Consider the following 121,966-nt stretch of genomic DNA (forward strand, 5'->3'; position numbering starts at 1 on the left):
ATCTGTATTTAAAAAAAATAATCTGACACATGGTAATTAATGGAAAGGAACAAATTGTACACCAGTTTTCAAGCTTTGTCATTTCAGCAGCTGAGAACTTGGAAGACTGATCTAGTGATTTCACCACTCTGCTCAGATGCCATTCAAAAATATTTTTCACTTCTCAGGTCTTATGGTTGTTCTGGGAAAAAATGTAAATTTGTAAAGCTTTTTGTTTGCAAATTATTGTGAGTAGATGGATTTTAATGTAAACATTAGGTTGGGTGCATTGCACCATTTTGCTCTACAATGAATAATATATTCTCATTTGGGTTTACCTCCAGTTTGTAGTTAAAAGTACTTTTTAGTGGTATTATTGGAGCGTAACGTTTGTGCGCTTAGTATCTTTCTATTTGCTACCTTTTCTACTGAACAACTTCGAGCATTCAGAAGGGATGGAGTCAGTAAAGATTCAAAACTGGTTTTACCTGCGCTGCATGTTCTAAAAGTTAAGTGTGTAGTTCCTGCGATAAAGGGAACTGCATAGGGTTTTGTTTTATTGATTAGAGGCAGGATGCTAATTTAGGGGGCATCATATACTCAAAATCAAACTTGTGCAATGCACTCATGGCAGGGTTAAGACACTTCGGTAAAGACAACATGCACCTACCTATGAAATTATCGTGTCTAAAGTAAGCACTGGGGAATTCTCTTGCCCCTTTTACCCATCCCTGATTTCTAAGCTACTTTGTAAGTCTAGGGAAACCAATAAGCAATTCTGCCTTTGGCCTAACTCCCTGCGGAAGAGGAAAGCGAGTGAGACCATACGTGGTGGAGTGGAGGACTCTTCAAGCTTGCATGAGTCACGGATGTTCTGATGTCTATCTGCCTCCGTAGGACCAGCCCACACAGTTCGCATTTACCTTTCTGGCAGCGAGGCGGGCTGCTTCACTGGACAATGGGTGCTCCAGTACGCGAAGGTTAAAAACCTGAAGCACCGGTTCATGACGAAGCCCCCTTTTCCAGCTGAGCAAGCTGAGGGAGTCCCTTAGGAGATTTTCCAGGCGCTGCCGCAACCCAAGGAATTTTAGGGATGTCTGTGGGGGAGACGCGCTGGGGGGGGGGAATAACGCGGTCCCCAACCTGAGGGTGCCAGAGCGAGCAGCGAGGGGTCTGGGCGCCACGGGCAGGGGGTGCTTCGCGGGAGGCGCGGGATGCTCCTACGCTAACTCTGGAAGCCCGGCCGGGGAGACGCCAGGCGATGGAGGGATGACCTCAGCGGTCTCTGCCACGTTCCAGCCAATCAGTCCCGCATCTTGGCATCCGAATCCAGGACCCCCGAAGCCGGAGGCGACGCGAGCCAATGAGGAGCGGACCGGGGAAGAAGGACAGGCGGCCAGCCTATGGGGGCGGAGAGGCCCGGCTGCGCGTATCCAAGGAGCGCCGGGCTCCGGCTCGGGGGTGTGGCGCGGCGCCGGCGGGGGTGGGCGGGCGCGCCGGGCGGCAGGTGTCGGCGGCGTCGGCATTCGGCGGCGATGGAGCGGCCCCGGGGAGCTGCGGATGGCCTCTTGCGCTGGCCCCACGGCCTCGGCCTCCTTCTCCTCTTCCAGCTGCTGCCGCCGGAGACCCTCGGCCAGGACCGGCTGGACGCGCCGCCGCCGCCCGCTGCGCCGCTGTCGCGCTGGTCCGGCCCCGTCGGGGTGAGCTGGGGGCTGCGCGCGGCCGCGCCCGGGGGCCCGGTTCCCCGCGGCGGCCGTTGGCGCCGCAGCGCGCTCGAGGAGGACCAGGACTGCGGCCGGGTACCGGACTTCGTCGCCAAGCTGGCCAACAACACGCACCAGGTGAGCGGGCGCCGGGCCCGGGCGCCGCCCGGACTGCGAGGTGCCACCCCCCGGCCCCCTCCTCCGGCGGCCGCCTGCCCCGCCCGCGCGGCCCGTCCCTCCTCCAGCGTCCGCGCGACTCGCGGCTCGGCTGGGGAGACCCGAGCCGCTCGCCTGCCCCGCGCCGCCCGCGCCCCCTGGGCCGCGGCTTCGAAACTGCGGCGGGCGGGCGGAGTCCGGCCCGGGAGCGGCCCCCCGGGACGCGGCGGCCCGCGCGGCTGTGTTTCGTCACAGGGGAGGCAGCCTTAGACTGTCACGGCATTCTTTTTTTTCTTTCTTTCTTTTTTTTTTAAGTTGCCAAAATTTCTAGAGCGCCCTTGTTTTGTGTCTGTGTAAATAATCAGGACCCAGTAACGCTATAACCCACCAGGAGGCTGGAGGACTAATCACCTCTTTAAGTGCTGGAGAAGTTGGGCTGCGCAGAAGCAGAGGTGTGTCCTCGCCGGGTCAGTACTTTCAGGGTGGGTAGGCGTGTTCAGAAATCCCACAGCAGTTCTTAGGTTACTGTGTGTATTTTAGTATGTGAAGGGACAAGCTTGGAGATGGGCTGACAATGTATCTGTGATCTCTCTTCCGCCTTCAATTTGACCTTCTAGCCTGGCATTGGAGTCGACCAGGTTGTCTTCATCCTGTTGTAACAAGATTTCCAGCAGGACGCACATTGCCGGCATTCTCCTTCGTGCTCAGTCCTAGTCAGAAACTTTAAAAATTGCGATAGTTCTCTCCCTAGGGACAAGCCCCTCAACCTTTGCACACTACTGGCCTGACAAAGCCCATTGTTAAGAAGGTCCAGGCTCCTTGCTGCAGTGCAACGTGGACACCTTTCCTCTAGTCTCCCTGGGAACTAATGGTTTAATTGTTGCTACCCATATTTGCCCAGGGTAGCCTTCATGTGATACATTCGCCATTACATCTCACATTCCCTGTCAGCCAAATCTCAGTCTCCCCTTGAACTGTCTTTCTCCCTTTGCCTGGACTCTACTTGATACTTGTGCTGAATTCTCAGATGTGGGGTCCCCGGAGGCAGTTGCTGTCAGGGCACAGGCAGTCAGGGAGAGCCCCACTGAAGGCCACACTGGTGGCAGCTATGTAACTAGTGCTGACCAGTGGAACCAAGTTGGATACAACCAAGTTGGATGCGGACAGGGTGGAGTGAGTACTGGGAAGACTTCCTGTTTGCCAGGAAAAAATAATGGTGTAGAGGGCTGTCTCACAGTGGGGAGTTGAGGAAGGCTTTACAGCACTGATGCTGAACTTAAAACAGGACCCCTTCCTTCCTGGAGTCAGCTGGACGTAGCATTCTTACCCCATATTTTTGATTTTTCTCTTGCTGGTTGACCTACCTCAGGACCTGCTGCTACTCCTGGATGTATGCCCTGACTAGTCTGACTTGATACATCTTTTGTAAACTGTTGATTTCTAAAGCTAGAGGTTGAAAAAAATGGCTCAGGGGTTCCTTAGGCCACATATACTCAAAAGCAGATCTGAAACCTTGTTCTTCAGAAAGAAGCTTCCCTCTATTTCTCTCATTTTATTTAGCTACTGATTTTTTTTTCTTTTTTTCTCCATCTTCTTTCAGTGACCTAATTTTAAATAGCTCTTTTTGCACTTGTTAATTGCCCATAGTCTCTTCTTCAGAGATCCCATCCTGTTTATAACATGTGAATGTGGTGAAAGTGAAGCCATTGTTAATAATCTTCACCTTAGAAATGGTTGAGTAAAGCAGTTCTTAGAGGTCCTTAACCCAGAATTGTTATGTGGTAGTCTGTTCTGCTTTTCAGTTCTTTATTTTTAGAAATCCTGATAAGTCATCCTGAATGGTATTGAGAGATCTAGTATTTAGCGACCCTTTATAAACAGTGTGAAATAAAAGGATCAGCATGGCCAAACAACTTTTTATCAGGGCTATTGTATACTTTTGTATACAATACTTTTTTTGTATCCTTTTGTACAGCTGGGAAAGTGCCACTAAGAGGAGTTTTTCACAAGATGACAGGAGTCAATTCCCAAAGAAAATTGAAAGTTTTTGGTTCTCATTTGTTAAAACTTGCAGTTCATGTTAAGCCACATTGATTCATATAGTCAGTGCACGAAAACGCCGTCCAAATGTCCAAGATGTGCTGGATGCTGGGTGCCAAGATACAAAGAAAAGATAGTTCAGACTGGACAATGAAAAGTCTCAGAAGGTTTTAGCAGATCTCCTGGACCATTGGCTTGTTTGGCTTGTGAGAATTTATTGGCGTTTCTTCTTTAAAAAGCAAGGTAAAACTAAAGCATGATAGTGCTTTTATATTCTGGTATTAGGAGATATGTGCCCTAATGACTTATACCTTGGGCTTCTTCCCTCATGAAATCCAGCAAGTGTGTCTGTGTATTTATAAATGCCCTTTTCTCAGACTCAAAAAATAACCTTTTTGTCTTTAACCCAAAATTGTTTTCATGCCACACTTTTAACTGACTCTTTTAAGCACTTGGAGTATCCGTGACACGTATAACCTTTGCACATGAGACAAATTGAGCAAGCAGAGAAGATTTTATTAATGTTGGTTGCTAAGTTGGATTGCTTCAAAACATTCCTCCTGTAAGTACCCCTTTGAGGTTCAGCATGAAAACTGTCTTAAAGAAACAGATGAAATGCTTTGGCCAGAGTTACGGTGGTTGCTGACATAATTTCCTTACTTCTCATTCCTGTGTTCAGACCATTTGATAATTTCCTTAAAACTTTCAAAACTTATGATTAAAAGCCAGAAACTGTTGCTCACTCTCTGTCCTCCCTCTGCTCCTGTCATTAACTACTTCTTTACACAGAACTTCCCAACTGCACCCCAACATCAAAGCATCTGGTTTCTTAAATAAACAGGCCCTGGAGAGAGACCGCGTTGTATGGCATGTGGGCTCTGAGAAGAATGTGCGTGTTTGTTTGCTGGTGCTGGCAGGGCTGAGTCCAGGCTGACAGGACTGAATGTGCCTGTTGGAGGTTCAGGGAGCTCCCGCTCCTAGCCTGTTGTGGATCTTTGTCACACCCGGAAATCAGAAGGTCAGTCAGTGCCTTTATCTGCCCCAGAACTTTCTAACTGCCTCATTTATTGCAACAGGCAGTCTCTCTCCATACTACCTTCCCCAGCACTCCCACCCTGACCCTGGAGTTAGTCTTCTCTTGAGCCCTGTTCCACCCGTTTGTTTTACAAAGAGGTAGAAGCATAGGAATTCCATAGGATTTCCTTCTTGATCCCGGTTGAGCAGAATGAGCAAAATCCCCACGAGGACCCTATTCCCATGCAGTATACTTATCAGACCTTTAACCCTGATGGCTGTAAAGTGACTTCTGCAGTCGGGAATTCAGTTGCACGTATCAGCAGATTTGATGACGTGTATTTGTCTGGGGAAAGGGTAGTCTTCATCTGTAGTTTGGTTGGGGTGAGCGTAGAGAGCTATCCAGGCAGGACAAATGGCTCAGGGGGACTGCAGTGTAACAATTAGGTAAGGTCTCTGCTGACTCAAATATTTGGCTTTGTGCATAGTGATTTTTCATTAGAAATCTGAGTCTCCTGTTTGTGGAAATGATTGGAAGAAGGCTTGTGTTCTGGTCAATTTCTAATGGTTATTTTCTTTCTGTAATGATAAAAATATTAGGCTTTCCATCCTGCTGTTTTGATCTGATTTTTCATGTCCGGTTCACAAGGCTCTTAGCAGCTTCTTCTGCACTCTGCCGATTTCCAATCAGCTCTTGCCAACAAGCATTGGATTCTCAGTGGGTGACTGCAGAGACTGTGCTCCCCAACTTTGTCCTAGTTGGCCTGTTATCCTTGTGTGATCCTCACAGGAAGGACAGAGCTTAACACTGAGTGGTAATGGTTGGAGCAGGAGTGAGGTCTGCTCCTCTCCCTCCCTTTCTGTGCACCCCTACCCCTTAGGTTCTTTTTTTTTTTTTTTTCCTTTTAAGATTTATTTATTTTGGAAAGATAACATGAGGAGGGGGAGCAGAGGGAGAGGGGGAGAAAGTCCCAAACAGACTCCACGCTGAGTGTGGAGCCTGACTTGGGGTTTGATCCCACAACCCAGAGATCATGACCTGATCTAAAACCAAGAGTTGGGCGCCCAACTGACTTTGCCACCCAGGCACCCTTCAAGTGCTGCCCTAACAGAAGTGAGCTGTGTTTTGAGACTGGAGAAATGATGCTTGGATGTTTTATATGATTAGAAGCTAATTTTATGGCAGGCAAAACTATCAAATTTGACATGTAATTAAAAATACAGCTTTTCTTGCAAAAGGCACTGTGACAGTTGCTCTAAAAATATTATGAAATAGATATTGCATTTGTAAATTTCAAAAATTTTTTCAATTTACCTTCCTATTTCTTTGTAACTAGTGTTTCTTTGGCATTTTTTATTCTTTTTAAAAATTTGGCGAAAATTTGTTCTTACCATTGTCTAGGTTGCCTCACTGATTTGTGTGTAGGTGGGTTTGAGGAGTAATGGGGCTTGAGGAACATGCTAGTCAATTTCAGGCTGTTCTAGACAGGTTTTTTGTTGTTCTAATAGTGACTATAGTCAAAGTTGGGTTAGTCATATGTGGCTTTGAGTTAGCTGGGTTGAATGAATCTTCATGACAGACCCTTCATACCTACAGAGGTTGTTAAGTGCCAGAAATGTGGAGGTTTTTTCTGTTTGTTTTTTTTGTTGTTGTTGTTTTGTTTTGTCTTAAAATATTGAGGCTATTTTCCCCACTCCACCCTGAATCCTAGTCTCAGGAAACCACAGCAAAAACAGAATCTTCCATTCAGAGCCCGTGGTGTTTTGCTGAGAAAGTTTTCTGTGAATGCAGTTTATTTTCTGTTTTACATTTCAGTATCGAGCTCTCAATTCCTCAGATACAACAGGAGAAATTTTAGATTAGCTTTAAAATGTCTAAAAAAATTCTGATTCATATGGAAGAGGGGGAGGCCAGGGGTTGTGATCACAAATGTTTATTGGTTGATTCCAAATTTAGAAGCAAATTAGGGCTGTTCTGCTTCCTAGTTGAACTTGAACATAGCAGGGATTTCACATCTGGGGGTAATTTGTTACCACCTCCAGAGCTTGCTTCACTGAAATATGAGTGTTCTTTAAGATAGCAGGAGTATTTTTTTTTTCCATAAAATTATGAAAGACATTTGACTTGTTTACTTTTTGGGTAGTACTTTGTCATCCTTTGTTGCCTGAAAAATCTAATGCAAAGCAAAGCTACTAGCTTGGATAGTCTAAAAGCAAACCCAGAAAACAAATAACAATTAATTTGTTTTTTTCCTTTCCTACAGTACTTGGCCAAAACTAGGATTTTTTTTTTTTCTCTTGTCCTGGCTGCTTGTGTTTTTAAAAATAGATGGTCAGCTTACCATTAATATACTCAGCCCTGTGCTAGTTAGAAACATATGAGTGATTAATTGGCTTGATTTTTTTTTTTTTCATCAGAAGAGAATGTATGAGGGGTTTTTTGTTTGTTTTTTTCCCTCTTGGGCTTGAATACTATCTCTTATATTTGCTTTTGTTAAGAGTTTTGTTCTTTTCTTCCTGTATGTTCTAAGAAACGAAGTACTGATATTGTACTTAAGCCAGTTTGCAAGTCTGGTTCAACAGCAAGATCGTCACCCTGAAGGGCTAAGAGAATAACTGGGAAGGAAAATTTTGATCAACTTTATACTTCCCGGACAAGATAGTTCAAAACAGACCTCTATCTGGTACCTACCCTTGGTCAAAGGGATTCAGATGTTGTATGCACAATTCAAGAGAGAGCTCTCAATTTCCAGATTTGAGTCCTGGCTCTGCTGTTTTATAGCTGTGTGATCATGGACAGTCACTTCACTCCTCTGGCCTTTATTATAGTTTTTTAAACTAGAGAAGCAGCTTTAGGATCATTTGGAAGGGGAAATAAAAAGTTTTATCAAAATGTTTTGTTAAATATATTGTGTCAATGTCATTAATTTAAGCACCTAGTAAGCTACATATAGTGGAGTCCAGGCCTTTGGACATCCAAAGCAAATGTTAAAGACCCACATTGGTGCTGCTTTCAGGATTAAGTGTTCAAAGATGTCTTGATGAAAGTTTGGAAGAATTTTTAAAGAAGGCATGCCCACCACAGTGCAGTGGTTTGGGAAGGCCTCCTGGATGAAGAGAGAATCAAGGTATGCAGGTAATTCTTAAGAGATCTGTAAAGGCATGATGGTAGGGAAATCCAGGACATGCTCAGGGAATGGTCAAGGGAAAGTTTTCTGTGGGGTAGAAGTAGCTGATGAGGAGTATGTCTAAGGTTTCCAGAAAAACACATAAGAGAAGTCAAAAAAGGTAGGTCTTAGGTGGGAGAAGGAAGAGGAGAGAGAGGGGAGTGCTGGGCAGGGAGCTGTGCTTTGGGACTTCATGGGTAATGTCTTTTAACGGGTAGTGTTAGACTTGAGGCTGGAGATGGAGAAACCAGAGGTGGAAATGGGGATCCAAGAAGAGTTGACCATTTAGAGGTTGACCATTGCTGTGGTATTGAAGAATACATCCGACAGGAGAGCAGAATAGAGAGCAGGGCAGACCACCTTTTATACTTAAAGTGCTAAAGTTTCTAAGGAACACTCTTAGACTCCTGGACCTTATTGGAGGAGAATGTGAGCCAAGGCATGAGACTCCCAGGACCTCTAAGATGGTGAAGCCAATGAACAAATTTCTCTTTCCTTAATATTTTTGAACAGGATGAGGTTGAATTCTTGCTGATGATGTGCTTAACAGTTTGAATCATAGATTGTTAAGCTCATTAGCTGGTCAGATCTCTTACTTTTACTGATGAGTCTAAATGACTTTGTATGTGGGCCAAGAACTGAGAGTAGAACACAGATGTCCCAATGTGGTGCAGTGTTTCGAAGTGTTTCATAGAGAAGTGTGTGTGTGTGTGTGTGTGTGTGTGTGTGTTTTAAGATTTTTATTTATTTGAGAAAGAGAGAGAGAGGATAAGAGCACAAGTAGAGGGGAGCAGCAGAGGGAGAGGGAGAAAGAAACTCTCTGCTGAGCAGAGATCCCGGGGTAGGGCTGGATCCAAGGACTCCAGGATCATGACCTGAGCCGAAGGCAGATGCTTAACTGACTGAGCCACCCAGGCGCCCCTCATAGAGATATTTTAAGTCAATGCATTTGCTTTAGGGATAAGGCAAGGTTATAGACCCCCACTGTAAGTCCTACAGTTGTGAATTCTCTGCTCTTTTCCATCATTGAACCCTCAGCAGAGCTCAGTTAGCCTTTTTTAGCCTCAGTTTCCCATATAGAAAGCATTATCAGAGGCTTTGAAGAGAAAATGTTCTGAAAACCTTGGAGTACCATATGTGTGATTTATGTCATTTCTTAACAAGCCTGTTGATCTGGCTACTGACTCCACAGGGCCCAGTTGTCAGCCAAATGATCCTGATAAATACCAACTCCAGAGGAACACATGCAGAAAAGGAGATACGGGAGATGAAGTGGTTTTATCACTTGGCAGGGTTGGGTGACAGGCTTGGGTGGGGGTGGCAAGAAGGAGGGTGAGTCAAGATTGGCAGAAATGTGAGAAGCGTATGTGTTCTTTTTTTAACCTTCATGATTACATCAAAATTTTAACTTGTTAATATGATTGGCAGTTCTTTGAGGCAGTGGTTAGGAGGGAACATGATCTCAGGTCAGACCTGGCTAAATTCAAACTTCAGTGGTGACCATGGACAGATTAATTTCAATGTGTCTTGGTCTTTTCAACTATAAAATGGAGGTCCTAAGTTCTATGTCTTAGGGTCATTGTGAAGATTAAATGAGATGTGGGATTTAGTGTGTGTTCATCCTTTAGTAAATCTTACAATGATTATTTCCACAAAGCTTCTGATGCGTTACCGGTTAGATGCCCAAATATTTGTGTATACACTTGAAATTGTTTTTTATAGCTGTAATATTCCTAGGGAATCATCATGAGCAGTGATAGAAGTCTGGATTAAGAAATGTGTACTACTTATGTCCTTGGACTTGGGATTTTAAGAACAAGGATATAAGGTGAGAGGGAGATTATCTAACCCAGGTGTCTTTCCTGAAGCTATGGGAGTTGATGGAGAAATAATAATCCCACCATCATCAGATCCCCCGTCATTTGGTTCTGATAGTTTCAAGTAGATAAAGTTTACTTATGGTTTTAAAGAATTTATAATCATAAAAAATAAGACTACTTACTATTTAATCACTACTTCTGAAGCTTCAGTAAGCTTTAGTTTATTGGAGTCAGTGCCTGTGGTTTTAAGTTGACAGCTCTGCACCCGCACCTTGCGGGCTTCACCCTCATTTGTTAACGGAGCCGCCACTGTGAGCCCTGCACCATGCCGGTGTCTGGGAGATTTGAAGAAATAGTAACAAGATGTGATGGCTGCTTCTGAGGAACTTTGCTTGGAAGCACGGCAGACCAGGATGCTAGTGCAGTTATTTTTCCTTATGTGCATGTCTCTTTAGGCTAACATTTCACCACTTCCCGCCCCATGCCTACCCTCTGTTCCAGTTAGTGTGACCTTTCCACCAGGCCCTGAGCTCGTCATGTGCTCTGTGCTTCTCCATCCTTGTTCATATGGCTTTCCTCCTGTCTGAATGCCGTTCTAGCTTCAGTGGCTTTCTTCTTTTCTCTCCTACAACACTCAACGATGCTGTGTAAGCTAGCATTTACGTATAGTTTTCTGTCTCATGTTTACTTTCATTTCTTCAGTTTTCTACAGTTGCTGATTATACAATGCTAGATATTGGCCATTGTATTGGATCCTAAGCTGATGGTAGAACAGAGCAGACAAGACCCCTGTTTTTATGAGCCAGTGGAAAACATGAACGTTAAACAAGTATGTAGTTATAAATATGATTAGTACCCAGAAGAACAAAAGTAACAACCGGGGAGTAATTGGCAGATGTCCTTTTAATCTGGGGGCATTAGGAAGGACTCACTGAGAAATTATTTAAACTGAGACTTGAAGATGAATAGAATTTAATCAGTAGGAGTATCACAGAACCACGTGTTCAAGGGCTTGGGGCTGGAGGGAGCTTGGTGTGCCCAAGGACCTGGAAGTAAGTGGGTGTGGTGGCAGCAGAGGCAGTGGGTGCTTCTTACCCACCCACAGTGGCTTAGTGGCTGGCAATGGGGACCTATCCCTTATCACTTTTTCTTTGAAGTGGGACCAAGATGTAAAAAGTAAATGCTGTTTTGGAATTTAGCTCATTTATTGGTCATAATGAGAATTGAGTTCTCCCAAGAAAGTGAATTTTTCAAAAACTAAGCCCACCCTTTTAAGTGCCAAAGGTTTTTTGGTTTTGCTTAATGAGAATCTTTCTAAAATATTTCTCTACTTTCTTAGTCAATACTGTGACCCCACATCATTTTAGAAGAGATTAAACTATGCTCTGCCACCACTCCTATTATTTTAATCGGTGTGGCATTCATGCCCTCAAGGGCTGTTGAGGTAGGTGGGGCTGTTTTCTCCCCTTTCTTCAAACAGCCCATTGTCTGCTTGTTGAACCTTACTTTTTGGTTCTGCTGAAATGATGGTCCCTTTGCAATATCCTCTTCTTTTTGCTGCTGACCCTGTCTTGAGACGCACTATCCCCTAAATTTTAGCTGCTGCTTCTGTAAACTAGGAAAATGGATTACTAATTGTAGACAATTCTGACAAGTTTGGCAAGTTGATACAGAGTGATGGTCTGCAAGTTTATCTCCAAGGTCAGATGCAGAGATTTCTACCACGTGAATACTGCCATCAGAGGTCTCACATGCTTCCTTCCAGTGAGTGTTCAGTGAGTGTTCATTGGGGTTTCTATCTAAGGCAGGGTGCTGGGCCCTCCCCCTTTCAGCACGAAGGGATTGCAGAGCCCAGCAGGCAGCTGAGTTGGTTTTTGTTTGTTTGTTTAAACAAAGAGCTGTGGAAAAGCACGGAGTGGTTTAATTACTGATGAGTCATAGAATTTTAAAGCTAATAAGGACTAGAGTTGTTGGCATTCCAGCCCCCCTCACCTTGGTGGTGAAGTTAGGTTGCACTGCTGAAGTTCACACAGCTTTTCCGCAGAGCTGGAAAGAAAATTTAGATTGACTGTTAGCCCAGTGCTCTTCTCTGTACCGTCCTGCCTTACAGAAAACTCTGAATAATTGAGTAGGTATGAAAACTTGTGTAATGTTTTGTGTTTAGCGTTTTCATTTCTAAGAATAGTCTCCCTGAGAACTGGAACATTTGTGATCTTATTTTTAGCTCGTGTTTTATGATCCCAGCAGTGCCTTATTTAACAGAACTGAATTCTGTGAAGATTTTCTTCCTGCCTGCAGGAGCATCACCCAGGCTATGTCCCAGACCTTTTCCGCTGTGTCCTGGCTGTCCCTGTGTTCCCTAGCTGGGGTTTGGAAACCTGAATCTTAAATTCCCAGCTTCTATGGGCCCACCAGGGCCTCACCTTTGTATGTTATTTCATTTGATTCTTACTATTCCAGTGAGCGAAGGAGCATAATTCAGTTTTATTTCTGAGGAAGTGGATTCCCAAGAGAGAAAATAATTTGAGCCTGTTTTTCCAACCAGCGAGTTACTGGACTGGGCTTTCACACCTGCTTTTGTAGTTGTATTTTTCACTGTGACAGGCTGTCATCTCTAGATTAAAGGTCTAGCATGGTTAGCCTTCATTTTTAGACTTCTGTAGGAAGTGTGTTTTGGGTATAAATGCTCCATGAGCACAGAACTCGGACTCGCACTGCTTTTTCCCCAGGGCTCCAAATAGGGCGTGGTGCATGGTAGACACACAGAGGTACTTGTCCAAAGAAGGAATGTGTGTGAAGGATGCCGTCATGGGATTCATTCCCTTGTTTACCTGCCAGAGAAGTGGTTCCTGATGGCAGAATGGTCAGGTCATCTGTGAATGGCTTTTCACCTGGGGCCAACCCTGTAAACCTGACCCACATTTGGTTCTTTCAGTAGTTTACTTTCGATCAGATGTGTAACTAAGACAGGCAGAAGTTTCTCATTACCAGGTTTTCTTTCCAAGCTACAGTGAGTCTCACAACCAACTGTAAGTTCTCTGAGCTATAGAAACAGTAATTTAATTAGGCTCCTGGTTTAATTAGATGTGAAGACAAAGTTATTCCCATGAAGCATGTTGTGTTTTGTGGCCTTTCTCTTTTTCCAGATGGAGCTAGCAATTGGCCATGGGTCCCCAGAAATGGACATTAGTGTTCATTCATGGTCTCTTAAATGTGTGGACCTCAGACTTTAAAATGGTAGGCAGTAAATGCATGGATAAATCTTACCATCAGCTGTCAAGGTGGATGTATTTCAGAGAAGGTAGTACAAGCTGTCCCCTACTCCCAAACATAATGAGTCCCTGAAAACCAATTTGGTTATAAATGCCAGCCAAAGATTTCCTGCTGCCCAGAGCTTCCCTACTGGGGGCAGCAAATGGCTGTCAGTGCCATCTGGGATATTAGAAATCACTGTTCAACAGGTGATGTACGGAAGACTGTGAGTGTATTGGTGAATATTAATGTTGGGATGTGGTATTAGGAGGTCTGCCTTAAATCGAGACCACCGACATTAGTGTGGCTTCGAGGCATGGGCTTTCTAACCCGTCCTGTAACCTTCTGTTGCATCCTGTTAGCCAGTATAATAGAAGTATAATAGAAGAAACTGACATCATCTGTGTATACTTTAATACCATTCTTTTATATCCTTTTTTCAAAATAAAAATAACTTCTATAGTTTTATTTTTAAACATGATTCCTGCTAGTGGAGGTGGGGTGGGGAGTAATTCAGGCAGTCCAGAAAAACTATAAAGAAGGAAAAGTCTCCCCATGAATTCTACCATTTAGAGGCAGTTGCTGTTGATTTTCTGAAGGACCTCCCTCCAGGTAATTTTTAACCATAAGGACCCACACAGGATTTTACATACTATTCTGTGATTTGCTTTTTAGGCAGCACGTTGGGAATGTCCTCCAGTGTCAGATGCTGGAACATCTCCAGCAGCACCCAGTCTGCTTTGTTGCCTGTTATAGCATATGTAACAAAGCTTTAATCCTTCACCTAGAATATACAGAGAGAGTGATATCTTACGGTGTTGTTACATGGATGAAATGAGGATGTGTTAAGCTGCTTTCACGCAGTAGATGGCCTAAAGGATGTGCTCAGTAGCTGCTAGCCTCATCCAGGTACGAACATCCTTTGTCAAGATGTGTAATTATCCCACTGTGATAAATTCCTAAGGGTGGGATTGCTGGGTCATATGGTGTGGACATTTTCAGTTCTGATTCACATCACTGTTGAGACGCTCCCACCCACAGTGCACACAGGTGCCCGGGCTCTGTGTCCTTACTGGATACGTGCTGTCAGGCTTTTCTGGAAGTTGGAAATGTCATTACATTATTTGTCTGTGATTTCCTTGGGATTACTAGTGAAATTGAATAGCCTTTCCTATGTTATTAGTCATTTCCTTATCCTTTGTGAATTGCTTATTTGTCTTTTGCCTATTTGGAGGTCTTTGTCCTTTTCTTATTGACTTGACAACTCTTTTTTATAGTGACCCTTTGTCTTGTTACAAATAATTTTTTCATTTTTTTCAACTCACTATTTGGTGTTTTGCCATTAAATTTTTTTTTATGCAGTCCAAGTAATTCCTGTAGTATGTTATGGGTTCCAGTTTTTGCATCATTTTTTGAGATGGTCTTCTCATTTTAAGATTATAAAAATAGTCACTCATACTTCTAGGATTTTCAAGATTTGACTTTCTGTATTTAAATCTTTGCTGTGTATGGAATTTATTTGTGAGTGGGGGTAAGAAAGGTTTTAGGGATCCAGCTTATTTTTTCCGTATAGCTAGTTTTTCTAACACTTCAATCCCTACTTGAAATGCTAACTTGATCATACACTCTAAAAGAAGCCTTACCCAGGCTTGGACTTTGTTTTGTTCCATTGATCTGTCTTGTCTATTCTTGTGCCAGTAACTGTGCTAGGAGATTAATAAATCTCTCTCTAGAAGTGACAAGTTTCATGTTCATCTGCTCCTGATTGAATCAAGCTGACATTTTTACATAGCTAGTCTTAAACTGCTTGGTTTCTGAACTTCCTACCATAGAGTATGATTAAGTAATCAGAATTACTGTATCTACTCCGTGGGCCTTCTGGGTACTGGCTTTTGGATTGATCTTCACATAAATAGCACATTTACATGGTTTCCCTTGATTTTGGCCTGCTTCTGCATTGTACATTTGGTTGACTGCTTAGCAATATGAAGTGGCCAGATCATGTTCTCTTTGTGCTAAATAATCTACCTCTTAGGCATAATACATTGGAGCAACACTGCTATTGTTTTCCAGAAATAAAATGTGCTTCAGCTCTCCCCACCTTCTCCATTTCCACTGTTGTCTCTACAGCTAGCACAGAACATCACTTTTGCAACACTGCTTGTGGTAGGCATCCCCTATACCTTCTGTTGCCTGGACTCCTCAACTCCTACATAGCTATGTGTTTTTATATGTTCAGTATTTTAGTATTGTAGGCTATTCATTGGTAATATCGTGCTGAAGGTCTGGGGTTTTCTCCTTTTAAAAGGGATTATTCTGCCTTTCAGTTCTCTCTAGCCACATAGCCTTGTCCTCTGCTCATATTTCTTTTATTCATCTTACTTTGCCTTGATTAGAACAATTGAACCATAACTTACTGGTTGATTATGTTCAGCTGTATATACCATTGGAAACCATGCCTATTTGCATAAGTGATCCTGTGGCCTCATCTCTGTTTTCTGTGGGCATTCAAGCAGAAGTACTTTTCTTCTCGAACACATTTCCTTTACTGTATTTTTATTTTTCTTCTATTCCTACCACGGCTTGTCTATCCTAATCTTAAAATTTTTAGTCATTTGAACAAGTGCTTAATAGTGTCTACTGTATACTCAGCACTTGACTGGTGGGTGACATTAATATGTTATTTGTGTTCTCCTTTGACATTTTTCAGAAGGGTTGCATGTATCTTCATGTTTGTTTTACCTGCACAACAACCTCCTCCCATCAACCTTGCTGTTGCTTGTGGCTGTTCCCACCTCTGGAATCCCTGCTTAAATCTCAGTATGCAGACCCCTGTTTCTTCTAACTCAGATGTGTGCATTTCTCTTCTGTGTGGTCTGCCCCCCCGTCAGTGTCTCCAAACAATATGATGCATGCAGGACACCTTTACCAGTTTGGGCCTTATGGAGTTGATGGTAATTGTAGTGGGAAGGAGAGGAGTGAGGTCACTGGTATGTGTATGAGCACCCTGGAACACGTCTTAGTGTTAACAGTGTTCCAGCTGGCAGAAAGGGCCATTATTTACTGAAATGGTGGTAACCACGCTGGAAGGAGGATTACACACAGATTGATAACGCTGATAGCAGGGGGTTGCGAATAGACTTGTACGGAGATATTCGCGGAGCTCTGAATACATATAAGACCTTGTGCTAGGCCTGATGGGTGACACCACATCACAGTGTCTGCCGTCGAAGAACACCCAGTGTAATCTGAGAGGTAGCCAGGTGTGTAAATAGTTATAGTACCAGCAACATCCATACATGTTGTGAGAGTAATACCTAGGAGGAGATCACGTGAGCTGTGATCATGAGGAACCGGAATGGTTGGTTTTACACGGAAAGTCGGGATTTCAGTTGCCTTCCAGATCTTTTGCACTGGTGTAGTCCATCCCTTGAGGCTGTCAGAAAGGAACATCCACCATATAATAGTGAGGGGCAACGAACAAGTTCAGAAGAACCAGAACCTTTCTTTTCTAAAGCATGCATTTAAAAACTATTTTCACTGGGTATAGAATTTTATCTTTACAGTTTTCCCCCAGTTCTTTAAAAATCCTGATCCACTCACTAGTTCACACTATGAATAAGGAGAAGTCTCCAATAATTCTTTGTTCTTCTGTATGTAATGTCATTTTTTTCTTCTGGGTGCTTTTAAGATTTTTATCACTGGTTTTAAACATTTTGAATATGATGTGCTTTGGTGTAGTTTTCATTGTGCTCCTTAAGCTTGGGATTTGTGAGCTTCTTGGCTCTCTGGGTTTATACTTTTAATTAAATCTGGGAAACTTTGGGCTCGTATTTCTTTCCTTTTTTTTTGTTTTTTTGTTTTTTTGTTTTCTCTTTCTGTTCCCACCCTGACCCCAATTTTCCAGAGACTCCTATTACGTATATATTAGGTGACTTGAAGCTCTATAGCTGGGTGATGCCCTGTTCATTTTTCCTGTCTTTTTTCACTGTGTCTCACTTGGATAGTTTCTGTGGGTATAGCTTCGAGTCTATTAAAATGTCCCTTTCTGGGGCACCTAGGTGGCTCAGTGGGTTAAGCCTCTGCCTTCGGCTCAGGTCATGATCTCAGGGTCCTGGGATTGAGCCCCGCATGGGGCTCTCTGCTCGGCAGGGAGCCTGCTTCCCCCCTCTCTCTCTGCCTGGCTCTCTTTCTACTTGTGATCTCTCTCTCTCTCTCTCTGTCAAATAAATAAATAAAATATATTTTTAAAAAAATGTCCCTTTCTGCAGTGCCTCCTCTCCTGTTAATGCTGTCCCATGTAATTTTCATCCCAGGTTTTGTAATTCCCATCTCTAGAAGTCCAGTTTGAGTCTGTTTCATATCTTCTGTGCCTTTATTTAGCATGCTCAGTCTACTCTCTAATTTCTTAAACCTGTGGAGTATAATTACAGCTGTCTTCATGTCCTTGTCTATTAGTTCTATTATCTGTGTTATTTCTGGGTCAGTTTGATTGATTTTTCTCCTCATTATGGTTCCCGTTTTCTTGCTTCTTTGCATGCCTGGTTTTTTTGATTGAACGTTGGACATTGTGAATTTTATCTTCTCGATTGCTAGATATTTTTATATTCCTATAAATATCTTGAACTTTGGTCTGGGCATAGTTAGATTCCTTGGCAGTGGATTGGTCCTTTCTGTTCTTTTTTTTTTTTTTTTTTTTATTATTTTTTATTTTTATTTTTATTTTTTTTTAAAGATTTTATTTATTTATCAGAGAGAGAGGGGGAGAGAGCGAACACAGGCAGGCAGAATGGCAGGCAGAGGCAGAGGGAGAAGCAGGCTCCCTGCTGAGCAAGGAGCCCGATGTGGGACTCGATCCCAGGACGCTGGGATCATGACCTGAGCCGAAGGCAGATGCTTAACCAACTGAGCCACCCAGGCGTCCCGGTCCTTTCTGTTCTTGGTTGGGTTCTTTCTTTTTCTCTTCCTTTCTCTTTCTTTCTTTTTTCTTTCTTTCTTTCTTTTTCTTTCTTTCTTTCTAAGCTTTTTAAGGCAAGTCCAGAGTAGCATTTAGATGAGGGTTAATTTTTCTTTCCATTTGACCTTTTCTTTCCACCTGAGGTTTGGTCTGTTGTTAGATCTGATTTCATTTTTCTCTTTTACTTTCAGTAGTATAAGAATGTTAAAGACTGGAGTATAAAACGTTAGTTGCATTTGTCATAGACAGATGGGTTTTTTCAGCCATTATTTGCTGAAATGGTGGTAACCATGCTAAAAGGAGGATTACACACAGATTGATAACGCTGGTAGCTGGGGGTTGCGAATAGACTTGTATGGAGATATTTGCAGAGCCCTGAATACATATGAGACCTTGTGCTAGGCCTAATGGGTGACACAGTGCCTGCTGTCAAAGAACACCCAGTGTAATCTGAGTTATTGGGAAGGAAAGGGAGGAAGAGTTAAAGGTAGCAGAAGACCCCAATTGTAGTTAATAAATCTGGCCTACATTTCCAGAGGCACTGTTTGGATGATAAATGAGGGCAGCTATCCTTTGAGTTGTTCAGGTGAAGCTGGGTGTCGCTAGTGATATCTAATGACCCTCCTCCTTCTGTGACTGGGTGACAGGAAAATGTGAGTAATGCCAGTGTGCGCTGACTGGGTGCAGTGTATAGAGCTTTGTGAAAGTTGCAGATCTTGATTGGCTCAAGACTAACTACATTGTGGCCTGATCAAGATTGCCAGGACTCCTGTGATGGAATTTGTCTTTTATCATAGTCAGTTGTGATGACCAGAGCCTTCCTTGGAAATATAGTCTGTGTTTAAACGACTGTGAGCCCATGTGGTCTCTCTGGTGCCTGTGGTAGCTCTGGGTATTCCTACTCCTCAAGGAGCTCATTGATGTAATTTCAGACACTATATCCTCATGCAAGAGAACAGGCCGTCTTGCTCTGTGTGGAGTATCTTACAAGACCCATTGCTGTGTCAGTTTTTAAGCTGCTGGTTCCAGATGTCTCTAGCAGCCCTACTTTTTCTCAGATGCTTAGCCAGCTTACATGTATGAATGGCCTTTCTGTCCTGCAGAGGCTGTGAGAAGCTCTGCCTGAATGTTTGAGAGTTAACCGGCATTTAACAAGTAAGCCTTCCATGAGGCACTGATTGTACCGTTTTCAGAGATCGTACAAGAGCTTCTGCTGAACTCAGAGGTACTCACTGTCCAGGGAGCAAATAGTGTAGGTGAATTCAGAAACCCGTTCAGGAGGACCATGAACGAAAATGAGAAGATGAGCAGAACAGTTAGTGTTTTTGAGTCGTATTTCTTCAGACTTCTCTGTTGGGGTAGTTGCTTGAGTGACCAAGTGGCTGGCATCCCACCATTTATAGACATGTTCTATTTTGAGACTGAGTTTGTGGTTTGGGAAGGATGTATAATCATTTTCAACAGACGCTTATTGAGGGTGTTAAGTATCAAGTCAGGCCCAGAGAATACCAAGAAGTATAGTTACAGCCTCTGCTTCTAAGGAACCGCTCATCCTTGGAAAATCAGGGCGCACTTAACGTTAAAGAACTTAGTAAGATGTAAGAAGTCTTTGTAAGTGAAAAGCATAATTGTCAACATTTAGCAGGAGTATATACTAAACTGTTAACTGCTCAGGGGAGTGGGGCTTGAGGTGGTGGGGCACAAGGTGGGGAAGAGGAAAGCTCTTCACTTTTTATTATGCATTTGACCTGTGGACAACATGAGTTTGAAGGGCTCGGATCTACTTAAATGTGGTTTGTTGGTGTTTGATAAATACAGTGCAGTTCTGTAAATTATTCTCTCTTCTTTATGATTTTCTTTATAACATTTTATTTTCTCTAGCTTTTTTGCAAGAATACAGCATATAGTAGATATAATGTAAAAAATTATGTGTTAATCTTCTATTGGAGATATTGGTAAGGTTTCCAGTCAGCAGTAGCCTATTAGTATTTAAGTGTTGAGGGACTCAAAAATTATATATGGCTCTTGACCATGCTGGGGGTCAGCACCCCCTTCTCCCACGTTGCTCAAGGATCGACTATATATGTTTGTGCATGGTTGGAAATTTTTACCAAGTGCCAGTGTATTGCCTTTTTGGAATTCTTTATCAGTTAAAGAAATGATGGGAGGGTGGGGGGGGGGTACCTGGGTGGTGGGCAGTAAGGAAGGCATGTGATGTGATGAGCACTGGGTGTTATACGCAACTAATGAATCATTGAGCACTACACCAAAATCTAATGATGTACTGTGTGTTAGATAATTGAATTTAAATTTTAAAAAATAATAAAATAATATAAAAATTTTAATTTAATTTAATTTTAAAAGTGATACACAACAAGATTATACCCATAATGTTAGCCTTGAATATCTGTGTGATAGGATTATAAATAATTTATATTTTCTTTATTATACCTCCCTATTATTGCCCACATTTTCTATAATGGATATGTATTATTTTATAAATAAAGTATTTGAAAACCAAAACCCTAAAGGATCCGTGATGATTATTTTAACTACATTCCAACATGCTTCTGGTATCTTGGTTATAATATACCAGCTTTCCCTTTTCTTTTTCCTAACTCTTTTTTTTTTTTTTAAAGATTTTATTTATTTATTTGACAGAGATCACAAGTAGGCAGAGAGGCAGGCAGAGAGAGAAGGAAGCAGGCTCCCCGCTGAGCAGAGAGCCCGAAGCGGGGCTCAATCCCAGGACCCTGAGATCATGACCTGAGCGGAAGGCAGAGGCTTAACCCACTGAGCCACCCAGGCGCCCCTCTTTTTCCTAACTCTTACCACAACTGCCAAGACTTCTTCTATCTTAATTCATCATCATCACCACTATTTATTTACTTATTTTTAAAGATTTTTTAAAAGGTTTTATTTGTTTATTTATTCATTTATTTATTTGACAGACAGACATCACAAGTAGGCAGAGAGACAGGCAGAGAGAGAGGGAAGCAGACTCCCCACTGAGCAGAGAGCCCAATGCAGGGCTCGATGCCAGGACCCCGAGATCACGACCTGAGCTGAAGGCAGAGGCTCAACCCACTGAGCCACCCAGGCGCCCCTTAAAGATTTATTTTATTTATTTTAGAGAGAGAGCAGGAGGAGGGGCAGCGGGAGAGAGAGAATCTCAAGCGGACTCCACACTGAGCACAGAACCTGACACGGGAGTCGATCTCACAATCCTGAGTTCATGACCTGAGCTGAAGTCAAGAGTCACACACTTAATGAACTGAGCCACTCAGGTGTCCCCATCTTCACTATTTAAAGGTGAAACAGGGCATTGGCTCTTGCTTCTGTCCCTTGTCATTTTGAGTGAGTGAGTTAGCCTTGGAGCAAAAGGAATCCATCTATTAACTACTCAACTATACTGTGAAGGCTGCCTAGAAAAATTTAAATTATGCCGATTGGGTTACAATTATATCTGTCAATGTGGGCTGTGATCTCTTAGTTTAAAGCATCCTAAGAATACTTTCTATATCTTTATATTTAGTCCTGTTGGAGAAAGAAATTCGATTATTCCATCTCCCCATCTGGTGCAGTAAGAAAACTCATCTGCTTGGCTTACTTTATATGAGAGAGAATTAAAATGTCCAAGTTAAAAAAAAATGTCCAAGTTATTTGTAATTTGGGTTAAGTAGTTCAATCCCAGCTTTCCTACATTTTTCTGGGAATTCATACTCCCTTATGATTATCAGCTTAATTACTTTGGAAGTAATAGTGTTCTGAATTATTTAAGGAAGCCAGAGATCGAAAGACAGATGTCATTTCTAAATGAATTTCTTTTTTCCCTTATAGCATGTGTTTGATGATCTCAGTGTCTCAGTATCCTTGTCCTGGGTTGGCGATGGCACTGGGGTAAGTAGTATTTTGAGTCTGTTAATTCAGTGTAGCAAGAAGATGGGGATTTTAGGAGTTTAAACACTGGATGTTGTTACTTTTTGAAATGGTCTCCAACCTCCGTTGCAGGCATGTTTGCAGTACAGATTTTCAGGAAGCTGTGATTGGTTTGGTTTTGCTTTATTTATTTTTTTTTTTTTAAAGATTTTATTTATTTATTTGACAGAGAGAAATCACAAGTAGTCAGAGAGGCAGGCAGAGAGAGTGGGAGGGAAGCAGGCTCCCTGCTGAGCAAAGAGCCCGATGCGGGACTCGATCCCAGGACCCTGAGATCATGACCTGAGCCGAAGGCAGCGGCTTAACCCACTGAGCCACCCAGGCGCCCTGGTTTTGCTTTAGAACCGGGAACATCTAGTGACTGCCTTCCATAGTAGGAAGACAGACACCTTTTTTAGTTTTTGATAGCTGCTTGGCATCAAGATGAGCAAGAAGAAGAAAGAGGAAGGAGAGTGCCATGTGCTCGGCCAGGAGCCTCATAATACTTGGGAAAACCCCTGTGTAGCAGCAGAAAACTGCACGTTGCACATCTTGGCATTTTTCCTCCAAACTGTATTGTTCCGTGTCCTTTCCCACAGTTAGTGTTGAAGGACTGTGGCGCCCATGGGCTTGCGGTCGTTCAGCTCCTTCTGTTGACTCTTCCCCTACCACGGAGGAGCCCGTGCGAGGACTGGCGTCATGGAAGCAGAGTCCTTCTGCTCCTCATCCCTCTGTATCCCCATATAGACAGTCCCCCAGCAGGAAGCTGTGCTGAGGGTGGCTGTAGGTCTTGAGTCAGGGTATGGCATTGCCCGGCTCTGTGTTCTTCTGTCTGAACAAGGGCAGGGGCCACAGCTCATACCCTCTGGTATTCTGGTAATGTATATATCATAGCACTGAGGCCCGTGACAGTGGCATCAGGAATCAAAAGAAATAGAATTTTGATGTTGAAAAGCAAGTTATACATTTCTTATTTTAATTAATTTTTAACCATGTCTCAGTTTCTTCTAAAATTTGAGTAGTGCACCAATTTCTGTGATTTAACCATTTATCTAAGATGGCGTGTATCTCTAAGGCTTCTTGTTATATGGCTATTTGAGACTCCATAGCCTCTTGTATTAATCTACTATCAGAGTCTTTTCCTCATGAATATTTCTTTCTAGAAAAATACTTATTTGAAAAATTAATTTCACAGAGAACTAACGGCAAGGAGAGGAAGAAATGGACAAATATATATGATATAGCGACTTTTCTAAGAACACCCATACTATTCTAGCCTCTGTGAGCAGAGAGATGATCTTTGCCTGAGAATATCTTACAGTAATAGAGATTCACCTTTCCTTTATCATAGTGTGAAGTTAATTATCTCTGCCTCACTACTTGAAGTGTATGTGATGGGACCATTTGAACAAAATGAGTTGAGATTTTGAGTCATTGTGAGCCCTATGAACGTGGTCCTTCTGGGTTTTCTGATACTACAGTATAGGCTACCATAGGGCAGGACTCCTGGCAATCTATTACTTGTTGATTTAATCCCATCACATGCAAGCATGTAATTGGATGATCTTTCTTATTGACTGCATGCTTTTGTCTCTTCCCCAGATCATTCTGGTCTTGACTACCTTCCATGTACCACTGGTAATTATGACTTTTGGACAGTCCAAGCTATATCGAAGGTGAGATGCATAACGTGTGGCTGGGGCATTGGCTGAGTAACACATTGTGAATGTAAGTTCCCTACGATATAGACATGATGGAGTTTAAAAGTTGATTTAAAGGATTTTCTAGCTATCTTAAGTTTTCATCAGACTGTCACACTCAGCATACTGCGTATCTGCTTAGCAACCTGACGAAGTATGAAAAGGGATCTAGTTCCAAGGAGTTTAGGCAGGCTGACCTCACTGTGTGGCAAAACAATAAAGGAAGACAAAGGAAGAGTTCATAGCAGCCTGTATCTCTTCATTTAAATGGGTATTTATTTGTGAGAAGGTATCATAGAATTTAACCATCTTTCCATTTATTATGAGTTTTTTTATATCTCTGAAATAACACAAAGTGGTTTTTATATACTTGAAAGAGTCCTTCCTATACCTTTCAGGTGAATGTGATTTTTCTTACAATAAAATGGATATGTATTTTGAGCCCTAAACAGATTGTTTCCAGATCAGAGGGAGTTCTGACCTAACCCACGTGTGTCACAGTATTCACATTGGTAATGATGGGGGCAGTATGTGTTCAGGAACTATAATCTATACTGTGACGTTCACAAAGTTTTAGAGTTGTCTTCTCAAAGGTACAGCTTGGTTAAATAGTGGGTTCTTTCCCTTAATTATAAGATTCAAGACCAACTTACTCTCAGAAATTGCTGATTGTCTTCTCTGTCATTTGTGTCTATCCCATTTTCCCCCCAAGGGACTTTAAAGAAAGATGACATCCCAGCAGATGACATAGAAACGCCTCCCAGGGCCAAGGGATCTCCCAAGGGCCATTGTACTCTCTCAGGGTTCCTTCTTTGACTATTGGTCTTGGTCCGGGAGGAGGTGAACCCATGTTGAAGCTCTGAGATGATGGATCAGCCCAACCTTCCTTCCCTGGTAGGCGTGATCACTGGCTGCTGCTGCTGAGCCTGGAGCCAGTGCTCTCTGCCCTTCAGCATAGTGATGTTGGCTTAAAAATTGACCAAGAAGGAATTGCCATTTTGAAATCCATGAAAGCAGGGTTCTTGACTAACTTGGGGTTCTCCACCAACTAGCCAAACAACTGACTCATAGCAGGCAAGCAGTACATACTAATTGAGTGAATGAATACCTTTGCCTCTGTATAATTTTCAGGCTTATAGTATTTTTTATTTGTTTGATAAAGATTGACAATGCATTGTAGAATCCCACTGCTGGAAAGGGCTATGATTTATAGGTGATTTTGTTTATTCAGATAGAACAGTAGTTGAAGCATTTCGGACAGATGAAAGGTATCCTGTTTGGGGAGGGAAAAAAATTTTTTTAGGTTGTAACTTCGGTAACTCTTACCAGTGTTTAAAAAACCTGGCTCTCATAAAATATTTTCTTATAGAAAACAACCATGTTATAAAACATTTGGAAATTTTAAAAGAAAGAAAAAATTCAACCTAAAAAGTAAAGTGTGATCGGGACGCCTGGGTGGCTCAGTTGGTTGGACGACTGCCTTCGGCTCAGGTCATGATCCTGGAGTCCCGGGATCGAGTCCCGCATCGGATTCCCAGCTCCATGGGGAGTCTGCTTCGCTCTCTGACCTTCTCCTCGTTCATGCTCTCTCTCACTGTCTCTCTCTCAAGTAAATAAATAAAATCTTTTAAAAAAAAAAAAAAAGTAAAGTGTGATCTTAATATTTTTACACTTTATTATCTTGATTTTTCCCTTTCATATTATTCATATGACTACATACATAGTCTTAGGAAACAGTGCGGTCCAGGGTAAAATTGCCAGACTGTGTTGGCAAACAGGCCTGGGGACTGAATCTCAGCACTGTCATTTGTAAGCAGAATGAACTCAAACAAGTCCAAAGTTTTTTGTCATCTGTAAAAGAAAGGTGGTAATAATGGCCACTGCAGAGCCTCTGCACATTGTGCTTTGCAGTGGCTGGCGTGGAATAAGAACGAAGTGGGCTTAGCCGCTGTCGTGCCAACAGCCGGGGATGGCTTGTAGCCAGCCTGTGCTGGCACTGTCCTACCAGTTATTAGAATGAATCTGAGAGCCTTTGGTGCCAGCTGGTAAAGAGTGATTGCCTGCCCCCAGATGCTTCCGTGGCTTATACAACGCTCACACCCTTGCCCCTGCCAGTATGCAAGTATTACTAACCCCTGATGTTAACCTATGTCCATTCCGCTTGGTGAGTGCTGCTCATACTGTGGCATTTTTCATATCCCCTCTGCTAATAATTTACCATTTTTGTTAGATCGACAGAACTTATTTAATCACTATCATTGTGGACACAGATTGTAGCTGATGTTTTCAGTATTACTAATGCTGCTGTGGTAAATACCACACATTTACATCAAAGAAGTTGCTGATTTCCAATTCATTTTTAGTAGCAAATAAAAACTTCCTCTCCAGTGGATTCCCTACCTGTTGTGAAGGCTGTTTACTAAACTCTTCCCTCACCAGATTGAACTGTCTTCTATACCTCTTGCATTAGCCACTATCTTGCTTGCCTTCTGAATTCCCTTTTTTTTTTTTCTTTACACTGCTCTTGAAGTGTGTGGCTAGAACTGGACCTGACAGGTTCCTGAGTCATACCTAGGGGGCGTGAAATGTGTTTTCATGACTCTTTTTCCCATCCTTTTATTTTTCAATTCTGTGCTTACTTTAAAGACAGCCAAAAGAAAAAAAAAAGAAAAGAAAAGAAAAGAAAAAGAAAAAGTAAAAAACAAAAGCAGTATCACTAAGTGTTACTGTTAAAATACCAACCAGCATCTGACTCAGCCCTTCCCATCCTATATTTGCCTAGTCTTGTGAGAAACCCCTAACACACACTTGACTAGAGAGCGACCCTGTTTGTTTCTCCAGTAGTGTCCTGTGACTGAGCTTCTGCTGCTTCCTGTCGCACAGCAGGGTTCTTGTTTGGGTGTTTTTTTGTTTTTGCCAAGGTCATTTTGAATATTAATTCTTTCCTTCCTGCTGTGAAGTGAGACCTTTTCCAGAGTTTAGGTGGAAACTGTAAATAGGCTTCATTGCTTCTCCCCTGGCCTGGCCTCTAGGAAGGGACTCCTGTTGTCCTGTTGTCCCGTTTTTGGGCAGGCCAGCCGAGGGGCACGTGTTGCTCAGAGGGGAGGGGGCAGGTTGATTAAGAGGAGTCCTAAACAGGCCACGTTTGCCCAAGAGAAAAAACAAAAGCCTGTTGAATTCTTTCCGAAGTCTCTTCTGTTTTTCACATCTCTCATGATCATATTATTTACCTGATTATCTTTCTGTACTAAATCTTATGTGGTCAAATGTTCATTTGAGAATCAAATAGACAGCACTTGGTCATGTGCCACTTGCTCTGAGTCTTATGGCCCAGAGGCTCGCAGGATAGAAGGAAGTTGTGCCTGTCACCTATGCTGTGTTAGAGGGAAATATATACTTTGTGTTGTTTTTTTTTTTTTTTTAAAGATTTTATTTATTTATTTGACAGACAGAGATCACAAGTAGGCAGAGAGGCAGACAGAGAGAGAGAGAGGAGGAAGGAGGCTCCCTGCCAAGTAGAGAGCCCGATGCGGGGCTCGATCCCAGGACCCTGGGATCATTACCTGAGCCGAAGGCAGAGGCTTTAACCCACTGAGCCACCCAGGCGCCCCGGGAAATATATACTTTGATCTTTAGGTTATAAAAAAGAATTGTGGGAAGATGGGGGAAATAATAAATAACCTCCTTAGGCATTGCTGATTAGGTAAAATTAATATATTAATATCTTCAATTTAAAGGAGTTATATTTGAATAGCTTGAATTTTGATCCTCTGTTACGGAATAATTTACACAATAGATTGTAAAGTACACGTGCCTCTTTCAAATGTGAAGTTAAAAAGGAAATAAACTGTACCTGTGATTAAGATGATAATTTGGTGTTTGGCAACTGAAAGATGTTTTCCATGCTTTTGTTTGTGGGCCTCTTGAGTCTAACTTTTCACTGTAAGATCAACTTAATGAAACACATGTTAGCATTACTCTACATCAAAATTCTGTACACACCACGAAACTGCTGCTGTTTTGGGGCAGTTGGGTAGCACAGTTGGTTAAGTGTCCAACTCTTGATTTTGGCACAGGTCCTGATCTCAGGAATGTAAGATGGAGCTCCGCCTCGGGCTCCAGCCCCGTCTTAGGCTCTGCCATCTGCTTGAGATTTTCTCTCTCTCCTGCTGCCCCTCCTCCCAATAAATAAGTAGATCTTAAAAAAATAAAACGGCTGCTATTTTATTTGTGATTTTATTTGCTATTGAGAGTTGTTCAACCTTTGGAAATGAGTAAGGGCATCTTGAGATAATTAAATTTCACATTAAATTTTATTCCGTAGTCACTGTAAATTTTTAAGGATCTTACTTGAGGTAAAAAAAAAAAAAAAAAAAAAGGTTAATGTGAAGATATCAACAGATATTGAAGCAAAGTGCACTAAACTGGCTTCTCCAGGACATCTTGTATGACAGCCTTTTTAATGATATGCTTGGTCCAGTTTTCACTGCAGTAGATTATTAATAATGACTGCATATTTAGTTAAAATTTTAACTTAAATTTCATTACAAAATATATTTTATTGCTTCTTTTCTTTTTTTTTTTTTAAAGATTTTTATTTATTTATTTGACAGAGAGAGATCACAAGTAGCTAGCCAGAGACGCAGGCAGAGAGAGAGGAGGAAGCAGGCTCCCTGCTGGGCAGAGAGCCTGATATGGGGCTCGATCCCAGGACCCTGAGATCAGAACCTGAGCCGAAGGCAAAGGGTTAACTCTCTGAGCCACCCAGGCGCCCCTGCTTTTTTTTTTTCTTAAAGAAAAAGTTTATTAAAATGTATGATGTCTTTTTACTACAGCTTCACTTTTATGAACTTAGAGCATATAAAAATCATGAAACTAGGTGGTTTTCATCATTTAGGAAATATTCCCATGAAAATACATGTTAGAATTGCCTTGTCAACCAAAGCCAAATAGGGACACCGGTACATACTCATGTTTCTTCTGATTACTCACAATATCTTACCTCCTTTATTTTCCCACTTGTATTTTCAAAATTTCTCCAAAACACATGCATCCTTTTTTCAGTAAGCATAAAACAATAAAATATTAAAAAGACATAAGGTAACATTAGACAGTTGGGGGTAAAAAAAAAAAGAGAGAGAGAGAGAGAAAGACTAAAGTATTGGGAGTTCAGCTTAATGTGAATTCAAATTCTGCCCATTTTACTGGCCAGTCTGTGACTTCAGGTCTGCTGTTTTGTTGCCACATTTTAATAAGCTACATTCTCCCTGTTGATCTTTTAACTGGAAGTCTCAGTACCGCTGGTTGTCATTGTTCTGCAGAGTTCCCATGTATCCTGAATTGGGAGGTACGAAACCATTGCTCCTAGAGGAAAGAAAGATTTCAGCTCCCACAAACCTCTGCTCATACCATTCATTTTTTTTTTTTTTAAGATTTTATTTCTTTATTTGACAGACAGAGATCACAAGTAGGCAGAGATAGGGAGAAGCAGACTCCCTGTTGAGCAGAGAGCCCCATGCGGGGCTTGATCCCAGGACCCTGAGCTGAAGGCAGTGGCTTAACCTACTGAGCCAGCCCAGGTGCTCCATCACACCATTCATTTTTGTTCATTGATCAGTACATGATCTTGTTTTATGTACATTTCTGTTGAAAGAAGACACCTTATTTAATGTGTATTATTGATTCATTAATGTTGAGCTCGTTTCCAACTCATGCCGAGAGGATGCTTTTTCTAACTTTTCTAACCTTATTTTCTCCATAAGGCACATCAAAGCCTTCTTGTGCTGAGGAACACTAGCCCTCCAACACTGTGCTTGGGTGCTATTAGAAATAGCAGAATCACCAAGAAAAAACACAAGTGCAAAATGCATGGCACTAAATAGAGTGTGAAGAATACACTTATTGACAGTGTAAAAGCTGACAGAAGGCCGAGGGTCCTCTTCTTGGACCCCAGCTGGGAATGTGCATGCTGGGTTACTCACTCTGTGTATGCCTGCTAATGACTACAAAAGTGCCAGGAGCAAGGGTTACAAATACGTTTGAGTGTGCAGTCAAATTTTTAAATAGAAACCTAGGAACAGTAAGGATCTACTGTGTAAGCTTCCCGATCAGTGAAAACTAGAAAACAGTAGGTAGTTTTTTTTAAGTTTGTTGTCATCCTTGTTGCTTTTATGTTGCAATTTATAGCGACTTAATCATGGCAAAAATAAAGAAACAAATGTTTAGGCCTAAAAGCCAACAAAACAAGGATATCTATGCTTGTATGTGGGTGTTTGTTTGCTTGTTTATGTGTTTTAAGAGAGAGTGCATGCATGTACACGCGTGCACACACGTGTTGTGCGCACATGAGGTAGGGGGATGGGGAGGGAGGAGAATCTTAGGCAGGCTTCATGCTCAGGGTGGATCATGACCTGAGCTGAATTAAGAGTCATATGCTTAAGGGAGTGAGCCACCCAGGTGCCCCAATTGCTTGTTTGATTGTCAAGAAAAATAAAATGTAAGATTATCTGAGATATTGTAGAACTCTCATACTGTTACTTTCCGTTAAATGTCTGTGGTTCAGATACCTGGTGTTACAAGTTCCAATAGATTATAAATGAAAAGTCCTCCAAAACAAGGATGTAATTTTTGAGTATTGACATTTGGGTTGAGTGTCAATATGAGTCTTATGGAAAAAAACCCTTTGAGTGCTTCCTTCTACTAGGAATTTTGATTTTGTCTTACTTGAAGTCCTATACGATGATTACTTCTTTTTTCATTTATTTTAATAATGTCTAGATCTTTCTTGTTCTTTGAAGGTATTGGGTTCTATTCTGAAAATATTTGTATTTTAACACTTCAGCTGCAAATATGTACATATTCTTATGCGTGTTTACAGCACAGATATATGCGTAAGTGATCATTTATTTTTGGCAACCAGAAATTGGTTATTTTCTATTCAAAAGACTTGTTTCTGAAGCAGATGGTTTCACAGGATTTACTTATCGTTTGACTGCTGTTTATGACACTATTAATTATCCTCTGGATTTTGAAAAGTAGATATATTTTTCAAGATGTTTCTTTGGTTTCCTCTTCATGATGTATGTTGTGTGCTGATAGAAAATAAAGCTACTTTATTATTTTTTTAAGATTTTATTTATTTATTTTAGCAAGAGAGCACCCAAGCAGGGGCAGGAGCAAAGGGAGAGGGATAGGGAAGGGGAAGGAATCTCAAGCAGGTGCAGAGCATGGAGCTTGACGCAGGGCTCAATCCCAAGACCCAGAGATCATGACCTGAGCTGAAACCAGGAGCTGGACTCTTAACCAGCTGAGCTACCCAGGTGCCCCCAAATAAAGCTACTTTAAATTTTTTTATTTTTAAATCATTTTTAAAATATTTTATTTACTTATTTGACAGAGAGAGGGCGCACAAGTAGGCAGAGAGGCAGGCAAAGTGAGAAGGAGAAGCAGGCTCTCTGCTGAGCAGGTAGCCCAATGTGGGTCTGGATCCCAGGACCCTGGGATCATGAGCCAAGCAGAAGGCTGCTGCTTAACCAACTGAGCCACCCAGGCATCCCAGTAAAGCTACTTTAAAATAAAGTGTTATATTAAAATATATTCCTTGGCCTTGCATGGCCTCAGCAGAACCCTGCATAAATCCTAGCCTGTTGATACTAGTCCATTGTGCTCCAGTTGTTTTTTTCAGTGACTAAAGTAGTGTAGTTGCAGATGATTTTTTGTTATGCTCATGTTGCTTTCTTTTTCTGAAGAGCAGGGTTGTGTTTGTTGTGCCAAGTTCTTAAAAAGCAAGCAGGCTTGCCAACAGGTTTGTGGAGGTTTACTGGGGATGTCCTAAAGGAGGGGAGATTTGTAAGTTGGTGATAAGCAAGCTACTACAAACCCCTTTAGACGGTTGTCTGAGTGACTAAGGATCTGTACCTTGTGGAGTGAGGAATTGTTTATGTGTAATCCCTTTGACCTGCTATCCGGAAGATAAGAAAACTTTTTGTACTCCAAAGCCAAGGATAGGGTAGTAAAGAATCAGTTGGACGGTGCCTAATCCCTGTTTTGTTGAGGAAGAGTCTTTCAGACAACTTGAAGTTAGGTGTGGTTTGCTTTAGCATGCAGTCAGGGACCTCCGCGAACACTCGGAGACGCTGCCTTCCTGTCTGGCTCAACTTCCTCTTAGCCCATCTTTACTGTGGGGACATCAGCCCTGGCAAGATTGTGGGAAGTCTACAGGTTGTAAGAGAATTTTATTTACAAATAAAATAATTCAAAGTTGCCTCTAGTATGGGGCTGAGAGTTAAGAGAATTGCATTGTAGTTTCAGTTTTGCCCTTAATTAACTGGTTGCCTTCTCACAGTTTGCCTCCTTGGGAACCTCCTCAGCTGTGAGGTGAGGCAGTTGGACAAGATGTTCTCCTCAGTCCCTTGCATCTCTCTCATTCTGTGTTCCACAGTTCTGTGATTCTTTATTTGTGGAGGCTTCTACCTGAACTACCATTTGTGAAGCCATATACCCTATCAGCAAACACTGCATTTATCAGCGAACACTGCATTTATCAGCAGACAACTAACTGGCCGCACACAACCGTCTTCACCGATGAACATCTAGATCTCCCGACTGCTGAGATGCCGCATTCTCTATCATGTTTTAGCAGACTGCACACAGTATGAAACCCAGCAGATGTAGATAGCTACTGACTTTTTTGCTTTTAGTTTGCAAAATCGAAACACAAAGCTGAATACTTCTCAAAAATATTGTTGGAATGAACTTTTAGAAAAAGATTTAGCAACCCAAGAGATGAGATTAACTTTGTTTTCCCTAGCTGTTTTGTGCGAGGCACACTGTGGACACGGGTGCCTGGTACGGCAGCCTCTGGGAGTGGGGGGACCTCAGGACTCCTGCTCTTTCGTTTGCAGCTTGCAGCTTTATCGTTAGGGCTGTGCATGACTAGATTAGTTTGGAGGCCTTTGGCTACATTTAGCAGACATCCCAACCCATACTAGCTTAAATAATAAGGGAATTAATGGCTCATAACTAAATACAGAAGAAGGATGGGCTTTGGTGTTAGTTCAATCCAATGTCATGGGCTCTGCTTCTCTGGAATTCCAGAATTCCCTCAGCAGTTCACTTTTGTTGGCTTATTTTTCAAGTTGTGCTCTCATTTTGCCAAAATGTCTGTAGCAGTTTTTTGCTTTGTATTCACATATTACAGGGTTGGCGTTTCCCAATCTTTGGGTCACTGACATTTAGGGTCAGCTAATTTTTTCTTGTTGTGAAACTGTCCTGTGCATTGTAGGATGTGTGGCAGCACCCCTGGCCTTCACCCACTAGATGCCAGTAGCATCTCACCGCTGGGTTGTGATAATAAACGTCTCCTGACAAGCCAAATGTTTGCGGTTGTGGTGGGGGCTGGCGGGCAAGAATGCATTGACTGAGAACCGCTCAGCAAAGGAAGACATCATTTTGTCAGGTGGCTGTCTTAAGGATAAAGAAACGTGTTTCCTCAAAGACCCCAAATTTCCTTCCCCCTTTTGTCTTACTGGCTCAACCTGGGTCACTCCCATTTCTGACCCCTCACTGGTGAAGGGGAAGACTGTCCTTCAGACTAATCAGGCCCACCACTGGAGCTAGAGATGGTATCCATCCCCTGAGGCAGGTGACTCAGGGGAGGGTGGTGAGTGCCTCAGCCAAGGCAGTGGGCAGGGATCATGTATGGAAGCCAGGCAGGACTCCCGAAAGTATCCTTGACCGCTGCATTCTAAATGTTTTTTGCTCTTCTTCCTCTCAGTGAGGACTATGGAAAGAACTTTAAGGATATTACAAATCTCATCAATAACACCTTCATTCGGACTGAGTTTGGCATGGCTATTGGTCCTGAGAATTCTGGAAAGGTGAGACTCATTCACACACATATGAAGCTGTGCTTTGTGCGACACATAGGGTTGTCAGATAATAATGTTGGAAGGGTCCAGTTGTATATAGCAATATATTTAGTTTGCTGTTAGTGCATTTTATTTTTTTTTTAAGATTTTATTTATTTATCTGATATAAATATTTATTTTTATTTAAAGATTTTATTTATTTATCTGACACATATATTTATCTGATATAAATATTTATTTATTTATGTGAGAGACATAACAAAAGAGGGAACACAAGCCAGAAGAGTGGGAGAGGGAGAAGCAGGCCTCCTGCCAAGCAGGGAGCCCAGTGCAGGGCTTGATCCCAGGACTCTGGGATCATGACCTGAGCCAAAGGCAGACACCTAACAACTGAGCAACCCAGGCGCCCCATTAGTGCATTTTAAAATTAAACATAATTTAGTGCTGTTCATCAAAGAATGGAATTCAGCACACAGGTTCTTTTTTGGGAGGGAGGGTCCCTATCTAAGATCCTAGCCAAACTCTTTAAAATTATGTAGCAGGGGCAGCTGGGTGGCTCAGTGGTTAAGCCTCTGCTTTCGGCTCAGGTCATGATCTCAAGGTCCTGGGATCGAGCCCCGCATCGGGCGCTCTGCTCCGCAGGGAGCCTGCTTCCCCCTCTCTCTCTCTGCCTGCTTCTGACTATTTGTGATCTCTGTAAAATAAATTAAAAAAAAAAAATCTTTAAAATTATGTAGCAGCTGTTTGGCATCACAATGTATAATCCAAAAAACAACATTTTAGCTTTGGGCAACTAGCTAATCTCAAACTGAGCAAGCTAAATTCACAGTTATGATGCACTATTTCAATTTAGGATAATATTTGTTATAAGACTAATACTTGAGTGTAGTATACCAATAATCTGTTTTTATAACTCTTTGAATTTTTGGAAATTTCTTAACGGATATCTGGTGAAAATGGTGTAAGAACTTCTGTGCTTTTATAGTATTATACTCTGAATCTGAACTTTTTTCTTCTTTATCAGGTGATTTTAACAGCAGAGGTGTCTGGAGGAAGTCACGGAGGAAGAATCTTCAGATCCTCAGATTTTGCAAAGAACTTTGTTCAGACCAATCTCCCTTTCCATCCTCTGACTCAGATGATGTATAGCCCTCAGAATTCTGATTATCTTTTAGCCCTCAGCACTGAAGTAAGTATAGTTGAGGAACTTGTGTTGCTTTTTTGCATTTTTATAAATTGAAAACACACTCTTTTAACAGAGCCCCATAGGAAATGCCTTTATATTGGACTGCTTTCTAGTGATTTTTTAAGGCATGAATTTGTATTTTTTGCATTATTTTCTAGTTTGGTAAAGGGCATGATTTTCGTGTACTATCTATTCCAGACAAGTATGGTATCTAGCTGTCATTACACATTTTTTTAAGTGAGTAGATGCAGTGTGCTCTCAGAGTAATGAACTAGAAAACAGTTTAATGTAATTATTCTTGTGCTTCAAGGGACAAGCATAAACTGTCAAACTCCTGATGGTGTTACTCCTTTCCTATGGCCAAACCACATCTTCATAATTTTTTTTTTTGTTAGCTCCCAGTATATAAATCATATTGATTTCTATCTTTGATACTCCTGTATTAAATATCCAGAGTTTTACATCTCTGCATCCCCTACCATATTCCTATACTGTCCCCAGGAACCTGTGCCTCTCCCTGACCCTTCCACCTCTCTTCTGAAAGTTCTATGGGGAGCACATTTCACTTTGCCTTTCCTGGAGTACCAGTCTCCTTTACCATCGACTTTAAGGGCCCAAAGTGGCTGAGTTGCTAGACTGTGATAATCATAATTATACTTCTCATTTACATGGGCTCTTTCTCATCTTATTTCTTAGAGCGTGGTCTCCTGACCTGCAATATCAGTTAGAAACCCCTGGGAGATTCTTTTAATATGCAGTTCTTTGGCCCTGGTCCAGACATAGTCTGCCAGTGACTTTTGTTTTTGAGGTGGCTAGTATTTTTAACAACCTTCCCAGCTGAGTCTGCACGCTAAAATTTGAGAGCCATTGCTGTGGGGACAGAAAGTGGGTCATCATCGTGGACAAGCCGGGCTGAGCAAAGGGGTAGCATGGGGAGGATGAAGAGCTGTCTGGGGTCTGGGCCTTCTGTGCAGATCTTTGAGCAGAGGAAAGGCTAGAAGACTCAAGGAGATCAAAGTTAAGTTTAGGCAAAGGAGGATAGAGGAAGGAAACTGGCCTGCTGGGTAGGCTTCAGATCTGAAAGCAACAATTCCAGGAAGTCAGCCTCCAGCAGCTTGAGCTAGGCCCTTCAAGGGAGCACAGAGACCCCCAAAGGAATGGACAGAATCAGCAACCCCTCCCCTTTTTTAAAGATCACTTGTTTATTTGTTTGACAGGCAGCGATCACAAGTAGGCAAAGAGGCAGGCAGAGAGAGAGGCAGAAGCAGGCTCCCCACTGAGCAGACAGCCCAAAGCGGGGCTCAGTTCCAGGACCCTAAGATCACGACCCAAACTGAAGGCAGAGGCTTTAACCCATTGAACCACCCAGGCACCCCAGCAACCCCCCTTTTGAATTCAACCCCCCTTTTGAATTCAACCCCATTGCCATTACCAAGTGTCTTAAGATTATTGAAACATGCTGTCCTCAGGAAGAGGTAGTCACAGTCTGCTTTTATATCTCAGTTTCTTCCAGTTAAGGGTAAGTTGGAGGTATAAATAATCAGGTTTGGGGTGCCTGGGTGGCACAGTCGGTTAAGCATCCAACTCTTGGTCTTAGCTCAGGTCATGATTTCAGGGTTGTGAGATTGAGCCCTGCGTCAGGCTCTGCACTAAGTGTGGAGTCTACTTAAGATTCTCTCTTTTCAGGGCACCTGGGTGGCTCAGTGGGTTAAAACCTCTGCCTTCGGCTCAGGTCATGATCCCATGGTTCTGGAATCAAGCCCTGCATCGGGCTCTCTGCTCAGCAGAGAGCCTACTTCCCGCCCCCTTCTCTCTCTGCCTGCCTCTCTGCCTCCTTGTGATCTCTGTCTGTCAAATAAATAAATAAAATCTTTTAAAAAAAGAAGATTCTATCTCTTCCCCTTTCCCCTACTTGCTCGCTCTCTCTCAAATAAATAAATAAAATCTTAAAACAACAACAACAACAAAAACCCAGGGTTGAAAAGACAGACCAATATGTACTAAGATATAACTATAGGTGATACCAGATATTTCCAAGTAGAATTTGGTAAATTAGAAATGCTGGGAGGTGAATGTTATCAGAGAAATAAAGAGTTACAGAAGGAAGAATGGTGGGTAAGCGTGGGGGGAGCACTGTAGGTAAATTCTGCCTCGATCAGCCCCTTATAATTTCAGCTGTACCAGGACATCTCTGTCCCAGCTCCACTGGGTCTGGGCCCAGTGGGCTTGTGTTGCCAATGTAACGAATATTGTCTGTCTTTATCTTACCCAGCCTTTGCTACATTTGAAAATAAATGGCCAGTCTCTCCTTTCGGGAACTTGGCTTCCTTGGCTTCTTTCTTACCTTCTAACCATTCCTTCCTGGTCTCTTTCATAAACTCCTGTCGATCTACCCTCAAGCTGCTATTGCTCATTTCATTCTGAGCAATCTCCTCCCCTCTGACCATCGTAACTGTCCCTGTAATGTGTAAGATTCTCAAATCCATATTTCTGGCTTCCTCCTAGCACTTCAGATTTCTATCTTGCTTCTCCCCTATTACACACACACACACACACACACACACACACACACACATACTCTGCCCTACAGGAAAAAGCTACCAGTTCTACCAAATCTAGTTTCTAGATTCTTCCTGAGCCTATTCCTCACAGGTGTGGTTTAGGGCCTCACTAACTCTTTTTTTTTTTTTTTTTTTTTTTTTTTAAGATTTTATTTGAGAGAGAGTGAGCAAGCATGAGTGGGGGGAACAGAAGGCAGAGAGAGAAGTAGACTTCCTGCTGAATAGGGAGCCTGACACGGGGCTCGATCCCAAGACCCTTGGGATCATGACCTGAACTGAAGTCAGACACTTAGGCAGCTGAGGCCCCCAGGGGCCCTGGAGCTTCACTAACTCTCAGTGAACTAATGGGGTACAGCTTTTTTACTGCTTTTCCTGTTTCTGGTCTGAAATCCATCTCTCCTGTTGCCATTCAAGTATTATACCTTTAAAAAAGTAAAACTGAGGGGTGCCTTTGTGGCTTAGTCAGTTAAGTGTCCAACTCTTGATTTTTGGCCCAGGTTCTGTGATCTTGGGAATCTTGGAGTTGTGAGATCGAGCCCTGTGTCAGGGGTTAGCATGCTTAGCATGGAGCCTGCCTAAGATTCTCTTTTTCCCTCTGCCCTTCCTCTACTCCTCCCATCCCATATTCACGTGTGTGTGTGCATACTCTTTCTCTCTCTCAAAAAAAGTAAAACCAAGGGCCCTCTGTGAGCTGGCCCTCACATCTCTACCTAGCATGAGCCCCTTCTTTCCTCACCTTGGAATTTGTGCTCCATCAGTGTCTGAAGGCTTTGAACTCCTTGCTGGCTCTGTGATGTTTTATCCCCTCTGGCCTCAGCTGGTACTACTGTGTATTTGTGCAATAACATCCCATCTCCCCATTTGCCTTCTTATGGTTACACTGCTCATTATTTAATACTAGTTCAGCTGACTTCACAAACTGTCTCTGAAGCATCCTTGCTCCCCTCCTTATTCTCACCCTGGACCCAGTGTTTCCGTAACTTACCACATTGTATCAAATTCTTATCCACGCCCCTTGTTAAACCCTGAGCTCCTTAAGAACAGGGAATATATTGTTGGAATATATTGTCTTTGTGTCCCTAGTGCAACCTCTGGGACAGTGCCTGGCACACAGTAGGCACTCCATAAGCATTTGTTATTCTGAATTTCCAAAACCCTGAAGGGGCCCCCATCACCCAAGTGTGTATGGAGGGCAGGCTGCTTGATGGAACTTCAGTGTGTGTGTTTACTGTCCCAGATGATTAGATATGAATTATTAAAGGTCATATAAGCAGCTGCACAAGACAAAGCTGGAATTCTGATAAGTCATTTATAATCTTTCAGAATGGCCTGTGGGTGTCCAAGGATTTTGGGGGAAAATGGGAAGAAATCCACAAAGCAGTATGTTTGGCCAAATGGTGAGTAACAGAAGACTCCATCTGTGCAGCGCCCTAACCCTATCCCGACAGTGCTGCCAGAAATCACAGGATTAAGTACTGAGCACTGACTATGTGCCAAGTAGTCTTCAGGATGCCATGAGGGGCATAAGGGGAGGGGCATGACACAGATCTTGACCTGGAGGAACTTCTGATTCTGCTGGGAAAGAATCCTTAATCTCACTAAGCATTAGGATATAAAATGTAAAACAGGGCGCAGGACTGAGTAGCTGCTGCCTGTAAAGGTTTGTTCTCCATAAAAGGTGACATCAGGCGGAATAGCATAACACACAGCTCTGACCTGGGACTTATGTACTTCTCTGTGGCCAGATTTATATTCCCTCACCTAGGGATCCATTCCGGCTGTGCGGAATGTAGCAAGGAGTCAGGAAGAAAGCCTGGAGAAACCCAGAGCACTAGAGTCACCCTGTGCATGCACCAAAAATCCTTTCCCTCTCTCGGTGGGACACCTCCCAGCTTATGCGCGCGCGCGCGCGCACACACACACACACACACACACACACCCCCTCCCTGCTTAAGATGATGCAGCTGAGGAGCTCTTACTTGGGAATTGGGTCACCTTTGTTCAAAACTGGCTTAGTCAGTGGCTTAACCTCGCAGGGCTCTGGTGTTTCCCTTTTGTGAAAGATTTCCTGGGGGGAGTTTGGGGGATGGTGGAGCTAGAATTGAATTAAAAACCTTCATACCACCACAATTCTGATTATGCTCCCACCCTTGTTTAGAGCCTTTTCTTTCTCTTTGACTAATTTCAGCAAATTTGCATCTAGTTTCCCTGTGGAGAGCAGATTGGTGCCCGAGGTCGGGGGTATGAGTGCTAGCAACCGGCACGGCCAGCTTGAGACGCCAGTGCTGAGAGCAACACAGAGGCAGGAGAGCTGTAAAAGCAGCCACACCAGAGAGGCCGTGACAGGATGTGCTGCTTTTGTGCCGGATCAAGAGAGCCCACGTAGCTCAGTAACTTCTAATGGGAACACTGTGTTACAGTGTCAGATGTTTGATGTTCATGAACATGACCCATAGTCCCAGGGAAGAATTTAATAGTTAATGTCCTCTACTTAGGGATTCAGGGAGATGTGTAATACATTGCCAAATATATCTACTGAAATTAAAATATTAAAAAAATATTGCTTTAAATGGCCTTTTCCCAGAAACTGCTAATAAAATGAGGTCTGCGCTGCCGCGCTCTGGGACACAGGCTACATTTGCATTCGGTCTGTGTATTTTCACGAATTGTGTTTGTGCCTTATATGGTCTTATCAGGAAGGAAGTAATTTTAAAGAAACTAAGTTAACAAGTTGCTTCACTCTCAGTGGACCTAAAGTATATAGAATGTGCTCAAGTAAGACTGTAGTAAGTTTCGTTTATTAAAACTCACCATGATACATGTATATCAAATCACTGCAGTGTGCACTCTCATGGTATTTGTCAGTTAGACCTCAAATAAAAAGCCAAAAGAAGCAAACAGAAAACTCATCTTTAAAGCTAAACCTTTAGGGATTCCTGGCTAGCTCAGTTGGTAGAGTGTGCAACTCTTGATCTCAGGGTCATGGGTTTGAGCCCCATGTTAGGTGTAGAGATTACTGAAAAATTTTTAAAAATCTTAAAAAAAACCCTTAAAATTCATTTTTATTTTACTTTTTTTAAAAGATTTTATTTATTTATTTGACAGAGATCACAAGTAGGCAGAGAGAGAGAGAAGAGGAAGCAGGCTCCATGCTGAGCAGAGAGTCCGATGCGGGATTTGATCCCAGGACCCTGAGATCATGACCTTAGCTGAAGGCAGAGGCTTAACCTCCTGAGCCACTCAGGCGTCCCTAAAATTTGTTTTTAAGTGGTATTTTGTATCCTCTATAGGGTTTTTTTTTTTAACTTTTGTTTGTTTACGTTTCTTTGATTAGTGTCTAAATACAAGATAATTGGACAGCTGATAACTATTTACACACCTTTTAGATCTTTGATTTCTAGGAGTTGACAGCCTGAAGTGCTGAAAGAACATGCTCAGAGCCCACCCCTTGTGCTGGTGCTCAGCCAAAAGTACTGCCAGGTTCTGAACCTACTGTCCTACAAACTCCCTTTCCAAGGTAGAATTTAAATAATTCAACCTCTGACCTAGCTGTCTATTTGAGATGAAAGAACTAAGTTATTTAGCAAATGCAAAGCATTGAACTAGGTTCTGAGGGGAAACAACAAAGCATTAAAACTTCATACCTGTCCTAAAGAACCCGATAATGTAGTAGGAGAGGGAGGTGTACACTGTTCATTAAAATAATTAAATAAGAGACAAAGGAGTGCCAAATGGCTGGTGCAGAATGGCATGGTGCTCTAGAACACAATGTTTCTCAACCGCTGGCACTCATGACATTTTGGACTGGAAAGTTCTTTGCTGTGAGGGAGTTGTCCTAGCATTGCAGGATGGTTAGCAGCACCCCTGGTCTCTGTCCATTGGTACTAGCAACAACTCCCCATCCCTCAGTTACAACAATCAGAAATGTCCCCTGGGGAGTGAAGTCACCCCCAGTTGAGAATCTCTGCTGTAGAAATTTGCAGCAAGGAAGCTTTCCAGATGGAGTGCCAGGAAAAGTTTCACGGAAGAGCTAGATTTTCAGTTGGAGCCTAAAGACTGTGAGGTTAGATCTGATTATAGGAGAGAAAAAAGCATTTCAAGCCGGAAACAGGAATAGCAAATGTAAGAGGCAGATTTGGAGAGTGCAGACCAGTCTGACCAGCTGGAAGAGTTCACGAGAAGTAGTGGACAGGCAAAATCCTGGGCCAGGCTGGGGGGCACCTTGACCAGTATGACTGGGAGAGTCCGGCATACAGCTCCCCAGAAGGCCATTTCGCCTGGCACCCATGGATTGAGCTTATCACTAGAAGCTTGCTTGGAGCTTTGTGACTGCCGTTGACAGCAGTCTTGAACCGTGTCTTTTCTCTGTCTTTGCCTCTCTTTAGGGGATCAGAAAACACCATCTTCTTTACCACCTATGCAAATGGCTCCTGCAGTAAGTATATTTTAGTTCCAAATAAGAATGTCCTATGGTCGGGGCGCCTGGGTGGCTCAGTGGGTTGAAGCCTCTGCCTTCGGCTCAGGTCATGATCCCAGGGTCCTGGGATCGAGCCCCGCATTGGGCTCTCTGTGCGGCGGGGAACCTGCCTCCTCCTCTCTCTGCCTGCCTCTCTGCCTACTTGTGATCTCTGTCTGTCAAATAAATAAATAAAATCTTTAAAAAAAAAAAAAAAAAAAAGAATGTCCTGTGGTCCATTTACAGTAGAATGTTCTGGGTTGTAAGAGATAGAAACACCAGAGATCCTTCTATTCTCCTGTAGTCTTAATAGCTAAGATAACTGTCAAGGATTTAAAAAATTTTAAAAGTACTGAGCCTAGATCGAATAAAAACATGAGCTATACAGAGAGGCAGTGTACTTAATTTTAGCAATGTATTTACATAAAGTAATTATTAGGCTACAAACAATAACAAGTCGAAAGAGCATGAAGGTTGTGTTGTGATATTGTCAGCTTTCCAATCCATGGCACCATTTCACAGCAGAAAGCATGGTCTTTCATTTATTCATTCAACAACTCATTTTTTCATTTACTGATTTGCACACCTGCTGTAATATGCCATTCACTTTTCTAAGGATGGAGAGACACCCAAGCTTCTCTTATGGGGCTTGAGTTCCAGTAGGGGGTATTAGATGATCGGCAAGAAAACCAAAAACTCAAACAAGACTACTTAAAATAGAAAAAGATAAGTGTGCCATGAAGAAAGCAAAACAGGATGCTGTGGCCGTGACATGTTGTTTATGCAACATTGTGTTTGAATTAAGTAAACTCTTTCGTTTTGTCTAGTGCAGAACCTCACATGTACAATATTAAAACCCAAATGTGAATTCCCTATGTCTAATGCTGTGTCATTTTACATTGTCACTTGGTTAACAAGCATAGAATTAAAAATCGTTTAGCTATAAAATTAACATTCTAAAACAATTGTTTTGGACTGAGGGCTCACCAGTATGTGAAATTTTAATTAATATTTTGTCTTGTTTAAGAAGCTGACCTTGGGGCACTGGAATTATGGAGAACTTCAGACTTGGGGAAAAGCTTCAAAACCATTGGTGTGAAAATCTACTCATTTGGTCTTGGGGGACGTTTCCTTTTTGCCTCTGTGATGGCTGATAAGGTGAGTGTTGCCTCTTTTGGCATTTCTGAAATTTCTGTAAATATGTCTCAAATGGATCACTTTTACCACTAGTACTGGCAGAGTTTCTTGCCTTTTTGCAGTGTTTAGTCTCACTAACATTTGGAGGTAATTCTTTCTAGAGGCTGATTGATTCTTCTGGGCTCTGCATACTAGCCTGTTGTCACCATATGAATACCCATAACCCCAGAATTTGGACTTTACTCAGACACAGACACCTGAAAAAAAAGCAGTCCACTTGCTCACTATCCAATAATGATAATAGAAATAGGTAACATTAATTAAGTACCTGCTATATTCTAGATACTGTTCTAGACCCCAGGAATATAGCATTGAACAAAACAGATAAATGTCCTGCTCCCAGAGCTTATATTTAAGTAGGGAGTTAGATAGATACTAAACTAATAAATATGACATAATATTAGGTAGTGATTAAAGCTACTCTATAACAGAGTAAGGAACTAGAATATGTTGGAGTAGTCCTGTTTTAGATCAGGTGGCTTGGATGGGCTGAGACCCAACTGAAGGGAGAGCGTAGTTCTGTGTACATCTGAGCTGGAGGGACAGTAAGCACAAAGACAGTAAGCACAAAGATAGGAACATGCTGGAAATATTGAAGAAAAGTGAGGATGGCTGCATGGCTGGAGCACAGAGAAGGGTGATCCAAAGAAGGGGAGCCAGTGGTCAAATGAGAGAAGACTTTTATGGGCCAAGACCTTGGGTTTTCTTCTTCATGTTTTGGGGAGCTGTGAAAGGCTGTGAGTGGGGGAATGGCGTAAGTTGACTTCTGTTTCGACAGAGTAGGTAAGTGTAGAATAGCCTGACGGGCAAAAATGGAAGTACCAAGAGCAGCTAGGAGCCTGTGACAGCAGGGAGAGAGATGGTAGCTGTTAATGTGGATGAGTGAGGCAGTGGTAAGATCGTGGATGTATTTTTAATGTATTGCCAGTAGGATTTGCTGATGAATTAGATGTGGTTTATGAAGGAATGAGAGGAACCAAAGATAACTTTAGAATCTTTGCCCTGAGCAACTGGGTGAATGACCATTTCCTAAGATGGCAAGAGAACTAAGTTTGTTTTTTTGTTTTGTTTTGTTTTGTTTTAAAGATTTTATTTATTTATTTGACAGAGAGAGATGACAAGCAGGCAGAGAGGCAGGCAGAGAGAGAGGAGGAAGCAGGCTCCCTGCTGAGCAGAGAGCCTGATTTGGGGCTCGATCCCAGGACCCTGGGATCATGACCTGAGCCGAAGACAGTGGCTTAACCCACTGAGCCACCCAGGCATCCCAAGAGAACTAAGTTTGTAGGAGAAAAGTCAAGAATTCATTTTCGGGTATGACATGCTCACTAGACACCTAAGTGGAAATGTCGAGTAACATTTGGGCATGAGTCTTTCCAGATTATATGGTATATGAAGCTATATGACTGGATGATATCTTCTGGAGGACTGAGCACATGCTGGAGCACCCCAGTGACACTGAAGGGTTGGAAAGAGATGAGAATCCAGCAAAGAAGACCAAGAGGGAGGTGGGGAATCAGACAGGGATGCCACAAAATCCCAGTGGAGGAAGTATCTCAGGAAGGAGGAGTGATCAGCTGTGTGCAGCTCAGCTGAGATGTGGGATTAGAGCAGTCCTTAGAATGACCCACTTTAGTTGGTGAAGGGGAGATTGTCGGTGACCTTGACAAGTGCAGTTTCTTCAGAGGACTGGGGTTAATGGACTGATTACAGTGGGTTCAGAGAGAATAGGAGTGGAGATGGGGAAGTAGACACAATGACTTCACATAACTCCCTCCAGCAGTTGCACAGAATCTTCCTAGCAACCTGGCAGCAGGTCCTCTTGCCTCAGTTTGTATTTGAGGAGATTGAGTAACTTGCTCAGGATCACCGAGAGATGGAACTGTGGTGGAAATCATACTGGCCCACTCTGGAGGGGGCCTCCTGTGGTGTAGCGCTAGTCTACCAGGTCACCACCCTACTGTATGCTTTTGAATTCTAGTTCTTACCTGCAACAATAAGACTGAAAGTGAACTTCCAGGTGTGAGCTAGAGAAATAAGTCAAATGCACTTGCCACTGAACTTGAAAGAGTGTTTAACATTAGAAGGCACTGGGACTAATTCTTGTGCACCGGCCAACTGTGTCTAGTAGGTACTTTAAGCTGTTCCTCAGAGAGGAGGTATTACCTGCCTTCTTAACAGACTCCTTTCAGCATATAAATACCTCCTGATCAGCTCCCTTATATTGGCCACTTCCCAGGCTGTGCAGGACCTTCATTATGGCGATTCACAGACCTTTATTCCTTAAAGAGGAGACGTGTCACATCTTGACTTCCCTGTGATCTCCCAAGCATGGGTTTCATCTCCCTTTTTTAGACTCTTAATTATCTAGTTCTTTGGATTGTGCCAGGACTATCTCAAAGAAACCAAACTTCTGTGCAGCAGTCATCATTTTAAGAATTATCTGAGTAAGCATATGTGAATGCCTATAAAGCCAAACTAAGATGGCCCCATCACCCCTTTAGCTCTGTTGAAGGAAATGGGAATGTCAGAGGTTGGGAAGGTTATATCTTACAGGGCCATACCAGAATGAAGAAGCCAAAGAGGAAGCCAAGATAACCTTTGTTATAATAGAATGGATTGTTCTATGGCCTGGAACTTTGCTAGGGGTTGGAAATTGCTTTGCTAACTGGTACTGGGACCTGTTGATTATAACAGTTGTACCTAGTGAGGGAATGGATAATGATACTCATAATTATGAATAATAAGGTTCCTATTCATGTCCCTGCACAGGGCATCTTGGCAGAAAATTAAAAAGATAAATATTGGCATTTGTTCCAGGATACAACAAGAAGGATTCATGTGTCAACAGATCAAGGGGACACATGGAGCATGGCCCAGCTACCTTCTGTGGGGCAGGAACAGTTCTATTCTATTCTAGCAGCTAATGATGACATGGTGTTCATGCATGTCGATGAACCCGGAGGTAAGAGCTCTTTCAGCGGCCTGCCCTTGAATGCTCAGAGATATAAGCTTCAAGTTCGACTCTGAACTTCCTTCTTACATGTTGACTTTTTCTCTTACCCCTAGGTATTTATTAGTGTCCTACTAAATATACTGTCTTACAGAGAATATGTAGTCTCTGTTAGGAAGGCTGCTTGCTTTGACTCTGTAGTGTGGTTTATGTGTATGCTCAAGTATTCTGGAGTACTGCTGCTCAAAGAACGGTCAGAGGGCTGACACTGGTTTGCAAACTGTTTGTTACCAAGTAAGCACAGAAAACAATAGCAGGCATAGAGAAACTCCTATAGCCTTTGACCAAGTCTTTTTATATCTGTTGAATCTAATCATTAAAAAATGGTGGATTATATTTTGTCTGTCTTTTGTACTTCACTCTTCTTATGATTTATTTTTATTATACTTTACAAAGGATCAGTTTGTGCCATAGTAGAAATTTAAAAATTGATCCTTTATCAGGGCACTTGCCTGGCTCAGTCAGAAGATCATGTGACTCTTGATCTGGGGATTGTGAGTTCGAGGCCCACACTGGGTATAGAGATTCCTTAAACAAATAAAACTTAAAAAAAAAATTGATCCTTCACCACAGATAGTTTGAGAAGCATTGTTCTGGAATATGAAGATTTAGAGATATGTATGATATGGAATCCAAAGGCGATGCCTCTGCCACCAGAATAGATCTGGTGAGGTCTTTTCTGTAGCATCTGATTAATCCATCCAACAAACAGTATCTGCCATACTCCAGGCAACAAGCTGGGTGCTGGAATTAAAGGTGGACATGAAAATCACGAGTATCAAACCATCATTAATTCTCAGGTCGGCGTCTGCATCATGAAGAGAGACAGTTGGCTAATGTACACAGTCTGTACTGCGGTCAGTCATGTGTATGGCTGGACTCTTGTTTTCCCTCTGTTCCCTCCCAGACTTAGTGTTTTTGTTTGTTTGCCTATTTCAGATACCGGATTTGGAACAATCTTTACCTCAGATGATCGAGGCATTGTCTACTCCAAGTCTTTAGACCGACATCTCTACACCACCACAGGTGGCGAGACAGACTTTACCAATGTGACCTCCCTCCGTGGGGTCTACATAACAAGTGTGCTCTCAGAAGGTGAGTCTGGGTACAGCTGTCCTTCTCCTGAAGATGTTGGGAGTTGAGGTTGTGGGGGAGAATAATGGTTCTGATCCCGTAGTAATGTTGCTTGCCTGGCCTGCAAAACTATCCATGTAAATTCTGACTCTTTATGTTATATAAATTATGGTAAACAGGATAAAAAGAAGTAAAGCAACAGCAGGTAAAAAGAAAGACTTTTTGAGTTCTATGTTGTTTAGGGTAAGTGTTAAAAAAAAAATAAGTTTTCTATATAGGGAGCTTCAGGACTAGGGGAATGAGCCTGAGTTTGAACCACTGCTTGCTTTTCTCCTGGTAGAGAGCACAGCTATAGCTAGCCAGTATTTCTCTTGTGTTTTACTCAGTAGTTCTGCAGAGCTCACCTTGCTAAGGCCCAGTTGTACAAATAAACAAGCCACCCTAAAGTATAAAAAGGCTCTTAAGATTTTGTTTAAATATGTATTTATTTTTTGGTAGGAGGTGGGGCATTGTTTGTTTTTATTTGTAAATTTTATTTACTTGTAGTGGTCTGCAAGGTCTTAATCAGTATTGGCCCTGTTTCCTCCCTGACCTCAGCTGCCACCCTTTTTCCCTCTACTTACTGCATTCTGGTCACTCCAGCCCTCTGCACACACACATGGTTTAGAGATGTGCAGGCACTGTTCTCTGTTTCCTCAAAGAGCTGCAAGGCTAATGCCGTGCCCCTTCCCATCTATGCTCATATGTTGCTTTCTAATGAAAACTTGCCCGGGGTATCCCGTTGGAAACTTGTCTGCCCTCCCCTCCTCACGGATGCACTCAGCCTCTCTTTAGCAGGTTTTTCCCATACACTTACTGTCTCACATACTATATAATTTACCTATTTACAGTGTCTAGTGTCTGTCTGATCCTGCTGTGATGTATATTTCCAAAAGTGGGTTTGTTTTTTTTTTCCTGTTTTGTTCACTGAAAGAGTCTCAAGGGTTTACAGCAGTTTTCATAGTAGGCATGCAATAAATGTTTATTGACTAAATGAATTGTCCTTCATTTGCCTTCTTGTTTGATTTTTGTTGGACATCTCAAAGTATATTGCCTCTGAATTTAAACCTGCAATAGTTTATGTCATTGAAAATAGAACAGGGAAGAGATTTATAGAAAAAAGGAAAGAAAAAGTACAAGAGGTCAGATAAAGAGTAGTGGAGAGACAGAAACTAGGAATTCTTACGCCACTCACACTCATACATTCAAATCCCATTCAGATCTTGAGAGTCCCTAAAACAAGCCTGGTATCCTGGCCTTCTCTGAGGAAAGAGTGGGATGCCTTCCCATTGTAGATTTTACTTCCAAGGCAGGCAAGCAAGCAAGGAGAATGGACATCAGCCTGTTTTGTTGGTGAGGAGATAAAAGGTATCTTTTCAAGAGTATCAGTCTAGATGATTCCTGTCATCAGCTGAGTCCTAGGAAGGTGGGAAGCCTTGCTCAGATATCGTGGAGTGCTCTCTGGATCAGTTTCCCACCAGCACCGAGCTGTTCCGTTGGATGTCACAAGCTTGTGGGCCTCCAAACTTGTAATGGTATTGTGTAGTCTCAGGAGAGAGATATGCAATGATCAACTGAATTCCATAAGACGCTTCCAGTGTATCAGACTTAGTGTCCTTCTTCTCCCATTCAGATAATTCCATCCAGACTATGATCACTTTTGATCAAGGAGGAAGATGGAAGCATTTGAGGAAGCCTGAAAATAGTGAATGTGATGCTACAGCAAAAAACAAGAATGAGGTTTGTTTTACCCCAAGTGTCCTATGTGCTTGGAGCAAGGCAGCCATTCCATTCTGCTCTGATGGGTGCCAGGCCTTTGAATAACGAAGTTTTGTAAGTGATTAGGGTCTGCAGCTGCAAGCCCAAAGTTTAGAAATGAGAGTAATGAAAGGAACTTAGAATGCAGGAAAAGGAACTATAAAAAAAGCCAAAAATACCATGGATTGTTTGTCTTCTTAAAAAAAAAACTGAAGGCTAAAATTTTGTGTCTTACTACATTGCTGAATGCAGACAGAGCAGAAGGTGGGCCTGTGATCATTCAGGAGTCAGCATGGCAGCTCTGAGACTTTAGGAATCCTTCATGAAGCTATGAGCATTCATGAGCAGTGCAAAGCCGTGCTGGCCAGAAACAAATGGAAGAGAACTTGACATTCTCTTCCCCTCTGCCTGGGCTCCATGTGGCTGGCAGGTATGGTTGGAGACGCTGTGCCATCGCAGGTGTGAAAGCCAGAGCTGACCCCTCTGAGGAGAGGCTAAGAGTAGAGATAGAAGGGCATTGCTCCAGGAGATCCCAGATTCCAGGAGTGATGGGTCTTGACAGGCAAGAAATAAAGAAAAGAAAAAAGCTTTGTATCTGACTTCTAGGGAGTTTGAGAGGATCGTGGGGAAACCCTGGGAGTTTTCTTCAAAAAGTGACAGTGTTGGTGGTTCCCACACCTGTGGCTAATAGGCACTCTGCTGTTGTAGGTGGGATTTTTGTTTTGTTTGAGAACCTCAGACAGTGTGAGGTAGGGTACCTGTACCCCCTCAGTGCTCTCTCTCCTTCTCTGTACTCTTAAGTGCTGTGAGCCTCTCTCCCCTCTCCTTTTTTCCAATCCGTGTGCCGTGGCCTTGCCTTAACCTGGCTGAGGCAGTGGACTCTCGACTGACGTGGCCCCCCTCACAGTCCCACGCCTCTCCCTCCTCAGGACACGTCAGGCTTCCCCTCTGCCTGTGAATAAATGCTGTGCCTCTGACCTGGTGAATGAAGGTCCTCTCCTCCCTGTCAGGCTCTCTCCTGCCTTTTCATTGTCACTGTCCATCTTATCACTGGTATTTTCCTTATTGTAGCCCTCTGCTGCTCCCTGAACACCCCGCATGCACCCCTACCACTGTGGCCTTGCCCACGAGACTCCTGGGGAAATTGTGACTGATTTTCCACCCCCAGGTCAGTAGAATTAGTAGAAATCCTGACCATCCTTCTGCCCACCTTCAGTTAGAATTAATCATTCCAGGAGCCTGGGTGGCTCAGTCAGCTAAGCGTCTGCCTTCGGCTCAGGTCATGATCCCAGGGTCCTGGGATCGAGTCCTATATCAGGCTTCTTGATCAGCGGGGAGCCTAATTATCCCTCTCCCCCTGCTCATGCTCTCTCTTGCGAGCACTTTCTCTCTCAAATAAATGAATAAGATCTTTTTAAAAAAATAGGATTAATCCTTCCTTTTCATTTCACCAATAGTTTGCTTGAACCTCTTTTTTACTGCAGTAAAATATATAATATAACATGAACATTTTATCCAATGCAGACCTCTTTTAAAGCATTAACTTTCTTGTAAAATCTCTCTTTTTTATAAAAAGATTTGTTTGTTTTAGAGAGAGAAAGAGTGTGTGTACACATGTGCGGGGAGGGGCAAAGGGAGAGAATCTTCAAGCAGAGTCCCTGCTGAGCTCAGAGCCCAATGCAGGGCTCAGTCCCAGGACCCTGAGATTATGACCTGAGCTGAAACCAAGAGTCAGATGCTTAACTGACTGAGCCACCCCAGCGCCCCTCAGAAATCTCTCTTAAAGGCAGGACTGGGTCTTACTTTGAATCGCTACCACATCTTGTACAGTACCTGAAATATTTCAGGCGTTCATGAAGTTTATTTGTGTGGAATCATGCTTTAAATATTGATCACAGGCTTCATATAATGCAGGAATAAAATAAATTAAGACATTGCACATGAGAAAATAATTGCATAATTTGCTCCCAAATATACTAATGCATTTTGGGATCAAGAATATTCCACTGGGGGCACCTGGATGTCTCAGTTGGTTAAGCAACTGCCTTCAGCTCAGGTCATGATCCTGGAGTCCTGGGATCGAGACCTGCATCAGGCTCCCAGCTCCATGGAAGTCTGCTTCTCCCTCTGACCTTCTCCCCTCTTGTGTCTTCTCTCACTGTCTCTCTCTCAAATAAATAAATAAAATCTTTAAAAAAAAAAAAAAGTAATATCCCACTGGGACTATAACTCAACAACGAAAACAACCCAAATTAAAAATGACTGAAGGACTGGAATAGACATTTCTCTAAAGAAAATATACAAATGGCCAAGAAGCACATGAAAAGGTGCTTGACATCATAATTATTAAGGAAATGCAAATCAAAAGCACAGGGAAAGATCACATCACACATTAGAATGGCTATGACTATCAAAAACAAAACAAAATAACATGTATTGTTAGGGATGTGGAGAAATTAGAACCCTTGTGCACTGTTGGTGGATATGAAAAATAGTGCAGTCTCTATGGGAAACAGTATGGTGGTTCCTTAAAAAATTAAACGTAGAACTACTATATGATCCAGCAATACTACTCCTGGGTATATATCCGAAAGAATTGAAAGCAGGGTCTTGAAGAGCAATTTGTATGCCCTTGTGCACAGCAACATTATCTACAAGAGGTAAAAGGTGGAAGCAACCCAAGTGTCCATAGACCACTAAATGGATAAGCCAAATGTTTTATATACATGCCATGGAATAATACTGTGCCCTAAAAAGGCAGGAAATCCTGACAACATGAAATTACGACAACATGGATGAATCCCAAGGACATAACGCCAAGTGAAATAAGCCAGTCGTAAAAAGACAAATACCGTTCCATTCTGTAAGGTGCCTAGAATAGTCAGATTCATAGAACAAGAAAGTGGAAATGGTGGTTCCCATTCTGGAAGGTCGGGAGATCTGGGAGGAGGGGCATTGGGAGTTACTGGTTAATGGGTGTAGACTTTTAGTTTTGCAAGATGAAAAAGCTCTGGAGATGGACAGTGGTGATGGTGGCACAACATTGTTAATGTATTTAACCCTGCTGAGCTGCGCATTTAAACAAGCGTGGCTAAGATGGTAAATTTTATGGTATTTTACCCCAACTTTTTAAAAGAGTATCCCACTGAAGTCTGGGTTCAGTTCAGAGCTTCCTTAGAAGGGTCTGTGAGATGACTTAAAAATTACACCTTTGATTTTAATCTAAGCTTTGGTTTCTTTTCACAGTGCAGCCTTCATATTCACGCTTCCTACAGCATCTCCCAGAAGCTAAACGTTCCAATGGCCCCACTCTCGGAGCCTAAGGCCGTCGGCATAGTCATTGCCCACGGTAAGCAGCCCTCCTCTCATCTCCCTGGGAACCATCAGCTGAGACTCAGTCCCAGTCTTGAATCCTGTAAGAAAACCATCAGCCATGACTCTTACCATGCTTTATAGAGCTTCTGACATGATAATGGTATTTTGGATTTTCCCTAGAGAGAGAAACATGATATCTCCCTTTCCCAAATTTTGTGATCTTTTTTTCTGTTACAAGAGACATGGTGGGAAATAGGGTAAATTCATTGAAAATCATTCTCTCAACGCTAAATCCCCTCCGTTCCATTGCTGGTTTTTGCTGATAAGTTGGGTTGTGTTGCAGGTAGTGTAGGGGATGCCATCTCAGTGATGATCCCAGATGTATACATCTCAGATGATGGGGGTTACTCCTGGACGAAGATGCTGGAAGGACCCCACTATTACACCATCCTGGATTCCGGAGGCATCATTGTGGCCATTGAGCACAGCAGCCATCCTATCAATGTGATTAAGTATGCATGAGCTCTGCTCCACCCACACTATCTCCACGGAGGGCGACTGTGGGATGCTTTTTAGTTGTGGGGAGAACTGGGGGGGGTGAGGAGCTGGTTACAGACCCTGACTCAAGTGTGTACATTCTACAAAAATGTGGGGATCATTCTTGAAGGGATTGCAACCCACATTCAGTGGCTTTGCTTTTTCTTCTGACTTCCTCTAGTTAACACTTTTTGTCACTTTTTAAAAATATTCTTCTTTCTCTCCACAAGAATCTTACACAGCGTTTTAGCACTTTGGGTGGAAGTTGACTCCTTAAGTATAAGTTACACAAAGTAATTTCTGTTTATTTATTTAGAAGCTCATGCCTTCCTGTGAAAGAAATTTTATAAAGACATTTTCTTCTTTACTCTTTGAATGAATCCCTTTTACCCACCCTATTAACTGTAGGCATTAAAATTAATATAATCATCAGTCAGTAAGCCACCACCTAAATAAACAGTTGTTCTCTGGCTGTGGTTCCAGGTTCTCCACAGATGAAGGTCAGTGCTGGCAAACCTACATGTTCACCAGGGAGCCCATCTACTTTACTGGCCTCGCTTCAGAACCTGGAGCTCGGTCCATGAATATCAGCATTTGGGGTTTCACAGAATCTTTCCTGACTCGCCAATGGGTCTCCTACACCATTGATTTTAAAGATGTCCTTGAAAGGAACTGTGAGTACCTCCTTTGACGTTTTCCACCAGAAACTTATAAGCCCATTTTCCTAAATAACCAATTCAGTTTCATTTCTTTTAGCTGGAATAAGAAAATGCACAGGTAAGATTGAAGAATGTGGATAAGCAGGCAATGGAATGGTATCAGAAATGCAGTTTCCCTCTTTGGACTAGAACTGTACGAGAGAAATAAAATGAAGACCACATGTATGATTTAAATTATTCTATCCCCTGCATTATAGGAGTAAAAGAGGTGAAATCCACTTTAATAATAATACAATCATCTCAACATATCCAAAATGTTATCATTTCAACATATAAGCAATATTAAGAGTTATTGATGAAATGTTTTGTTTTGTTTTAAAGATTTTATTTATTTATTTGACATACAGAGATCACAGGTAGGCAGAGAAGCAAGCAGAGAGGAGGAAGCAGGCTCCCTGCTGAGCAGAGAGCCCAACGCAGGGCTCTATCCCAGGACCCTGGGATCATGACCCGAGCCAAAGGCAGAGGCTTTAACCCACTGAGCCACCCAGGCGCCCCCCCCCCTTTTTTTTTTGACAGACAGAGATCACAAGTCAGCAGAGAGGGAGACGGGGGGTGGGGGGGAGCAGGCTCCCTGCCAAGCAGGGAGCCCAATGCGGGGCTTGATCCCAGGACCCTGGGATCATGACCTGAGCTGAAGGCAGAGGCTTTAACCCACTGAGCCACCCAGGTGCCCCTGTTTTGTATGTCATATTTCTCTTCTAAGACTTCAAAATCCAGTGTATATTTAACACTTAGTATTATAGTAAATCTCAATTCAGACTGGCAATAAGTGGGTAAGGCTCTCACATAGGAGAAGATAGCTTCACACTGTTGGAGCTCTGTAACATTTTGTGGGACTTATTTCTGCTTGTAAGGATAATGCATGCTTACATTTATCTAAAATTATTTCATGACATTTCAGGGATTTTCACCCTTGATTGCAGCAGACCCATAAAGAGAAAGCTTTAGAGAAAAGTGTGTTTCAAAGAGCATCTGACTAATTGTGTCCCTAATCAAAACGTTGAAGTGAAGAAAAAAAAAGCAACAACAAAAAACATTCAAGTGAGAAAGTTTTTGCGCAGAGTTTTGGCTTGAATGTCAGCCCTAGGCGAGGCTCTAGAATGATGACTGGGCTAGCAATGAGCCCATGTGGGCCATTTCAGAGTTCTGTGACTTCACGCTGGAAGGCATGTTAAAAAGGCACAGAAAATGGCTTCAGTAAAGGAGGTAAAAAGAATCCCAAGCAAACCCAGACACCAGTACCAAAGATGCTGACATTGTACTGAAAAATATGGAAGATAAAAGAAAAAACTGGAGAAAAGTCCCCCACCCTGCAAGCTGCAGTTTCTTGTTGGTGTGTTAGGAACCTTAAGACTTAAGGTTTCAGGGGCACCTGGGTGACTCCATCTGTAAGTGTCTGCCTTCAACTCAGGTCATGATCTCAGGGTCCTGGGATCAAGCCCCGCATTGGGCTCCCTGCTCAGCAGGGAGCCTGCTTCTCCCTTTCCCTCTCCTCACTGCTTGTGTACTCTCTCACTCTCTCTCTGAATTAAATAAAATCTTAAAAAAAAAGAAAAAGGCCTTAAGGCTTCACGTCACTGTGGTTGAATTTTGGTCCTGTCTTTTGATTGTAGGATGGGTCCATTTCCTCCGAATGTTATTTCGGTGACCCCTGAGCATTCTGTTTGGACCTTACTTTTCTACAGGGTGTTTAAATATGATTTAATGCCCGAGAGTCATTATTTTCCAGATTCATTAAGTAGACTATAAAGGAGCTGGCTTATGAGTTTTCCCCTCGTAAGGCGCTCTACAGTTATCCCTAAAGTTGAATACTGCTAAGAGATTTGATAAGCAGCTGCTTCCTAACAGACTCCATGCTGGTCTTCAGATCCCAAAGGATAAAAACCTAATCCACAGTCTTTAGGCCATAGGCTTTGAGTCTTTTTTCCAGGAGTGGATGATATGACTTAAGAAGCCAGTTTGACTATCCTCAATGGTCTACTTGAAAGCCAGTCAACTAGAGTAAAAAGTCTAGAAAGAGATGGTCTTCCCTTCTCTTTGAGGCAAGCCAACCCATGGTGAAACTGAACCCATGCTTTAGGCTAACTGGTGTCTTATCCTAAAAAGAACCACCTCGCTTACCTGTGGCAGCTCCCGCTGACCAGGGGCACAGGTGCACACAGCAGGGAGACCGCAGCCTCCCCGCTTGGAGGAAAGCTCAGAGGAGCTCCATGCAGCTGCCCACTGTGAAACAAATGCGGTTTTTCCTAATACCCAAAAGCGGAGTGGGAGGCGAAGAACCCTCCTCTGGCGCGAGGGGATGCCAACCACTAGTAGGCACCAGGTCCTGCAACTTTTGTCTGCAGCTCCAAAATGCAGTAGCGGGAGTCAGACATCCCCGTTTCCCTTCCTTGTTCTGCTCTCCGCCTGGCAGCCGCCTCGCATGCGTAGGTGTGGGGCCAGGCAGTGACCTGAACAGCCTGTCTTCTCTTTAGGTGAGGAGAAGGACTATACCATATGGCTGGCTCATTCCGCAGACCCCGGAGATTACGCAGACGGCTGCATCTTGGGCTACAAGGAGCAGTACCTACGGCTTCGCAAGTCGTCCGTCTGCCAGAATGGTCGGGACTACGTTGTGACCAAGCAGCCGTCTGTCTGTCCCTGCTCCCTGGAAGACTTCCTCTGGTATCAGCTTCCCTCAGATCCCTGTTAGCCGCTTTGCTATGTGGGAGGAGGTGAGGGGCAGCTGGAAAGGATTCAGATCCTTTCTTCCCTGAGGGTGGAGAGCTGCTGCTGCTTACTGAGGACATGGAAGCTTAGAGAAGGGATCCAGAGTTGTTAGTAACGGGGCAGGTAAGGTGTCACATCAGACAGTTGTTGGACAACTGGCAACAACCCCTGGAATCCTGGCCCGACAGCAGGGGAGAGAGGTGTGTAAGGAGGAAGAGAGCTCAGAAACCCAGAGAGGGGACCATAGGGCAGAGACCACCGGGAAAGGCAGTGCAGGAGCTGGGAGGCGGTTGGACTTCCGTGTGCTCACTGAACACTGACAGCCTGAGTTCAGCAGGTGGGGCGCTAGGTTTTGGATTGTCTGCAAGACTAAAGGCAGCAAGTGTGGTTCTGTCCTGGGACAGGAGGGGATGTCAGGGTACTGATGGCCCAGATGTCCCATCAAGGTCTAAAGGCCATCGAGGTGGACTCCCGCAAGCTCAGGACCATCTGCGCTGAAGGGTCAGTGGCACGGCCAGCATGGAGTTAGTTGATTGTCTAAGGGCAGGGCAGTTCTCAGGTCACCAAGCAGGGGTACTGCTTCCCGAACTCATTTCCTTTAAATCATACTGGCAGGAAATAAAGGTGAATCCTGGAAGATCTGGAAAAGAGTGCAGACAGACAGCAGTCATGTCCCTCCACATCACATTCTCTAGAACTGCAGGTGACCGAGAATATGGGACTGAGCGAACCTCCCAGTCTGACCGGTGTGGACCCCCTGCCCCGGTGTGGCTCCCATCTGCACATGGAACGGGCCAGGGTTGCTCCTTCCGTGTTTCCACAGGGAACGGGATCTCTCCGATGGCTGTGGTGTCAGTCTAGGGCTAGAGGATGTTGACTGTGACACTCTCATGGGCTGCCTTCATCCTAGAAGTCACACAGACTGGGATCTTAACTCCCCAGCCTTCTTCTTTCCAGATCTGCTGTGCCTCATCAGAGCTGCATGCCATTGTCCATGGGGCTTCCTCTGGCCGAGAAGTCTCCCCACATTGCCTGCTTGCCCCCCAGGCTTAGGGGATGCATACTTGGCCTTTAGAACTTAGCTCACTTCTCTACTCCGTAAAGCCTTCCCCAGCTTTCCCTCATCTGCACTCCTACAGGACACCTACTGCTGGGTTTTGGTTGTTGTAGAGAGGTTTGGGTCTGCCTTCAAACTCTTAGCTTCTTGAGGGCGTTATGTTTGATAAGCACGGAGTAGTCAGCACAGCTCCTGGCACTGCCTCTCTAGCAGGCACTGTCCCAAGCCATTTGCATTTACCCCCAGCAGCCCTCTGAGACAGGGACCATTGCCATTTCCGTCTCACCAAGGGAGAAATGAAGGTTCAGAGAGGGCATCACTGCCTTGCCCACAGCAGCTCAGCCAGAAGTGTTAGAGCTGGAATGTGCGCCCAGCAGCTCGGCCCTGGAGCCTGCACCTGTCCCATGTGCTTGAGAAGTGTGTACCTGTGAGGACAAAGGGTGCGTTCCCTGACATGTGGGATTGCACACCTAAAATTCTCACCATAACTCTCCCCCTGTCGGAGGGTTAGTATCTTTGACTTCTTTTGTTCTTCTTATCCTGCTCCCTAAATATTTGTCAGCATGACTTTGAAGTACCAACAGCATCCGTGTACCCCCCAAGCATCTGTTGCATCCTTGCCGTGCACAGGGCGGTGCAAAGTGACAATAAAAAGTTTGTTATTGACGCTCAGATGCACAGGATTATGCTGTGAAACAGTGCCTGGGGGATTGAGAGAAGGGAAAGGCCATTCCATCTAGAGCTGAAGGGAGGTGGCTCAGAGAAGGCTTTGTTGAGGAGGAGCATTTGAGCTGAGCCCTGACAAGCACTAGGACTTGACTTTGCACATCTGGGAAGGAAAAGTAATTAAAGCCAGTGAAGTGGTGCGAGCGTAGATGCCCACTGGCATGCTCAGGAAGGGTGTGCTGGGAGATAGGCCATGAGGGCAAGTCGCAGCCATCCTGATAAAGAAGCACGGAGGGTGCAGATGGGGCAGGCCCGGGCTGAATGTGCAGCTTAGATAATGGAAGGAAGGTAGTGCTGTGGACAAACACAGGGAAATGGTGGAAGAGGCTGGCTCGAAGGAGAGGACATGATGTGGATTGAGTGCTCTATTTATTTGAGGTTCTGTCAGCAGATTTAGGTGGAGACGTCCAGCAGGAACTTGGAAATGTAGGATCACAGGTCAAGAGAGGTAAAACCTGGAAGTTTTAGCTGCAACAAAGAGTTAAGCTCACAAAGGTAGAGCAGATACAGGGTAAGAGAATGAATTGCAGACCGCAAGCAAGGGTCTGCGTTTCCGGGTTAGGAAGGCAGAGGCATAAACCGTGCAGAGAGAAGCAGGTGAGCCAGCTTTGCGGGGGCGTGGGCAGGCGTGGGCAGCACATGGCGGGGCACAGGGCAGGCCAGACCAGAGAAGGATCCCCAAGGTTGCCAGACTCGTGCATCCTGGGGGCCTCATACATTTGCCTCCAAGGTAGTAGGGGGGATAAATGCACAGGATAAAAAGTGAACAAGTACAAAATATTTGAATAAGAAGTTTGGCCAGTAAAGAAGAAGAGAGGGAAAGAAGATGATACACACAGGTAAGGAGAAGCCCTCAGGTGAGTGGGCCTGATGGTCCCTCCACATGGTCAGCCAAGCAAGGTCCCAGGGCAGTTGGAGGGATGGAGCATGGACACTCATGCGGGGAATCAGCCTTGGAGAGGAGGCAGTATATTACTTCTTGGGGGAAGCAGAGAGAGCAGAGCAGATGGGAAGCACTGTGGAGAGATGGGATAGGATGAAAAGCAGGCAGGCATCCACATTGGAGACAGGGATCTTAAGAAGCTAAGAGGGACAGAAATGGGGCAGGCAGGCAGGATTTGATACATACCCTAGGGTACACACCCAGAGAACATAATGAGTGATTTGGAGGTAAATAAAATGGTGACTAAGCATTGTGGGTTTAGATCTGTCGTTGGTGCCACTGTTTCTCAGTGTCTGAGTTCTCGGCTGAGTCCCCACCCTGCTGCAGGCATTCCCTTCCTGGAGCCGCTGCTGTCTGGGCCAGGCTTCTGGCTACCGAGTCCCAAGTCCACCAGGCCTGCTCCATGAGCCGCTGGTGCCCCAGCTGAGTGTTCTCCGTGTCTGTCCTCCTCAGTGGACCTTCCTCACACGGCTGTTCCTGTGCAGCCACAGACTGGGCTCTCCATCTGCCTGCGCCACATAAAACCTTCATCGATGGTCCCTTCCCTGCCGTTGCGCAGCTCTGAAACATACTGTATTTGTGGACTCTTACAGTGATTTTGGCTACTTCCGTCCAGAAAATGACTCCAAATGTGTGGAACAGCCAGAGCTAAAAGGCCACGATCTGGAATTTTGTCTGTATGGCAGAGAGGAGCACCTGACAACAAATGGGTGAGGCGCCTCCCCTCCTGAGTCATGACAGCCGTGTCCCCATGGTGAAGAGTGAGCTCCCACTCACTGCGCCCTGCACCTCCATGCAGGCAGTGTTCTAGAGCATGCTAGGAAAATACTGTGGAACAGAACTTTCTGTGGCGCTGGAAATGCCTTCTCGTCTGCTGTGTCCCATACGGTAGCCATTAGCCCTGTGTAGCTACTGAACTAATTTTACTTAGTTTAAGTGTAAGTAGCCATTGTGTGGGGGCAGTGCTGCCCCAGAGGAGACACAGTACTTCCCCCACAGTACATACCTCCACTCCCATTTTTGTACGGTGTGTTACCGTGCTTTCCTTGGGCCATGGTTCTTTGGCCCCATCTCGTGGCCCAGAGAGGCAGGCAGGCCTCTGCAGGAAGGCCAGGGATGCTTGGGCTGTTCAGGGCCTGAGACTACACAGAACATCCCCAAAACATTCACAAGGTTCTCCCCTCAGGCCTGAAAGGGGGTGGAAGTTTGAGAAGCTTTTCTGCAGATTTTCAAATCTTGCTTTCAGGAACGAGGAATACATCCTAAGGGTCTGACAAGAAATTGTCTCTGCTTTTTCAGGTACCGAAAAATTCCAGGAGACAGATGCCAAGGTGGCGTGAATCCAGTCCGAGAAGTAAAAGACTTGAAAAAGAAATGCACAAGCAACTTTCTGAGTCCTGAAAAGCAGGTACAGTAAAGTAGATCTGGTTTAGGGACCAGTGGGCTTTTGTCTTCTGCCAGAAACAAAGCGACAGCACTGAGAATTTTATGACTGAATACAAAGAGGCCAGACTACTTCAGGCGGCCTGCACTGTGCACAGGAGACCATTAGGATGGAGGATGGGTCACACAGCATGATAAACTCCATGCTAAAAACTTTATCGGTGGAGGAACAAAGTAGAATTCCATACAATTGTTCTGAATTCTTGGGAGCATCAGGTTGAGGACATTTCTGAGGGCTGAGAGTCATTTAGGGAAAATACTTGAAGTAGGGCTGTAAAGGGCAGGAAGAGAGGAGCCCTGGCCCTCATTTAGGTGGGCTCTGTGCTGAGTCATGCCGAGTGTGCTCAGACTAGACAACTGAACTTCGGTACTAATGGGTTTGTGATGTAGGAGCAGGTTATGAGGCAGATTACGGGTCTGTGGTGCTGAACCATCTGGCTGGGATGTGGGAAGTGGTAAAGAGGAAGCCTTTTGATAAAGCACTGGACCAGCAGTGTGACTGGGGCAGTCAGCTGTGGGCTCCAGTTCCCTAATCCATAAAATGGGAGGTAGATAATCCGCAGTCCCCTCCTCTCCGGCCTTCTGAGGGATGAGGGCCTGACACGGGCAGGATTAGGTAGGAGCAGGAGCTCTTAGCCAGAGCAGAATGTGGGTGTGTGTCCTTCTCAGGGAGCAAGTTCCCTCTTCTCTGCACCCTCACCTTGCATCCCTAGTAGCTATCCTCAGTGTGTGTGTGTGTGATTGGATAGGACTCCCGCCCCCAGGGACACAACAGGTCCCAGATTCCAGTTCTGCCACCTCTTAGATTCACTGAAAACACACATTCCCTATCTCCCGCCCTGAAACAAGTAGGGCCCACTCCAGCAATAATATGAAAAGGCTTATTTGCAAAAACATACGAAAAATGAAGTAAAAACAAGAGTCTTCATGTTACACAATGTCCTGCCTGAGGCAGCATGGGCACAGCTTCTTCCCAGGGACTGACCATGTTCCAGATTTATCTGGCCCACTGTTGTCATTCTCCCCCTTTCCCACTGTGCCCCTAAGTGCTCCACTACTCCACATGGCTAGTGAGGAACAGCTTCAGTTGCTCTTTGACCTAGGTCATTGCCATAGTTCCCAGGGTAACTCAGATATTAGGGCCTGAGTTTGGATCATTCTGGCAGCTTCCGGACAGCTGAAGTTCTGGTTCCCCTCTGCCATCAGTGATACACTCCTGGTAGGATTGAGACAGTCCGGCGGGGGCCGGGGGCGGGGAAAGCACAAAGGGCCTGGAGACTGCAGGTCATTCACAGAGAAACCAGGGGGAGGAGCAGCCTCATTGAGTTCAGTCCTAGCATGTGCACACCTGAAATTGTCTGTGTTTTAATTTGTCAAGAACTCCAAGTCAAATTCTGTTCCAATCATCCTGGCCACCGTGGGATTGATGCTGGTCACAGTCGTAGCAGGGGTGCTCATTGTGAAGAAGTACGTCTGTGGAGGAAGGTAAGGAACATGGCGGTCAGCCAGAGGTACCAAACTCCAGCTGCAGAGGCAGCCCGGGGCGTGTGGTTGAGCCGGCCCCTAGCGAAAACTGGCCAATGGTAATGGTGTTCCTGAAGCATCAGGCCCAGACCTTCTCAGAGCTTCTGTCTGCTACATGCCGACTGTGGGCTGTGCCTCCCATGTGTGTGACTCGTGCTGTGAGTGTGTAGAACTCGGAAAGTCCTCAGGCCTGTGGGAGGCATGTCTCATATCCCATGGCCCCATGTCACATGTCACCATGTCACATGTCACCATGGGATGGCTCACTGAGGTCTCCACCCCCAGGTTCCTGGTGCACCGCTATTCCGTGCTGCAGCAGCATGCTGAGGCCAATGGTGTGGATGGCGTGGATGCCCTGGACACGGCCTCCCACACTCACAAGAGTGGTTATCATGATGATTCAGATGAGGTAAGACTTCTTGACGGGTGGCCCGGAAGCACAAGAAAGGGGTATTCCTGTTCCTTTCAAAATCAGGATCCAACTGAGGCAGAGGGGGCGCGTAAGCCAGCAGCAGCCACTTAATGCCTGTAAGACTTGGCCAGCCCAGAAACCAGGTCAGAACTTTCAAAATAGGAATTTTTTTTTTTTAAGATTTTATTTATTTGACAGAGAGAGACACAGCAAGAGAGGGAACACAAGCAGAGGGAGTGAGAGAGGGAGAAACAGGCTTCCCACCGAGCAGCGAGCCTGATCTGGGGCTTGATCCCAGAATCCTAGGATCATGACCTGAGCCAAAGGGAGATGCTTCATGGCTGAGCCACCCTCAAAATAGGAATTTTTTAGTGTACAAATAATACAGTCTCTGTTTCTCTTCTCAGGACCTCCTGGAATAGCTCTTCAAAGTGGCTGGGACCGAGCACAGATGATGGAACCGCAGTACCTCTCAAACGCCCTGTGGCTCCGACTTGGGGGGAATAAATTTCCCATTGTGAGGGACCCAGCTCTGTTTCTGCTGCTTCCACCAAAGCCAAAAGGACCTGCACTAAAGAAATGTGGGTGGGTGGGGACCTGAAACACTCTCACGATTTGCTCTGAGAAGGGGGGGGAATCTAAATTCTTTAATTTTTTATTTCAAGTTCTGTCTTTTTGCAAAGTATGGGTTCTTTTGGTTTTGTTTCTGTTTGGTAAGGGAAATGGGATTGGAAGGGAATGTTTCACTAACCCCCCTCTTGCATGTTTTGCATGGCGCCTGCCCCCAGGCACCTGCCAACCCCAGCATCAACCATCACCAAGTACTCGGTGCTGTCCCTGGGCTCTGCCGGCGACACGGAGCAGCTGCTGAGAGGGACTCGGGGGCTGCGATGACTGGCACGGCCTGGCGGCCTTTCTCCGGCCAGGGACAGCCCCACGCCGAGAGTGCTACATACCAGCTCCTCACACACACCCCGCCTTTGCTTGCTTGCTCTTTCGGCGACCATGGACCACAGTGGTGTCTCTTCCCCCCACCCCATTTAATTAGGCAATACCCTCGTTAATTGCCTTTTGGCAACTGACTTAACCATGTGCTTCCAAGACACTAAATCAGGAAAACTTAAAGGGCAATATTTTTAACTTGGGGCAGGAAGAAGGGAGCAGCAGGGAATTGACTAGGGTTAGCACCTATTAAAGGACAAATTCTTGCTTCTTCCAAGATCTTTCCAGCCGTGCTTCATGTCTGTGCCTGTGAACTTGCTCAAGGACAGGGAGAGGGCTTGCCCTGGATATCTGCCCAGGCTATGGGGTCTTTCCGCTGGAGCCAAGGGAGGGTGTCTGGGGTGGCCTCTGAGGACTGAACATCACAGTGCTCCATGTCCTCTGCCACCTGTGGGTGTGGTGGTGAGTCCTTAGGATGGCTACTTGCTTGCTGCCTCTTGGACTGCTGTTTGCTGTTGTACATGGAGCCAGGACTAGACATGTTTTCAGATTTATAAACTATTTTTTAAAAATCAAGATTTTATTACCAGGCTCTCTTCCTCACCTATTTTCTCCAGCTTTGCCATCTAATTTGTTGGCATGAAACTTCTGGCCGAACCAACCGAAAACACATGTATAGTGTAGGTGATGTTTTACCTGATGCGTTAAGTTCGTATTTTAAATTTAAGGAAGTTTCCCACTGGACATTTTTTCAGATCAAGTTAACAGTAGAATGTGGTGAGGTGGAGATTTGGGTGGTCACACAGTAATGGAAAGCTGCAATAATTCGTTTTAATAGAGCTTGAATATTTGCTCTCCAGGTATATAGTATAGTACATTTTTGGTCTTAGTGTCCCTACTGTGCTGGCCACAGTTTCTCCCAGTAATTATGGTTGGGACATTCTTTGGTAACTGCCATTTTGCTGCTAGTTCATTTTATGGTGATAAAGTCACGAAAAAGTAGACATGCCAAATCAACTTTTGTCAGAATGCGTGAGCAGATGGCTGTGTTCTCTCCTCCCCAGAATGGATTAACAGCAGCAGGGAAAGTGGGAGAGGGGGTGGATGGAGAAGGTTAGAGACTTTGAAGCTGCAGCAGAACTAAATGAGTCAGGGAGCTTCAGCTGGGAAATAAAGCTAGGGCATTTTCTGTGAAGAGAATTCGTATTTGTTTGAGCCATAGAGCACTGGTCTTTTAGGAAAAGCTCATTCATTTTGCATAGTTTTTAAATTTAAAAAACATTCCAAAGATAGACCAGCTCACAAATGATAACGTGTCAGTCTTTCTCCCGGACACAGTCCCCTTCTGCCCAAAGTGATTCTGATGCCCAGAAAAGACCCACTCCTGCCGCACACCTTCTCCCTGCAGCTTATACTCGCCTGGGCAGATGTGTGCGTGTGTGGTAGTTCTCTGATTTATTTTAGGATGTAGGAAAGTTTATCTTCTTCCTTAACCAAATAAGGTTAGAGCTCTGGGCTTCTAAGGGTATCTGGGACTTCTGTAGAACTTGGCAATTTTCAGAGCACTTTGACTTGGAAACTTAGAACATTCTCGATGAGACTTTCTCTTTGAAGGCCAGGGGTTTGTCGTCCCCATTTTTCAGGAGACGGAGCTGAGGTACAAAAAGTGAGTAAATTGTCCAGGGTCTCTGTGTGCATGGCAAGCAGTGCCGGCCAGTTGTCTTTAGAGCTTTTGAACGTTTTTATGTGTGCAGGGGCTGCGTGCCCAGGGCGGGCAGGGTTCCTGCATACGGTCGCCTCTCTGTCCTTCAGGAGAGGGATGGGTGGCATCTCTGTGGGAGCAGTGTGTCACTCCTTTTTGCCACTGTGACAGAAAATTTTATTCTCCTGTTTTACATGGCTGAAAAACAAAAATTAATGGTAATTTTGAATGTGTATTTAGAAACTGCCCCTCATCTAGATGCAGGTGTGGGCTGTCCCTTGAGGAACTACCTTCTCCCTGTCCTTGTTTTCTCATCCTCGTCTGTCTGGCTGGCTAGCTTAGTTGTTTGGAGGACTGCTAACAACCTGGATCACCCCCTTCATTGGCTACTTAGCTTCCCATCTCAGCCTGCTCACTCACAAAGGTATGCCCTCAGCCAGCAAGTATAACAGCCTATTATCCGTGATGGCTTCGAAGAGAGAACGATTTCTAATTTGTTCTACTGACGTTAGGTTAGGAGCATTATCTTTGAAAGTAAAGTGTAGCTTTTCATCGTATAAAATCTCGGGCTTGATGGTAGCAGAAGAGATGATTTCTGGAGGTTTCAGCAATAGGGTTGAGCACCGTAAGAAAGGTTGGACACATCAGACTGTCTACAGTGGTCTGAGCTTTTAAGTCCGGGTAGAGAACTCACCATCCCTCACCTGTGATCGGCACCTTGGCCCTAAGAGGGCTTTGGGTTGGTGACTCTAGAGGCCAAGGGTGCGTGCACCTGAGCTGGTATTTGAATGGGGACCTCACTTAGGAGAAGAAAGAAGTCTGGAGAGTTCTGGCAGTTCTCAGCTGGGCTCAGAAGATTCAATAGATGAGCTATAACTGAAATTTAGAACTTGCCATCTGCCTCTGAGTAGGCTTTCCAGTGTGTACCTCTCTAATTCCTAGGTTTGCCTCTGGGCCTCTCCATGTCCAAGCTGGCCTTTCATCCATGACACATTAGTAACAGGCTGGCCGCCTCCAGCCCTTGCACTGGCTCTCTACACTGCAGCTGGTTCTCCCATGGCCTGGGTCACAGGACCAGGATACAGAGGGGAGTGCGGAGCCGTCCACACCCACCCCAGGTTGCAGGGCTGGCTGGAGTTTCAGTCAGTTCTCTCTGTTCTGGACTAATCCTTCAAGTAGCGAGGTCCTCTTTCCCTTCAGGAGGCTCTAAGAACCCTGCCTCCATGCGCAAAGGGTGTGGAGCTCTCCCTACTTGTTGTTGGTATTTCCTCCTCACCCCATCTGAAGCCCGGATGCTTGGAACTGCTAAAGTCAGAGCTTCAGCTTTTCGACTTTGCTACTACCTGGCCTCAAGCAGGGAGGTAAACAGGGACTTAAATGTCATTTGAACAAAACCAAAGTGTAAGATGTGCCGCATGACGGAGTACTAGACCAGAAGGCCAGCACTGTAGGCCAGACCTTCAGTGCTGGCCTTCAGCAGGGGCCAGACATTCAGTTTCATCTGCCACCCATGTACCCAGCAGCTCTGGGAGCACCGTCCTGCCTGAGCAGAGCTGGGCCTTGCCCTCGCAGAGGCTGACTGACACGGCAGGAGTATGTTGGTTCCTTGGTTATGTTGCATTATAACAATAAGAGTCACAACATTAATTTGAAACTGTCTTCAACAACTGGCTGTATGCATTTTTTCACACCAGTACATTCTTAAGCATCCTCGTTTATATAGAATAACATAAACTAATCTGTACCTTTATATATATATATATGTACATATATACATGTATAAACTGTATAGTGTACATGTTAATGATTTATTGATATGTCCCAAATCTTTCATGCAGTTCTCATCCTCTGCATGCCCTCAGTTTGCGGTCGGGTGACTTGAATGTTCCTCGATGATCCTGCCCACCTCCCGTGTTTGGACGTCTAGGGAAGGAGGGTTTTGGTCGTATCCTTCTTGTCCTCATGCACAGAAATGCTCAGGGTCCCCACGTGCCTGTTGTTCAACCCTCTCTTGTGTCTCGTTCCCTTTCTGAGCATGTGGTCCCTCCCTGTCCTGTAACTTCTCTGACCCCTCCCCCAGCTGTGGGACAGCTGCCTTCCTACTAAAGTGTAAAGCAGTATTAACATCATTACTGCATGTGCGCTAAAAACCCAAGTCTTCTGTTCCCTTGGGACAGGAAATTGCATGTGGGGTGGGATAATCAAATTTCAGTGACCCATGTCAGTTACCCAACAAAGCCAGACCCCATAGCAAAATTCCACAAAATGGAAATCAAACTTAAATTTCTTTATTAGCATTGTGTAAATAAATCTGGATGTGTTTAACTTTGTACTGGTAATTTTCTGTATATTTGCAATATTTGAGTTAGAAATAAAACAGACTGGACTTTGTTACCTGACCTATGGAAATGACTAAGCTACAGTTTGTTACCGTGATTTCCCAGTTTTCTAGCTTCAGAAATCAAACTCCAGCAACCGGAGAATAAACCAGGTAAAGAGCCAGGCCTGCACTGGTAGCGTGAGAGGTACTAGGTAAGTTGTGGTGGGAAAACTTAGTGTTTCTTGTCCTTTGTGCCCCTTAACTACCTCCCATGGGTATTTGTAGGACCAGCTTTCCCATTCTTACTCCATATGCCCTCTCAGGGTGCGACAGCGAACCACTTCCTTCTGGATAGACGGCAGAGAACGACTGTCCCAAATTAGCTGTTCCTTCAGGCAGGTTTGACAAATGACAATACTGGAAGCTTAAGTTCAGTACTTCCCAGTGGCCTCTCTCAGATTTCTCTTGCTGCTCTTGCTCATAGTCCTGCCTGATTCATTTCATTTAAGGACCTTTCAAAGAGTTGCAGCTTTCCTTGCTCCCCAGGTATTTCTTTTAGGAGAAGTTCCTGTCCACCTCCCTTGAGACTTTAGCCCAGCCTTGAAGACTGCCTCTGAACCTGCCATCCTGGGTGACATTTCCAGTGGATACTTACTCTGACACCATGATCTGAAGATGACGAGGCAGAAGACCTTCCTGTGAAGGAGCCAGCTATCTGGTGGAGAAGTTCCTCCCCTGGGAGATGGCGTATGGTAGTTTTATTTTCAGAGGTCTAGCTAAGCTAGTGTCCAAAGTCTTCCCGCACCAGAATCACTAGGTTGCTTTTTCTTTTCTTTTTTAAGATTGTATTTATTTATTTGACAGAATGAGAGGGAGATCACACGTAGGCAGAGAGGCAGGTAGAGAGAGAGGGGGCAGTAGGCTCCACACTGAGCAGGGAGCCAGATGCGGGGCTCATCCCAGGACTCTGAGATCATAACCTGAGCTGAGGGCAGAGGCTTAACCCACTGAGCCAACCAGGCGCCCCTAGGTTGCTTTTTCAAATGTAGATTCCTCGACCCCACCCAGACCCATTAAATGAGACTGTAATGGACAGACCCTAGGAGTCTACATTTTTAACTTGATTCTTTTACACCTTTATTGCAACAAAGGGCTCAGGCTGAAAGTCTAGGCCAATTTCATATCACCTGGTGTGGGAACTCTGTATTTATAAGGGCTTTGGCTAGAGAAATCAGCCAGAAGCCTTCACACTAGGCCCCACGCGACAAGAGCAGCCTCAGAGGTCAAGCTCTGTAGCTCCGCCTCAGCCATCCCAACTCCTGAGGAATAGTTTCCTGGGCCAGAAGTGCCTCTGCAGGTTGTCCTGGCCCTCAGCCCCAATACTAGCTGCAAAGAGTAGCAAAGCCTCCTGGGAAAGTATCGACTCTGCCTCCAAATTGAGGGCTAAAGGGAAAAATGAGTGTAAAGAGCCCATTCAACTACACTCTTTTTTTTTTTTTCCATAAACGAAAAGGCTGGTGGGGATAGGTGGGAACTCTGTACTTTCCATTCAACTTTACTGGGAACCTAAAGCTGCTGTAAAAAGTAATGTGTACACACACACACACACACACGCACACAGGGATGCTGCTTTCTAGAGCTAGTAAAGCAGGGGTGTGATAGGAAACCGTTTGGATGCAGTGGACAGGACATGAGGAATGGTGACTTGGTAAGCCTAGACATCACACAGAACCTTCGGTGAGTTACTAACACAGTGGTCTGGCCACTTCCTTCCACTTTCACTGTTTTCTCTTCAACACGGTCATGGTGTCAGCATCTCTGGTCTCAGAGCCCAAGGCTCTGCGGTTCAGAGTTCGTGATCCGCCCAGGGTCACCTCCATCCTGAGCGAGTAGCACAGCCAGAAGTGACACCCACACCCTCCGGCCTCTCAGCCCTGGCTCCCCTCCACTGTGGCTGCCTCTCACTCCGCTGGTGCTTTATCTCCGAGGCAAGGGAGCACTCAGAGGGCCACATGCCGACCTCACCTAAAAATAGCTCACATTTATGGAGCACTTAGTCAGCCACATTCTGCTAAGCACTTTACACAGATTGCCTCTTGTAATCCTCACGACAACCCTGTGGTCCTTATCCTCTCCGTTTTGCAGGTGAGGAAGCAGACCTAAGAGAGAGTGACATGTGGCCAGTCACACCAGCTAGCTGGTGATGGAGCCAAAGGTGAGGCCAGCTGGTCTGGCCCCGGAGTGTGGACTCAGCTTTCTCCCACTACCACTAGGCAGTTAGGCGGAAGGGATGGGGACAGACCCCATAAAGGGAAAGTGGGTAAGAACTTAGAGCTCTCCGACTGTGGAGCTGAGAGAGTAGGAGCCCTTAAAGATGTGCCTGTGAACACGCTAAGCCTGCTAAGCCTGGCCCCCATTGTTCGATCTGATCTGTGCGTGCAGTCAGGGGAGCTCAAGCCCTCCCCGCCCTCCCCAGTGCTGTGCGAGGGCTGTCACCTCAGCCCTCCTGCGGCTATTCTGGGCTGCTGTCTGATCTCCCTGTCTTCCCCAGTCCCTGCTTCAGCCCTTCTGCTGAGAGTAGCTGGGTGGGAGAAGGCCAGCCAGTTACATAAGCCCGTGGCTGGGACCCTGGGAGGCCAGGCTGGAGAGCAGGTGCTTAGCCCCTCCCTCACCACCAACAGTGAAAATCTCCCGCTGGAGCCCAGCCTTGGGGTGGCCCAGCATGGAGGCAGTCACAGCTCTGGAGGTGCCCTCGGGATCCACACTGAAGGTGAAAGAAACGCACACGGCTGATGCTGAAGGACCCCCCGCTTCATCTCGACAAGAGTCCAGCAGCCCCATTCCCCAGCTCCTGCCCCATATAGAAGGTGACCCGTGGGGTTGGGAAGGGTGGGGCGGCTGGGTCAGTAGGAGTTGGGGAGGTCTCCCTAACACCCGGCTGCACCTCCTTAGCTTTGTGCAGAGGTGAACGGCTTCATGGGACTGGTACCCAGGATGGAGGAGCACTGGTTCGAACCCCCACCCCTTTCCTTGGTGGATTCTTATTTGCTGCTCAAGTGTCTGCCGGGTTTGTGCTTTTTGGGTGAGAAGTCAGTGAGTGGTATTTGCAGCCCTTTACAGTGACTAAAGATGATCTGTTTATATTTGTACTTGTAATAAAATGTCCCAGAGACTGAGGACCTGATCTACTAATACCAGCCAGGAAGGGAATGAGGGGTGAGATGGTGGCCATCTGGATTGGGGGGGGGGCAATGAAAAGTCTCTAGCAACTGAGAGATTGGGTGGTGAACAAATAGTGCAGGACACTCTGCCTGTCGCTCGGCAGTGCCGTGGATCGAGGAGCTATACTAACGCTCCAGCTGGCTCCCAGGGAAATCCCCAGCCTCCTGGGGTCTGAGCTCCATGGAAGAAGAGCCCATCCAGGAGAACTACTGGCCTCCCTTCCACAGTATTCTCTGTGAGCCTCTAAGCAAAGAGGCACTTTTGAGCCAGGAGGTGGTGGGTGGCCCTCCTAGTCCCGGCTGTCCCTGCCAGCGGCCCCGCCACCCATTCCCCAGCTCCCCCTGGCTGAGGCCTCTGCAGCTCACAGCTCTGTGAGCTCTGTGATGTTCACTTGGGGTGTCACCCGTTGGGCCTGCTCAGCTGGCCAGACATGAAAGGCAGAAGCCAGGCTTTTTTCTTTCTGTGCATTAACCGGCAGGAGGGACTATGGGCACCTTACATATTTAAGACAGTTACCTGCACTAAGTCCCTACTTTGGGCCTCTCGACATCTTGAGTGCAGGGGATGGGAAGACTGCAAACAAGAAGCTCATGGAACCCCAGGGTAGGGGGAAGTAGGAGAAGATGACGTGATCTAGACTCTGCCCAGTGCCACCTTGGGCAGTTCTGTGCCCTTGGACAAGCCAACCAACTGCTCAGTTTCAATTTCCTCTCTGTAAAATGGTAATTAACAATATCTACCTAGTAGGGCAGCTGAAAGGATTATGGAGACGATCCGAAGTGCCTCAGAAGAGGCAAGCTAAGATGTGAAGAGATGATAAGGTATTTCCAAGTCAGGAGTGAAGACTAAGAGTTCTACCTGCAGGGGCGCCTGGGTAGCTCAGTGGGTTAAGCCTCTGCCTTCGGCTCAGGTCATGATCTCGGGTCCGGGGATCGAGCCCCGCATCGGGCTCTCTGCTCAGTGGGGAGCCTGATTCCTCCTCTCTCTCTCTGCCTGCCTCTCTGCCTACCTGTGATCTCTGTCTGTCAAATAAATAAAATCTTTAAAAAAAAAAAAAAAAAAGAGAAGAGTTCTACCTGCAAATGGGGTTGACTAGGGGAAGTTGGCTACCTCCTGTCATCCTTATAGGAGACTCTGGGTTTTCGGGAGCTGTTTAGATGTCACAGGGAGAGAGCTGGCTGAGTTTGCTCCATGGAAAAGGAGGTTGAGGGAGCAGAAGTTACTGTGAGCACTGAGGCTGGGATAGTCTTCTTTTTCTTTTTTTTTTTTTTTTAAGATTTTATTTATTTACTCGAGAGAGAGAGAGCATGAGAGGGGAGAAGGTCAGAAGGAGAAGCAGCCTCCCCGCAGAGCTGGGAGCCTGATGTGGGGCTCGATCCCAGGACTCCAGGATGAGCCGAAGGCAGTGGTTTAACTCACTGAGCCACCCAGGCACCCTGAGGCTGGGATAGTCTTGAGACAGAAAACCAGTTCTTCCCAAAAAAGGTCCAAGGAACAAGCCACAGAGAGAATGAGAGCCAGGACTGCTGACTCCGGACTTGGCGGGTCTCCCTAAGACCCTGGCAGACAGCATCCAACCCACCCACACTCCTCCCTCTGCTGTGAGTAGATGCTGTGGGCCGTGGGCTCCTGACAGCCCCTGGCCATCTCCAACGAGTGCAGCCTCAAGAGCCCCAGGCCTCAGGGCCACCAGCGCCAGCAGCTCAACTCATTAGCTTCCCAGAGGTCAAGGGTAGTAGGCACTGCTTGTGATAGTTTGCAAAGTATGTTTGATTCTGTTATCTGCTTAGGGAACACAGGAGTTCAAGTCCCAGCTCTGTACTGTGACCCTAGGCAAGTCAGTGAGTGCCCTTCTCTAGGCTTCCATTTTCTCATCTGTAAATTGAAGGATAACCTTTTGATGGCTATGGACACCTAGGAAATTCTGATGACATCTGTGGAAACTTATTCCAGGAAAAATACTCAAAAAATTTTGGGGAACTCACAGAATCCCTGAAGCCCATTTGAAGGTCCTTCAGGATAGCATGGACCTGGCCTAGATGGTCCCTAAATTCCCGTGAGCGCCAAGGCCTTTTTTTCTCCTTTTAATACCTCCTCTATTTTGTGGGGAGCATTGCGGGATCCAGAGGGGTCCTGCAGTAGGCGTGGAAAACAGAATAGTCACCAGAAGCAAAAATTCATTTGCAACGTCAAATTAGCCTGCAAATGTCTAACACTGAGCTTTCAGTCAAGAAAGCCTGCTCTGTGGCTAAATAGGCAAATGTAGGCAGCCAGCACTGGGAAACAATTTCCGTCTGCCTTCAGCACTACACAGAGGCACTGGGGCCTGGAGGCAGCACCTCCAGGTGGGAGGTGGGGGACAGGTTGCTCCCCTGCTGTGGAGGAGAGGAGGATCTGAGACCCAGAGGAAGGGTCCATCTGCTGATTTCAGAGTAACTGCATCTCCTTTCAATCTCAATTGTTCTGTCTTCCAGGCGTGGGAAACTGGAGCCCATGCCTGGGAGCAACCTTCCTTCCTTTTATTCTTCTTCCCTCCCTTCTTACTTTCCTACCCTCTTTCTTCCTTCTACAAACATTTCTTTCATGATTATTATGTGGCAGGCACTGTTAGAAAAATGAACAAAATAGGCAAAAATAACGCCCCTTGTGAAGGTTCCATTCTAGTATAAGGAGATAGACAATAAATAAACAAGTAAGATATAGAATGTCAGAAACGGGCCGAAAAATGAGGCGGAGGAGGATAGAAAGTGCTGGGGGTGGGAAACTTGTTTGCTATTTTAAGCAGGATATTCAGTGAAGGTCTCATTAAAAAGGTGCTATTTGAGCGGCTATTTATTTATTTATTTAAAGATTTTATTTATTTATTTGACAGAGAGAGATGAGCAGCAATTTAAAGGAGATGAGAGAACAATGCATGCAGATATTTGAGGGGAATGTTTTCTGTTTAGAGAAAATAGTTAGTGCAAAGGCCCTGAGGCAGGAGTGTGCCCTATGGATGGGGGCCATTGTGCCTGTAGCAGCTTGAGAGAGAGAATGATAGGTTTGGGTGCAGGGAAGTAGCAATACCATTGTGAAGACTGACTCAACACTGAGACTGATGGGGCAGCCTGGGCAGGGTTTTAAGTGAGAACTGACATGATCAGGTATAGGTTTTAAGGCTTATTCTGAATGCTGAGTTAAGCATAGGCTATAGGCAGGCCTGAGACACTAGCAAGGTCATCAACTAAGGATGAGGATGAGGGAGAAGGTATGGAGCTTTTTGAAGAGGAAGGTATGCAGCAGTCACTCAAGAGAAGAGGAGGCTGAGTGGGAAGTCTGGAAGGATTGCAAGGGGGCTATTGGGAGTTAGTGGTCAGTGTTAGTGGCTCACAGTCAGCCTCTCTTGTATTTTTCCCCAGTGTGCAGATGTGGGCACTAAGGGGCTGGAAAGCATTTAACTGGTGTTGGCCATGGCGAGGAGTGCAGTGGAGTACCAGAGGATTAAGGGAGCTGAGTGGGTACACAAGGGAGTGAGTATAAGGACTGGACTGTAAGTTGGGTAGGAAAGAGCGTGGTAACCAAGAGGGTGATGGGGAGTGCAGGGGTGGGAAGGCGTGGGTCAGAGGTCTCAGTGGTGCCGCAGGATCTGGTGCCAGAGAGCAGATCTCTAGCAGTGGAGACTGCGCTCGTCAGGAAATGCCTGTCAAGGTAACAAATGGGTCTCAGAACTGAAGTCCCCAAAACAATAGATGTTTATTTCTGTTAAAAAGTTTCTCTATTTATTTCTATTAAAAATAGTTCTGCATGCAATAATTTCAGGCCCCAGGCCTCTTCCCTCTTGTGGCTCTGCCATAAATCTCCTCAGACTAGTGTTACTCTTTTATGTCCTTCTGGTTTTTTTCTGAGCTTAGTTTCACAGTCTTCAAGGAGTTGACACTCTTGTCCTTCACAAGGTACTTCAGAGGTCACTTTTCCTATGACACTACTCCAGACAAGTTTCTTTTCTTCTTTTAAAAAACTTTTTTTAGGATTTATTTTTGTGAGAACAAGAGAGAAAGCACAAGGAGGGAGAGGGGCATAGGGAGAGGCAGGCTCTCCACTGAGTAGGGACCCCAATGTGGGGCTTGATCCCAGGACCCTGAAGGCAGATGTTCACCCAACTGAGTCACCCAGATGCCCTCCAGACAAGTTTCTGATAAGGCGAAGGCCACATCCTATTTCAAAGCCATAGCTTGCCTTGTGCATTTCCTCTTTCTGGGTAGTTCACTCACGCAGACACGAGCACGCACACACTCACGTGCTCACACGCTCACACACTTACCTGAGTACATGCCCACACCGTCTCATACTTGCACACACTCTTGCACAGGCACTTTCTCTCACACATAGGTGTACACACACGCAGCCTTCATTCTTTCAATGTGTCTGTCTTGTTCCTTCACGCTCCACACCATAAGTAATAACATCAACATGCAGTTTGCAGCCCTTAAGAAATTGCTGGAGAAAAGTCTTTAATGGCGCAAAGAGAAATTTTGAGAGAATAGGAACACCTATTTCCCATGAGCATAGAATAAGGAAACTCCATTCAGCAGAATGGAGTTAGGGTAGAATTAAGAGGAATTTTCTAATCCAGAGGAGTCAAGATCTTTGGACTTTAAGTAGTAGTCTCCTTCTCTGCTAATTTTCAAGAAAGAATTAGCATTCTGTCTGAGAGAAAGACTGCTCAGAAGTCAATGTCTCTCAAAGCACTTTTCAAAATGCCTTTTCCCCAAGACTACGAATGGAAGAAAACCATGCTGTGACTGTCTCAAACCTGGTCTCAGAAGACCCGGGCTGTGCCACAGGGCTGTCTCTGGTTCACAGCTGTGCTGGCATCTGAGGAACAGAAAGACATTGGGCGTTTCCCCAAGGTCGGTACAATTAACACCTCTCTTGACCACAGATGTGTGAAAAGAGGTGCCCCAAGTGAGCCCTCCGATGAACATTCTTAGCAAAGGGGCAGATTACTCGCTTGCTCTGGCACACCAGAGGACCGGGCTGGAGCTGGGGAGAGCATTCCGCTGCCCCGGGCGCCCCCAGCTGCCAAGTACTCTCCTGCCACCTCCCTCACTCTGTCAGCTGCTTTGGCCTGGAGCCCATCCTCTTTCCCCCAGCTGGGGTCTGGGAGCCTGCTGAGCACAGAATCCTCACCTCCTAATCTTCAGACTCACAACATTCTGCTAACGTAAGTTGTTCCCTGTCAGTTCATCATCTAGTCAGGGAGTCCCGCCTAGAAGCAAAGAACTGCCAGGGGAGCCCCCCCGGGGAGGAAGAGACTGCCATCCCGGTGGTCCCCTTCTCCTCCGTCTCTCTGCCCCCGCTGGTATCCCCTCTGCATCTCAGGGCTGTTCTGCTCGTCCTCCTCCTAAGGCCACGCTCTTAATTTATGTTCCTCATAAACCTATTTCTCTGATCATTCTCTTCAGTTCAGGTGAACCAATGGGAGCATCTTCCAAGGGAGTTATCTAAGAAACACAAAAGGCACGAAGTGGGCAGAAATCTATAACTCAGCTTGCACTTATCCATAGAAAAGCCCATTTCCCACCTGAGCTTCTAGCAGGGCTCAGACAGCACGCCTTCCAGGCGTGACGACCTGGGTTCCTTTCCTCACCCCAACCTGTCCAACTCTGGAGGGTGTCCCCTCTGCCTTCCCTTCTTTGCCTCCTCCTTCTCCTAAGGGCGAGGTCACAGGCAGGGCCCTGACTGTGGTGGCCACAGAGGACAGCGGAGGGAACAGCAGAAGGCCCCAGGGGACAGCAGAGGCCCCGGAAGTGGGCAGAGACCCCGAGCTCAGAGAACGGGTCCTTCAGGCCGAGCTCAGAGAACGGGTCCTTCAGGCACACACTTCTAGACTGGGAGGCAGCCTAACTTCACCAATGTGTTTCTCGCTCCGAGCCCTTTCCCTCCTGTCTTCTTGTTCCTGGTGCTCGTCTGGGTCTTTCTGCGTCACGCAGGCCAAGCAGGAGACAGCAGAGCCAGCTTCTCTCCAGCAAGCATGAGGGGCTATTTCCCCACCTGACAGTGGGGAACCAAGCCCAGCAAGATGAGGTTTGACCCTTCTTTTCAATCGCCGCCCTTCTTTTTCAGAAAACTCTTAAGTCATATCCGCTTGTTCTCAACTCCTTGGTTGCTCGCCAAGACCGCCACAGGAGGGGCACACATCACACAAACACTTCTTCTGTTTTTCATGCCCCACCCCCTTCCAAACCGTCAAAGTCGAATAGAGGGCAAGTGCAACAGTGTCGTTCAGCTGCCTGGGGCTGGGTCGTTGTGGTGTTCTTAGGTCAGCCCTAGCAGCACAGGCAGAACAGAGAGCGCAGAGGCCCTGCGTCATTCAGTTCCTGCTTTTGCCAGGGCCCTAGGTGAAGTGTAGTCCAAGACTGCACCCCCCAGGGGGAAACGTAAACCACACAGTGAAAAGGGAAGATAGATCAATGAGATGGACGGCGTGTGCTCAGTACATGTTTATATTCATTTACAAAGGCTAAAAGTGATCTCAAGACGGTCATGGGGCTGGCCAGGGGAGGGAAGCTCCTGGTCTCTAAACCGTGGGCTACGCATTGAGGTGTAGGAAGAACACAGTGAAAACTCTCTTCACTTGATTTTGAATTTGACCACTCGGAAGTTTGCCTTGCGTCGTGTACATATTTAAACAGTCCAACTTATAAGTAAACACACATATGCTGTGGTAGAAGGCTCAGGAATGTATTTGCAGGGAAGTGTTATCAGAAAGTTTGGAATCCTCTGTCAAACCGTTGTGCAGTTTGCCACAGTTGTGAATGGGGTGAAGTTTTGACAGCTGCTCCAGTGAATTGTGGGGAGAGGCTGGGGAGTTGGTGAGACCTGAGGTGCTATCACATTTCACTTAAAGCAACAACAGCAGGAGACCATGTGTGCCCCTGGAGAGGACACCAGAGCCCTAGAAAGCTGGGAAATGGTGCCGTGTAAGCCAAGCTCCCAAGGGAACCCAGGTGGGATGTTTGCACTTTCTCAGCCAAGGCCGCCCAAGGCTTCATGTGAGGGGAGAGGTCACAGCTGGTCAGCCTCCATACCTTACACTCAGCACTTTCTGAGCATCTCCTGCCTCCATCATGGAAGCCAAGGGACAGGAGCTAATCCCTCTTCTCACTGGAACACACCTGGGAGATCAAGGAGTAGTGAGCAGTGGGCCTAGTCTTTCCCAGATCCTATTCATACAAAGCAATGGTCCATGAACTGGAGGAGCACCGGGCAGGTGCCCAAGCGGGCAGCGTGCAGAGGAAGGGACCCAGGGGTCAACTCCCGGAGCGGTGATGTCGGTGCTGCCTAAGTGGGTCCTGTGTGACTCTGCCCTCAGAGTGGAAAGCTTTCTCCTCAAGCTGAGAAGTAGGGCTGACCCTTGGACGTCAAGACTAACATTGAAAGTGGCTTTGATAAAAGAAGTGCTGTTAAGGACAAACGTAGGAAGGGGGCTGAGAGACAAACTGCACAGGCTAAACCATTCTGTGTGCAAACAGAAAAAAGAATCTTGGTTGATGAAAAGTCAGTAGTTTGAGAGTTACCCATTAAAAGAAGTAAGCATCAGGCTCACACTTCGGTGCTTTCTGCCAAGACTTGAATGCTCTCAAGGGGATCTTTCAGCCAATCACTTTTGCCTAAATCCCAGTGAGACGATGGGAGCAATCTTCCCGTTCCCTAGGAGAAGCTGGATTTGCTGAGCACCTGGGTCATCTGCCCATGAGGTACAGCCAGATGGTGTCCACTTCCTTCGAGCTCTGCTCCTCCCACCCTAGGAGGCTCACCACCCACTCCTCCCTTTCCTTCCATCACTCAGAACACCCCAAGATCTGGCTACCTCGGACCCTGAGGCAGACCTATATCCGGAAGGTCGGAGACACTGTGAACCTACTAATTCCATTCCAGGTGATCATGCTGGCCCCGTGCTGGGTCCATGTTGGGCCCATGCTGGGACCAGGCCAGGGTTTTAATTTGGAAACGGATACTAAGAGTCTTGTTGGCACTGGAGCAGTCATGCTGGCCTGGAATGAAGGGGGCCATGTCACCATAAGTCTGAGGCAGAATGACCCTTCCAATTTGCACTCCTGATGTGGGGTTTGGGCTGGGCATGCCACAGGTGATGAACTGAGGCTACCCTATGTCCTTCAGTCAGCAGAGTTCTGGGAGCTCTCAGTTTAGAGGGCTCTTGGGGGGTTAGGCAGCTCTAGTTAGTCTCAGCTGCCCCAGGTGACCTAAACCCAGAGGGTGGGAAACTCAAAGCTAAACCCCTTCGTTCCACCCATGATCCTTAGGCTGTTGATGAAAGATGCCAGTCTCCTGGGACAGCCCACCAATTTCTAACTCAAGGCATTTTCAGTTCAAGTCAAGTCACCATGGGGACCTGGGGTGGCTCTGACTCCCCCCCGCATTGCGACAGGGAGGGTCATAAGCCCTCTTGGGGATCCTCACAGTCCTTTCCCATTTCTTAGGGCAAACCCAAACCTCGAGCCACCTGGACACATGATGGCTGTGCCTTGGATGCCAGCCGTGTGAGTGTGCGGAATGGGGAGCAGGACTCCATCCTCTTCATCCGAGAAGCCCAACGTGCTGACTCGGGTCGCTACCAGCTCAGTGTGCAGCTGGGAGAGCTGGAGGCCACTGCCACCATTGACATCCTGGTGATCGGTACAATGCAGGGAGTTGGAGAGAAGTGGTCCTCAGGGGCTCCCTCTCCAGGCTAAAGAGGAGCCATCACAGAGAGTTGGGGAAGCTGGGGTGACTCCTCACCGAGGGGGGGGCACAGTGGTGGGTGAGGGGAAGTGTGGCTGAGCAGAGAAGGGGAGGGGCACTCCCGAAGTGGTTCCCAGGCATATGTGAGTGGTACCATGCCTGCTGCCATGCTTGGCCCTTTCAGAGAGGCCAGGCCCTCCTCAGAGTATCAAGTTGGTGGACGTTTGGGGCTCCAATGCTACTCTGGAGTGGACACCTCCCCAAGACACGGGCAACACGGCACTCCTGGGATACACCTTGCAGAAGGCTGACACAAAATCTGGGGTGAGGCCAGCTGGGAGGGAGTGGGGAGAGAGGAATAACGCATTCTGGAATGGGGCTCTGGTAGCTCTGTGCAGTGGGCTGAGGTGGAGTGAGTTCACAAAACAGGGGTCTCATTCACGACATCTTCTTGGGACCCCTAAGCTGTGGTTCACGGTGCTGGAGCGTTATCACCGCACCAGCTTCACAGTCTCCAACCTCATCGTGGGCAACTCCTACGCCTTTCGAGTCTTTGCTGAGAACCAGTGTGGGCTCAGTGAGACAGCCCCCATCACAGCCGACCTTGCCCACATCCAGAAAGCAGGTAGGACCCGGGGCCTGCGAGCTGGGAAGAGCTGAGGATGAAGAGTAGAAGAGGGCTGGGGCTCTCAGGCACTACAGCGTGGCCCTTCTTGGTCCCCTCAGCAACTGTCTGCAAGATCGAGGGGTTTGTGCAACGAGATTTCTCTGAAGCCCCGAAGTTCACCCAGCCTTTGGCGGACTGCACCACAGTCACCGGCTATGACACCCAGCTCTTCTGCTGTGTCCGCGCTTCTCCTAAGGTGAGCGGGAGTCCTGCCCATGGGCCAGGCCACACCATTCCCTGCTCCTGCCCTAATCTCCGCCATGTGGAAGAGTGTTCTAACCACATCATTGTTCCCCCTACCCTGTTCCCCATCCCCTGCCCCTTCCACAGAGGCTCAGGCAGGCTGTGAATAGTCAGGGCACTTAGAGTCCAAGACAGGCTGATGTGGATATGGATGTGGATGATGCTTTCCAATTTCCTTTTCCAATTTCCTCATATATGAAGATGTCACTTACTGGTCTGCTGGCAGCGGGGCGTGAGTTCAAGTTGTCTCTCTGGCAGAGGTGATGGAGTCTCTCTGGTTTCTCCTTTATCACCCACTATGCCTCACCTGTTCAGGGCCATCTGCATGCCAGGTGTCTAGAGTTGAGGCCACGGCTCAGAGAAAGTCTTTGTTCAATCTGGTCACTGTCCTTCTGGATACCATACTGCATAAACCAGCGCTAACAACCTTACTAAGTACCTTTCGCATAGGAGTCCTGGGCCAGGCTGCATGGAGATAGTCTCAGAAAGAGAATGTCAATAAGCACACTCTAGAAACTACTTTCTTACCAAAGGAGCAGCAGTGAGTCCCAAGCCAACAGTGGGAACAGAATATGAATGATTCAACAATGTATATACAAAAAAGAGGAGATCCTGAGGCCCGGTACTTGGGATCCATGAGGGGGCTGCTGGCGCAGGATGGGACAGAGGTCCCACCTTTTTTCTAGTCAGGAATAGTTGAACAAGGCAAGGTTTCAGGTGCTTTTTTAAACCAACAGAAGGAGCTTAGGAGGCTTTTGAGGGTACTGGAAAGGGAGTACCTCCCCAAACATAAGGCATGGGGAGCTTTCCAGGAGACCATTATCTCTTCTAGATCCCGTGTCACCCGTTCTTAAGGCACCCTACTCCTCCCACTTCTCTGGCCAGTGTGTCCCCAGGCCTTGTAGGCAAGGAGTCCCGGGAATTGAGCACAGAAAGAACAACTGGTTCTCATCACTCCTGTGCTGGCCCCTCGTCTTTATCTTCCAGCCAAAGATCATCTGGCTGAAGAACAAGATGGATATCCAAGGCAACCCCAAGTACAGAGCTCTCAGTCACCTGGGAATCTGTTCTTTAGAAATCCGCAAGCCTGGTCCCTTTGACGGGGGAATCTACACCTGCAAGGCGGTTAACCCCCTGGGGGAGGCGTCTGTGGACTGTCGGGTGGATGTGAAAGGTAAGGGCAGAACTCATTCCTTCTCTCCACAGCTGGAAAATTCGGGGATGGAGCTACAAACCTGCAGGGAGCAGGGCTTGGCTGGCTCCCCCTGCAGGTGCTTTCGGCCCTGTTAACATCAGGATGGATGTGAAGAGCCATTTTTATCCTCCAGTATCTTATTACTCTCCAACATTATTCTGTAATACAGGATAGCTAGTTCCATTCTGCAAAGGAGAAACCTGATGCACAGGGCAGTGATCGGTTTACCCACGATCCCCAGCACTGCTTAAGTGAGAAGTCAGCACTGTGGTGGAAAGAGCACAAGCCTCCTGGCCTTCGCTCAGATCGTTTGTCTTGAAATTATACAGTCTTTGACTGAGTCCGGGAAAGCTGCAGCTGTCTGTCAGGACTTGCCCCTCCGGTTTGCTAAAAGGGAGAATTGCACATCCTCTCTACCTCTTTTAAAGTATTCATTCATCCACCCATTCCTGTCCCCCTGTTCAGATGTCCGTCATTGCATTTAGCGTATTGTTATGTAAGTACCTGTTTATTGATCTGTTTCTCCATTAAGGGACATTCTGACTTGCCTTTGTCATCATCGCCCACCCCCACCAGTGCTGAGCCCAGTTTCTGACACACAGTGGGCACTCTCTAAGTGTGCATAGCTTGAATTAGGAATGAACAGGCCATTGCACGCCCTATTTTTCCCCATGTGGAGACTCCTAATTAGCACCATGGACTCTGGAGAGACCTATTCCTGCCCAGTGCTCTACAAGAAGGTTTCCCAGAGATTTCGGAGATGTTAACTCTGAGAAATGTCTGAATTCTTGCAGCTCCTCATTGAGGCTCCCCAAGAGGATTAGGGCAACTCTGACAAAGGTAAGGAAAGAGGGGCTGGGGTTCTGAAAGGAGTAGGTCATGTTTATGACTAGTGTTGAGTCTGAGACAGACGTTTATTCCTGAGTCTTTCAACCATGCAGCCAATGGTGACTACTTTCCTCTTAACCACTTTCTTTGGGAAGCTACCACATCATCTCTGTGAAAGGAATTTACTATAGATGGTACTACTTGTGTCACATCCTCTATCTATCTCTACTCAAGTTGATGACAGGTATTAAACCTAAGGGACCTCTGGAAAGGGATGACAGCATCTACCTAACTGTAAGCGGGTTCTGCGGGAGGGAGGCGGGCAGGCACTATACGAAAAGGCATCAAGGGAACCATCAGGAATGGAGAATGGAAGGTCACCACCAGCAAGTGGCAGCAGCAGGGAAAAGGAACAGGAAGCTGCTTCTAGTCATTGTTTCTACCTCAGAATCATGAGCATGGTGAGAAACAGATTAGTTTGCTTATTTTCTGCCTGGAAGTTTACGGATTCCCTCCCTTCTGAGAGAAGAAACCACCATTATCATCATGCCAATAATAATTGAACATGTGGGTATGTGGTCCCAAGCAGCACATTACTGGCAAAGGGCAACTCAGATCACTGTTTAAAATGGGATAGCGTGTTCAGGTTCTGAATCACGCACAGTAGAAATGCTGTGTACGAACTGATGAGTGGGGTGAAAAAGCAGCTTGTGGGAGAATTAAGGAGAACTGGTTCCCAGTGTCTCCTTGGATTTGCAGTTCTGGGCTGATGAAAATTGAGAGAGAATACCAACCTAGAAGCCATTTATTTGAGTCCATCATCGATAAAGAGCAAATAAAAACCCTCAGGGATGCATTAAAAGCACAGACTTCTCAGGAGAACTCTCTCTGCCGGTTGGCTTGCAAAGACAGTTCTCTGGCCACCCCTCAGTCCCCTCTCTGGGCTAATGTTAATGTCACGTTGGGGTTAGCCTTGTCAGGAGGACTTGCTCTGCTACCTCTCTCTCAGCCATCATGGGCAACACAGCAGAGTAAGTAGAGAAGCGACAGCACAGGACCCTGGGACCAGGGATAGGATTGCCTCAGCATCCTGGCTGTGCACTGGGTGTTTGCTGTTAGAGCCACAACATACTCTTTCTTTTCTGTGCCTCCAGGAAGCCCAACGGTGGTGAGACTGTGTTCTCAAGGAGCTCCAGCACAGCGTCTGCTTTGGACTAATCTAAATAAATGTGTGGATCCTCAGTGCCTCAGTGTCCATCTGTTTGAGCCACTCTCTATGGGAAAAACATTTAGAACATTGGAATCCTTTAGCCAGACTGTATGGAATCTGCAGACCCTCACACTCCTCTTTCTCCCCATACCCACATTCTCTTCCGCAGAGGTTTCTAACACCGTCCTTTTGTCTAGAGTCTATGCCAGAGCTGAATTCAATTCTATCCAGTGCCTGTTACTAAAAGAGATGCTGAATATGACTTGTACTCTTCCTCTCTGCACTTTCCAGTATAAGTTGGAAAACAGGACGCACGTCCATCACAGAGACACAGACAGCAGAACACATAAACACGTACAAAGCTGATTAAAGACAGAGCACTGAGACTCGAAGGCTGGGAGATACTGAAGAAAGTAGAGCAGTCTCATTAAGTCCTGGGGAAAGAATAAAGGTGAGGTACCCTTGCCTACCTGTTTGTTTTCATTCTTATAATAAGTAAAATATTAAAGGCATTCTCCGATGGAGTCTGCAAAAGATAGCAATTCCTCCCATCCTGGCTAGGATGGGCATAGTGCTCTTCCCACCAAGAGCTGGAGTCTATTTCTCCTCCCCTTGAACCTGGGCTGACCATGTGACCTCCTTTAACCAAAAGAATATAGCGGAAGTGATGCTGTGACAGTCTGGGCCTAGACCTCAGGAAGTCTAGTAGTTTCTGCTTTTGCTTCTGGAGGTCAGCTCCCATGTAAAGAATCTCAGGACAGATTACTGAATTATGAGAGGCCACATGCAGGACAACCAAGCATCCCAGCCAACAGTCCACACCACAGCCCCTAGGCATGTGTGGCCACCTGAGACCCTTCAGCCCTAGTCAAGCCCAGCTTACTCCCAGTGGAGCAGAGACAGATGGTCCTTACACAAGCCTGCCCAAATTGTAAAATCATGAGGCAATTGGTTGCTGTTGTCTCAAGCCATAAAATACTGGGCTGGTTTGTTACACAGTAATATGTAACTGGAACAGCCTTCTCTGCATCAGATACTGGATGTCAGGCTTTATCTCTTTTAATCCTCATTTTTCACATGAGGCACTTGAAGTTTATAAAATTGCTCCAAGTCCTGCAGCTGATAGTAGAATTTGAACCAGGTCTGCCTGACTTCAAGCCTTCCCTCTTTCCTCTCCCCTCTTTCACCCAGTGACCCTCACTGTAGTGGGTCTGGGTTGGGATCACGGGTTTAAGAAAGAAAAGATTCCTAGGAGATAGTAAATCTTAGACAAGGCTTTGAGGAGGGAGAGGGACTGTGTTGCCTGAGAAGAGTGAGAAGGGCTTTTCTGTTCAAAGCAAAGGTCTGTTTTCAGTTGAGGCAAAGTGTCTGTTCCAGCTTTTCTCAACAGGAGCACTATAAGAATGAAGTCCCAGTGCCCCAAAGGCATCCATCATATGTCATAAATTAACTTCCTCTATGCATTCAGAACATTACTAATTATGTAGCATCTTGAGAAAGCTGAGAAAGTAACCACACAAATTATTTGTAGGGTCTAATGCCCTTGCTGAGAATACTGGGGTGGGGAGAGAAGAGGCCCAGAGTCCAGAGCCAGCTAGTCATGTACTCAATGGCCAAGAAGAAGCCCCCCTCCGGCTAGGACAGGGTCTAGGTCAGGAAGGAGTAGAATACTCCCAGCTATGATCCCCTAAGAATCAGTTAGACCTCTGACCTCTGCCCACAGCCCCATGCCTCAGCTGTCTGTTGAGTACTCAAGGACCCTTACAGTTCATCTATTCTGAACCTTCATGATAAAGGAATAAAATCTTCACACTGAACAAGACTTCCAGTCACAGTTAATCTTTCCACATTCAAGAAGGACTGTCCTGGAATCCTTGATTTTATCATTTATGCATTCAACACAATGGAGTTCCCTCTGAACTAAGGTCTAACACCTGCCTGGGAGGAGGCAATCTCTTTGTTAATTCATTTAACATTTATTCAAAATCTTTTTTTTTTTTTTTAGGATTTTATTTATTTATTTGAGAAAGAGAGATCACAAGTAGGCAGAGAGGCAGACAGAGAGAGAGAGGGATGCAGGCTCCCTGCTGAGCAGAGAGCCCGATGCGGGACTCGATCCCAGGACCCTGGGATCATGACCCGAGCCAAAGACAGGGGCTTAACCTACTGAGCCACCCAGGCACCCACATTTATTCAAAATCTTAAACATCTGTTCATATATCTCATTTTGGGGTTGAGCTAACGTGGACAATTCTCAGAGTAATGGCCTTATGCTGAGTAAGAACTCTCATGCCTGAAATCTGTATTTTCTGATTTTATTGTTATTTTGATGGTGGAGAAAGTTCACTTGCTTTTTGTTTCTGGTACTACAACAACTTTCAAAATCATAATTTGGTGACAGGAATTTTTTTTTTTTTTAAAGATTTTATTTATTTTAAAGAGAGAGTGTGAGTGAAGGGAAAGAAAGGGAGAAGCAGACTCCAGGCTGGGCAGGAAACCCAATAGAGGGCTCCACACCAGGACCCTGAAATCACTACCTGAGCCAAATGGAGGGAGCCCCCCAGGCACCCCTGGTGACAGGAAATTGAGGACAAGTTTCCTTAGGAGAAACAAACAGCCAATTTGCTAATTAATGAGCAGCTTCTCTCCTTACACTCCGCTTCACCACCACCTGCCTGGAGAGAGGGAGGTACCCGGCTCCAGCCCTCCCACCTTCCCAGAACCCAAATGCTACAAGCTACTGCAATTCCGCCTTCACCAGCAAGCGTACAGAAACTCAGGCAACCCTCTTCTCTCAGCTCTGCTGCCCACAAGCCTGCAAGTCCAGGGCCTCCCCACGCAGCCCCTCAGTCCCCACTGAATCCCAAGGTCTCTTTGCTGCCTGTGGCATTTACTTCAGGGACAGCTCAGGCCTACAAACCTCACCACCTCAACCTCATGGCTATAAACTAGGAAGGAAACCCAAAAAAAGGCCTGTAAATAGCCCGGATAATGGTCATAAACGCAGGAGACCAAAGCTCTCCAGCCATTCTTCTCCATTTTTAAAACGTTTCTAAGAAGCTCTGGTAACTGGTGGCCCAGGCTAGTCACAGGCAACCGGTGGGAAACAACAAAAAGGGAATCTCTAATGAGTAGGCTTAAGCATTTTACAAACACAGCTTTTAGTTTGAAAGCGTTTACAGGCACGTTCAAAAACCCCTGTGGCACGCGGCTGAAAACTCGAGGGAACATAACTGATGGTCAGGATCCTCACTCCGCGGAGAAGAGACGGGCCGCGTATACTCAAGCATGCCTGCCTGTGACGGAAGGGTCTCTGGTGAACTGGACCCACACCTCCCTGCCAGAAAAGCCTGTTCTGTTTTGTTTAATTACACCTCAGCTACCTCACGTTCCGAAAGTTCTCGCTTAAAAAGACGATGGGAGATGTACTTCTTACGGATCCTCAATATACCTAAGCTATAAATGTCTGGGTGCTCCCGCAACTTGAAAAAATCACAATTGTGGAAATCTGGCAAACGTGGTGCTTGCAAACCAAGTAATCCTCCGGAACCGAATTCCCTCAAGGGCGGCGTTAGTTCCAGGCCGGCCTCGTAAGCCCTGGCTCCGCCCAGCTGGGGGAGGGGGCGGAAAGGAGGCGGGGCTAGCCGGGCGAGAAACCTACATTCATTGGCCAGGACCCTCGCGCCGCGCCACAAGGCCCCGCCTGCTCCGTAGGGAGGTCTCCCGGGCACGCGCGCGCGCTCCTGGACTCCCCGCTTCAGCCCTCCGGATGGAGTCTTTCTTAGAGCCGCTCTCCGCAAGGCCCCAACAGGCAGACTTCCGGCCGGCTGACTGTCGCTGCCCCGCCCCCGAGGGGGCGGGAAATGCTGGGATCCGCCAATCAGTGGGCGTCTGTAGTAAAAGTGGGTGGGGCCTAAGAGATTCGAAAGGAGCCCCACCCCTTCGGGGGTGATTCCCGGGACTAAGTAGTGGGAGGCTAGCACCTTCGGTGAGAGGTGAGGCGGGGCGGAAAGTAAAAACCGAGGGTGGGCTGGAGGTGTGGTGTGGGTGTGGTGCCGTGGGAGTGGAAAGGCGATTTGGGGAGAGAAAGAACTGGAGGATGGTGGCGGGGAAGAAGATAGGGAGTGCACACTGCCCCCGGTGAGGAGAGAGCAGGTTGTAGGGGGGCAGCCGGGCAACCTGCGGAAGGGGGATGGATGGTGCGCTCTCCGCACTTTCTCTGGAGGTAACAGGGCTGTTAAAAGGGCAGGTGCTATTCCTGGGATTCTTGCTTTACCTCCAGCGTGTTCCCCCACCCCTGGCTTGCACCCTGAGTCTAGCTGGGATCCTTGGGCAGGGTGGAGACCTGAAGAAAGGGATATTTTCTCTCCAGCTCAGGTCTCATCTGACTCGTGCTCCTGCTGGGGGAACATGGAAGATTTGGAGGAAGGTAAGGAAAGTAAAGAGGAAAGAATGAGGGCGCTGCGATTGAGAGCCCTGTTGGCAACCTGAGGCTGGCATTCATTCCCCCCTCCCTTACAGATGTGAAGTTTATAATGGATGAGACCTTGGACTTTGGAGGGCTGTCACCATCTGACAGGTACCATCCTCTTTGACTTTCGTGCTTTCCTCCTACAATGCCTCTTTGTGTCTAACCCCTTACTGCTGAATTATTGGTCTGTGGTCTGGGTAATGTAGCAAGGTTGGGTGCCCTGCGGCTGCTGGGGGCATTGTTGACGTGAGCCTCAATGACTCTACTGGGGGAAGGGAAAAGGGATAAGCTAGAAAGAGATTTCAGGATATTAAGAAGGGTAAATGGATTTGCTGCATCTTCATCCTGGCATCATTTCCAATGTCAGTAAGGATTAAAGGCCTATTAGGCCTCATAGGACCAGGTGTCATCGCGTAGAGGCCAGATCTCACAGCAAGCATAGGCATTGGGGTTTGGGGTTGTATCCCTGGCTCTGTTGAGGGGGGTGCCCGGTCTCCTTTGCACAGTCTCCTGCTCTCTTCTTTGTGGGCATGGTGCCTGGTTTGTTTTCTGTCTCAGTCGTGAGGAGGAAGACATAGCAGTGTCAGTGACTCCAGAGAAACCCCTCCGAAGAGGACTTTCCAATCGAAGTGACCCAAATGCAGTGGCCCCAACCCCCCAGGGGGTGAGGCTCAGCTTAGGCCCACTTAGTCCAGAGAAGCTGGAGGAGATTCTCCATGAGGCCAACCGACTGGCAGCCCAGCTGGAGCAGTGTGCCCTGCAGGAGCAGGAGAGCACAGGTGAGGGCCTGGGGCCTCGCAAGGTGAAGCCCAGCCCTAGGCGGGAGACCTTTGTGCTGAAGGACAGTCCCGTCCGAGACCTGCTGCCCACTGTGAGTTCTTTGACTCGGAGCACCCCCTCTCCAAGCAGCCTGACACCCCGACTCCGGAGCAGCGATAAGAAGGGGTCAGTCAGGGCTCTTCGGGCAGCATCTGGGAAGAGGCCCTCCAGTGTGAAGAGGGTAAGTTCGAAGGGTCTGGGTTGGATGTGTCCCTTCAGGCACAATGTATGACTTGGAATAGCCATGGAGTGGTTTCCTTTTTTGTAAAATGGGGTTAGTAAGATTCTACTTCAGACTTATTGGAAGTAAGCAAAATACCGTAAGCAAAGCACTTACCACAGTGTCTGCACATTTCTCTGCAGTGTCTATAATAAGCTTACGGTAAACATTATTGGTGAGGATGATGATGTTGGCAACTAACGTCTGCCCTTCCTTACTGGGATGTAGGCAACTCTCCACCTCTATTTCTCATACAGCCAGCAGAACAGATTCTTTTTCCATTCTAGTTCTATTTTTTCTCTCTTTGTATTTCAGGAGTCACCCACTTGCAATCTGTTCCCTGCATCCAAAAGCCCAGCATCTTCTCCTCTTGCCCGGCCCACTCCCCCAATCCGGGGCAAAGCTGGACCCAGTGGGAGAGCAACAGCAAGTGAGAAGGCTTGGACAGCAAAGCTGTGGGTGAATGGGAGGGGGGAAGGATGTGGAGCTGACCCTCTTAATTCCTCTACTTCATTTCAGCAGGCCCGCCTCCCACTGTCAGACCAGTCTTGGCCCCACAGCCTTCTACCAGCAACTCTCAGCGCCTCTCTCGGCCACAGGGAGGAGCTGCTAAGACTTCCAGTCGACTGCCTGTTCCCTCGGCTATCCCCAGGCCTGCCAGCCGAATGCCACTCACCAGCCGGAGTGTACCACCCAGCAAAGGTGCCCTGCCTCCAGCTTCTCTGCCAACTCGGAAAGGAGTTCCACGACCAAGCGCGGCAGGGCACAGAGGTGAGGAAGAGTGGGCATAACAGCTGGAAGTCAGGAGGAAGAATGCTTACCCTTGTCTAGCTTGAATGTACCGTCCCAGAGCTAGGAACAGTGACCACTGCCTCCATCTTCATTACCACTCAATTTGAAGATGGCGAGACTGAGTTAAAGAGAGGATGTGGGCCCGAGCAAAGAGTTTGAACTGTGGTTCTCAAAAACCTCATGTTTTTTACCTTGGGTAGGAAGAAAGGCACTAATCCCAAACTCTGAGAAGGTCACTTGAACTCTGTGCTAACTCATTTCTCTTGTCAACCCCCATCAAGTTCCCATTTCTCAGCGACCAAATCTTCCCGCCCCTGGTGCCACCCGCAGCAATCTTCAGCCCCCTAAGAAAGCTGCAGTCCCAGGACCTACCAGGTAAGATCAGTTGAGATGCTCTCTGTCCCATCCTCTGGGCTTCCAAACGGTTGTGGACACCAGCTCTGAGTATTGTGTAGCAAGGTGGGGATGAGGAGGGGAGCCTAGAGAGGCAGGGAGTCCCATTCTTCCTTCCCTGAGAAACTTGAGCTCAGCAGGTGACAAATGGGCTTGCAGAAGAAGGACAATTTAAAGGAGTTCTTCCTTCTGATTCTTTAGGTAAAGAGATTAGGACAGCAAGCAAGAATTCCGTAGCAAACCACTACAGTCACTGCCTGGACTCACCTCTACTCGGCCTCCCAAGCTCTCTCATGGAAGACAGGCCTCGACTCAAGCGAATCCTGGCCCAGGAGCAGGAGAAAGAGATCCCACCAGGGCTGGTGCCCCAGCAGTAAAGAGATGGGAGATGGGTGGATTAGGGTTGAGTTGGAGGGGAGTCCAACCCTGTGAGTTGAAAGAGGATTAGGGAAAAGAGGTCGCCTCCTGACGGTGAAATTAACAAGCAGAAAATGAGAAAAGCCAGAGAGTAGTTTGTCCTCGTCCACCCCCACTCTTGTGTTCAGTCTCAGAGTTTGATCTTCTTCCCAGGCATTGGTTCACTGGACATTTACATGTGAATGGCCTCTGTAGCTAACCGCCCGGCTCCCTGAGGAGCACCCTCTACTGGACTGCAGGCCTGTTTGGAGAGGCAGAGGCAGGCACCTGGTTTCCTGCAAATTCTGGGACTCCTAACGGGCCAGTTGATGATAAGCTTGCATTGGGCTGCGTTTTTCTAAAACAAAATGAATGTATTTTTCTAATCTCTGTATATGTGAAAGTAAATTCTCCAATTTCAAACAAATTTGTAGTAAATTCCTGTGTGATTCCGTCGAGGGAGTCAGGATGAGCTTCCCAGGCTGGGCCTAAATAAGACCAAAGGGGCTTGTGTTGCAAGCTCATCAGACCGGGACCACCCGCCCTGGGGTTCGCATTAGATGGGAATGAGCTGCCTTCTTCCAGGATGCATGTGTTACTGAAAGGTCCAGATCAATGGAAATACATGAGTAAGGCTATCAAGGCAAGGTCTTGGTCAAATTGTTATTTATATCCTAAGCTTGGGTGACCTTTCCTGGCAAGAGCACAGAGCCTTTTGAGAATGCCTCAGCATCTAGTCTGCTGTGCTGATGAGATGAGGGGACCCTTTGGTGGGTACCCTAGTACTCAGTTTTGCTGACTGCATTAGCAGAAGATACTGGAACACCTCATCTCATTCTACCTTATATCATTAGAATTGTTGGGCCTAGACTTGAGGGCTGACACTAGGTCTTATAAAACTCTGCCATGCCTGGTGTTATGATTTGTATGTGGCAGAGAATTTCATTCATTTGTTGGAAAAATAAATTTGCACGATGGTGGGGGGTTGGTAAAAAAATGACAGAGACTCATTTAACAGACTTTACTAAGTGTCTCCCTTTTCTCACACTCTTGCGACCAGAACCAAATCAATTCTTGTGAGGTTTGGTTTTGTTTTGTTTTTTTAAAAGATTTGTCTATTGTAGAGAGCGAGAGCTGGCAGAGGGGGCAGGTAGGGGCAGAGGGAGAGGGAAAGAGAGGCTTAAGCAGGCTAAGCATGGAGCCCAAAGCAGGGCTCAACATAGGGTTTGATCTCACAACCCTGAGGTCATGACAGGAGCCAAAACCAAGTCAGATGCTAAAAAGACTGCACACCAGCCACCCCTAATTCCTTGTGAGTTTTTGAGAGAACTTCCCTCTTTAAAGGCTGGGCTATGACTTAAGGAGCAGAGGGAGAGGAGCATCAGCCAGTGCCCCCCACACATATATGCCCATCAGTACCCTACTTAGGCATTGAAATGTTCTTCCCCAGACAGGGGCCCTCCATCGCTGTCTTCTTTTTATGACTGATCTCCAGGTTCACCAAACGCATTCATCTGTGTGACAGCAGCAGCCGCCTAGACCTTTGCCCCTTTCCCTGAGCCTCCTGCAGCAACTCCTACAGCCTCTGGGATTCTAAGAATTGAGCTGGGGTAGGGGATGTGGAAACACCAAGTGTTTGGCTCTGGAGAAGTTTGGCAGAGGCAAGAAAAGCTCTGGGGTGTTCTCCAGCTGAGTCCTGAGCTGCCATCTGGTGAGCAGGGCCCTTGGTGACCCCGGACAGAACAGACTGAGGTGTGGCCAGCAGATGGCACCTGTGTGGTTTGGGAGGCGAAAGGAGCTGCAGCCCCATGTGCTGTTGCCACCTGGTGGCCAGAAAGGGTAAGGCATGTTCTCTGTGCCCTCGATCAGGCTTGAATTTCATAACCCCCAGCTGCCCTGCCCCCATCCTGCTGCAAACCTGCTTAAGCAACATCCAAGAGACTTTGCCAGCTAGGGAGGAGGCCCACCTGCCACAGCTGCCCTTCTTGCTCAGCTACCTGCTTCCTTCCCTTTGGGCTTGCTTTCTATTTTTCTCTGTGTGCACTCTATCCCCACCCCTCCCCAGGAGCAACAATGAGGGAAGCCAACATTTACTGGCCTCTTACTATGCACTGTGAACTGTTCTAAGCACTTTACGTGTGTTAACTCATTTAATTCTCATAAAAGCTCAATTAGGAGGATGCTGTTATCATCCTCATTTTGCAGGCAGAGAAACTAAGGCTCAGAGAGCTTAAGTCACCGGGTCTGGTTCCAAGGTTTGTGCTCTTCATCACTATCCTCTATGGCCACTGTGTTAACTTCCCAGCTAGTCTGCTGACCAGAGCCTTGGAAAACAGAAAACTCGCAAACAGAAAAAGTGTTGCAGAGCACGTAGGTGGCTTGAGTGTGAATTGTTGCTTCATTCCTGATGGGAAAACACACACAATGACCCAGGGGAGTGAAGTCAGAAGGTATGTCATCACTGAGCCACTCAGCCACTCTGCCCTCCCTGTCTCCCGAATTTTGTCCCCAGGACTCAGCCCTGAGGGGCTGAACTGGAAACCTGCCTGCTCTTTGCAGCCTCTCCACTGAAAACATGTCCCTCCTGTCCTGATACAAGGATACTCGCCTGCCACCTGCCACATCTTCCTTGGACACACCAGGACATGGGCTCTGTGCTGATGAGGCTATCTGGAGAGCACCGCTGGGGTGCTGGTGGTGAGGCTAGCTCACTGGCCAAGTGACATCCGAGTCCCCTGACCTCTGGGCCCTCCCACGGCCCTGCCTGCTCGTGTTTTCCAGAGCCTCGCTCAGGAAGCACAGGGCACCCCACAGAAACAAGATGATGGTGCTCAACCCGCACAGAACGACAGTTTATTCAGTGGTATGGGGAAATGAAAAAAACAAACACAAAACCCTACTGTATTTACAGTAACAATCAAACTGTACAATCTGATGGTTAGTATCAAGTTAGCATCCAGCATCTTTGTATTTTTTAAGTCAAGTCATCAGTAGTTAAAAACCAGTTAAATTTTTAACCCTTTGTAGGAATTGCTGAGGGGAGGGTTCAGGGGGAGAATCCATGGCAGAAAAACCGAGCAACCAGCCTTACACGTGAGAGACAGGAACATTTTTTTTTTTCCCACCCATAGCCTCTTTCTAGCCACCTGCTCCAGAAGAAAGTCAGTGACAAGTGGGGAATACATGCTCAGCGTACACGGTAACTCAAATGAACAGTGGTTGGCAAAACTGGGGTGGCAGGAGGAGCGGAGGCAAGAGATGAGAGCCTGGAGCGAGGGAAAGGGCCTCAACCCCCCCACGCCAGGAATGCTGGGCACCCACCTGACCTGTCATGGCCACATCAGACCCCCTGGGACCGGACATGAACCCATCCCAACATAAAAAGCAAATAAATAAAAATATATATTAACTCTCTCTTCGCAGGGAGCTGAGGATGGGCGTGGCAGAAGGGGAAGAAAGAGGAACAGGACCTGGTCCTTTGAAGAAGAGAGCCAATTCCGAAAAGGGGTTAAAAATAGAACACATCTCGGAGGCCACAGTAATCAGACAAAATGGGATTTGTCTGATCTTGCGGGGATGGCTGTGTGGACACCAGAACCCGGACTTGAGACCTGTGCTTGAGACTTCTGGGGGCAACTGAGCCAGCCCTGGCCTTACTCTTCCTCCCTGTCCCACCCACACCACAGCAAAGAAGCGCAACTGAACATGTGACTGGCCTTCCCCGGGTGGGTCAGGCAGGGAAATGAAGCACTTTTGGGTCAGCGAACTGAGCAAACGCCTGGGCTGTAGCACATGGCCAGAGTCCAGGGAAAGGAGAGGGGCTGGGGTGGCCCGGCCTCCACCCAGGGGCACGGGTTCCCCTCAAAATGTGTTCATGCAGCATTTGGGGGTCCGGGGGCACGGAGTCCTTCTGCCCCCTCTCCGGACGGGGCTTTTTCAGTTCCTGGGAGGGGCAGCACAGGCAGGGTGAGGAGTGCCCTTGTCTTTGATGCCCTCACCACACTGAGGCCCGCCGGGGTGCAGCCGGCAGGGCTCGATGCCCTGGGCGCATGTGGCTTTGTCCTTTCCTTTTGGTGATGGCAAATGAGGGGCAGGCCCCCCGAGAGTCCCTCTCCTCCCAGAGGCACAGCAGATGGGAAACTGAGGAGAGGCTGGGAAGTATCCTGGGAGGTCCTATCCTCTTTGGGAAGGGAAAGGGGAGTCAGTTTCCAGCATATAAAAAAAATTAATCCCTGAAGTCATGAAGAGTGGAGATCCTTTTTTAAATTCTTTTTTTCCTCTTTTCTGAAAAACTTTGTCTTGGAGATGTTGGCCCCAGGGGTCCAAAGTGCAGTGAAAGGGATGGTGGGGGAGGGAGTTGGCACTAGATGGCCTTGGGTGGGGTGGGTGCCCCTCCCGGCAAGGCCCAGGCTCCTCAGATGGACGTTTCGTCGCTGCTGCGGGCAGGCGGTGGGGAGCAGGGGCAGGATAAAGCACAAGACAGGAGTGGGGCATGAGTGCAGCTGGGGAAGGTAAAGGAGCCGCAGGGTGTAGGAACCACCGGCCCAGGGTTAATGCAGGAAGTTAAAGAAGAGAAATCTGGAGAGGCAGGAAAGGAAAGTGACAGAAAAGGCAGACAGGGGGTTAGTTGGAGCAGAGAAGACAGTGAGAAGCTTCCACCAGGAGAAGGAAACAGGAAAGCAACCCCCAGCTCCCCACCCTCCCTCACTTCGCCTGATGCAGGCTGAGCTGACCCCATGGGCCCCCATGGTTTGCGGGCACGTCACAGTAAGGGAGCTGGGCTACACCAACCCATTGGTTCCCCGACTGCCGGCCACAGCAGCCTGGGGAGGCCTGGAAGTGGCTCTGAGCCCAGCCAGGGGCTCTGTGGGGCTGCCCCCTGTCCCACCCAGCCAGCCCCACTCACTCGGAGCCCGACGAGTCCTCATCCACTGTGCCTGCCTTGATACTCATGGCGATGGGCATGACCCCGTTCAGCTGCTCCTGGAGACTCTGCCGGGGAGGAGGGCGGGGAGGGGGCCCGCCCCGGCTGCCCTCGCTGGCTGAGGAGCCCCTAGAAGACCCTGTGCCTTGCTCCAGGGGTAGCCGTAAAAGGCTGCTCTTCTCACTGATGGTGGGCAGACACTTCTTCTTGAGGATGCCTGTGGGCCGGGGTGGGGGGGCAGGCGCCATGAGGAGCAGGCGATGGGTCAGGGAGCTGCCCTAGAGAGCCCTACCAGCCACAAGGGAAATGTGAAGTAGGAGGCTGCCAAATGGGGGACCATGGCAGCTGGGCATGCCCCACTCACCTTTGTGAGGTTGGGCAGAGGGGCCTGGAAGGGGGCCAAGGGACCCCTCCCGAGGCAGGACATCTCCATTCTCCCACGGGCGCTCCTCAGAGGCCCCATTGCCACTACTCTCCTTTGCTGTGGTCCCAAAGTCTCCTGGCCAGGGGGCCTTCCCGGGCCCTGGGCCCCCATCTGGTGGAGAAAGGATGTAGATAAGGCCCAGAGAAGGCAGACAACAGGGAAAGTCACCACCCCAGGAGTCCCTGGCTCTCTGCCCTCCCACTGCCCCCTCAAAGGCCACAGCCCTGGCGCTGGCCCACCCTTAGGGGTACTGTGCAAGGGCAGTCTCTCGGCGCCAGGCCCCAGCAGGCTGTCCCAGCCCGGCTCTCCAGGGAAGACGGCCCCTTCCTCCTCCTCCTCTTCCTCCTCCTCGCTGTCTGACGAGTGAGTAGAGGCATAGGAACCACTCTGGTCATCTTCCAGGGATAGGTCACTGTCAGAGTCTGTGTCAGGGTCTGGGAGACAGGGAAGAGATCAGAGCTGACCCACCCGCCTCTGCACACCCTCCGCGAAAGCCAGGCAGCTGCCCCCCGACCGGCCAGCACGAGCTTCCTTTCTCACCATGCTGCTGATCTTGACCTTCCAGGAATAGGCTGCCTGGGTCCCCCAGGCCGGGGGGCCCTTGGCCGGGGTTAAGTGTGGACTCTTCCCTGAGAAGACAAGACCATGCTGGAGGGCTCAGCCCAGCCCCTTGCCCAGTGTCCCATTCTTTTCTCTCTCTCCGGGTTCCCAGTTCCTGCCCTGTGCCCCTCCTGCTTCTAATTTAAGTTGTCATGCATGTCAGCTCCCTGTGTGCTATACGACTCCCAGCAGGTGGCTGGCCTGGCCTCCAGCCTGCGTGGTGCTCTGAGCCCCTTGCCGACACCCCGAACCCCAATGCTCACCTCAGCAAAAAGGGGATGTAGCTGGGCTGACTCTTGCCCGAGCGGCTGGCACTGTGCAGAGAGCCGGCTGAGTCTCCATAGGGCTGGTACAGCCGCCCATCCGCATAGGGGCTGGGGCAGTTGTAGGACTAAGCAGGGAACGGAGCGGTCAGTAAGTGGGGGAGCAGGATGAGACGGCCCCAGGATGGGGAATGGAAGGGCCGAGGGAGCTTGCCCTAAGGTCTACCTCTCACATGCCCAGCTCTGGAGGAGAGAGGCCCCATATCTCAGCCACACACAACCCCATATCAGGGCCTGGTAGTGGATGTAGCTCTGTGCAAGCCCCATGCACACTAAGCACCCTGGACTCAGCTCCACGAGACGGCTACCTGGTAAAAGCTGGTACTAGGAATGATCTCCCAAGAGTGGGAGACACAAAATTTACCAAGATGCTCCAGGGATTCTCAGACGTTGGGTACCCATGACTGCATCACTTGTCTTGGCCCCTTCCTGGCCTTGTTCTTCCTAGCTTCACTCCCATCTCTCTTGAGTCAAACCCTCGCCAGCCCCAAATCCTGCTCTTCCTGGGCCACACATACCATTTCCCCAGCCCTTCCTCCTCCTGAGAAAGGATATTGGAGTGCAGAAAGAGTGGGGCACAAAGCACAGAGAACGAGCTCTTTGGGGCTCCTGCCTCTTCCTCCCGGCCACAGAGCCCTCCATGTCCCTGGCCCCCGGCCCCCTCACCGAGGTCAGGGTGGACTTGGTGGTCAGTGCAGGGTCAGGGCTGGCCTTGCGGCTGCAGGCAAACTTGAGCGCTTTCCGGACCTCCTTGCTAAGCACCACGTAGGAGAGGAGGATGAAGGGGCCCTGGCAGGCAACAGGCAGCAGCTAAGTGCCCGTCTGGGCCCCCACGGCCAGATCCCACCCCCCACTTCCACAGGGCACAGCCAGGCACCTGGACACAATTGCAGGCAGCAAAGAGGTAGTGGAAGAGAAGGGTGTCACTGTTGACAGACAGCAATGCCAGCAGCCACGTGGCGCTCAGCAGCAGGAGGACGGCAAAGGAGGGCCGCAGGCCTGAGCTGGAGAGGTGGAGCTGTGAGCCCGGCCCGGAGGCCCCCTGCACCACAGCCAGCCCACTGCCCACTGCCCAGGCACCCACACCCCATACTCACACGGGGCCTTTCTTCTCGAAGCCCTGCCGCTGGGCAGCACAGGAGGCCCGGGCCGCCAGGATGTACAGAAAGACACTCATCTGGCGGGGCAGGAGATTGGGGAGGGGCATCATCAGGGGACAGACAGCTCCTACCCCACCCCACGGGGGCCCAGCAGTGGCACCACTCCTGAAGGGGACCCTGAGGACACACAAAGCCTGCTGGCCCTCAGCCCACTCTGACACCTACTGAGACTGCGAAGGCCACAGGACCAGCAAAACTCCAGATGAGCGTGTCATAGATGGACAGCCAACAGAAGTCCGGGTTCCCATAGCCCTCAGGGTCCAGGCCCACAGCTAGACCTGGGGGTACAGTGACAACAGCAGGGGAAGCAGTGGTAGGGCCTTGGGAATCAGTCAGGGGTCACGTGGGCTCACGGGGCCAGGTACAGGGGATGAAGGGCTCCACCCACCCTGTGTCCCTGCCGACCTCTCCAGGATGGGGGACCCAGCCCTTGGTGGGAAGCATCAGGGGCTGAGAGGAGGACTTGGCCTGGGGCACAGGGGCGTGGATGGAGAGAACATGGCACGAAGGTGGACCCTGGGCTTGGAAATGTAGAGCCTCAGACTGGGAATGGGGTGGCGGTACCTGTGATGAAGGCGGGCACGCCCCAGCCCAGCATGTAGTAGAAGCGCATAGGGCCAGCATTGACGTCGCGCACCTCGGTGAGCGCCCGGTACAGGTGCAGGGCCTCCAGCAAGGCCCAGGAGAAGGTGCAGAGGTACAGGAAGTGCAGCAGGATGGCAATGACTGTGCAAGCAAACTGGGGGCCCAGCCACGCCAGGTCAGTGACCAGGGCACCCCCAGGGCACAGATTCTGACTTATTAGGCAGACAGGGAGGGCCGGGGTGTTGGGTGGTGCTTTGGGAAGTGTGGGCCAGAGAGAGGTACTTCTAAGGTGCCAGGGAAGTGAGGGAGAGCTCGAGAACAGGAAACCGTGGGCTAGGTGTGGGGCTGAGCTCATCGGAGCTGCTGCTGCAGAAGCAGGGACTGGGGCAGACAGCCAGGGAGGACTCCTAGGCAGCCAGGGAGGACTGCGAGCTATGGATGGTTTCTGGGTAAGGAAAGAGGTCTTACAGGGAGGTCAGCCTGGTTGATTCCTAGGAGGAAGACCAGCTGCGCCAGGCCCAGGGCAGCAGTCAGGTTCCGTCGGATGCCATGCTGGTTGGAGCAGAGGGCACGCAGGACTGTGAGGAAGAGGAAGGCGAGCAGCAGGGCAGCCAAGGTGACCCCTAGGGCCACGTAGGTCAGTGTCTTCAGTGGCAAGATCTCCCCATTCTGCAGGGCAGGGGGGCCAGGAGAGTTAGGAAGGGCTGGGCCTGAGCATCCAGCCCAGAGCCCTGGGCCCCCACCCCTAGCTCCAAGCATGCCCCTGGCCCCCCAATTCCCCACTGGGGGTCTAACCTCCCGCCGGGACACATCCATGAGCACGGCGAAGCTCGTCATGTGGTTGCACTGGCAGCTGACATGGCTCTCGTTGCGGAAGACGACCTCACAGCCTCGGGCTGACCAGCCACCAGTGCCGCTGACCCTGTGGGAGGGGAGGCAGAGTCAGGAGATGAAGAAGGGAAGGCACCCAGGGACCTGGCTCTCTGCCCAAAGTCCAGTGCAGGCTCACAGGATGGAATGGTTCCAGAAGACACAGATGGGCTTGGTGCGTTCTTCTGTCTCCAGCAGCCTGAACTGCACGGTGACCGGCTTGTCCAGGGCTCGGGGCAGCAGCTCCTCGTCATCATGGACGCTGATACTCACCACAGGCGTGTTGATGACCGGCCGTTTGGGGACTCTGATGAGGAACAGGTAGGCATACAGTCACTAGGGCCGTCTGGTGGCTGAGGGGACACCCTGCAATGCTGGGGGATACCCCCGGCCCCGGCCTCTCTCCATGCTCCCGCACTCATCCACCCTGCATCCCCACCCCATCCTCATCTCTTCGGCCGCTCACCTCAGGCTGCGCTTGTCTGGGTCGTAGTTATGGGGCAGCAGCCCAGCCAGGGTGCGGTAGATAATGACACTGGCCACGGCCTCACCCTGGCTCAGCTCTGGGTGCCGCCGCTGACGCCGGGCCAGCTCCTCAGACTCCTGGGCCTCTCCAGGGCCCGCAGGCCGGACCATGGTTGGTGTTTCTAGGATCAGGACACTGTCCACTCAGCTGGGCCCTGCACAGACGCCCCAGCCGGGCTCCCGACCCCCACTGCAGCTCCCCACTGACCTCGAAAGACAGAATCAGGCAGAATGACCGTTGTCTCAAGGTCTGGGGGCCGTTCCCCACGCAGCGCCTCATAGCGGGGCAGCTTGGCCCCAGCAAAGTTCCCCTTGTCCAAGCGAACCACAGAGATGACTGGGGAGAGGGTCACAGTTCAGACCCTTGGCTAGGCAGGTGGGCACCCAGCCCAGCAGGCCATGCCGGGGGTTCCGTGCACAAGCCCCGCCCTGACCCAGGCTCACCAATGTTGGGCGTGATGATGGTGAAGGGGTTCAGGTAGGTGTGCCGCATGTTCTGGGCCAGCGCGCTGGCGTAGGCCTCGTAGTGCTGGAGCAGCCAGGCCGTTCCACCCTCCGTCTGCTGGATCAGCTCCCAGTGCCGCTTGTTGGCTGCGTCTAGGAGGGCGCTGCCCACCCGCAGCAGGTTCTAGGGTGGGCGTGGTCACGGTGCTATAACCCGGGGCCTTCGCCTCCCCGCCACCTGGCACACCTGTGCCTAGACCAGCCAGGGCGACCCATCCGAACCATGCCCCTCCCTCAGACCTTCTCTCCTCCTTCTGCAGCTAAGGGCTTCTGGGCCCTGGTCCTGGACCCCCACCCAGGTATTAGAGGCTGACCTCTCCCCACCGTGGCACAGTGGGCAGGGCCTCTGCTCTGAGGAGCCTGGTCATACCAGGCCCCAATACAAACAATAGCTTCTAACAGCACCTTACTAGAAAAAAGGGCTAGAAAGAGATACTCTAAATTCCACAGCTCAAGGGAGCTCCTGGAGGCCTCAGGCCAGCGGGGAGGTCCCTCCCCAAAGGCAGGATGGCCCCCAAGTTGCCCCAGGAACAGGCTCACTCACCATGACCCCCATCTAACAAGCCAGCCCTGCCCCATCCAAGCCCCACCTCGGTGAAGTGCACATCTTGTGTGGCGGACAGCCCAAAGCCCCGCTGGGCGCTCTCGTGCGCCAGCAGCCGTGTGGCCAGCTGGTAGGCCACCTTGACGTCGCTGCCAAAGTAGCCTGCTGTGTGCTGCGTGGCATTGCGCAGAAGCAGGGCCAGTCGCTGGGAGCGCCCAGAGTCCAGGCCCGATTCGTTCCGCTGCAGCCGCTCAGCCTAGGATGGAGCCAGACAGGACAGGGAGCAGAGGAGGTCAGCACAGGAGGACAGAGCTGGAACTCAGGAATAAAAGGGCCTCAGGAAAGGGGAGAAGTGCCACTCCATGTGGAGGCCCCGGGAGGCAGGGCCTCGAGTTTCAGAAGCCCCTCTCTCAAAGCCGGCAGCAGGGAGGGGAGAGAGGAGCTAGCGATGAAGAGATTGACTTACAAAGCCCTTCAGCTCTGAGAAGGTGACCGACGTGCAGTTGAAAAGGCTTGGGGGGAGCCATCCCCTGTGCTCATCACAGTGGCGCACGGCGGTCCCTGGGGGGAGGAAGCCCAGAGGGCAGGCCTCAGGAGAGATACAGGAGGCTTCCAGGACCTGCCTGAGTTCCTGGGGTCCAGCACCTCATGGGCCAGAGACAGGAATAAGCCAACAAGGGCCCTGCCCTCCTGCAGCCCAGCTCAGAAGAGGAAGACAACTCTGGAGAACACTAGAGCCCAGACCTCTGCCAGATTGGCCTGAGGGAGGACTCCAGGAGCACGGGGTGTGTGTTCTCAAGACCCCAGCATCGCTGCCCCTATGCTGCCATCAGTCTGGGCTCCCTGCCGCTCTCTGCTTATGAACTCTGATCATCATTGATCCAAGGACCAGCACCAACCCCCATCCTGGGGGGGGGGGGGTGTCTTACACCCAACAGCCCCTAATCCCCAGAATGGCTTCCTTGTGAGTGGCAAGACTCCCATTCCAGGACGTGAGCTGCAGATGGGAACGCTGTTTGATTCCTCTTTGAATCTCTAGAATCCATCCCCATGGCAGGCATGCTGCAGCTTTGTCAGCATTTTTCATAAGAGTTAAAGATAGAGGTGCCTCTCATCCCAGCAACTTTGGGAGCAGAGGAACAGAGCACCAAGGAAAGAGGGGACATGAAATCTCCAGAGAGAGATCCCAGGATTTGCAGCCAAGGGCTTCCCACCCTCATCCCAGGGATGAGAGACTGAGTCCACAGTATCACATTCTAAGCTTCCAGCACCTACCAAAGGAGCCTTTGGGGCAGGGGGCAGCAGCAGGCAGCCCAAAGCGGGTACGGGGCCACCAGATCCCAGCCTCGATGGCCCGTGGACAGCTGTCATAATTCACTGCAAGGAAGCACACAGGGTCACCCAGAAGCAGCTGCCCCCCGGAGCTGTGCTCGGGCTTCCAGCCCTCCCTCAGCAGTCTCAGGCCTGCAACCAGCCCCTGCTCCTGGCCTCCCTGGCATGCTGAGACCTGGCACACAGCAGGAGAGCCACCGACCCATCGTGGGAATCCTACCTTCACAGCCATTGGTGGTGACCTCAGCAAAGGGGTTGTCACAGCGGTCACACTGGCGCCCAATGACGCCTGGCTTGCATGGACACTGGCCATCCTCGGGGTCACAGACGCGGGACAAAGAGCCCGTGGGGTAGCAGTCACAGAGGAGGCAGGTGGGGCTGCCCGGGGGCCGATAGTGGTTCTCCTGAGAGGGAGGACAGACAACATGGATCACTGGCTCAGGCTCTGTCTCTCCAGGATACTCACGGGTCTTTTAGGCTGTGGCCCCGCTAGAGAGAGGCTTGCTGACTTTAGGTCCCCTCAGGAGTGGTATTCAAAATATTTAGGGGCCCCTGGGTGGCTCAGTCAGTTAAGTGTCTGCCTTCAGCTCACATTATGATCCCAAGGTCCTGGAATCAAGCCCCACATCGGGCTCCCTGCTCAGCAGGAGCCTGCTTCTCCCTCTGTCCCTACCCCTACTCCTGTCCACACAGGCTCACTCTCATACACTCGCTCTCTCTCTTGCAAAAACAAAATCATTTAAAAAAAAATTTAACTAGTAAAAATTTGCAGGGTAGCTCATCAATAAGACACCACCAGTCAGAGTGGGCTGCAAACAGCCAGTACAGCTGGCCTAGAGCTCCATGGTAAAGTACAGGTCTCGGGTCCCCCCCAAACAGCAGACACAGAAGAGCACGTGGCCAACTGTATCCCCCATCATAGCAAGAGCACACAGCCCTGAGCTCTCTGTGGGAAGGCTTTCCCCACTGCCTCCCCTCACAGGCCCAAACGGCCATGTGGAGGCCCAGGTCAGGGCAATCACCTTGCAGTGGCACTCGCCGCTTGTCTTGTTGCAGTCTGGGTCGAAGCCTTTGCTGACGTCACAGTTGCATGGGCCACACGTGGGGTGTCCCCACCAGCCTCGGGGGCAAGGTTGGTCAATCCTGCAGAGAGAGGCCCAGGCAGACATGAGCTCCCTCTGCCATGCCTGCCTGCTGCAGCCTCGTGTGACCCTCTGATGGTGGCTGTAGCTCAACCCAGTTCCTAGTGCTCTAAGGGGAACACCCCCCCTACCTTAGGGACAGGCTGCTGCACTTCTGGGTCCACTCACCTGGTCTCACAATATGGCCCAAGGTAATTTTGGGGACACTCGCAGGTGTAGCCATGGGGGGCGCTGGGCTTTCGGATACACACAGACTGATGCTCACATGGGTTCAGGTCACACACATTAGTACAGTTGTCACCATAGTAACCTAGGATCGTAAAGATGACAGAGGGTCAATCCCTACCCTTCCCTGGCACTTCGTTTAAACCTGCCCTCACTCTGCCACCTTCCACTTGTGAACCCTACAGGTTGGCCACAGCTTTGTAGTGCAGGAGACACGGCTCAGAGAGGTCATGTGATTGGCTTTGGGTCACACAGCAGAGCTGAAGTCAGACCCCAGGACGTGCCCACCTGCTCATTTCCCCGGGCCCCTGGCACACCTGGATCACAGCTGCAGGAATAGCTGTCCCAGTCATCACTGCAGTAGCTGTTGGCAGGACACGGGTTCGAGTCACAAGGGTCTGGCAGGCTGCAGCCTGGCTCCACATTGATGCTCTCCCCGCGGCTAGGGTCCAGACCGCTAACCCCCTCGGGCGTCTCGCTTACCCTCACGCCCTGGGAGGGACACAAGCAATGTTGGCCCTCCATGAAGCGGGCCTCCTGATGGAGAGGAGGGGAAGACAGAGGAGGCCACCCACCTGCAGACAGCCCCGGAAGCCGCGGGTCACGCCACCGGCCGGCCCCGGCACTCCCCCGACGGTAATGTTGCTCAGGTGCAGCCCATGCAGCCGGGGCCCGAGGTTGCCCTCTGCCCGCTGCTGCCCATAGTCGAAGGACAGGATGGCATGGCCGGGGCCCCCACTGGCTCCTAGTGCCAGCTGTGCATGGTGCCAGTCGCCGTCATTGGCCCGGCCTGGCTCCAACCGGAGAGACGAGGCCTGCAGCCCTGTGCCCTCCACACTCAGCACCACATGGCCTTCCCTTAGCTTCACCAGAAGAGAAGAAAAAAGGGTCAGCAGCCTGCCTTCATTGGCTCTTGCAGCACACTGCCCTTCTGCTGGCCCACCAAACCCATCCTCCGGCACCACTGAGGTCCCAGAGGAAAGCGTATTATTTCCCTTGCGGCCAATAGATGGCAGCAGTGATCCAACAACTGGACGGAGCTGCTACTGGCTTGGAAAAAGGAAAGACCCCACCCAGCCCTCTAAGACAGGCCAGCCGGGGAGGCTACCCTGGCCCAGCTCAGGGCCTGCCTGCCCCCTACCCCTCCCTGCTTCACCTGCAGGGTGATGGTGCTGCGCCCCCTGGTGACAGCCTGCAGCAGGACACCGTTGGCCTGACGCGTGCGGAACATGAGGCTGAGGTGCCAGGGCTGAGAGATGGGCAGCGAGAGGCCGTGCCAGGCCACCAGGCTGCTGCCCAGGAAGCGCTGCGGGTTGGCCATTTCTGGGAAGGCAGATAAAGGCAGACTCTGAGGATGGAGTGGCCAAGTGCCCCAGGGGGTGTGATGCTCAGAGGGGCAGGCTCCGCTGGAGGTAGGGCACTGCCTCTCCCAGTGCCCACGCCCCGAGCTGGCCCCGCCCTCCAGAACATTTACCTGTCCAGGGCCCGCCCCACACTGTGCCCAGGCCTGCCTCTGACTGGGCCCTTTGTCTCCAGCGCTACCCTCTCAGGACTCTGCCCAGACACGCTTTTCCGCCCACAGCCCAGCTTGGCTGGGCCCTGCCCAGTGCCTTCCCCGACCCTGCCAGCGTTCCCAGCATTGTCGACAGCTCTCGGGCCTTGGCCGCTGCTGGCAGCCTCTCCTACCCTGGGCACAGCTCTTGCCCCCGAAGCCCAGAGGACACTCGCAGCTGAATGCGTCCCACTGGTTCACACAGGTGCCCCCGTTGTTGCAAGTACTGCTGTCACACACGTTCTTCTTGGCAGGGCAGCCTAGAAGGGAGAGAGAGGGGCTCCCTCGGGGCTCCAAACTGGAAACCTGTGGCCGGAGGGGCCTCTGAAACCCCCACCACGTCCCCATACCAGCACAGCCCTCCTTTCCACCCCAGGCTCTGGGCCTGGCCCCTGCCCCAGGCTCCCATACCAGGCACAGTGCCATTGTTGGCAATGAAGTCAGCCATGTCCACATGCCGGCTGTCCACCTGCAGGTTCCTCATGCAGCCCACAAAGTGCCGAGTGCGGACCGGAAAGCTCTCAGGCAGGTCGGGGACCCCACCCAGCAGCAGGGGCCCTGTCAGGTCCAGAGACCTGGAGAAGCAAAAATGGGGGGTCTTCCGGCTCTTCCTTCTCCCCTCTCCCTGCCACCAGGCCAGGGAGACCAAGAGCCCAAGGGTCCCTGAAGAACAGCACAGGGGAAGGGAGGCACCCCAACCTGGAGCTGCTCTCACCTCACCTCATACCCACCTTCCAAACCCTGCCCTAATCCCCTATTCTTGCCGCTTCCACCCCCCTCCCCAAACCCCTGTAGAAGGCTGAGCAGGGGCTAAGGGAAGCAAGGGGAGGGAGGGCCTTCACCTGGATTGGTTTCCATTTCCAGGCCCCCTCAGGCCCACTATCTCAACCTGCCCTCCCTACCTGGTCCCACACTGCACCCCATGCCCCAGCCCTCCCCCCACCCCACTCACTTTTTGCTGCCCCCCTGGGTGCCCTGGGCAGCACAGGAGTAGTTGCCCAAGACAGCTCCAAAGCGCAGGGCCACCCCTGTGTCACAGCCATCCACAGTCACCACAGCCACCTTCTGTTCCGATGGGCCCTGTGGGAGCCCCGTCTGCCCTAACAGTGGCTGTGGACAGAGATGGCAGACAAGGAGAACCATGAACAAGGAGCTCACAAGGTTCACGGGCCAGGCACAGAGACACCAGCACCTGCAAACACTCTTTTGTACACACGCATTTGAGTGTATACACACATGCACATTCAGTGTGCTCACAGGACCTACGTTCTTACCTGCCTTCCTCAACAGTGTCTGGAGTCCATGCCTGTCTAATAGGACATGGAGCATCGAGCACCACACAGTGGTAAAAGGGGAACGGCCCAGCCCACCCATCTCCTTCCCTTTCAGCCAGAAGTGCCATGACCAGCCGCCCAGCCCCTAGATAAAGCACCACCTCAGTCTGAACACCTGAGGCAAGGACAGAAGCTACTGACTCCCTGACCCCCTCCGACACCCACCTTATTGTAGTACTTCAGCTGCACCGTGTGCCACTGGCCATCACTGACCCCTCCAGGAACGAATGGGGACACGGTGGTGGTCGACTCCCCTGGGGAAAGGACCCAGGTGAGCTGGGACAGCAGATGAGGGCTGGGAATGGGGAGGGTATGCTCATGGTTGGGACCGGACCCAGGTTTGGCTGGGGGGAGGTGTGTGTGTGACTTGGGATCAGGGGCCAAGACACCTAGGGCCTTTGGGAGATGGACAAGGACGTGCGGCAAACGGGGTCACCTGCAGAGAAGGTGAGCTGGACCTGCTCCTGGATCACCTCGAGGGCCACAAAGTCATGCTTCTCGTTGAAGCGTCCGTTGTATAACAGCAGCCCGTCACGCTCCTTGGTGGCGAACCTGAGCGGGAGTTGAGGGTAGGGGGCAGGGAATGGGGCACCTAGCTAATCCCAAACACTCCAGCCACCTAACTAGCCCCTGATCCTACGCAGAACCCTCTAAAGGGCTGACACTGTGGCCCTTGGCTCCATGGGCCTTGGAGCTCAAGTGTGGACGATGAGCCCACACCGGATCTGAAACCAGACCCCTGACCCCATGGCTCCCCACCCTTGAAAGTGGGTAGGAGGAGCAGTCAGTGACCCGGGTGGGTGAGGAAGGGCTGCTGGCACAGTGCACAGGCAACTCAAAGTGCTGACCTGGCTCTGCCAACAGCCTGCTCCCAGCACTTTCGCTGCCTGACCTCTTACTCTGTCTGTAGAAGGGGAGACACCCCAGGCTCCCACCACACTCCCTCACCGCCCCCCCCACCCAGTGCCCAGCCACTCACGAGAGGGCCAGGGTGAAGTGGAAGCGCTGGCGCAGGCCACGGAAGGTGATGAAGGAGCGGGCAGGGAAGCTGCGTGTGGTCACTTGGCAGTAGGGCTTCTCGAAGTCTCCAGACGGGCAGTCGCACTTGAAGCCACCCACCAGCAGGTTGACGCAGGTGCCCCCATTCTTGCAGACACCTGGCGTGCAACGGCCTGAGCGGGCACTCACCTCACAGTGCTCACCTGGGCAGGGGAAAAGGCAGGGTAATAACCAAGTGCCCGCGAGAAGGTGGAGGGGAACTGGGATGCCTCCCTGGGGCCTAGCCATAGCTCCGTCAACACTCCCAAGTTCTCCCAAGCATCCTCACCACCCTCCCCTATACCGCTGCCCTGCAAGTTCTTGGAGCTCCCAGGCCCTTCTGTACTCCTATTTGGGGCTCAAGCGCACAGGTCTGCCGGGTCCCCTGGTCAGAAGGCCCAAGTCCTAGTAAGCCTCTGGTGTCACAGCTACTGAGCAAGCTGGGGGGTGTTCTGTTCCCACAGGGGTGAATGTGCCTGAAGGAAAGAGCCTGCAGGACACCAGGGCTGGCGCCGAAACCTCTTCCTCCCTCCCTCCCTCCCACTGGTGCTTTTGTCCCTGTCAGGCGCCAAGATCAGTATCCCCACTGCGGATGAGACTAGGCTTCCACTTGGATTGTCAGAGTTCTGGGTGGAGAGGGGGGGTAGTTGGGGGTGTGTGAAGCTGGGGACTCTCAGGAATGGGGCAGAGAACTCCCACCCTGGGCCCTGGGGTCCAGACTGAGGCCCTCTGTGCACTTGGGAGATGCGACAGAGGGGGGAACGGAGCCTTGGGAGCAGACCAGGATTTTAGTAGAGGAGCTGAAAATTCCAACAACATCAGATGGAAAATCCACCCCTTTCTCTCCCTCCCCATTCCCAGATTCTAGAGATAGGTTCTCAGCTCCTGTGCCTAGTGACTGGCTCTTGTTTCCATGGCAACTGTTGTTCGCCTACTCTAAGCCCCCCTCCCCATCCTCTTGGACAAAGACTCCCCTCCCATCCCCCAAGCCCTCCCCTTCCTTCCACCCCCACCCACAGCAGCAGCTGAGAGGAGTCAAGTCTGGCAAGTTCTGGGCAGGAAGATGCAGCAGGGAAGGCGGTGGGGTCTGCCTGCCACTGCTGGCGGAGCCAGTGGGCATGGCTGTGAAGGAGAAAGAATAAGGCCTAACCATCTAGGAAGGAAAGGCCCAAGGAGGAGAGGAGAAGGGGGTGTCCTGAGGAGAAGCAGGATCCTGCAGGGGCAGGAGCACAAAGCAGAGTCAGTGAGCCTACCGGGGAGAGGCTGGGGAGGGGATGTGTAAAGACCCAGGTCACAGGCCCACAGGAAGGCCTCACCCTTCTTCCAGCACCTGGGCAGGAGTGGAGCTCTTCTGCTCAGGGTCACTCAGGTACAACGACTTTCTGAAACAATCCTGCCCTGCACCCAAACCCCTCCAGTTTCTTCTATGCCATCCCCTCAAGGCAGGAAACTTGGATTGTCAGCTTATAGCCCAAAAGGTGACTCTCAGCAATGGCGGAGACCAGGCCCAGGCCCCGCTTCAGGGCTAGTTAAGCTGTGGGGTGAGACTCAGAACAAGTCACCTGATGCCAGGGGTCTCTTAAATCACAGCCAACACCTTCCAAAGACTAGCTCTTTACATGTATTAAGTTAATTAAATTAATCCTTACAACCGTGTTATGATGTAAGTAGATTCATTATCTCTATTTGAAAATAACTGAGACACAGACAGATTTAGTAATTTGCCCAAGGTCGTGGCAAAGCTGAGATACAAACCCAAGCGGGCTGCGTCTAGAGCTGGTGCTGGCCTCACTTGCACTGCTTGAGATGGGGGGTGGAAGGCGAACTCTGAGAAGAAGGGCTCCCCCCCACTCCTTTCTCCCCAACAGGTGTAGAAAAGCAATTCAGATCTGCCTAGGGCCAGGGTAACCTCTACCTTAGGAGGCTGCCCGGCCCTAGGCCAGGTCTGCGCCTGCGCTCTGGTGTCAGCCCTGCAGGCCCCGCCCCCAGCTCACCTGTGTAGCCGTCGCGGCAGAGGCAGGTGTAGCCGCCCTCACGGCTGCGGCAGCGCCCGTGGGGCCCGCACGGCCGTGAGTAGCAGAGATCCACCTCAGTCTCGCAGTAGTCTCCCGTGAAGCCAGGCGGGCAGCGGCAGCGCAGACCTCCGACAGGGTGGATGGGCCGGAAGAGCACGGAGGAGGAGGCGATGAAGGGCGCGGAGGAGTCAAAGCGCAGCACCGACACACAGCGCATGTAGTTCTCGCAGGGCTCGCGCAGGCAGATGTTGTCGTCGAAGGGCAGCACGCGCTGTGCCGAGATGGCCGTGAGCAGGCTGCGGTTGAGGTACAGGCGCTCCTGCAGGTCCTCAGAGGGCAGAAAGGGCGGCCCGCCTCCGGGCCCCGGCGGCTGGCCCACGGACAGGCTGACATTGAGGATGTGGCCGCCAGGGGCATCGGTGTCCCGCTGCACGTTGAAGACCACCACGTGGTCTGGGGGGGTGGCCAGCGTGGCCGCCACCGCCTGGATAAAGAGCCCCAGTAGGGGGGAGAGGAAGCGCTCTGGCGACATGTCCTCTAGGCGCAGTGTGATGCTGTGTGTGAGCATCTCATCCGTGATGATGGTGACACGCAGTGCACACTGGGCGGTCACACTGTGCACGCCGTCTGCAGAGAAACGCCATGGGTCAGTACCTGACGTGGAGCTGGGGAGGGCGGGGATGCCAAGCCATAGACCTAGCACTGGGTAGGAGCGCCCCGAGAAGGGAGGGGGAGCTAAGATCTAGCCCACACACCCCTGCATTGCTCAGTTGCCACAATGGACTCCCTTTTCTAATCGGCAAAAGGGGCCCAAGAAACTACATGTATGTCACCTGTAGACAAGTCACACCTTGAGGGATCAGCCCCCACAGACACTTAGAGGGAGTTGATTTTCAGAAGTTCTCTTTGCATACTTTCCCAAAACCCTCCGTTGTGAAGAATGGTGCATTTTTTAATGTTTGTGCACCTTTTCCTTGCCCAAGCTGTGAGTCTGGCTCCCTTATACCAGATTGGGCTTCCCTGCACAAGAACCCGATTTTGCCGATGTCTTACCTTTCTATAGGGCCCAGAGCACCACGAGATATCCACAAAATCATCCTACCCCCTCCGCCTCTATATCTCAACACTACCATACCCCTGACCCTGTCTGTGCTCCCTCCTCCCCCACCAAAGCAGAGTGGGGGGTGAACTGGGTCAGTGGGCCACCCAGTCCCCCTCCCACTGAGCCCCATAGCTGCTTGGGCGCAGGCCTACTATCCCCATAGCAACGCCCCACACAAAGCATTCTTCCTGCCCAACTCTCCAGGCTGCCGAAGATAGCCCGGGGCGGGGGGCTCACCCCAGGAAATCCAGCTGAGCCACCTACCAGAGGCTGCAGCACCCGTTGCCTGATGCTGTGAGGGATCTGGGGGGCAGTGATGACAGGGTTGGGCAGCTGTCCAATCTGAAAGCCCAGAAGAGCCCCACTAGGCTGATCCCTCCTCTGGCCGTGGGCCTCCAACTATTCATCGCCCACTTGGCTCACACATCGTACCCGAATGCCTGCCACACCTGTGGGCCACACACTCACTTATAAACAGCCAGGTGCTAACACACTCTAGTGTCTCACTCCACCCACACTCTAAGCCCAGAAATTCCGTACACACCTGAATGCACATATACATGGCAGTGGATTTTGTTTAGCTCTGAAATGAAAGCTGGAAGCCAGTGGGGAGGGGGAAATGGCTTGGCTCTAAAGGGTATTCATGTTTTTGTTTATTACAATGTCCTACACATAGTAGGTGTTTAGTAAATAATGAGATGTTGATGGCTCCATAGTGAAGAAATGGTCTTTAAAATACAGTGGGGTGAGGACAGGGGGGCGCCTGGGTGGCTCAGTCATTAGCATCTACCTTTGGCTCAGGTCATGGTCCCAAGGTCCTGGGTTCGAGCCCCACATAGGGCTCCTGGCTCAGAGGGAAGTGTGCTTCTCCCTCTACCTCTCCCCGCAACTTGTGCTCCCTCTGTCTCATTCTCTCTCAAATAAATAAAATCTTTTTAAAAAATAAAAAATAAAGCACAGCAGGGGTCCCAAGTTGATGTTGAAAAGGGCTCCCTGGCAGGAACGGGTCAGGAGATGGTGTTTCTGGGGTGGGGTGGGAGTGAGAGAGGAACCTGGGAATAGATTCTGCTTCTATGCCACACCTATTTGAGGTGGCTAACTACCCCAGGCAGCTCAGTTGAGCCTGGGAAGGCTGAAGGCAGAGACCCATCTAAGCCCCGTTCTCAGTCCACCCACCTGCCCTCCAGCCTCATCACCTGAGACTGCCGAAGCCCACCAGCTCTCGCCAGCAAGCTTGCTTGTCATTACCCACTCCTGCTCCTCCCATTCCTGTCTACAGCCACCAAACATTCTGTGCCTTCCCACCTAGCCTACCCAGATACCACGCCACAGTCCTCCTACTTCTCTCACCAACCCAAGTTCACCTACTTTAGGAAGCCTGCCCAGATCGATGACCTCAGGCTCTTCTTCCCTCCTTTCAGACTACCCTGTACTGGGGTATGGAGCTGGCACAGGCCTCTTGTGTGCTTGGTGCCTCTGCCCATTGATTCCTTGATGGGATAGTCCCTCCAGGCAGAAAGTGGCCCAAGAGTCCACACAGTGCCCCTAACTGATTAGGGAAGGGAGGAGGCAGTCAAAGCCCATGAATGAGAGAAACCTCACTAGCACTCAGCGCTGAGAACAAGCGCTCCTCCCTGTGCCTCCCCTCGGCAGTCCCAGGCCCCGCCCATGCCCCTCACCCAATGTGTCTCGTTGCTTCCCATCTGGTCTACCATCTGTGGCCACCTGCCCCCTCCTCTGTGGTCCCCCATCCCCAGCAATCAACGTACTGCTCAATCCTTGCTCTTTGTTCCGCTCCCCTGCCTTGACCTGGGTCACCAGGTGCCCAGGCAAGGTGGGAAGAGGGGCCCCAGGTCCCAGACTGTGGGAGAATCAGACTCCAAGCCTCTCTCCCCTGGCAGATGTGCCAGAGGAAGCTGTAGGCCTGGATAGGGTCTGCTGCTCTGGGAGCTGACTGGACCGTGCACGGGAGCTCCTGTGTGTCCCAGGAGAGTAAGAAAGAGGCAGGGAGAACTGGGGCTTCAGGAGAGCCGTCCAGCCAGAGCTGGGGCAGCGTCAGCCCCAGGGAACAAGAGAGGGGGAAGGCAGAGAGGCACAAACGTGGAGACTGAACAGGGGAAAACAAAGATCCAGGAAAAAAGCCAGCAACGGAGAAACTGGGAAAGGAGAGAGCCACACAGATCAGGAGAAGGCCACAGAGAGGGGCAGAGCAGGAGGGCCCCTATGGGCAGGGGCAGGGGCAGGGGCGGGAAAGAAAGAGAGACAAAGAACAAGAGAAGGGAAACAAAGAGGCAGTGGGAGTCAATTCCCCCTCACCCCAGCCTCCCTGAACTTTAGGGTTGCCGTGGTGACTGCCTCCAAGGGTCAGGGCCGAGGGGACAGGATGGGGCCGGGGCTAGAGGGCCAGCCTGAGGCCTTCCCTCCTGTTCTAGGGGAGCTGTCGTCAGGAGCTCTGTCCTGGTAGGAGCCTGCAGGTTGGGCGGGGCCTCCTCAGTGTCCTGCTACTCTCACCTAGGACAGGCTGTGGGGAGGACAAGAGGAAAGGCCCCTTCTTTTCCATCCCTCCCTGCTGCTTACTTCTCCCAGCACAGAGAAGGATAAAAGATCCAGGAACTCCAGCCCTTCACTTGCTCCTGGAGGGAAACTGAAGCTTCAAGAGGCACAGAACCTTGTCCATGACCTCTAAAAGCTCACATGCCTGGGTTCCCAGGGCCACCTGAGGAGTGGGGCAGGGGAGGCACCTGTCCGGGAAGGACCCAGAGCGGGGAGGGGGCTGAACCACACCCTGCATCCCACATGCCTCTCATTCCCCTCCAGGCCCAGACTCTCTGGGGTGACAGGAGTGCCAGACTCTTCTCTTCTATCCCTCCCTGATGTGTCTGGAGTGGGGTACCCTGGCCCACCCATCTGCGGGGTGCCCGTGGTTCCCAAGCTTGGGGAAGGGACTCAGCAACCTGGGGCTGGCCCCCTCCTTGCCACTCCCCATAGCTGACGGAGAAGACAGAATGCCGCCCCCACTCAACTCTCCTCCCCCAGTCCTCTGTCCAGGGAGTCTGCAGGCTGAGCGCTTGGCCAAGCAGCAGGAATGCCCAGCCTGGGTCCTGGCCAGGCTCCCACGCCCCAGGACTCTATTCTTTCCCCACCGGAGCAGGGGGCTCTACCCTCAAAGGCCACCAGTCCCTTTGCTCATCCTGGTCCCACACCCCATTCCCTGAGCCCAGACTGGTCACGGCCAGCAAAGAAGGCCCAGCATCCCCAAAACAGCTTGTGGGGTGGCAAGGGGGCCCAGGAGGTCTCAGCCTGCCCCTGGCTTCACTGCAGCCCCTCCCCCAAGCTGGACCCCAAACGGTGGCCTCTGACAGTGGGGTCTGTTTGGACAGAGACAATAAGCTCTGGCTTCACTTCCTGCTGGAGCTCTGAAGGGGTAGCCAGGCCAGGCTCTTTCTGCCTGGAGGGAAAAGAATGCACTAGACAAAGTCCCCCTCAGCCAGTCTGGGGCTCAGCCGGGAGCCAGAAGGGGCCAGAAGAGGCCCGACTGCGGGGTCCTGACCCCTTGGCGGCAACCCTGTGCCCCAGCGCCCTCCGCTCTGTCAGAAGGCTGTTATGAGATCACAGGAATACCCTGCCAGGCATGAAGGGGTGCTGAGGGGGCGGCTTACCTCCCCCTCCCACACACACACACTACAGCCTTCTCTACCCCTCCCCCAGCTCTCCTGGCCCCCCAGTTCTCCACGCGCCTTTTTTCACAATCTTGGCAGCCGTAGCTAGGGCAGCCTTGCAGCACTTCCCCGCCACGTCACACAGTGGTAGGCAGGGGGCAGCCAACCAAAGCAGCCCAGCCCAGCCCAGCCTGGGGCGGCAGGCGGGGCCCTAGGATTCCTAGGGCTCCTTCCCAAGCTGCTCTGGCCCCTCAACCTCTGTGCCAGGCACTGGGCAGAGAGGCAGGTCAGCAGTTCCTCATTGGACAGCTGCCCAGGCCCTCCCCCAGGGGTCACCCCCACCCGATGCCACCTGGGCCCTTCCTTACCTGACACCAGCACACTCATGATGGCCTCCAGAGGACGGTTGTTGTCCAGTGCCCGGCTCAGCCTCAGCTCGCCTGTGGAGGCATTGAGCAGGACCAGGCTGAGTTCATTCCCCCGCTCAAAACTGTAGGTCAGGCTGTCTGAAATGTCAGGGTCATGGGCAGGCACGCGGCCAATGGCACCCCCAGGGAAACTGCTTGAACGGTTGGTGACGTAGTTGTTGAAAAGGATCTCAAAGTTGCCCAGCACGGGTGGGTTGTCATTGCGGTCAAGTAGGCGGACGTGGACTGTGGCCCGGCTCACCAGGGGAGCCGACGTGGCCTGGATGACCAGGATGTATTCGGGCCGGTCCTCATAGTCCAAGTCCACCAAGGCAGTCAATTCCCCAGAGAAGATGTCCAGCTGGAAGACCTCAGGGATGTTGCCCTCCACGATCTGGTACATGATCTGGGCATTGGTGCCTTCGTCGGGGTCAGTGGCTGTGACGCGGGCCACAGCCAGGCCAATGGGGCTGTTCTCTTCCACGAACACGTCAAACTCGTCCTGCTCGAAGACAGGTGGATTGTCATTCACATCCAACACGGTGACCGTCACTTCCATGGGCGTGCGGGCTGGAGGCATCCCCTTGTCTACCGCATATGCCCGCAAAACGTACTGGGCCACATTCTCACGGTCTAGCCTCCGAAGGGTTCTCACGATGCCTGACGTGGACTCTACGATGAAATCACCATCTCCATCATCGCCCCCTTGGAAGGTGTAGAAGACCCTGCCATTAAGGCCAGAGTCACGGTCAGTGGCTGAGATCTGCAGGACACTGGTGAAGGGGGGCACATCCTCATAGACACTGCCCTGGTAGGAGTCACGCAGGAACTGTGGGGCGTTGTCATTCACATCATTCACCAGGATCTCCAGGTAGGTGGTGTCAGACTTCTGGGGGATGCCATTGTCGCGGGCGGTGATGGCCAGGGTATAGGACACTTGGTCCTCATAGTCTAACTCAGCCTGGGTGGTGACAGCCCCTGTGTCGGCATCAATGCGGAACTGGGGGATGCTATCCTCCATAAAGTAGGTGATGCGGGCATTCTCACCTGTGTCCTCATCCGTGGCGCTGATAAGCACCACCGTGGTGCCAGCGGGCCGGTCCTCATTGACGTTCACTGTATAGTGGGAGCTCTGAAAGACCGGACGATGGGTGTTGGCATCTGTGACATTCACTACCACCTGTGCCGTGTCCTGCCGCGTGCCGTCAGATGCTGTGACCGCTAGTACATATTGCCGCTCAAGTTTGTAGTCCAACGGCAGGGCAAGTGACACCAGACCACCACCACTCTGGCTGGTGATGGAAAAGCGGTTGCGGGTATTGCCACTGGTGATCTGGTAGGTGATGACACTGTGGGCATCACGGTCCACAGCCGACACTGTCACCACGCTGGTGCCCACGGCCGCATCCTCATTGAGTCTCACAGTGTACTCTGGTTGGGTGAAGGTGGGGTTGTTGTCATTGACATCTAGGATGGTCACGCTGACACTGGCTGAAGCAGTGAGCATTGGGGTGCCATGGTCCCGGGCTTCTACCCCAAAGCTATAGAAATCCACCTCTTCCCGGTCCAGCTCAGCTGCGACAGAGATCCAGCCCGTGCCATTGTTGATGGCAAAGGGGAAGTCATGTCCAACCCCAGCAAGGCGGTATTCCAGGCGGGCATTGTCACCTGCGTCAGCGTCGATGGCTTGGACATGGAGAACCAGGTAGCCTAAGGGGACACTCTCCAGCACAGTAGCCTGGAAGGGTGTGCTGACAAAGATAGGGGCATTGTCATTGATATCCAGGACTTGCACTGTCACTAGGCCAGAGACATTGGAGAGCGGGGGGCGGCCGCCATCTTGTGCCCGAACCCGGAGGGTATACTCCTTGGTTGTCTCATAGTCAAGAGGGCTCACCACGTCCAGAGCCCCAGTCTGGGCATCCAGATAGAATTGTCCCCGAGCATTGCCACTCATGATGCTATAGTGCACCAGAGCATTACTGCCCTTGTCTCTATCCGAGGCTGTGACGCGGAGTACTGGAGCCCCCGGGGTCACATCCTCGCGCACCTGGACCACATAGCGCTTCTCACTGAACTGAGGGGCATTGTCATTGTCATCCTCCACAGACAGGAACACAGCAGCCGTGGCGCTCCGTGGTCCCGGGTCCCGACCCTGGTCGCTTGCCTCCACTGTCAACTGATAGGATTCTACCTCTTCCCTATCCACGGGGCCACGGGTTCGGATCACCCCAGAGCGAGGGTCAATCTCAAAGACTTCTGAGGGGCTGCCGCCAGGCCCCTCCAACAAGCGGTACAGAATATTGGCATTGGGAGGGGCATCACCGTCTGTAGCTCTGACAGTGAGCACCTCATAGCCAACCTCCAGGTTCTCCCTGAGGCTCTCCTTGTATTCCTGCTGCTCAAAAACAGGGTCATGATCATTGGTGTCTGTCACCAAAATGGTGAGTGTGGCCAGAGCACTGCGTCGGGGCATGCCGTGATCCTGCGCCGTGACCCTGAAGACGTGGGTGCTCTTGGTCTCCCGATCCAGCTCTTCCGCCGTGGTTACAGCGCCGGTGATTGGGTCCAGAGAGAAGAAATGTTTGGAGCGGCTATCAAAGAGGGCATCCATGGTATACTCAAGACGGCCTGCCTCACCCTCATCTGGGTCAATGGCCCGCAGGGATGCCACCGGCGTTCCAGCTGGCTGGTTCTCAGGCACTGTGGCCTGGTAGCTGGGGGGCTGGAACTGGGGGGCTGTATTCACATTCCTTTTCCAACGCCCGCCCATGGACTCTTCTGTTGACCTTTCCCCTGCCCTGAGCCCTGGGGTCTGCATCAGCTTGCAGGACTGGCATCTCAGCCGTGGAGCCTTTAAGCACGGGTGTTCCTGGGGCAGGGTGAGCTTGCCCTGTGGGGAGAGGTGGCCTCCAATGCCCAAGAGGCGACAGCTCCATGGGCAGCCTTCAGGGGCTGGCGGCAGAGGGATGTGAGCTCCGGATTCTGGACACCAGACCCTGAGACCGTCGTGGTGGGGCACCAGGTGGCCAGTCAGCTCTGTCCCTGCATCCCTGCAGCGGCTGGTGTAGAGCCAGAGGTTGGAAGCTGAGGCTGGACAGAGCCAGCCCACGGGGGCACAGGCCCCTGAGGAGCCACGTCCCCCGGGCCCCAGGGAACGACAGGGCCCCACTTGGTCTCCCAGCAGTGGCGGCAGCAGCAGCAGCAGTAGCAGCAACAGCGGCAGCAGCAGCGGCGGCGGCGGCAGTGGCGTTGGAAGGGGGGCGCGGGCTGCCCGGCTCTGCATCTCTCCCTGCTCCCGGCCGGCCGGGTCAGCGGCGGCGGCGGCTCCTCCTCCGGCTCCAGCCGGCCCCGCCGCGCCTCATGCCCGGGCCGTGGCGCCGGTCCCCGGGGGCCACTCGAGCGCCCCTCGGGGCCTGCGCCTCGCTGCCTCGGCGGGGCCCGGCGCTTAGCCCTCCGACGCACCCGGGCTCGCACCGCTCCCGGCCCGCGCCCGGGTCACCCAGACCACCGCGGGCTGGCGCTGCGCCTCCACTTGCGCGCCCGGCTTTCGCCACCTGCGCCCGCGGGCCCCGCGCGCCCCTGGCCCTGCCGACTCCCCGAGCCCGGAGGTGCCCCCTTCGCCCCCACGGGATGGCCCACCTGCGTCCGCGTAGCTACGCACCCGGACCCCGGCCCTCCTCGACGGCCCCGCGCCGCCCGCTCGCGCCCCGCGTCCCCGCCGCGACTGCTGCTGTCGCCGCGGCCAAGGGCCCAGCCCCACGATCCCTCGCCTCCCCGGCGGGCGGGCGAGCTCTGCAGAGCGGCGGCGGCAGCCGCGGTGGCGGCAGCTCATTACCATAGACCTGCTCGCGCCGCCGCCGCCTTAAAGCGGCGACGCCAGCCGCACCGAAGGAGGTGGGCCCCACCCAGCGCCCTCCTCCGCACCGACGTTCTAGGATTCCCGCTGGCCAGACCTCCATTCCCAATCCCTCCCCAGGCCTGCCACTGGGCGGGTGACAGATCCCTACCGCAGGTTCTAGAGAAATTAACAGTCAAAAGACAGACAAGGAATGAGAATAATGGTGAAAGTATCTTAAGTATGCTTAGAGGTTTTCAAAAACATTTGGAGGGGCTCTCAGAGGCCAAGGGCCGACTTCACACAGCCTGCACCTAGGATGGTTGGCAGCTGATAAAAGCCCTTGGGGTCAGGATAAGACTGAGCTAAAAGGGCCCTGTTCAACAGTATAAAGCCTCCCCCATATTCCAGAAAGCTACCCCATCTTCCTGGCAACACCCACTGAAGTCCTAGGGAGCCCATCCCCACACCTATTCCAGGTTGTGATCTAACTAGGAAGCCCCTTGGGGTCCAGCTGCTGGGCAGAATGACCCCAGTCTCAACTGGGACAGCACTCGGACTTTTCAGGAGGAGCTAAGTTGGGAGTGTCGAAGCCAGAGCTAGCTGGTATAAACTAAACTACTAATATTACTGGGGTCTGAGGCCCAGGAACGGTGAAACCTGTACAGGGTCACAAGGTGGTTGAGGGATGAAGCCAAGCTTTAGGATTCAGGTTTCCTGGATCCAGACTGGTGGATTTCACCAAGCTGGTGCCTGGAGAGATGACCTCTTGCCCCCTCCCTCCTTCCCCATCAGTGTCCAGCTGCTGTTCCCCTCTTTCCACGCACAGCTTTGTGATTACCCGTGAGTTCTGCCCAGTGCCCAGTGTAGGGCTGCAGCCTGAACCTTCCATCTGAAAGGGGTGTGCGGGATTCCAGGAGTCCTGAGAGTGGCCCAGGCATGAAAACTGGAACATGAAGAAGAGCCAGGCAGTGCTGGTGGACAGTGATCCCGAAGGAACAGTCCTCTTTCATACCCCCGCCCGGGACTTGTATCCAGGAACAATAGGGCCACCTGGGTCCGGTGCCAGGGGTCTGGTCAGGCAGTATGAGGCCTGGCCTGGGGAGGGGGTTGGGAGTTTAGTCTCAGCCCCCACCCCATCCTCTGGCTGTGTGATCTTGGTCAGAGTCCCGTACCTCAGTTTCCCTTTCGTAAAATGAGGGAATTGAATAAGGATGCATGGTTTCCAAAAGTTAATTTAGCAGGAGAATCTGTTTTTCTGATGAAATTGGAAGTGCAAGTCCAAACTGAAACACAGATAGCAGTGGTGTTCCTGGGATGAAGTACAGGTCAAGGCCTTGCCCTGTCCCCGCAGCTCTACCCACCAGTACATCCCTGGGTCACCTAATGGGGCTTATGCTCTGGAGGAACCCAGCTTGAAAAGCCCTGAAGGAGATGCTCCCTTCCAACAGTGCGCTGTGGTTGCAGTGGAGGAGGCATGAATCCCGTCTCTGGGACCCCGGCCCCAGGGTCACAGTGTGACTCCGCAGTGAGGCCTAGGATAAGATGCCGGCTTTTCACTTTTTCCCCAGGAGAAAGGAAAGGAGATGGGCCTTGGGGACAGCTAGAGGGATTAAGGTCAGACTGCATTTCTGGCAATGGCGGTGGAAAGAATGGGGAGAAGGAAGTGGGAGGAGGACCCATGCCTCATGGGAATGCTCTTGCCTTGATTGAAGATGAGCTTTCTTCCTCTGGGCAAGGCCAAGAGCAGCTCCGGGAGCAGTGCGATGGCTTAAGCAGTATCTGCAGGGCTTGCCTCTCTGGACTTGCTTTGACTCTGGTTTGGGAGGATCTAGGGGCTGCGTGGGCATTTTGCTCTTCACCTAATAGCCATGTGGTGCGGAGAATGCTTGGAAATTATACCATCTGTTAATTATCCTTTGAATCAGGGTTGGGTAATGAGACTCTCATTTCTGCTGAAGGCCAAAGCCAGCACATGGGGAAACTGCAGGCTCTCTATTCATCTCTCTCCCTTTGTACCAAAATAAGCTTTCTGGTTGGGAGAGAGAGGCAGCCTTGGCTCTGGATCATGTGTGGATCATGGTTCTGGAGCCTAGCATTGAGGCAGGGGCTGCCATGGAAGGCACAGGAAGAGGAAGCCCTCCTCTGGGTCAGTGGCCTTTCTCCCCAAGGGCAGACAAGTTGGGGTATGCGAGGAACCCCTTCTTTCATCTCCAAACACATTTGGCAAATGGTCCTTCTTCTTCTCCCTGCCCTGACCTTAGGGGCACAGGACAGAGCTGCTTGTCCATGCCCCTGTCCCTTCCTCAGCTGCTTCTACCTCCCAAAAGCTAGAAAGAAACTTCCAGATTTTCTGTGCATCAGAATGTCTCAGTCTAGGGCTTGCCTTAGTGGTGTCCTACTTGACACCTAGAGGAAGGGCCACGTACCTCATGGAACTCTCCAGCTATAAGGCATCTTCAGACCTCCCTCCTACTCTGAGAAAATCAGGGTGCACCAAGATCCTGGAGTCTGTTCAAAGGGAATTTACTGCTCTTCTAGACCAAACCTCCTGTTTTATGTCCTTTGAGGGTGGGAAGGGAAAGTGACCTGCTGGGATAGCCCCAGACTTCCCCCCCCCCCGCCCTGTCTTCCTCACCCAGGCTGCTTTCTGAGGGCCCCCCAGGGAAACAGAGAATACATTTTTTTTTTTTTTTATTCATTTGACAGACAGACATCACAAGTAGGCAGAGTGGCAGGCAGAGAGAGAGAGGAGGAAGCATGCTTCCCACAGAGCAGAGCCTGATGCGGGGCTCGATCCCAGGACCCTGGGACCATGACGTGAGCCGAAGGCAGAGGTTTTAACCCACTGAGCTCCCCAGGCACCCCAGTGGAGAGTACATTTTTGCATAAGGCCTGGCCCTGGCTCTCAGTTGAACAGGGTAGCACAGATGAAGGTAGGTGAAGGTAGCACAGGGTAGCACAGTGCTCCAGGAGCAACCGAGATAGAAAAGGCTAAAGGATTCAGAGGAGAGGACAGCGAGAGTGGAGGAAATCCTCCAGGTCTTCCTGGAGGAGGTGGGTTGCATCTTGAATCAGAAACAGCACTCCTAGCAAGAGGAATTCATAAGCAAACTCATTTGGGTAAGGGTCTTCTCCAAGGTGACACAGCTCGGAAATGGCAGCTCTGGGATATGAACCCAGGCAGTCTGGCTCTGGAGTCCATGTTCTTAATGAATGAATGAGATGTGTTGCCTTGGCTGAAGCCAAGATCGGGGTGAGTATATTGTGGCCCAGCACAGCGGAGGGGCAGATAAGGCCACATTTGGGAAGAATCAGGTGACCCCTGTCATGGGCTTGTGGGCTAAATTCTAGGACAAATGACCTGCTTGAACAGAGGGGTGTGGATGGAGACAGTGGAAGGGAAGGGTCCTTGTGACCTTTGCTGGGCAGGCAGGGCGCTTTCTCTGGCAAGGGAGATTCTGATTCCCCTGGG

The 121,966-nt window shown here is 49.1% G+C and overlaps 4 protein-coding genes across 14 annotated transcripts; 3 read left to right on the forward strand and 1 right to left on the reverse strand.

Annotated features, from left to right (window-relative positions):
- The first annotated feature begins 1,448 nt into the window (after window positions 1–1,448).
- SORT1 (sortilin 1) lies at window positions 1,449–64,474 on the forward strand. Of its 2 annotated transcripts, none has more exons than XM_032360648.1 (20): window positions 1,449–1,820; window positions 21,929–21,988; window positions 23,609–23,682; window positions 33,482–33,584; window positions 34,600–34,764; window positions 38,646–38,719; window positions 41,708–41,757; window positions 42,806–42,936; window positions 45,793–45,937; window positions 46,925–47,080; window positions 48,732–48,838; window positions 52,103–52,205; window positions 52,515–52,683; window positions 53,192–53,382; window positions 55,905–56,094; window positions 59,459–59,575; window positions 60,165–60,273; window positions 61,687–61,793; window positions 62,118–62,241; window positions 62,652–64,474. In XM_032360648.1, the coding sequence occupies exons 1-20, from the start codon at window positions 1,515–1,517 to the stop codon at window positions 62,664–62,666; spliced, it is 2,496 nt and encodes an 831-aa protein (XP_032216539.1). In that variant the 5' UTR covers window positions 1,449–1,514; the 3' UTR covers window positions 62,667–64,474. The 2 variants fall into 2 exon arrangements, with proteins under 2 accessions (XP_032216539.1, XP_032216541.1); XM_032360650.1 differs by having other exon boundaries at window positions 42,809–42,936.
- An 847-nt stretch (window positions 64,475–65,321) lies between these two features.
- MYBPHL (myosin binding protein H like) lies at window positions 65,322–83,332 on the forward strand. Of its 3 annotated transcripts, XM_032360652.1 has the most exons (10): window positions 65,322–67,420; window positions 69,354–69,423; window positions 69,890–70,075; window positions 78,262–78,350; window positions 78,914–79,109; window positions 79,339–79,478; window positions 79,620–79,779; window positions 79,881–80,017; window positions 81,052–81,238; window positions 82,054–83,332. In XM_032360652.1, exons 3-10 carry the CDS (start codon window positions 69,931–69,933, stop codon window positions 82,062–82,064), a joined length of 1,065 nt encoding a protein of 354 aa, XP_032216543.1. In that variant the 5' UTR covers window positions 65,322–67,420; window positions 69,354–69,423; window positions 69,890–69,930; the 3' UTR covers window positions 82,065–83,332. The 3 variants fall into 3 exon arrangements, 2 of the variants coding, with proteins under 2 accessions (XP_032216543.1, XP_032216542.1); XR_004289714.1 differs by lacking the exons at window positions 65,322–67,420; window positions 69,354–69,423 and having other exon boundaries at window positions 82,054–82,548; window positions 83,242–83,332; XM_032360651.1 differs by lacking the exons at window positions 65,322–67,420; window positions 69,354–69,423 and having other exon boundaries at window positions 82,054–82,099; window positions 83,242–83,332.
- A 3,705-nt stretch (window positions 83,333–87,037) lies between these two features.
- Window positions 87,038–90,815, forward strand: PSRC1 (proline and serine rich coiled-coil 1). Of its 5 annotated transcripts, none has more exons than XM_032361364.1 (8): window positions 87,039–87,292; window positions 87,670–87,726; window positions 87,819–87,876; window positions 88,327–88,768; window positions 89,123–89,237; window positions 89,330–89,578; window positions 89,881–89,974; window positions 90,194–90,815. In XM_032361364.1, exons 2-8 carry the CDS (start codon window positions 87,708–87,710, stop codon window positions 90,195–90,197), a joined length of 981 nt encoding a protein of 326 aa, XP_032217255.1. In that variant the 5' UTR covers window positions 87,039–87,292; window positions 87,670–87,707; the 3' UTR covers window positions 90,198–90,815. The 5 variants fall into 5 exon arrangements, with proteins under 5 accessions (XP_032217256.1, XP_032217255.1, XP_032217254.1 ...); XM_032361361.1 differs by having other exon boundaries at window positions 87,040–87,292; window positions 89,327–89,578; XM_032361362.1 differs by lacking the exon at window positions 87,039–87,292 and adding an exon at window positions 87,309–87,522 and having other exon boundaries at window positions 89,327–89,578.
- Window positions 90,816–93,213: 2,398 nt separating this feature from the next.
- On the reverse strand, window positions 93,214–118,101 carry CELSR2 (cadherin EGF LAG seven-pass G-type receptor 2). Of its 4 annotated transcripts, none has more exons than XM_032361359.1 (34): window positions 114,615–118,101; window positions 109,465–110,112; window positions 107,412–107,634; window positions 106,869–106,984; window positions 106,598–106,686; window positions 106,051–106,208; window positions 105,510–105,673; window positions 105,233–105,358; window positions 104,703–104,869; window positions 104,122–104,409; window positions 103,864–104,038; window positions 103,490–103,631; window positions 103,202–103,322; window positions 102,400–102,583; window positions 102,123–102,224; window positions 101,314–101,408; window positions 100,894–101,103; window positions 100,244–100,427; window positions 100,008–100,136; window positions 99,741–99,921; window positions 99,414–99,581; window positions 99,200–99,326; window positions 98,873–99,073; window positions 98,384–98,558; window positions 97,985–98,097; window positions 97,757–97,836; window positions 97,537–97,663; window positions 97,326–97,448; window positions 96,600–96,727; window positions 96,277–96,365; window positions 95,976–96,170; window positions 95,677–95,847; window positions 95,295–95,529; window positions 93,214–94,568 (listed from the first exon to the last, which is right to left on the reverse strand). In XM_032361359.1, exons 1-34 carry the CDS (start codon window positions 117,937–117,939, stop codon window positions 94,562–94,564), a joined length of 8,766 nt encoding a protein of 2,921 aa, XP_032217250.1. In that variant the 5' UTR covers window positions 117,940–118,101; the 3' UTR covers window positions 93,214–94,561. The 4 variants fall into 4 exon arrangements, with proteins under 4 accessions (XP_032217250.1, XP_032217249.1, XP_032217247.1 ...); XM_032361358.1 differs by having other exon boundaries at window positions 93,214–94,824; XM_032361356.1 differs by having other exon boundaries at window positions 93,214–94,966.
- Between the last annotated feature and the right edge of the window lie 3,865 nt (window positions 118,102–121,966).

Source organism: Mustela erminea, chromosome 10 (assembly GCF_009829155.1).
Source record: "Mustela erminea isolate mMusErm1 chromosome 10, mMusErm1.Pri, whole genome shotgun sequence".
Lineage (NCBI taxonomy): Eukaryota > Metazoa > Chordata > Mammalia > Carnivora > Mustelidae > Mustela > Mustela erminea.

Bases quoted from the DNA above. Each gene is read 5' to 3' on its own strand.
- PSRC1 (XM_032361363.1), top strand. The intron at 88,769-89,122 runs GTAAGTTCGAAG...TTTGTATTTCAG, and splicing joins GGCCCTCCAGTGTGAAGAGG to GAGTCACCCACTTGCAATCT. The intron at 89,238-89,326 runs GTGAGAAGGCTT...ACTTCATTTCAG, and splicing joins CAGTGGGAGAGCAACAGCAA to CAGGCCCGCCTCCCACTGTC.
- MYBPHL (XM_032360652.1), top strand. From the start codon at position 69,931: ATGGAGGCAGTCACAGCTCTGGAGGTGCCCTCGGGATCCACACTGAAG. The intron at 70,076-78,261 runs GTGACCCGTGGG...TCCATCACTCAG, and splicing joins GCTCCTGCCCCATATAGAAG to AACACCCCAAGATCTGGCTA. The intron at 79,110-79,338 runs GTACAATGCAGG...TGGCCCTTTCAG, and splicing joins CATTGACATCCTGGTGATCG to AGAGGCCAGGCCCTCCTCAG.
- CELSR2 (XM_032361356.1), bottom strand. From the start codon at position 117,939: ATGCAGAGCCGGGCAGCCCGCGCCCCCCTTCCAACGCCACTGCCGCCG. The intron at 104,039-104,121 runs GTGGGTGGCCTC...TGTCCCTCCCAG, and splicing joins GCTTCCGGGGCTGTCTGCAG to GGCGTGAGGGTAAGCGAGAC. The intron at 102,225-102,399 runs GTAGGATTCCCA...GCTTCCTTGCAG, and splicing joins CACCACCAATGGCTGTGAAG to TGAATTATGACAGCTGTCCA.
- SORT1 (XM_032360648.1), top strand. From the start codon at position 1,515: ATGGAGCGGCCCCGGGGAGCTGCGGATGGCCTCTTGCGCTGGCCCCAC. The intron at 41,758-42,805 runs GTAAGTATATTT...GTCTTGTTTAAG, and splicing joins CTATGCAAATGGCTCCTGCA to AAGCTGACCTTGGGGCACTG. The intron at 42,937-45,792 runs GTGAGTGTTGCC...CATTTGTTCCAG, and splicing joins CCTCTGTGATGGCTGATAAG to GATACAACAAGAAGGATTCA.